Source organism: Perognathus longimembris, chromosome 20, assembly GCF_023159225.1.
Source record: "Perognathus longimembris pacificus isolate PPM17 chromosome 20, ASM2315922v1, whole genome shotgun sequence".
NCBI lineage: Eukaryota > Metazoa > Chordata > Mammalia > Rodentia > Heteromyidae > Perognathus > Perognathus longimembris.
In genome coordinates, this window is record NC_063180.1 from 7,335,661 (window position 1) to 7,446,212 (window position 110,552).

The 110,552-nt window shown below is 42.6% G+C and overlaps 2 protein-coding genes and 1 long non-coding RNA gene across 5 annotated transcripts; 1 reads left to right on the forward strand and 2 right to left on the reverse strand.

Annotated features, from left to right (window-relative positions):
- Positions 1 to 14,369: 14,369 nt before the first annotated feature.
- Positions 14,370 to 20,819, reverse strand: Dbi (diazepam binding inhibitor, acyl-CoA binding protein). The gene is made up of 4 exons (XM_048369238.1): positions 20,690 to 20,819; positions 19,233 to 19,350; positions 15,844 to 15,906; positions 14,370 to 14,608 (listed from the first exon to the last, which is right to left on the reverse strand). The coding sequence occupies exons 1-4, from the start codon at positions 20,696 to 20,698 to the stop codon at positions 14,535 to 14,537; spliced, it is 264 nt and encodes an 87-aa protein (XP_048225195.1). The 5' UTR covers positions 20,699 to 20,819; the 3' UTR covers positions 14,370 to 14,534.
- An 85-nt stretch (positions 20,820 to 20,904) lies between these two features.
- On the forward strand, positions 20,905 to 68,334 carry C20H2orf76 (chromosome 20 C2orf76 homolog). 3 transcript variants are annotated; one of them, XM_048369236.1, is made up of 6 exons: positions 20,905 to 20,953; positions 44,237 to 44,381; positions 50,964 to 51,014; positions 54,987 to 55,024; positions 58,934 to 59,015; positions 68,177 to 68,334. In XM_048369236.1, the coding sequence occupies exons 2-6, from the start codon at positions 44,249 to 44,251 to the stop codon at positions 68,251 to 68,253; spliced, it is 381 nt and encodes a 126-aa protein (XP_048225193.1). In that variant the 5' UTR covers positions 20,905 to 20,953; positions 44,237 to 44,248; the 3' UTR covers positions 68,254 to 68,334. The 3 variants fall into 3 exon arrangements, with proteins under 3 accessions (XP_048225193.1, XP_048225194.1, XP_048225192.1); XM_048369235.1 differs by lacking the exon at positions 20,905 to 20,953 and adding an exon at positions 32,686 to 32,890; XM_048369237.1 differs by lacking the exons at positions 20,905 to 20,953; positions 58,934 to 59,015 and adding an exon at positions 32,672 to 32,890.
- Positions 40,682 to 44,360, reverse strand: LOC125368324. Its single transcript, XR_007214219.1, has 3 exons — positions 44,235 to 44,360; positions 42,939 to 42,943; positions 40,682 to 41,073 (listed from the first exon to the last, which is right to left on the reverse strand). It is a non-coding gene; the product is annotated as an uncharacterized LOC125368324 (long non-coding RNA).
- Positions 68,335 to 110,552: the final 42,218 nt, after the last annotated feature.

Sequence of the window (110,552 nt, forward strand, 5' to 3'; positions counted from 1 at the left end):
ATCTTGGTAATAATTTTGATTGTACTTCACTGCTGTGGCTAGGCATGGCTATGTGGTTACATTTTAGCAGTGAAATATAAGCAGAAGAATGTGTGGCCCTTTAAACAGGATCCTGAATTGGTATCCTATTATTGTTGGAACAAATAACCACAGATCCATACCTTAAAATACAGACGTATTGTCATCCTCTTTTGCAGGTCAGAAGTCTGACATGGGTTCATTAGGTAAAAGTCAAGGTGTTGTGGGACTATTTTTATTTCTGGAGGCTCCAGGAAAGAGTCTGTTCATGTTTCTAGTTCCTAGAGGCTGCTACATGCCTTGGCTTGTGGTTTCTTCCATCTTCAGAGTCAGTGATGTCTGGCTGACTCTTTTCCATAATACAGCATTTTGATACTGTTTGACCTCCTACTTGTATACCTAAGGACCACTGTAGTTATACTCAGCCCATCTAGAAAATCCAGAGAATCAAGGAATTAGCAACTGCCATCTCCTTTAATATTCAATCTTCTAAGGTTTCTACAGGTTTCAATGATAACTACTTGAATGTTTTGGAGGCAATTATTGTTCTGCTAACCCTAGGTTGGTTAAAAAAGGAGCTCCCTTTGTTCTTTATTCCTTCTTCTTGCTTTCTTGGGGTGTGGCAATTTCTGCAATGAGGTACTCTGGCAGCTCTCCAGAATCATCTTCTGGCAGCTAAAGAAAGAGGAATTGAGCTAGGTACTGGTGGCTACTCAGGAGGCTAAGATCTGTGGATCCTGTTTCAAGGCCAGACTGAGCAGGAAAAGTCCATGAGGCTCTAATCTCTAACACACACACACACACACACACACACACACACACACACACACACACACACACACACACACACAGAGCTGGAAGTAGAGCTGTAGCTCAAGTTGTAAAGCACTAGCCTAGAGCAAAAAAAACTCAGAGACAGCACCCAGGCACTGAGTTCAAGCTCCGGGACTGGCACAAATAAATAAAGTTACTAGTCAAATGAAAAAAAGGAAGCCAGACTGATAGAAACAAGGGATGTTTACTACAAACATTTGGTGTGATATTGTTGTATAACCAAGTCATTTCTGACAACAATGACCCATCTATTTGTGGCTCACAGGTCTTTAGCTGCTGGTTGCTCTGCCAGGTTTGTCTGGAATCAGTGGTTTTGACTCCAGGCAGTAGGTTCATGTGATCTGACTTTCATCTACCTGACCACAGCTGCCTTTTAGGCACAAAATTCTCATACCAGATGGCAAAGTACAAGAGGGCAAGGTAAGCAAGCCAAATGTGTACATTTAAAGCTCTTGCTTGTATCGTATCTGACATTTCAGGAGCCAAAGCAAGTCACAAGACCTGAGCGATTGCCAATGGAAGCAGGGATGGACATTCTGCCTAGCTTTGTGGAGGCCCTGAAGGGTGAAGATGATAGTTTGACATTGGAAACAATTGTCCACTTTATCTGTCTTGCTGCTTCCCTCATTAGTAGGGGGGAGGAGTTTAGTGAGGATCCTTCTTCATGCTCACTTGAACTGCCTTGCAGGAGTAGATATTGGAAGTATTGAAAACATATAGAAAACTGCAGAGGCTAATAAAATGTACAGAAATATATGCTCATAACTAAAATTCAAGAGATTTCTCTTCTTTCTCTCCCTCCTTTTCTTCTCTCCCTCCTTTTCTTCCTTCCTTCCTTATTTCCTTTCATCTGCAGTATCTTGGCCACCCAGGACTTGCACCCACAACAAGAAAGGCACCAGCACTCACTCCAGTTAGAATGGCCTATACGCTGAACTCAGGCAACAATAAATGCTGGAGGGGGTGCGGGGAAAGAGGAACCCTTCTCCATTGTTGGTGGGAGTGCAAATTAGTACAACCACTTTGGAGAACAGTATGGAGGTTTCTCAAAAATCTCAATATAGACCTACTCTATGACCCAGCCATACCACTTCTAGGCATCTATCCTGAACAGCAGGTCCCAAGATTTCAAAAAGACATTTGTACTTCCATGTTTATCGCTGCACAATTCACAATAGCCAAAATATGGAATCAACCCAGATGCCCCTCCACAGATGAATGGATCCAAAAAACATGGTACCTATACACAATGGAATACTACATAGCGATTAGGAATGGTGAAATATTGTTAGTTGCAGGGAAATGGTCAGAACTTGGACAAATAATGTTGAGCCTAGAACACAGAAAACAAAGGGGCATGATCTCCCTGATATATGACTGCTAAGATGGGGTGACAGGGAGACAGTAGAGACCAGGTCTGTGAAACAAAAAACTGCTTGTCAAATGGTATTTCCCACAGTATTGGGTCAGTGACCCAACATTATATAACTAAAACCAAACAACTACTCAACATATAAAGGTCAAAAATTGACCTCTCAGTGGAATACAACAGCTCAAAAGCTATGTATGTATGTTCATATAAGACTATTGTCGACATATTGTCTAATGTCGACATTACATTTAAAGCCCTAGGCGAATTTTCTTTGGCGCAGGCCATGTGGCTACTGTATATGTTCTTGGTACATTATGTATTGTATATATGTCTACCTGACCTAGGGAAGGGAAAGAAAAACAGGGTGTAAGATATCACAAGAAATGTGCACACTTCCCTACTATGTAACTGTACCCTTTTTGCACAACACCTTGTCAAAAAATTTTTGTTTAATTAATAAATAAATTACAAAAAAATGCAGTATTGTAGAATTCCAGGTCCCATCCACTAAGCTGTTACCCTACTGATCATATATGGACACATTTCTAATCATAGTACTTGAATCACTTAAGAGTTGCATTTGACTGAACCTCAAAAACAGGTGGTTTTGACATACAAGGATCTAGTCTCTTACAGAAAGGAATCTTTACCTAAAAAGCTCAGGGATAATCCAACATTTCTGCAGAGTTCTCAAGAGTCAATATTTTCCTATCTCTCTCTTCACATCCTTAAGTTCTCCTGTGGGGCAGGTTATCTGCTGGAGATGACAGAATCATAAATGTGTATGTGTTCTTTTCCTCCTTTGTCTGTCCATGTGCACTCTTTCTGAAAGGAAAGGCTTGGTTAGAGACAAAGACCATCATAGACCAAGGGTGTTTCCCTTTGAGCAAGGGCATGATTGTGATCTAGGATTTCCTTTACCTATTCTATTTTCTAAAAGGCTGGTTTCAATGTTTCTCTTCTTTCACACAACAGAACTACATGTCCATATCCTCTTCCATGAAACTTTCTAGTGCCTACTAGAGCAGGTAGTGGGAACATCCCTGCCATGTTGATTTGGATTTGGCTATGAAACTTGTTTTGAGCAACCAAATATGGGCTGATATGAGTTGTTTGGCTCTTGTACTCTCTGCAGTCTTCCAAGCAGAAGAATACTTCCTGGGTAGCTGCTGGTCTAAGAAGGAGACCTGTGGAGAAGCCCTGAATGCACACCTCAACCTGGAGTCAAGTTTGGCTGATCTCAGGGGGGATTTTTTGATACAGGGCATTATAATAGGAAAGAACTGACTAATACACCCACCTACAGGAGAAAGGTTTAAGGATACTACTTTCTATTCTTTTATGTTGAAACTGACAAGAAGTTAACTCGTACCAGTTTGAAAGAGGAAGACTTTTTATCCAGTGCTAGACAGTCAAAGTGCTTCTTGCCTCTGGCATGGAACTGGCTGGAAATTGTTATGCAACTCAAGGAATCAGATTTCCTTGTGATTTTCACCTAGGGATCCTCTGACTTATATGCTCGTGTTTGGGTAATTTCTGAAGAGAGGAATAGGAATGACAGGATGAGGATAAGATTACCCCCCCAGACAAGGGATAGTCCATGAGCACTGAGTATGTATAGTCTAACATTGTGGGGAAAGCCTGGGCTTGCTCAGCTAGAATTTCCAACTCCTAAATCCTAAAAATAACCACTAACTCATTTTTTATTGATTCAAAATATGTTTGCTGATTTATAATAGCTATTTCTATTGTGTTATATATTTTATTTACATTTTAATTCTTTTGTGCCAGTCCTGGGGCTTGAAATCAGGGCCTGGGTACTTCCTCTGAGCTTTTCTTTCACCAGGCTAATATTCTAGCACTTGAGCCACAGATCCATTTTGGGTTTTTGGTGGTTAGTTGGAGATAAGAGTTTTATGCAATCTCCTACTTGGGCTGGGTTCCAACTTGAATCCTTGGACCTCAGCCTCTTGTAATGGAGGATTACAGACATGAGCTACTGATGCCTGGCTTACGATGCATTGTGATTGATGTCATCCCTTTGTATTGCCATTTTTTTTTTTTTTTGCCAGTCCTGGGCCTTGGACTCAGGACCTGAGCACTGTCCCTGGCTTCTTCCCGCTCAAGGCTAGCACTCTGCCACTTGAGCCACAGCACCACTTCTGGCCGTTTTCTGTATATGTGGTATTGGGGAATTGAACCCAGGGCTTCATGTATACAAGGCAAGCACTCTTGCCACTAGGTCATATCCCCAGCCTCCCTTGTATTGCCATTTTAATACCTCATTTGATCCTATGGCATAGGAATTATATGTATTTTATAGCTCAGAGAGATCAAAGCACCCAGTCAAGATCACAAAGAACAAAAGTAGCTCTGCTGTGATTCAAACTCAGGTCTAGGTGATGGTGGCCATCTGTAATCCCAGAAGTCAGGAGCTGGGGGCAGTAAGATCTTGAGATTGAGGCCAGCCTAGCCTACACAGCAAGACCCTAAGATAATGACTGATAAAGTGGTATGGCCACATCCTTCAGGACTATCTTGGGCAAAACTATGCAAAAGGAAAAGGTAGTCAGCTCCTGCAATCTCCTTCTACTTTGTAGCTCTGGATGTGGATATCCCAGGCACATGGGTAGCTCCTCAGTGTGGCTACCCTGGAAGCATCCCAAGTTCTAGCATCGTGTGTGTGTGTGTGTGTGTGTGTGTGTGTGTGTGTGTGTGTGTATGTGTGTATACTTGTATTGCACTTGAATTCAGGGCCCCCATACTCTTGTCCTTGTTGCTCAAGCCAAGCACTCTACCACTTGAGCCACAGCTCCAATTCCAGATTTTTGGTAGGTAGTTGGAGATAAAAATCTCATGGACTTTTTGTGGAAGCTGGCTTCACATCTTAGATCTCAGCCTCCTGAGTAGTTAGGATTACAGGCATGAGCCACCAGTACCTTCATAACATCACACTTCTTATCAAAACTGTGCAAACTCCCAAGCCCATAAAGCTGAATCCAATGAGACTTCAGAAGAGAACGTCTCAGGAGACAGTGGTGGGCATGCATTTAGTGGGGCTGTAGGCAGCCACACAGCTGGGCGGCTGAGTCTGAATCTCCGTGCTGCTGCTACAAGTTACAAACACTGCGTGACTTTAAACCATCAAAATGTATTCTCTTACACACAATTCTGATGACCAGAAGCCTAAAAGCAAGGTACTAATAGGATTAGTTCTTTCTGGAGGCTGTGAGTGAGAATCAGTGCCATATGTCACCTGCAGTTCTTGGTTTGTAGCTGCATCACTGTCATCTCTTCTCCACTGCCATGTGACCTTTGTGTGCCTGATGGCCCCCCAGTCCTCTGTCTTTAAAGAAATCTGGTCACTGGAATAGGGTGCACCCCAGTCATAAAAATGGTAAGGATAAGCTTATATCAAGATTCTTAGCCTTATAAGGCCCATGAAGTTCCTACTGCGATCCTTGTATCCTTCAATCGAGGGTCTCACTTTTCTGGGTTTCAAGTGCCTGTAGTCTGGAAACACTAAGTAAAAATTGGCAGAAATGTAACAATTTGTGTGCTGTCCTGGGCAGCATGATGAAACCTCTTGCTAGGTCCCTTCAATGTACCTTCCCCCTTGGCTTAGATACTACACACCCACTGGCCACTGGCTAGATCAAGTGTCTTGGAATCGCAGTGCTGTGGGGGAATAAGCCTTCTGTCATGAATAATGGCCCCAAAATGTGAGTAGCAGTGTGACAATTCAGGTAGGCTAAGGAGAAACCATCCAGTGCTTCCTTTAGAAGTCCTCCAGGAAGGCTGAGGGTGTGGCTCAAGTGGCAGAGTGCCGGCTGTGTGAGCAAGCAAGCTGCCTTGTGAGCACAAGGTCCTGAGTTCAAGTCCCAGCAAAGACAAAAAAAAGAGTACTTTGATAGTAAGATGGCACTCATACAACTTTCATCATGGTGTACTGTCATAGTTGTTGTTTTATTATTAATTCTTATTATTCTTTTACTGTGCCTAATTATGAGTTAAGTTGTATCATAGGCATGTATATGTGGAAATAAACAACATCTCTAGGGTGTGGCACCTAGTGGAGAGTTTGGAATGCATCTTTTATGGTTTAGAGGACACTGGTGTCATTTCCATTTAGGCCATGTTTGCAAGCATAAAGCTTGAGCTTGGAGCTATTTTAGGCTGTGCACAATTGAGCACATTAGAGCAGAACATTTTGGGGCTCCTCAACACCCAACATAACCTTCCTAAGTGCAGACCCTTGTGCTATGTCTGATATCAGCTCACCAATTCCCTGCAAAGACTTTATGGGGTTATCTTTCCAGCTACAGTAAAAGGGAACCATTTACATACATAGTCTACTTGTGTTCATTTATTGCTTAGGAAGAATACTTACTGAAATTCATTAAATATATTGAGAAAGGCTGTAGGCCAGGTCTGGTACCCAGCAGGGGTGTTCTGCTGGGATGGGGCAGAGAGGGACGTGTGGGGCACTTCTGCTACCTGTGGTTTGCAGCCCTTTCAGAGCAAAGGTAAAGATGTGTGTGTGTGTGTGTGTGTTGGTAATAGGACTTGAATTCAGGGCTTACTGCCTTTTTTCTCAAGGCTGGAAGTCTACCATGTGAGATACACCTCCAGTTCTGGGGTTTTGCTGCTTAATTGGAGACAAGAATCTTATGGATTTGTTTGCCTGGGTGGCTTTGAATTGCAATTCTCCAAGCTCAGCCTCCTGGGTAGCTAGGACTACAGACGTGAACAACTAGCAAAGGAGGAGTATTGGTTATCCTCACCATGAGTCAGGTCAGGGCTGCTTTGGTTCTGATTTTCCTCCCAGATACCCTAGTCTTTTCAGAAAGCAGAAGAAGATGACCAAACAAAGGAAGAAGCATCTTGTGGGAAAAAGGAAACCTTATTACACTGCCAGTGGAAATGTAAGCCATTTCACTCCTCGGCATCTATCCTGAGTATCATGAGCCAGGATATTATGAGGACACCTGCACATCCATGTTCATTGCTGCACTATTCACAATAGCCAAGATATGGAAACAACCCAGATGCCCCACAATAGATGAGTGGATACAAAAAATGTAGTTCCTATATACAATGGAATTTTACACAGCCATTAGAAAGAATAAAATAATGTCATTTTCAGGGAAATGGAACTGGAGCAAATCATGTTAAGGGAGGTAAGCCAAGATCAGAGACACAAATGGCTTGCACATATCCTCCCTGCTATGTAGGAGTCAGATCTAAAACACACTGAGATATGGCAAATTACACAGGATTCTAGATACTCACATACAGTGAGAAACCAGTCTTAGGAGAGAATCACAAAGGCACAATACACAAGCACCTCTTCATATGTATATAAAATAGCATGCATACTGAAATGAACTCCAAAGATATGGAAACAAAATTTTTTTTCTGAAAATTTTCTCCTCCTCTTCCTCTTCCTCCTCCTCCTCCTCTTCCCCCCCCTCTTTTCTGAAATTTTTCTCCTCCTCTTCCTCTTCCTCCTCCTCCTCTTCTTCCCCCCGCCCCCCGCCCCCCCCCCCCCCCACCCCGTCTCCTCTTTTTGTCATCAGTCATAGGGCTTGAACTCTGGACCTGGCCACTGTCCCTAAGCTCTTCAGCTAAGGTTAGCACTCTACCACTTGCAGCCACAGAGCCACTTCTGGTTTTCCAAGGTGGTTAATTGGAGATAAGAGGCTCATGGACTTTTCTGCTCAGGCTGGCTTTGAACCACAATCCTCAGATCTCAGCCTTCTGAATAGCTAGGATTATAGGTGTGAGCCACCAGTACCTGACAAGGTTTTTTTTTTTTGTTGTTTTTTTGCCACTCCTGGGGCTTGAGCTCAGGGCCGGGGCACTGTCTTTTGCTTAAGGCTAGCACCCTACCACTTGAGCCACAGCTCCACTTCTGGCTTTTTCTGTTTATGTGGTACTGAAGAATCAAACTCAGAGCTTCATGCATGCTAGGCAAGCATTCTACCACTAAGCCACATTCCCGGGCCTGCTTTTTTCTTTTCTGATGCTATATTCTTACCTTATATATGGTGTGTTCACGTGCACATCTGTGGAGGGTGGGGGAAGGGCAGAGAATCCCAGGATAAAGGGTGGGAAAATGCAGCAATGGAGGGCACTGGCTACACTGGACATTGATGAAAGTGAACTATGCAACTTGTGAGTGGAGATGGAAGGGAGAGAATGGGAGAGAATGAGGAAACAGATGACACTGTGAGAGGGAATGTACTTATTACCTGACTATGTAAAGGTAACCCTACTGTATGTCACCTCTAAAATAATAATAAAGTAAATTTTTAAAAGAAGAAAGAAGCATCTCAACCATGGAGCTACCAATGACATAGGACCATCTAGCCTCAACCCAGAGCCTGAAGACACAGATCTTAAGAAAGCCTACCCTGCTGGTGACTGCATTCAGCTCCAAATAGCTATAATTTAATGTGCATACCTTAATCATCTGGCTGCTGAAGCCACCCCCTCACAATCTCTCCCTGGTCTGAGTCAAGCCAGATACCCCCAGGCCTTCTCTTGTTTTCCTGCTCAAAACTTACATGACAGCAGCTGAGCCAAAGGCTCCAGATTTGCAAGCTGGCATCTCTTCCCAGCATCTCCTATCTGGAGATACCTTGTCTCCAGACTTGTGGATTGTGGAAGAACTTTGGTGTAGAGAGGACATCTTCAGATGCCCCTCACTTGCTTGCACAGTGGGATCCCAAGTCCCTGGAGTGTTTTCAGGAAGCAGCAGAGTACTGTGTGCCACCCTTGGTGGGGAGGGTAGTATGGAGATGAGAATGCATGTTGGGAAGATGGCCAGGTCACTGACACACTTTTCAAGCGTACCTTAAGAAAGCATTTGGCCCATTTTGTGACTCTTGGGAAGTACAGATTCTATCCATTTTCCCAGATAAAGGGATCAAAGGCTCTGAAAATGAAGTAGGATTCACAAGTAAGCCTGTCAAAAAGTCTTAGTAGTCTTTGGGCACTGGTGGTCACTCCTGTAATCCTAGCTGCTCAAGAGGCTGAGATCTGAGGGTTGTGATTCAAAACTAGCCCAGGGAGAAAAACCTGAGACTCTTATCTCCCAATTAATCAAAAAACCTCCAACTACTATCTCCAATTAATAATAATAATAAAGCCAGAAGTGGCCAGGTGCCCGGTGGCTCACGTCTGTAATCCTAGCTACTCAGGAGGCTGGGATCTGAGGATTGAGGTTCAAAGCAGCCAGGGCAGAAAAGGCCGTAAGACTCTTATATACAACTAACCACCAGAAAACTGGAAGTGGCTTAAGTGGTGGAGCTCTAGCCTTGAGCTGAAGAGCTTGGAAACAGCACCCAGCCCAGAGTTCAAGTCCCATTGCCAAAAAAAAAAAAAAAAAACAAAAAAAACCCACACCAAAAAAACAAAAAACAAAAAAATTAAAGCCAGAAGTAGAGCTGTGGCTTAAGTGAAAGAGCACTGGCACTGAGCTAAAAAGCTCAGAGACAGTGCTCAGGCCCTGAGTTCAGGCCCCAGGACTGGCACACACAGAGAAAAAGTATGGAGAGTAGCATGCCATGAAGGTGCTGAAGCTCCTCACTGAGAAGGGAAGATGGGTGAACTCTCCTCCCCCAGGAACCCATTTGTTCCTGTTCCCATCCTGTAAACTACCCACAGGACTTGGAGGCCTCACAGAACAGCCCCGAGGCCACTGCCGCCTGATTCACAGAACACCTGCCAAGGTTACTTTCTGAGAAACCAGTACAACAACTCTCTAGTGTGGAGGTGGGTGGAGAAGGATACCTCACAAACTGTTCTGAGCCCCAGAATCACCTGAGGTGCTGAATAAGCACAGCTCACTTGAGCCCTCTTCCAGCTCATGCAAGCTAGTCCCCAGGAAGGGCAAATAACCCTTTCACAGCTGTCTGCCAGACTACAGAAATCTGGTCCTCTGGCTGATGCAGCACTGAGAGGCTGTCAGTGGGCCAGGACAAAGCCCATGCATGACAGAAGGGGACAAGTGGGGCTTTTCCATGCAGAGAGCACTGTGCTTGGATCTACTTATATAACCCGAGCCTCCATTCCCCCATCTGGATAACATGTGCAGTGATCCCCATTACATAGTGAGTTAGCACCTCCTTACTTGTCTTTTGCTTTCTGTAGTTGCAATACTTGCAATAAACTGGTGTAAAAAATATGTAATGGGGGCTGGGAATGTGGCTCAGTGGTAGAGTGTTTGCCTAGCATGCATGAAACTCTGAGTTCAATTCCTCAGTACCACATAAGAAAAAAAAGCCGGAAGTGGTGCTGTGGCTCAAGTGTTAGAGTGCTAGCATTGAGCAAAAGAAGCTCAGGGACAGTGCCCAGGCCCTGAGTTCAAACCCCAGGACTGGTAAAAAAAAAAAAAAAAAAAATCATGGAAAATTCCGAAAGCCAGTAATTCCTAAGTTGTAACTAACTCATGTTACAGTATATAATTTTTTCTTTAATTATTAATCTTTTTCTGTGCATAATTTATAAATGAAAGTGTAACATACATACACACACACACACACACACACACACACACACACACACGGGCCAAAAAAAATGCAATCTAGGAGTTGCTACTCTCTGAGGTCTCAGATATTCATGCAATGACTAGGATGTATTCCCCAACTATACTTCATTATAGTAGTTCCTCCAAGAGTAAGGGGGTGGGGGGCATCTAAGCCCTGCAGGGTAAAATGCAAGAACTGAAACAGAGATCCTGAGCCTGAGCCTGGCCCAAACAGACCCTCAGTGAACAGTGGCAATTAGAGATCATAGCAGTGGAAGCCCCTGGGCCTTGGCCATAATCCCTTCCCCACTTTTTATAGTACTAGGGCTTGAACTCATGCCCAAGCCCTGCCTCTTAGGCTTTTCAGCTCAAGCTAATGCTCTACTGCTTGAGCTACAACTCCACTTCTGACTTTTTTTAGTGTTCACTTGGAGATAAACATCTTGCAGATTTTCCAGCGCAGACAGGCTTCAAACCCTACTCCTCAGCCTCCTAAGGAGCTAAGATTACAAGCCTGAGCTACCAGTGCCCAGCAACATAAGCCTTTTCATTTCTACATAATAGTTCTTCCCCCAGAGAGAAGCCATACCAAGCAGTCATAATACAGTTCTACAGCTGTGTAACTGCAGAGCGCCAAATGGGGCCATCATTATAAAGGCATCCTCATGCTGAGCCCCAGTTCTAGCCTGGGGTAAAGTGGAGATGTGGTACCTGGATCCAGTCCGCCAGCCCAGTTGCCTCTCTTGAGCTAACACAGGTTAGCAATCCGGGCAAGTTCTTGCGCATTCACTCCGCACCAGTGAGTCCTTGACTCAGGGCTATTGCAGGAGGGAGGTTGCAAGTCAGCATGGTGAAGATTTCTGATAAAGTGCCACATGCTGATACCCACTCCATGTGAAGATTTCCCCCTTAATCTCACTCATAATCTCATTCTTACCCTCCAGGTAGGTGTGCTTGGATGGACTGGGAGAAAGACCTGGTGGGACAGGAACATCTTTGACTTCCAGCTGTTTTTCCTTTGATTGATTTTCTTTCATCTTGCTCTGTTGCTGGGGCCCTGTACATGTGCTCTACCATTGAGATATTCTCCTGACCTATTTTTTTTAATATAAATATATGACACTCTTGCTCTCTTATATTGTCCAGGCTAGCCTTGAGCTCTGGGCTCAAACGATCCTCCTGCCTCTGCTCACAAGTAGTTGGGACTATAGGTATGCACTGTAGTGCCTGGCTCTACTGAGTTACTACTGAAGTAGCCAATAACTGAAAAGGAAATGACCCAAATATCGGTGCAGGTGAGTGACTATAGTTCTTTATTCCTTTGGGTGAGTCTCAAGGAGGGGTCTGCAAGGCTGGTGATCTTAGAAGCCTAGGCCATAGAAGCCAGGAGAGGACAAAGCAGGACTGTGGGCTCCCTGCCTCAAGCACACCCAGTCACATCAGCAACCCAGAAAACAAACTCTGGTGATGTTGCCATTTAGAAAGTGACTTCTCCTGGGCCATATGGGTGGGCTTGGGACCTTGGTGACTTGCTCTGCTAGAGCAAACTCCTGATTTTCACCAAGCTGCTGGGCCAGAGCTGGAGGCATCGTTTTCTGGGTAGCTGTTGATTTACCTAGATGGTCTTTTAGCACAGCCTCTCCCAGTACCCCCACAGCCAAGGATCCAATAGCACTTTCAAACCTCTGCACTCCCAAGTCCTCTCAAGAGCACTCACCATGCACCAGGGGCATGTCCTTGCCTCTCTGGATGCCCAGGCTTTGGGGCTAGGGAGGGAGGCCTGCATTGCAAAGCTGGTTCTTAGTCTATTTACTAGCAGAGGAAGTCATTCTCAGGCCTCAGCATTCTCCAGAGGGCGACACTGAGTGATGTCTAAGACCAGGGAATGGGCTTGGAAGGAAGTCTGCGCTCTGCTTGGCCTCAGAGAGCTTCCCTTGAATTCCTTTCAGCCTCAGCATCTTTACCTATAGAGGGGACAACCATGACTGTATCACTCATTTGAGACTGTGAAAGAGATGCACCTCCTGGGGTGTGTGTGTGTGTGTGTGTGTGTGTGTGTGTGTGTGTGTGCATGTGCATTAGTACTGGGGCTTGAACTCGAGGTGTGGGTGCAGTTCCTTAGCTTTTTTGCTCAAGGCTAGTGCTTTCACCACTTGAGCCATATCTCCACTTCAGCTTTTTTTTTTCTTTTGCCAGGCCCAGGGCTTGGGACTCACTTTCAGCTTTTTGCTGGTTAATTGGAGATAAGAGTCTCAATGAGGGCTAGGAATGTGGCTTAGTGGTAGAGTGCTCACCTAGCATGCATGAAGCCCTGGGTTTGATTCCTGAGTACCACATACACAGAAAAAGCCAGAAATGGTGATATAGCTCAAGTGGTAGAGTGTTAGCCTTACACAAAGAAGCTCAGGGATAGTACCCAGGCCCCGATTCCCAAGCCCTAGGACTGGCAAAAAAAAAATAATAATAAAGAATTTCAATGATTTTCCTGCCTGAGCTGGCTTCAAACTGCAATCCTCAGATCTCAGCCTACTGATTAACTAGGATTACAGGTATGAGACACACCAGTGGCACCCAGCTAGAGATGAACCTATCAAGAACAGTCTGGTTTACTGTTATCTTTTTCTTCCTTCCAACTGAAGTCCTCCTCTAGTGATACCATAGCCTGTCTCTTCTGCAGTTTTCCCAATCTTTGCTCCCCCTTCTCTTGGCTAAAATAGTTGTCTCGTTCTCTCTGTGGTTTCCTCTATGGCTAGCCCTCACAGGAATCCTGGGGATGCCTCATGACAAGTGCACACTGTTCCTGATAGGTGGGACCTCCCACTCTTTTTTTTTTTTTTTGGCCAGTCCTGGGCCTTGGACTCAGGGCCTGAACACTGTCCCTGGCTTCTTCCCGCTCAAGGCTAGCACTCTGCCACTTGAGCCACAGCGCCGCTTCTGGCTGTTTTCTGTATATGTGGTGCTGGGGAATCGAACCTAGGGCCTCGTGTATCCGAGGCAGGCACTCTTGCCACTAGGCTATATCCCCAGCCCCAGGACCTCCCACTCTTGATGTAATACTGTGCTCGTGGGCTGGTTGGCCCTCAGACAAACCTTAATACATACCAACTCCACTTTTCTTGGAGTCTGAGGCCAGCCACATCCCTGATAGCTGGAAGTACATGTAGTTTGCAGTCCCAATCAGCCCACCTCATTTTCCTTGGGGTGGCTGGAACTGGGGGAAAAAAGAGGAAAGCCACTTCTATAATGTGTGGCTTCTCACCAAGGCTCAAATTGAAACAGTGTACCAAGGAAAATGGGCCAAACTCCTCCAGACGATAATGTTAAAAGAAAGCAAGGATGAGAAATTCTAACAGAATAAATTATTTCAAGAATTGAGACTACTAGCCAGGCGCTGGTAGCTGACACATATAATCCTAGCTACTCAGGAGGCAGAGAACTAGAGGACTGAAAAGTCTGAGAGATCCTATCTCCAATTAATCAGCAAAATGCTAAACAGCAAAATGCTCAAGTGGTAGAGCGCCCGCTGTAAGAAAGTTGAGTGAGAACATGAGGCTTTAAGTTCAAGCCTTGGTATTGGCATATAAAAGAAAAAAAATCCAGACTATTAAAGACTTAAAGTAGCAAATGTACTTTTAATTGAATTCTGATAAAAACTGTTTAGAAAGGACTAATCAGTTCTTCCCTTAATGTGTTAGAGCCACATCCATGGTATTAGAAAAAAAGAAGGCATGATATCATTTTAGGTTAAATGTGTGGCTGGCAACCAAGTCCAATCTCTTACATTCCATATTTCTTCTTTAGTTCTTCTACTTTATCTACGTAAGCTTTCATGGCATTTTCCTTGGTCATCCCTGTAAGGTATGAACAAAATTACACATCAAGGTGAGAGCATGGTAGAAAGGTAGCAGGTGGTAGGGCCCCCTTTCTCACTCGTAAAGTAGGGGATTACCACACCTCAGAGACCCACAAAGGAAGCGTGCCCAGGGTTTTGCTCCATGAGGCTCTGAGGTCAGGCACAGTGGGGTTTAGTTGGCCCCTTATGATGTAGCAGGGAGTAGCCATCATGAGCCTCATCCTTCCAGTTAGGCAACTGTGTCCATGGCTTTGGCTTATCAAGTATGTTTTTGGGGTTCTTATCTGTCTTGGAGCTGCTGTGTGTGGCTGAGAAAAAGCAAAGCCAGTCACCCAGTTTTCCCCAGAGATAAGCAATGGAAAGAGGTTCCAGACTGAGCAAAAGTAGCTGCTACTTGGAGGGGAATAAGGTGAATCTTTGTCTCCCTGCTGCAGAACAGGATATATCCCCAGAGAGTCACATGCGGTCTCCTGGGTTCTCCAGGGAAGCCAGACCCTGTGGGACTGGGGGCTTGCAGTGAGGCACTGGAGAGTGCCTGGGGCCTGTGAGAGGCATAAAAATGCCAGAGGAAGATAGACAGTCAGATGACATTCCCTCCTTGTAAATCTGACAAGTACATTTACTGTATTGTGGTCCTTTCTGAATTCATGGTTTGCAGGAAGACAGAGGGCTTATTCAGCAACTCTAGCAAGAACACAAAAGCTTCCAGGAGCTTTGGAGCCAAGCTGTGGGTCTTGCTGCCACGGAGCACGTGATCCAGTGGGAGCCTGGATCCTTCTTGGCTGTTGGTGCTCAGCACACAATGGCTCCATTCACTAAGCCCAGCAGTGGCTGGCCATGCATTATCTCACTCCCTTCTTCATGTGTCCTTCTGGCTGGAAGGGAACTAGGACAGCGCTTAACCCACTGCCTGGCCTTGTTGGGGAGAAGGGAGGGATGGACAGGAAACTATTGTTTATTCTGAAGACATCCAAAGCCAATATCACCTCTTAGTCTATTTCTCAGTGGCTCCTCCTCTTAGATGACACCCCTGCTCAGAGATGATACTTTCAGAAAAGGAATGATTAGGGGAGAAAGGAGGTGGCCCAGTCCCCCCCACACCCCCAACTCAGGCACGGATCAGGCTGGTTTCCAGAATGTGCCTTCTGTACTTTTGTTTCCTCCCCTTCTGTATACACTCTACAGTGAAGAGGCATTCTTTACTGGCTTCCACAGATTGATTAGAACAATTACCTTTCAGCTGATTCCAGGCATCCCACTTGGCTTTGCCTTTGAGATCCAACATCCCGGGCCGCTCTTAAATAAGGAAAGGAAAAAAGGAAAGACAAGGAGACAATTGCTTCAAGTTATAATGGAGAGCTTCATCAACTTTTTTCCCAGGAGAGTCATTCATGGGTGTTTCCTTCTTCTTCTTTTTTTTTTTTTGCCAGTCCTGGGGCTTGGACTCAAGGCCTGAGCACTCTCCCACTTGAGCCACAGTGCCACTTCTGGCTTTTCTGTTTATGTGGTCCTGAGGAATCGAACCTGGGGATTCATGCGTGCAAGGCAAGCACTTTACCGCTAAGTCATATTCCCAGCCCTTCTTTTTGCTTTTAACCCTGAAGTAGTCATACACTATTAGGTTTCAATTCAACGGGTCAGCTTACAAGTCAATGTGAAATGTTCCATTATTCTCCTACATCTCTCCCAACCCAATCCAACCCCTCAAGTTACCTGGTTCTATTTTCATAAGTGTACATTGAGTATAATTATTGTATTCACTCATCCTTCCTCTCTCCATTTGTTTGCTCCCACTCCCTTTGACCTTCCCTTGACAAAACATGCTTTATCTTCCTGGTATTCATTTTGTTAAACTGATCATCAGTTGTTCAGTAACACCACTGGAATCCTCCCCAAGTATACCATATGTTAGTCAATTTATGTATATTTGACTATAACTCTGTATAAGTTTTCATGTTTATAATTTAGCTCCAATTTCCACATACAAAAAAAGCATCTATCCTTTATCTCTCTGAGCTCCATGTGTCCTTCTGGATGGAAGGAAACTAGGACAGCCGCTTGGCCACTGCCTGGCCTTGTTGGGGAGAAGGGAGGGATGGACAGGAAACACCAATTCTCCATGGAGCTTGCATAGTGGGTTCTGCCATAAGAAACCATGAGGTACAGAAATCCAAATTTTAAAATCTTGAGAAAAACAGAAGGAAAATTGTCTTATTCTAAGAAAGCAAAATATTTAAATTCCAAAGATTCTCATTTTAACAACTGCACTTCAAGCCAGGTGCCAATGGCTCACACCTGTAATCCTAGCTACTCAGGCTGAGACCTGAGGTTCACAGTTCAAAGCCAGCCTGGGCAGGAAAGTCCTTGAGACTCTTACCTCCAATTAACCACCAGAAAACCGGAAGTGGTGCTGTGGCTCAAGTGGTAGAGCCCTAGCCTTGAGCTGAAGAGCTCAGAGACAGTGTCCAAACCCTGAGTTCAAGCCCTACGACTGAAACAAAACAACAAACAAACAAACAACCCCCCCCCCCTGCACTTCAGGAACTAAAGACATGGATCAAGTGGGAGACTGGTAGCTATGAGAAAAAGCTGAGCCAAGTAAGAATGGGGAGACCCTGAGCTCAAGACCCAGGACTGATGCAAAAACAAAAAGTATGTCAACAACAACACAAAAGTTAAGCCAAGTATCTAGTGGTGCAGAATTCCAAAACAGCAAAAAGAAGTACTATCAAGCTTCCCTCTGTCTCTGCTCTTCAGGGGCCCAATTTCTCTCCTACTACCGCCTTGTTAGTTTGTTCTTCCTGACTGGTGGGAGTTTTTACTGAGGGCAGACTTGTAATTATCTGATGCTGGGAACCCATCCTTCCCTGGTGCTTGCTTCAGGTCAAAGGCAGTGACTGCAGTGTCTATGGTTAGAACAGTGTCAGGGAAAATGTTCAATGTGACCTGCTTTCAGGAAGCATTCCCTGAGATACCTGAAAAAGTGCATTTGCAGAGGCCCTCTTGGATGCCCAGAGCCATACTCCCTGCCAGGCCTCCTGCCATCATGGGGATAGCTGTTCCCAAAATTCCAATTCAGGGGTCACTGGCCACATGTGGCTACTGAGGCCTCTGAAATATAGCTCGTATGGCTAGAGGTTGAGCCATACATATGCATGTACGTGTCAGTATTGGGGCTTAAACACAGGGCCTTGTACTTACACTTGAGGCTGGCATTCCACCATTCTCTACTTCTGGCTTTTCGCTGGATAAGTGGAGATAAGACTCTCAAACTTTTCTGTTAAGTCTCGCTTTGAACCGAGAGCCTCAGATCTCAGTTTTCTGAGTTGCTAGGTTATAGGCATGAGTTATCAGCACTAAGCTAGAGACTAAGCTTTTATTATACTAATAAAATAAAAAAATTTTATTTAGTGTCAGCATTGGGACTTGAACTCGGGGCCTGGCGTTATTATCTATTTTGCTCAAGGCTGGTGCTCTACCACTTGAGCCGCAATTCCATTTCTAGTTTTTTTTTTGCTGGTTAATTGGGGAGTCTCACAGACTTTCCTGTCCAGGTTGATTTTGAACTGTGATCCTCAAAGCTCAGCCTCCTGAGTAGCTAGGATTATAGGCATGAGACACTGGCACCTAGTCAACCCTATTTAATTTTAACTATTTTCAGTTTAAATGTAAACTGTCTTATGTGGCTACTGAATTGCATAGTACAGCTCTAGAGAGAGCTAATTATCTCTCTGCTAAGGTGGTGATAAGACTAGCAGCCTGACTACCTACATGGAGAAGCAAGTACCTTTCATCTCTCCTTTCCCTCCCTGAGAGAATACAGTTTATAAGCCTCACTATAAAACTCATCTTTGACACGTGACCTTCTTCAACTAAATTCTTGATGTAAATATCACAATGTTTGATTTGGTATTGCCTATAGGTATCATCACTTGCTTGTGGCAGGCAAGTCAATTCCACCTGCTCTATCTGCCACCTCAGTTCCAGGAGAGTTGAGAAACATGCTCAATCTTCCTGAACAAGAGGGTGCATGCGTGTGTGTGTGTGTGTGTGTGTGTGTGTTCCTTCCTTCTATGCTGCTATTGTGAAATACATTGCCTTTATAGCTGCATTCCAGGGACTTAAGTCAGACTAAAAACTGCCCAAAGCAGGAAAGATTTTATCTATAGATACAGATAGATAAAGATACAAATTATGGTAGTGCAATGTATAGCTTCAAAATCTGCTCCAAGTGTTCTGGCTAGTGAACATCATCAGGGAAGTATACACTGTGGCCAAGAAAAACACTCCTTATTTTCCCTAGATTACTAGGCGTAGCTCTTCCATCAGGCTTGGCGGGTTGCCAGGTGCTCCAACTTAAACCCTGTTCATCTGGAAGGAAGCAGAAGCTCATCAAAGCTACTACTGAGTGACAACTTATGGCAAGTTACTTTCTGCTGGGGCCTTGTTTAAGAATCCAGGATGAAATATCTGTGTGGAAACCAGACCCAAACCTCAGGAGTCCAATGACTGTGACCATGCATGCCTGATTGAAGAGTCAGGTCCCAGATTATGGGAGAGTATAGAGTTCCCTCAGACTTTCACTATGACGAGACATAAGTTTGATGAGCAGTTCAATATACCTGTATTTACATCACCCACAGTGGCTTGTTTGAAGTGGCTGTAGATAAACAGCATCTCACTGTCAGCTGGCTGGGTCTTGAGGTGTTTAACTTCATCAGCAGCCTTGTCAAACTCAGCCTAAGTAGAAAAGAGGAAGAAGAATGAAGGCTGCATCTGAGTAGAAGAGCACAGAAGTCCTATGAGATGAGGGTGGGAAGGCAGTGGCTTTCTTTCTTTCTTCTCTCTCTTTCTCCTTCCTTCCATTTTTGTGCTAGTCCTGTGGCTGGAATTCAGGGCTTGGGTTATGTCCCTGAGCATTTTTTGCACGAAACTAGCCCTCTACCACTTGAGCTACAGCTCCACTTTGGGTTTTTTTGGTGATTAATTGGATATGTGAGTCTTGCAGGTTTTCCTGCCCAGCGTTGCTTTTAACAGCAATCCTCATATCTCAGCCTCCTGAGTAGCTAGGATTACACGCAGGAGCCACTGGCACCTGGCTGGTAGTGCTCCTTCTGCCATGTAAAAGCAGCTCCCCTCAAGCAGGGTGTCTTCTACCTCTAAAGGACAGCTATAGAGACTGAATAAAACAAGGAGGGGAAGGAAGCACGTCTGTTCACTTAATCACAGCTACTGTCTGTGTTGCTCCCACTACAATGGTCCTTAACTTCTGGGTAAGCTGTACGTATAGTGACTAAGGAAGGAGGCCAGGGCTGGGCCTGCGGGTAGCTCACACCCAGCGTGGGCTGCCTGCCTGCCCCCACCCCACCGTCACCCCTAGCTGGATCCCGGAATGCCTGGGCTCCCCGTGAAGCTCCGATCTGTGGATCGGGCACAGCATTCTCAGAAGCGCCGATAACCGGGCATCTCGGCGGTGCCAGTGGCAGGAGCCCGTTGGCCTCCAGCCCTGGGACAGGGTGGTTCCGCGTTGACCTCTGTCCCAGTGCCCAGACTGGGGAGAAGCAGATGGGAGGAGCCAGAGGTCGCTCCACGGGGCTGGACCTGTCTGGGGTCCACACCGGGGGGCGGGGCGCAGGCTCTGGTCCCTTCTCCCCCCCGGTCCGGCCGCTACTCTCCTCTGCGGGGGCACGCGGCTCCAACTTCCCCTGACCTCCACGCTCCCACGCCCGGGGCCTCCTCGAGTCCAGAGCCCCCTAGTCCTCCCGGGCCTGGGGCTCAGCCTCCCCTCCTTCCACCCGCACAGCCCTCCATCCCCGAATCTTCTCTTTCCTTCTAGGACCCGTTATGCCCGCAGCACCGCCCAGTTCCCCCGCGGGAAGCTTCCCAGCAGCTACGGGAGTGGGCAGCAGCTTTAGAACTCCCAAACGGAAAGTTCTCCCCAAGCTCAGGGCGAAGACTCCGGGCTCCGCAGCAGCCCAGGAGCCGCTGGGTACCCAAAAGAGGGACCCTGCTGGGCTCCGCACGCGGGATGCTCCCCGCGCCGCTGCGGCGTCGCGGCCCCGCCGGGCACGCGCAGTACCTGAGACATGCCGGCGAGGTGACGAGGATCCCGAACGCCCGGGACTAGAGCAAGGATCAGGAAGCCGAGACCGCTTGGCAAGCGCCTTTAAAAGAGGAGCCCAGGCGATCCAATTCCAGCTCAGCCGAGCGTCCGCAGCCAATCGGAAGCTCGCTTTATGCTCTGGGGGTGGGCCCAGACTGGCGGGAGCGCCAGCCCCGCCCCAGCCTGGAGGGCCTCAGTGCGCACGCGCGGAGGAGGAGCTGAGGGGCACTCTGGGAGCAGGTGGGGACCGTGGAGGGTGTCGGGGGCCTGGCGTTGGGGGGCCGGAGGTCCCGGGGTGAGGAGTGAGGGCTGAGCAGCGGGGCCGCGGAGCCGTGGTCTTTACGTTTTCTCCCCTTCAGCCCTCCTGGGCGCGAGGAGGCTGCCGGGTCTGCCTCCGAACAAGTCACTTCCTGGGTCCGGGAGGGCGAGCGGGCCCCGCTGGTCTCCGGGAATGGCGGCGGGTTGCATGGCCCCCAGAGAAGCACTTCCACTGGAGTTGTGGCACAGTCACGGGTCTGCTCGCGTGCCCGTGGCGTTCAGTACACAAACGCGAACGCGTTCCCGCGCGACGTGCCGTGCTCCTTCTGGTGCGATAAAGGCAGGGACCGTCTCTCTTCTTGACCCAACTTTGGGAGGAGAGGACTGTTCTCGACCCTGGGGTCACTGCAGTGGTCAAAACACGAATCCCTGCAGCTATGAAACCTGTAGTGGAGTAATGGTACACAGTACGTGTGGTAGTTGTTAGAGGAGCAACAATGTTACGTGCCAATGCTAGGTCTGGGCGCCGTCCCTGAGTTAGCACCCAACCACTTCTGCCCTTTGGTTGGTTAAATGGAGATACGAGTCTCACACTCTTTCCTGCCTCGACTGGCTTCACGCCTGGATCTTCAGGGCTCAGCTTCCCGAGTAACTAGGATTATAGGCATGAGCCACCAGTAAGGGTTGGAAGGTTTGTTGTTTTTTTGGTCGGTAATGGGGCTTGAACTCTGGGCTTGGGTGCTGTCCCTGAGCTCCTCAGCACAAGGCTAGCCTGCGCTACCACTTGAGCCACAGCACCACTTCCGGTTTTCTGGTGGTTCATTGGAGATAAGAGTTTTATGGGCTTTCCTGCCTAGACTGGCTTTGAACCGCGATCCTCAGATCGCAGCCTCCTGAGTAGCTAGGGTTACAGGCATGCGCCACTGTGCCAGGCCAGAGTTGGAAGTTTTAAGTGGGAGTGTGTGTGTGTGTGTGTGTGTGTGTGTGTGTGTGTGTGTGTGTGTGTGTTGAGGGATGGTGACATTTGAGCCATTATCATAAGGAAGAGAGGGAACAGTGTCTAAGCCCACAGTGAGTAGGCAATGAGTCAGAGTAGCAAGACATGAAATCAGAGTTGAGATGATGGCCAGCTAGCTAGGTGATGCAGAGAGGTTAGCCACTTTTCAGGGAATAGACTTCCATTTTGTTGAGATAGAAATGATTAGTAGGCGTTGAGTAGAGATGGTGGGAGAGGGGATTTTGTAAAGTTGCTGATCTCCATGAGAATTGGGAAGCACAGGTGGAGGGAAAGGGTGACATTTGATGCTTAGGAAAGAATTTTGTAGTAGTGGCCATATAGGCGTGGATGAAGAGAGAAGTGATATGCCACATTTGTGGCAAGAGGTCTGGACAACAGATATCCACCCTAACTATCCCCTCCCCAGTTTATAGCTAGCTATAGGTGTTTACATAGGAAGGCTGGGAGGATTAAGGTTAGAGCTCAGTGGTAGAGGCTTGTCTGACATGTGAGAAGCCCCAAATTCCATTCCCAGCACTTCAAAAAGGTCAAGTAGGAGCTTTGACATGGCCATTCCTAATTTAATGTAGGTCAGGCATTATGAAACATTTAGGAAGAAGTAGGAATTGAATCCTAGGAAACAAATCTAGAGTCCTCAGTTTGTGAACAGTTTGAGAAAGCAAAGCTAAATAAACATCTTGTAGGTAAATTTGGGAAAATTACATGTGAACTGTTAGAAATGTAAGTTTCCACAGCAACATTTCAGAGCTCCCTCTTCCCCTTTGGTGGCTCAGACAGATAAATATCTGCAGCAGAAATGTTGGAAATGGTTACTTCTATATATGTATTTTTTACTTCTATATTTTTCTATAGTGTAATGTAATTTTCCTTATCACTTAACTTATCCATCAGTTGGTGTGGGGGAACTTTTCCTGGAGTGAGACATTGTAGAAGGAAAGGCTGGTTGGTGGGAGTATTGACATTAACTAGACATTCTCCAGTTCAGGGACGATTGATGTGTTGGTTGGTTTTTTGGAATATACTTCATTTCCCTAAAAGAATTCTTTTGTGTCCACATGAGTTGTTTAAAGCCAGTGAAGAAAGAAATGAGGAAGGACTGGATTCAAGGGAGCTGGGTGCAAATGACCTTAATCTGAAGAAGGGGAAGGTGTGCTATTATAGAGCCCACCTTAGGCCAAACTTCAGTGTAGCTGGTTTGAGCCTGGTACCTGGCCTGTGATGGGAGCTGCTGTAGGGGCTGAAGATTGCAGTTGGAATCCAGACTGGGCAGGAAGGTGTGAGAATCTTATCTCCAGTTAACCATCAAAAGTTGGAAGTGGAGGTTTAAACACCATCCTTGAGCAAAAAAAGCTAAGGGATAGCTCCCAGGCTGAGTTTAATCCAGAGTAGCATGCACACACGTAGCTGGCTATTGTTAGATCATTTTTCGGTACCTCATCCTTGGCAAACATCAAATGTCTCCTTATTGGTGGGTCTACTTAGTGCTTCTAACTCTAGGGAGTTGGGATTAAAGCTTACAACTAGGTAATTTCAAGCTGGCATCTGAAATGGCACTTTTAAAAGTAAACTTTAGAGTGTATTTGGAGGTTTATGACTTATATGAAACTTTTCTTACATATTTCTACAAGACTAGAAGGGATCATTGATCTTTCCTAATCCTATGAGAATACAACTTCCTAAACTCTGTTTACAACCTCATAAACTATTGCATGAAGTAACTTGTTTTTTTAAAACTGGTCCTGGGGCTTGAACTCAGGGCCTGGGTGCTGACCCTGAGCTTTTTGCTCAAGGCCGTGCTCTACCACTTGAGCCACAGCACCACTTTTGGCTTTTTTTGAGTAGTTTATTGGAAATGAGTCTCACGGCCTTTTTAGCTTGGCTGGCTTTGAACTGTGATCATTAGATCTCAGCCTTCTGAGTAGCTAGGATTACAGGTGTGAGCCACCAGTTCCCAGGCTGCATGTGGTAACTTTTATTCACAGTTATTTTATTTTTCTACTGTTCATGCCTGGAAGGACAAAGGTCACCATGAATTGGTCATTGCCTTATGTCCTAGGGCCAGGCACTTCTTAGCCACTCATCAGGGGCAGATAATGCGCTTTTCTCCTTGAAAAGATCAGTTCCCTCTGATTAGCTGTATGGTGGAAGCCAACTAAATCTGTTAGAACTGAATGCGAAATTCTGGGCTCACGTAGAACAGATGAGGTCTCTTGTACACAATCTCTTTGTTTTGGTAGTAGAGCACCTGGAAGGCCAAGGGAGGTTAGGAACCTGACCAGCCAACTTGTCAGCTAAGCTGACCCAGCCAGTCAACCAACAGAGGCCACTGTTATTGTTGCAGCCCATGGGATACAGTTTGACTGCCCAAGGCTCACTTGCTGGCTTTGAGCTTAAGCCAGATGGGCAAGATACATTAACAGGTGAAAGCTTTTCTGATCCAATGGGTGTGAATAGTAGTTTGATACTAGGTTTCTTGGCATAAATGAAACCTCTAATTCCTAAAAGTAACCTAATTGTTAAGAAATGGACTATGGCTATGGGAGAGCCTTACTGCAAGTCAAGGCATATACAAATAATGAATTATGTCCATTCTGCATTTGTTTTCCATCTTCGTGGAATGTGACTCCCATGGCAGGACTCCAGCTAAGATGGAAAGAGATTGCCGTGTTTTAAAGGGAAGGAGGCTATTGTGATCTTTTGCTGTGACTAGCCTAAACATGTACTAAAGATGATGCTAAGTGAAATTACCTCCACGTAATGGAAACACGTGTTATATCATTGTTGTAATTATTTTCAACATGCCATGTAAAACCGTTCTCCCACCCCTTTTTTTCCTCTTGTATTCCCTTCCTGTGGTTTCACCCCTGCTATCACTGTATCTGATCTTAGTACCCTGGATATTGTATATACTTGTATTAGAACTAGGGAAGGGAAAGGGAATACCAAAATTGAAAGACAAAGGATAAAAAGACAAACGATTCTAAAAGCAATACTTACAAACCCATTTGGTGTAAACCAACTGTACAACCTATGGGGGGGGGAGAAGAAAAAGGGGGGAGGGGGGAAATGAGGGAGGAGGTAACAAATTGAACAAGAAATATACTTACTGCCTTACATATGAAACTGTAACCCCTCTGTAATTCACTTTGACAATAAAGGAAAAACAAATAAAGGGAAGGAGGCAATTGGGAAATGCTTCTGGGACAGGAGTGGGTGGAGACGGGTTCTGTGACAGTTGAGGGAGGTAAGAGCTGAGGAGCTTGCAGTAGAAGGGCATCCCGGCTTTCCCCATTAAGAGCCTTAAAAGCTGGAGTTGATAAGAAAGCTCCTTCTTTGTCATTCTTATCCCCTTCTCTGCTCATGTTTAGAGGAATTGCATCAATGTAGACCTGAGGGTTGTGTGGGGAGGACGGGAGTATTTGTGTGTGGGTGTGTGAGATGTCCTTGGGCATTACATTCTCCTTTCCTATACTCCTGTTTCTACTCAGGCAGCACAAATTAGTGGGCCTGAGTTGGGATATGGAAACCTGAGGTTGGGTAGAAGTAAGGAAGGGAAGACTTGATTTAGGATTGCTAATCCACAGGTTAGTAATTTACTGGTCAGGTTCTGCTTGTATTCTGTCTATAAGTATAATTAAAGCTAGGGATATTATACATCAGCAGTAGAGTGCTTGTCTATCACATCTGTGGACCTGGGTTTGATCCTCCAAACAGCAAAAATAGCAACAATAACAAAATTAAAATGAAGAGGAATAGTTGTATTTCTGGGATGTATTCTGCATCTTTGCCTGTTTCTTTTCTTTTCTTTCTTTTTTTTTTTTTTTTTGCCAGTCCTGTGGCTTGAACTCAGAGCCTGGGCATTGTCCCTGGCTTCTTTTTGCTCAAGGCTAGTACTTTACCACTTGAGCCACAGTGCCACTTCTGGCTTTTTCTATATATGTGGTGCCGAGGAATGGAACCCGGGGCTTCATATATGCGAGGCAAGCACTCTACCACTGGGCCATATTCCCAGCCCCATCTTTGCTTGTTTCTACAGCTCCTGCTTGCACATGAGAGACACTTAGGAAGTTGTTAGAGATCAATTTTCTTAGTGACCTCTTTTATTACTTGTTAGTCAGAAAATTAGAAATATTAAAATCTAGTAACTGACAATTTTTGAAAGGATAAAAAACTGTTTTGTGATACTGTCTTTTTTTTTTTTTTAAAAAAAACTAAAACCAAAACCTAACTTTTATTTTGAAATAACTAGATTCAAGTGCAGTTGTAAGAAATAATGAGATTCCCTGCACTCACCAGCCAGTTTATCCTAATGGTGACTGCTATGGCTTGACTATGGATTAAGTAAAAGCTTGTTCCACAGAGTGGCTGTATTGAGAGGTGTGGGCCTTAGGTCATTGAGCTATCCCACAAGATACTCTTGTGGACTTGTGGAACCCAGGTTCTCTGCTTCCTGCCTCATGATGCACTACCCCAATATACTGTCCTGCCATGATTTGCCACTCTCCTCAGTAGTTCAAACCAATGGGGCCACCCTCTCTTAGGTTTCTATCTTGAACTTCATAAGTAGTGTGTGTTAGGTACTTCATTACAGTGATATAAAGCTAATATACAAATATACTGCAAGCCATATATAATACATGAAAAATCATGTGTCAGACCACAGAACATTTTCTTTTTGTCAGTTATGGGGCTTGAACTCAGGGCCTGGGTGCTGTTCCTGAGCCTCTTTTGTGCTCAAGGCTAGCGTTCTACCACTTGAGCCACAGTGCCACTTCTTTTTTTTTTTTTTTATTGCCAGTCCTGGGGCTTGGGACTCAGGGCCTGAGCACTGTCCCTGGCTTCTTTTTGCTCAAGGTTAGCACTCTACCACTTTAGCCACAGTGCCACTTCCAGTTTTTTCTGTTTATGTGGTACTGAGGAATCAAACCCAGGACTTCTTGCATTCAAGGTAAGCACTCTACCGATAAGCCACATTCCCAGCCCTCACTTGCGGTTTTTTGAGTGGTTAATTGGAGATAAGAGTCTCACATGGACTTTCCTGCCCAGACTGACTTTGAACCATGATCCTCAAATCTCAGCCTGAGTAACTAAGATTACAAGCGTGAGCCTCCAGCTTGGGTTTTTTGTTTTTTTATTTTTTCTCATTTAGACATACTAAGCAATAGTACTTTGTTTCTTTTTATTGGTGATTAGTGTTGAATATTTGGATGAATCATTCCCTCATTGAGGATATTCAGGTTTTTTTTTTTTTCTGTTGTTTTTTCCTATAGTGGGGATTTAACTCAGGGCCTCATTCTTGCAACATAGGTGTGCTATCACTTCAGCTACTCCTACAGCCCCATTTTGTTTTGGTTATTTTTGAGGTAGGTTCTTGCTACCTGGGCTACAGGCTTCAGCCCCTGAGCTATTGCCTATTTAGAATGAAACTGCTGCTAACCACTTATACACAAGATTTTTTGTGAACCTTTGTTTTCATCTTAGAATAAATGACTGGAGTGCTCTGGTAACTTCATGCTCCCTTTTGTAAGAAGCTGCCATATCTTTTCAGAGTGGCTGTATCATTTTGCATTCCCACCAGCATGGATGAGAGCTCCACTGTCACCTCATCCTTACAGACATTAAAAATTACAACTGTATTTTATTTTGTGTAGTGATATCTCTGATTGTGGTTTATTGGGCATTTCCCTGATAACTATCAATAGTGATAACCTAATTCTTCCCACTTACTCTTCTTCAAATATGTCCCAGCAATTCTATTTCTTCTGCTTTTCCGTATATATTTTGTATCAACAAAAAGTCTTGCTGTGTGGGGCTAGGAATATGGCCTAGTGGTAGAGTGTTTGCCTCATATACATGAAATCCTGGGCTCTATTCCTCAGCACCACATATATAGAAAAAGCCAGAAGTGGCGCTGTGGTTCAAGTACTAGCCTTGAGCAAAAAGAATCCAGGGATAGTGCGCCGGCCCTTAGTTCAAGCCCCAAGACTGGCAAAAAAAAAAAAAAAAAAAAAAAGCCTTGCTCAAATTTGATAAGAGTTGTGTTAAGTATATGTATCAGTTTGGATATATACATAATATATATTATATATATAATATATATATATATTTTACTACATTGAGTCTTCCTACCTATGAACACAAAATGTTTCTCCATTCATCTAGTGCTTTGGTTTTCTTCATTGTCATTTGGTAGTTTTTGCATACAAGTCCTGTACATATTTTGTTAGTTATTTCTAAATATTTTCTTTTGAGTGATTGCAACTGAATATCTATATAGAAATAGAACTGCTAGTACATATTAGAAATTAACAAGGGTCGCAAGAAAAAAATATGATACCTGTAATTCCTATCAAAAGCACAGCCAAGCTTTTTTATAGCTACAACACTGCATATCCCTTCATACTCATTTGCCACCTGTGAATTTTCTTCTGGGGAATGTATTTCATGCGTTTGTGTGCATGCGCTGATCCTGAGGCTTGAGTTCAGGGCCTGGGTGCTGTTCCTGAGAGTTTTTGCTCAAAGTTACTGTGTTCTGCTACTTGAGCCACAGCCCCATTTCCAGCTTTTTAAGAAGTTAATTGTATGTAAGAGTTTCATAGATTTTCCTGCCCTGGCTGGCTTTGAAGTATGATCCTCAGATCTCAGACTCCTGATTAGCTAGAATTACAGGTATGAGCCACCGGCACTCAGCCGTTCATGCTTTTTTTTTGCCAGTCCTGGGCTTTGAACTCAGGGCCTGAGTACTGTCCCTGGCTTCTTTTTTTTTTTTTTTTTGGCCAGTCCTGGGCCTTGGACTCAGGGCCTGAGCACTGTCCCTGGCTTCTTCCCGCTCAAGGCTAGCACTCTGCCACTTGAGCCACAGCGCCGCTTCTGGCCGTTTTCTGTATATGTGGTGCTGGGGAATCGAACCTAGGGCCTCGTGTATCCGAGGCAGGCACTCTTGCCACTAGGCTATATCCCCAGCCCCTGTCCCTGGCTTCTTTTTGCTCAAGGCTAGCACTCTGCCACTTGAGCCACAGCACCACTTCTGGCTTTTTCTATAAATGTGGTGCGGGGGAATCGAACCCAGGGCTTCATGTATACGAGGCAAACATTCTTGCCACTAGGCCATATTCCCAGCCGCCATTCATGTTTTTTGACTGTGCTCTCATTGTTTTGTTTTTTAGTTGATTGTTGAGCATGCTTTGTATATTTTAATATATTCCATATTCTAGTTCTTTGTTTGATAGGTTTGCAAATATTTTCTTATAATTTGTAATTGTCCATTAATTCTACCTGAGAGTCTTTCATACAACCTTATTTATTTGTTTATTGCTTGAGACATAGCTTCACTATGTAGCTTATGCTGGCCTGGAATTTATGACTTTTTTTATCTCAGCCTCCCAATAAGTTTAAAATTTTGATGAAATCTAGTATATTTGATTTTCTTTGTATAGATTGCATTTTTAATATCAAAGCTAAGAATTTTGGCTATTCCTGGAACCTGAAAATTTTTTCCTATTGTTTGCAAATGTTTTGTAGCTCTGCATTTTACATTGAACATAATCCATTTTGAGTTAATTTTTATGTAAAGCATATATAGATTAAAAGCCAGGCATGGAGAAGTAGAGCTGTGGCCCTAGTGATAAAGTGCTAGCCTTCAGCTGAAGAGCTCAGGGACAGTGCCCAGGCCCAAAGTTCAAGCCCTACAACCTACCAAAAAAAAAGGCCAGGCATGGTACTATCTGCCTGTAGTCCCAGCTACTTGGGAGGCTGAAACAAAAAGCAGTTGAGTCCAATAGTTTGTAACCAGCCTGGACAATTTAGATAGACCCTTGTTAATTTCTAGTTTGTACTAGCAGTTCTAGTTCTATATAGATAGACCATCCTAAAATCCAACCAAAATGGCTGGGCATTGGTAGCTCACTCCTGTAATCCTTGCTACTCAAGAAGCTGAGATTGAAGGATTGCAGTTTGAAGCCAGCCAGGGCAGGGAACTCCATGAAACTCTTATCTCCAATAAACTAATCAGAAAAAGCCAGAAGTGGTCCTGTGGCTTAAGTGGTAGAGCACTAGACTTGAGCAAAAAAGCTCAGTGACAGCTCCTCGACCCTGAGTTCAAGTCCCACGACTGACACAAAACAACACAAACAAAAGATATAGGTAGAAGTTATTCCCTGCTGCCTCCTGCCAAGTCCAGTTGTTCCAGCACTATTGTGTTGTAAAGGTGTTTTTCCTCTCTTGAAATTGCTTTTGTACCTTGTCAGTAATTCCACTGGAAGGACTTCTTTTTCACCTATATGTCCACCAATACCAGTGATGAGAATGGGAACTATATAAAATAGGTCTTAAAAATCACACTATACCCCATAAATGTGCAGTTATCTTTTCATTAAAATTAAAATGACTCATTTGAATCAGGTACTGGTTGTGCACACCTGCAATCCCTTTCCAGTAGCCCCTTCATAGGAGTAGTGGGGAGATGTGGATGTGCTATGTAATGACCAATGTCTGTGCAACCTTGAGAGAATATCTCTTCAGTCCATCTGAATTGGAAACATTAGAAAATGCATTTTAGGAATTATAGTTCAACCTGGCCCACTTGACACATCACAAAACCATTCTAGGCACATTCTGTCCCTAGTACTTAGGAGTTGACAAAGTGTCAGACTTTCTTGTTTGGTGGTGAGAGCTAATAATTCCTTTTCCTTGGTGCCCAAAGGGATAGGGCATTGTGAAACCACCTGCACAGTGCCAAGAAATTGAACTTGGTGAAAATAAAATTTAATTCTGTTGATGAAGGTGTGACCACAGCATTGAGAGTGTACTTGATGGGTGTCACATTTGCAATGGGTTTTTGTCATAGTTGAGGCCCCTCACTCTTAGGTAATCTAGATCTTAATGTTGGCAGAAGACATAATACTCCTGGGACAGAGATGAGGTTCAGCATGCTCAGTGTGTACAGCATGTTCAACATCATGAATTAACTGTTTGTGTCTCTTCCTCTTGCTTTGAAGTCTCACAGAATCCATGCAGGTAGCCCAGTGGCTACTATAGCATGTGAGTATGTTTACTAATCCAAAGTGTGTGTGTGTGTGTGTGTGTGTGTGTGTGTGTGTGTGTGTGTGTGCCTGGGCAGTGTCCTTTAGCATTATCCCTCAAGGCTGGTGCTCTACCACTGGAGCCATAGCCCTACTTCTGATTTTTTGGTGGTTAATTGGAGATAAGCATCTTGTAGGCTGGCTTTGAACTGAGATCTTCAGATCTTAGCCTTCTGTGTAGCTAGGATTGCAGGTGTGAGCCAGAGTGCTCAGCTCCAAAATCTTTATAAGGATTGTTCCAAACAGTTTTACCCTGGAGGGGGATATTCTCTTTATTTCATTGGACAGTAAACAGACCTGCTCTTGGTTGTGGTGTGAGATATTGTGTCAGGGTATTGCTGGGCTGTGACACTGAAACAGTTCAGAATCTGAGCAGCCAGGACCACTGCTCATAATATATGTGGAAGTAAGTACAAGAGATCCACAGAGACATCTCCCCTAACACACAGTACAGGCATTAACATTCTCACTGATGATTGTAAACCAAGAGAAGTAGAATTTATATTCAGTACACCTCATTTGAGAAGGAAAGTATATGAAATATTCTCTCCCAGTGGCTGTCTCTCTAACACTTAGGACAACTCAGCTTTCCAGAATGATTTCCTGAGGGAGTTACTTGTCTTGAGCAGAGAAAACAAATGGTGGTTTTGTGTGTTTGTCTCAGATGGCAGGTCATGGTGAATGGCAGGTCTGGGAAGCTGCCTGTGTTGATGTTCTCTAGGTAGGAACAGTGATTGTGATCATGATGCAACTTGAGAGAAGGCTAGCTGGTAAGATCATCATGCAATAAAGGAGTGATAGCATGGAGAAGAATATAGTTGTTGGACCTAGCTCTTTTTATTTATTTGATTTTTTTTTTGTTTGCTGGTCCTTGGGCTTGAACTCAGAGTCTGAGTGCTATCCCTGAGCTCTTGTTCAAGGCTAGTGCTTTGCCACTTGAGCTATATCTCCACTTCTTGCTTTTTTAGTAGTTAATTGGAGATAAGAGTCCTAAGGACTTTCCTGCCTGGGCTAGTTTCAAACCCTGATTCTCGAATCTCAGCCTCCTGAATAGCTAGGATTAATAGCCTGAGCCACCTGCACCTGGCAGGCTCTAGCTCTTATTTATTTTGAAAGTGCTGTGCTACTTAAGGACCTAGGTGGAAGATTTTATTTTTTAAGTTATCTAAAAAGGATTGAGTGAGAGGTTGAGATCTAAGGATCTTGGTTCAAAGCCAGTCTGGGAAAGAAAAGTCTGTGAGAGTCTTTATCTCCAATTAACCACCACAAAGCTGGAAGTGGAGTTGTTGCTCAAGTAGTAGAGTGTCAGCCTTGAGTGAAAAGGCAACAAGACTATGAGGTTCTGAGTTCTAGGAGGCAAGCACTCTTGCCACTAGGCCATATCCCCAGCCCGAGGTTCTGAGTTCTAGTACCATCACAGGAGAAATATAAATAAATACGTAAAATTCAAATGAGGTTGAACATTTTAAACACATTCACAAATTTATAGGTTGGAAATATCATTCTTAATAACTTTACATCAATGAAATTTGACTGAACTGAGTTTTCTAGAAAAATGAACTTTATATCAATGAAATTTGACTCAACTGATTTTTCAAGAAAAGTGAGCCTTGAGTAGTGTCATGTAAGTGAACTAAAGAAAACGACAAGGAAATGTGCAAATGTTTACTTGATTCTCACATAGTTCTTGTTTATTACAAATATGTTTACTTTTTATTTCAGTTTTTGGGTCTTTTGAGACAGAGTCTTCCTGTGTAGCTCATACTACTCTTGAACATACGATCCTCTTGCCTCAGCTTCTGGAATGCTAGAATTACACAGGTGACCCACCATGCCAGACTTGGTGTCCTACTTTAAACATTAGGTTTTGAAAAACTGAAAGCAAATTCTTGTTATCTTTTTTCTTTACACCATAATGACCAACTTTGGAATTTTCATTGTTGCCAATAATAATTTTTAGAACAAAATTCTATTCCCCATTGAAGAATGAAAAAGGAAATTTATGCTTTTGAGGTAGACTTGGATAGATTAAAATTGAATCAACACTTTCCTTTCAATCATAGTCTTAAATGTGAATTGATTATAATTTGTCGTTCTTTTGAACTTTAAACTGGAATCTTGTCTTGACTTATTTGCTAAGTTCTTTTTAAAAGGTTAACATGGCCGAACACTAGCTACCCAGGAGGCTGAAATCTGAGGAGTGTGGTTCAAAGCCAACTGAGGCAGGAAAGTCTATGAAACTCTTATCTCCAATTAACCACTGACAAAGCTGGCAGTGGTGTTGTGGCTTAAGTGGTAGAGCACTAGCATTAAGTGAAAAGTAGCTCAGGGACAGCACCCAGGCCCTGAGTTCAAGCCTCAGAACAGGCAAAAAAAAAAAAAAAAAGAATAAAAAGTGAACATGGATCATTCATATGCTACTAGTACACTAGGGTGCTATTTTAAGAAGGGTAATAAAAGAATGTATGTCCCCGTCCCATCCTTAAATTTTTTTTTTCCTTCTTTTGGTAAGACGTTATGTTTGAGTGTGTATTGGTTGCTTTCCTCCTTGCTGTGACAGAATACCAGATGTAACGCCTGGTTTTGGCTCGTTGTTTCAGAGGGATAGTCCGTGGTTCTGCTTGGACAGAACATCTTGGTGATGGGAGTGGGCAGTGCAGGAGCGCTGAAGGAAGCAGAGAGGAGGAGACCAGAGACCAAGGGTAACTTGGTAACCTTCAGTGGTCCATCCCCAGTGACCCAGTTCCTCCTGCTCCACCCAATATGCCAAAGTTTACAAAACCTCCCAAATGATACTACCAGTTGGAGGTCAAGTGTACAACATATGAGCCTGTTGGGGACATTTTATATTAAGTCATAACAGAATCATACTTATATAACTTAAGGATTATTTCTTCCAAATCATTAAGGCACAATTTCAGAGTCATTTGCATATTGTGATTTTTCTTGTTTTTGTAAGAAAAGATCTCATGACTAGACTGCATTGAGCCTTCGACCTTGCTTGTGCTTCCCCAGTGGTAGAATTCCAGATGTCCCCCACCACACCTGGCTTATTTCTTTCTTTCTTTTTTTTTTTTTTTTCAGGTGAGGTGTTGGCTCTGTTGCCTGATCTGGCATTCAACTCCTGGGCTCAAACTATTCTCCTACCTCAGCTTCCCAAGGGGCTGGAATTCCAGCTGTGTACCACCAGACTCATGACTCTTTAACCTTTTATATGTGGACATCTTTGTTGTTACCTTACCTAAAAGGACAAAAAACGATAAAAAAATTTTATTTTAAAAGAAAAGCAGTAGACTTTTTGACCTATAATACTATATTTCTAAATATAGGGGAAGACTAAATATTTAGGGTAAGGAATATATATATATGCACATACATATATATGTACATACATACATATATGTTTGTGTGTGTACTTAATGTATAGTAATGACTTTCTATTACTACTTATGTAAGTATATTATCATGTTAGCTGCCTCTCTGCTAGAGTGCTTTTCCTACCCAAAAGTTCAGATACTGAGCTTACCTTGGATTCCATTTTCTTTGACAAAGGTCATTTGTATGCTTCAAATACTGGAAGGCTGTGCCAAGCATGGTGGTGTTTGGTTATAGTCCCAGCTACTAGGGAGGCTGAGATAGGTGGATCACTTGAGTCCAGGCAAGTCTGGGCAGCAGTGTCAAAAAACCAAGCAAGATGACGATTTACCATCTCATTTGAATTCTTGTACTGTAAACAAGTGTTCAGTTTATAGTTTAGTTAGTATGTGCTGGTGTTTGGCTGTACACAATGCCCCCTGGTGCAGGGCATAGGTGCTGTGGAATGTTCTGAATTCAAGAAGGCTGCAGTATGCCTTACAGAGAAAATATGTATTATTCAGCCTGGCTCACATGTGAGTTACAGTGCTGTTGGCTGTGAATTCAATATTAATGGACCACAATATATGTCATATAGAGTCAATTCAATAGAAACATGAATGAAGTGAGGTTATATATTGGTTGACTGGCAAAGCTGTTGTGTCCAGAGGTTCCCAGGAACCTAACTCAGCATTTTCCTTAGGAGCAATGGTTTAAGATTTGCCAATTGACTGTGCCGCCAATGTTATTAGAACATCACTATTGCAGATGAACAGAATTAACTGTAGTGACATGTTCTTGTTTTGTTTTTGCGCTGATAGAGATCAACCTTAATCAGATATGGTGTTAACATACATGTTCTATGATTATTATAATGTCAGGCTCTGAGGTTTGACCTGTTGTGCTGGATTTTTGCCCCATGAGGCAGTCTTGCTGCTTTATATCTGGAAACCTAGCCAGCTTGGGAAGGGTGCAGCCAGGAGCATTAGGGAGCCTGGTAACAGCTTGTTGTGGCTTTCTTTAGTTGCTCAATTCTACTCCACAGCATGGAGGCTGAAGGGCCATTTCAGCCATTTTCAAGTCAAACCATGCAGGGTTCTTCACCATGTGGAGTCTGGGCCAGAAAAGAAGTCTGCAATTCCCAGAGAGAGCCAGGAGGGGTGCCAGGATGTGTGGACACACTGTTGCCATGGTCCAAAGGTCAGGTGCTGCCAGCTCTGTCTGAAAGGTTCCTGCTGAACGGGTTTTTTAGGTGGGGAAGTTTAAAGACCTTCCTAACCCCTAGGCACTCTTACTTTTCAGAGCCCTACCCTGTCTCAGAAGTACTAAGATACACCCAGATCTCACATTAAGTTGGATCTGTATGTAGTTATGAAAAACTTTAGTTGCGTCTAAATGCTAGTTTCTGGATATTTAAATACAAATTTTGGTTTTAACCAAGTTTTTAAAATTCTGAAACAAGGTTTTCCTCCAAGTCTCAAACATTCTTTGTCTCTTTCTCTCTCTTTTGTTTGTTTGTTTGTTTGTTTTGTGGGGTGCTGAGGATAGAATCCCCAGCGTTGCACATGCCAGGCTGGTATACTACATGTGAGCTACACTCAGCATTGAAAACTTTGCTGGGACCCGTGTCCCACATGCAGGATTCCTGTGTCCACAGGTCCTTGGGCAGATGGAGGACCCTGATATCCCTCAGCCCTTTGGTGGCTCAGTACATACAAATGTTCTGTAGACATCTGTAGGGCCTCTGATAGGCAGTGTGCAGCTCAAGTTGTGGGATATAGCAAAGTATATCTAGCCCTTTTCAAGAAGCCAGTGGACAGAAGCTAGACCTAAAATACAAGGGAACATGATAAATTATACAGGATTGTAGGCCTTCACACACAGAAAGGTCAAAGGAGAATACCAGAGGAGAGGAACATAGAGGCGGCAATGCCTATGTGCATCTGATCATATATAATAAGTATTATTATACTTATTGAAACAAACTCCAGGAAATAGAAACAGGAAGTTTTTTTTCTTTGTTGCTGTTTTTGTTTTCTTTTTGTCTTGTCTGGTCTGTTCATTTATTTTTCTTTGAGAGTTTAAGGGGAGGCACAGAAATGGAGGGACAGAAGGTGAAGAAATGCAGCAGTGGCACTCACTAGACATAATGTTGAAATGAACTACACAACTTTTGGGCGGGGATGGGAGGGAAAAACTGGTAGAGATTGAGGAAGACTTATGTAATTGTAACCCTTTTGTATATTTCCTTTATAATAACAGTAATAATAAAGAAGCCAGTGGATTCTATACCTTCAACAGGTGACCACGTTAAGGAAGCAGGGAGAAGCTAAAGCTCAGGATGGAGGAGGAGAAACTGACTTTGAAGGTGTCCAGCAGGAGGTGGTTCCTGGCCCTGATCTTGAAGGGCATTGAAAGGTGAATTAGGAGGCATGGAAGGGTTTTGGAGAGAAGCCTGTACTAGGAAGGTGTGGCACAAGCTTGGTGCCAGCATAGGGTGACACACAAGGCAGGTGGAGCCAGGGCTGAGTGTGGAAAGCCAACATAGACAAGTTCAGACTCCTGTGCATGTGACCTGCTTCTGGTGGCCCTGATTGCGAAATGATTTTTGGACTTACTACTATCCCTTACTACATAGTAAAGTGTAACTATCTGGTGCTGGAGTTTGAACCCAGAACTATATCCACGCTAAGTATGTGCTCTATACCCTGAATCCAGGTCTCCACTTCCACCCTAGGCCCTCCTCCACTCCACCTAGCCACTCTAAGGCTTGACTTCTAACATATGAATCATTGGGGGACACACACCACATCAAAAGCACAGCAGTATCCTTAAGTACATAGACCATCTTTTAATGCAGGCAAGGTATTTTATTTTTTGGTGTATAACAATGTATTTAACTGCTTCATTTATATGGATTCCAGTTTTGGTAACTTAGAAAAATCTCAAAGAAAGAAAATATTCCTTGGATTTAGAGCTGAGGATTATTATTATTATTATATCCAAGCACATGCAAAAATAGAATCATACAATATTTTATATATACTCAACTCCAGTGGCTCACAGTGTTCTACCAATCTTCGTTTTCTTTTTTTTTTTTTTTTTCAATCTTGGGGATTGAGCCCAGAGCCTCTTACCTACTAGACCAGTACTCTTTCACTGAGCTGTGAGCATTGGCCCAGTTCTTTTTTCTGGCCTACATTTCCATCGTTGTTTTTCTGACATGGTATTTGAATATAAATACCAGTATGTCATTTTGTCTATAAATCCCTTTGTCTTTTAAGATAAGTATTTCAAGGAATAACCATAATTCCAAATATACAAAATTAGCATTCATTAGTAATACCTAATTTTTTTTTTTTTTCAAGTCCTGGTCCTTGGACTCAGGGCCTGACCACTGTCCCTGGCCTCTTTTTGCTCAAGGCTAGCACTCTGCCACTTGAGCCACAGCGCCACTTCTGGCCATTTTCTATATATGTGGTGCTGGGGAATCGAACCCAGGGCTTCATGTATACGAGGCAAGCACTCTTGCCACTAGGCTGTATCCCCAGCCCAATACCTAATATTTTTAAATTAGGGTCCATACAAGTTCTAAATGTGGTACTGGTGGTTACATCTGTTTGAAGTCTCTTTTCATTTAAGCCCTACCTCCAGAAATTTCTTATGTAATTCGTTTGTAGAAGAAACCAGTTCACTGCTCTAGTAAGTACATCTGAGCCTTCTTATGGTGTCCCTTATACACCGGGAGCTCTGGGCTTTGATCACTCATTTAGACTATCTCTACCTGATAGTTTCTATCTCTTAATCTGATAGTTTAGCACCCCATTGTTTGATGTATTGCTTATATCCATAGGTTTCACACACAGTTGTGAAGTGGTGACATTTTGCTTGGATAGAGCTCACTCTAACAACCGGGAAATTCCATGGGTGCAGTATCACTAATTTTCTATACCTGTGGTGTGTGTGTTGTGTGTGTGTGTGTGTGTATGTGTGTGTATGTTTTATCACATGTGGAGACAAATGTGAGCAACACCAGATTTCCAGTGCAAGGATCCCTGACACTCTTTTATGCAGCTACGTCTGTTCTTCCTTTTGTGGGCTGTGGTGGTACCTATCTGTTCTCTATTTCTGTAGTTTTCCTATATCAGTTTGTGACCTTTTGTGATTCGCTGTCTTTGACTCTCCTAATCCCCTTGTAATCCTTCCAATGGTTTCGTGTGTCAATAATTTTTTTTCTTATTATGATTTCTAACCAGTTATCTATTGAAGAACATATGGATTGACTTCTGTGTGAGGGTGTTACTCTTGCCTGTATTACAAGTTTTTGTGTATATGTGTTTGTGCCAATGTAAGCTTCATTTCTCTAATAAATTCCAGAGAACACAATTGTTTAGGTTTAGATTTGTAAGAAATTGCTGTATTTTTTCCCACATTGGCTACATCATTGTATATTCCCAGCAGCAACACCTGAGACATCTAATTTCACCAAAATTTGCTATTATCGCTGCTTTGGTTGAGCCATTCTGATAGCTTTGCAGATTATAATTTTTAAATTTTATCATTCTCTCTTATAGATTTTTTTTTTTCCAGAGCTGAGGACCAAACTCAGGGTCTTGCACTCGCCAGGCAGGTGCTCTTCCGCTGAGCTAAATCCCCAGCCCCAAAATTTTATCATTCTCTCAGTACTTTTAAAGTACTTCTTTTGTAAAGAAGAATTTTTTCTCCACTAGTTACTTGAGAACCCTGAAATAAATCTGTGCAAGAGAGGATAAAATGCTTGGTTCTTATATTTCTACACACACCTCAAAAAGACAACTAAGGATAAAAGTTAGTGCCTTGCTAGCTTCTACAGTGACTAGTTAGTTTTCTCTTAAAAATATTATAGAACTGGGCACTAGTGGTTCACGGCTATACTCTAGCTACTCAGGAGGCTAAGATCTAAGGATTGCTGTGATTCAAAGCCAGCCTGGGCAGGAAAGTCCATGAGACTCTTATCTCCAAAAAATTACACAGAAAAGCCAGAAGTGACACTGTAGCTCAAGTGGTAGAGTGCTAGCCTTGAGTAAAAAGAAGCTCACAATCAGTGAACAGGCCCAGAGTTCAAGCCCCAGGACTGGCCAAAAATTAAAAAAATATATATATGGCTGGGTGCTAGTGACTTATGCCTGAAGTCATCACTTTTTTAGGAGGCTGAGATTTGAGGATTGTGATTAAAAGTCAGCCTGGGCAGAAAAGTCCCTAAGACTCTTGTTTCCAATTAACCACCAAAAAGCTGGAAGTGGAGATATGGTTCAAGTGGTAGAATGCCAGCTTTGAGGGAGAAAGTTAAGGGACAGCATCCAGAACTTGAGTTTAAGCCCTAGACTCAATACACAAAGATATCATTATGAATTCATGGATTTATTTGGTATGGTTATCTTCTGAGGATGAATCATTAGAAGCAAAATGAACCTATGAAAGGGCTAATAATTTTAAAGTTTTGACAGAGTACCTTTTTCACCTACAGAAAGACTCATGTTTTTATCAGTAGTGGATACAAATATTTATCCATATCCTTATTGACACTGATTTGTCTACTATTATTTATTATTTTGTACCAGTCCTGAGGCTTGAACTCAGGGCCTGGGTGCTATCCCTGAGCTTCTTTTGCTCAAAGCTAACACTCTACCATTTGAACCACATCTCCACCTCTAGCTTTTTTTTTTTTTTGCAAGGGGTGTATGTGTCAGTCTTGGGGCTTGGGCACTGTCCCTGAGCTTTTTACCCTTAACGCTACCATGCTTCCACTTTGAGCTACAGAAAATTTCCAGTTTTCTGGTGGTTAATTGGAGATAAGAGTCTCAGACTTTTTTGTTCAGGCTGGCTTTGAACTGTGACCCTCAGCACTCAGCTTTTGTAGTAACTAAGATTACAGGTATGAGCTACCCGTACCCTTGCATCCACTACCTCTGGCTTTTTTGGTGTCTAATTGGTGATTAGAGTCTCACAAATGAACTTGTCTGCCTGGGCTTTCTTCAAACATGATCTTCAAACTCAGTTTCTTGAGTTGCTAGGAAATTAGACATGAGCCACTGGTGCCAGCACCCCCCCCCCCTCCTTTTTAAGACCATTTTATTGATATCCCTTTGTATTCTTTCCCCTCCCTCCTTCCCCTCCTCCTCCCTTCCTTCTTTAGCTTCCTTGCTTCCTTTCTTTTTGAGATAGTTATTTTGCTTCATAGCCCAAGCTGGCCTTCAACTCAAGATCTTCTTGCCTCAGTCTCCTGACATCTGGAAATATAAGTGTGTGCCACCGTAATTTTAGGTTTTACAATTTTGAACCCACATGATTGAGAATGTAGTCTAGTCAAACCATCTTTAATATCTTGAAGTATTTTCTTAAATTTCTCCTTGCTCTGATTGTTATATAACTTGCTTTTACTCACTTAATATAGCATTTCTAAAATCAGTCCATGCTAATGTGTTCACTGCTACTGCTTGGGTATTTTGTGGCCTGTGTATGCCATTGTTTGCTTATGTATTCTCATGTCCGTGGATAGTTGTTAGCACATTTGGTAGTTAACAAGCTATGCTGTGTTATTCCTTTCTAGCTCTCTCTTCACACCCACTTCAGTGATTCCCTAGGCCCTGCCTATGAAGGAAATTTCTGGGCTGTTAGGTGTGGTACATTGTACAGCTTTCCTAACTAGTGCCAGACTCACCACAAGTAGTTCTCATTTGGATGTTCCCTGCCCCCTTCTCTGATCAGGCTTTTGTTTCTTTTGTTTGTTTGTTTCTTTCTCTTTTTAAATTCTGTATTCTAGGATTATGGGAGTAATTCACTGATGCCTAGCATAGGCTGTTAGTTTTGTTTTTAGTTTATTTATTGCTATTGTAAAAGTGATGTACAGAGGAGTTACAGTTACATAAGTCAGATGAAGAGCACATTTCTTTTTGAACAGTGTCACCCCTTCCCCTACTCTCCCCATTTTTCCCTCCCATCCCTCCTCTCCTTAAGTTGTATGAAGTGCCAGACTTTGAAGTCAGGCCCCACTTTACCATGTGAACCCCACTTTACCATGTGAACCCCACTTTACCACACGAGCCTGAGATAAGCAGGCCCTGTGAGCAAACCCAGGACAAGCCCATTAGGGCCCAGCCGGTCAAGAACTCTAACCGCTGGGAATGCCTAACTCTGACTGCCCCCAGAGTGCCTCAAACCCTGAGCCAATAAGATTTGTACCTGTGTCCTAATCTTGCTTGCTTGAACACCTGATTGTTGTAACTTTGTTTTTGCCTTTATAAGCCCTGTGTAATCGCAGCTCGAGGCTGCCTCCTAACCTCCGCTGTGTCAGTGGGTAGGAGGAGGCCCGAGTTGCAGCTCACTTAAATAAAGCCTTGCCTTGCTTTTGCATTTTGGAATGTCTGAGTCTTGGTGGTCTTCCTGGTGGTGGTTTCGCGACTTGGCACAACATGTATAGTTCACTTTTTTTGGTTTTTAGGCATTCACACAGAGATCAAAGGATCTAAGATGCAATAGCTATGTGCATCTGCTCATATAAAATAATATTTATCAAAATGGTTGGGCTTTCATTGTTTTACACCCCATTCCCTTGTCAGCACTAGTATCATCACACTTTAATTTGCCATTATTTTGCAATTATTTTGGATTATTTGTAAGGTTGGATATTTTTCTTTTCTTTTCTTTTTTTTTTTTGCAAGACCTGAGGCTTGGACTCGGGGCCTGTGCACTGTCCCTGGCTTCTTTTTGCTCAAGGCTAGCACTCTGCCACTTGAGCCACAGCACCACTTCTGGCCGTTTTCTATATATGTGGTGCTGAGGAATCGAACCTAGGGCTTCATGTATTCGAGGCTAGCACTCTTGCCACTAGGCCATATTCCCAGCCCCAGATTGTATATTTTTCTTTCTTTATTTTTTCCTTTTTTTTCTTTTTGCCAGTCCTGGGGCTTGAACTCAGAGCCTGAGCACTGTCCCTGGCTCCTTTTTGCTCAAGGCTAGCACTACCTCTTGAGCTACAGTGCCCCTTCTGGCTTTTTCTATGTATGTGGTGCTGAGGAATCGAACCCAGGGCTTCATGTTATGAGGCAAGCATTCTACCACTAAGCCACGTTCCCAGCCCTGAATTTTTATTCTTAAAAAAAATTTTTTTTTGGTGCCTTCCTGGGGCTTGAACTTAGGGGCTGGGCGTTGGCCCTGAGTTTCTTTTGCTCAAGGCTAGCACTCTACCACTTGAGCCCAGCTCCCCTTTTGGCTTTATTTTAGGTGGTTAATTGGAGATAAGAGCCTCATGGACCTTCCTGCCTGGGCTGGCTTTGAACTGCAAACCTCATATCTCAGCCTCCTGAGTAGCTAGGATTACAGGAGTGAGCCACCAGCTACCTGCTCTGTTTTTTTTTTTTGTGTGTGTTTGTGAGGGGGTGTTGTTGTTGGTCATGGGGCTTGAACTCGGCCTGTCTCTGAGCTCTTCAGCTCAAGTCTAGTGCTCTATCACTTGAGCCACAGTGCCACTTCCTACCTGCTCTTTTTTTTTTTAATTTTTTTTTTTTTTTTTTTTTTTTTTTAAGATAGGATCACTTTGTAGCTCAGACTGGTTGCTTCTTTGCTACCCTTCTACCTTGGCTTCCAGGTGCTGGGATTATAGGCAAATACCACTGTGCCTGGCTAAACTTTTATTCTTTATTATGTTTATTAGTAACATAGGTCTTTTCCTCCTAATGTTCATGGGTTCTGTGTGCATAGATTTAATCTAATGCTGATTGAAAATAATGAAATCTGTTGAACATGTGCATAGTTATATGTAAATACTATGCTATTTTATGTAACAGACCAGCATCTTCAGATTTGAATGTCCATAGTGCCTGTGTGGGTGGGGGCTGGTGTCCTGGAATTCATCTCTCTAGGATACCAAGGGATGACTGTGCCTTCCTCTCATTGTGTGTTGTGACTAAAAATGACATGCCCAGTTCAAAATAGCAGGGTTTAGCTACTACTATACGGAACTATACTGCACTGTGGCTTTAAAACATGGCTTTGCAGCATCTTGGGGAAGATGCAATTCATGTTAGAAGCATGGTCTTTGGAATGAAATGGATGCCAGAATCCTGGCTCCATAATTTCCCAGCTTTACGTTGAACACTTTCCATAGTCTCTCCAGGCGTCTTGTCTCTGTCTTTCCAGTGAGTTGGGTAAAAACCTCACCTAAGATGATATTAACCACTGGCACACAGATAGGTACAGAGTTTTAGGATGAAATATAATGCTTAGCTTCAATGATGTGAGAGATGGGCAAGGCTGTGGTATTTTGATGGCTCACCCTGATATCTGGCAGAACTTGTGAGGTTATAGTGCTCCTTTTTGGCAGTACTTTCATCTCAGGATCAATTTAGGAGCCTGTTGGCATAGAAAACCCAGAGCCGTGATGTATCCACCATGTGCCCGTGTTTGGCTATTCTATCTCTCACTGCACACACACACACACACACACACACACACACACACACACACACACACACACACACAAAACAAAAAAAAAAACTCTAGTCACTTCTGTTCATCTCTGGGCCCTTGAGTCTTCCACAGGTCAGAACATCTGAGACGCTGATTGTCCTGGATCACAGGGGTGCGGGGGGATGTAACCTTCAGATGCCCTGGTGGGTGCCCTAGAATCTGGCTACCATGTGGGGATTCCGTCACTAATGTTACAACATGGAAGGATGACTGGGGGCCAGAGAACTGGTGTGGAAAGGCAGATGTGCCACCTGTAGATAATTGTGAGCTGATTTCACTGAGGTTGTTCTTGTGTCTTTGCCACAGGAATTGCTTCACATGGCTGCTGAAGGAGTGACCATTACAGTTCGAATCATTCGTTCCTTTGAGCACCGCAATTTCAAATTTTTGGTGTATCATGGAATTAGTTTGGATCAGACTGTAAAGGAATTTATAGTATTTCTAAAGCAAGGTAGGAAATACTAGAGTTACTTTGCTTTATTTGTATTTTGGGGGAAAAAAAATAGCACATGCCTGTAACTCCAGTACTTGGAGGTGAAGGCAGGAAGGTCTTCTGTTTGAGGCCAGCCTGGGCTATATAGAAAGACCCTGTTTTAAAAGTTTTTGGAAAATACGGATCTAGATTGTAAGCCAAGTGCCCAACTGGCTTCTGAGCAGAGCATCAGTCTGCCCTGTGTTTCTCAATGAGTAGTGTTTGTGTCCTCATCAGGGGGATATTACTGTCATGTTTGGCCTTTCAAAAGAAGGAAAATCATATTTGTTTTAATGGGCAGGTTGATTCACCCAGGAGTGGAGCGATTGTGTCTGCAGGCTGAACACACAGTAGGTTTTGGTCAGGGAGTGTGGCAGGAAAATAACAGAAGCTTACATCCAGGAAATCATGAGAGCTGTTGTTAGTCACTGTGGTCACAGAAATGTCAGCTATTCTGATGGGCTGGTTTATTATTTTGAACTAAAAGTACGCAGAATCCAGTCTTCACTTCGATATGTCTGTGACGGGCTCTTTACTTCTGTTTTTCATTGAGGAGTCCCAGTCATCACTATTTGATAAAGCATGTAGTATAAGCTTTTATTATTTCAATTAAAGTGTAATTTATTCTAGTCCAATGTATAGGTGTTAGTATACAGTTCTATGGGGTTGACATGTTTCATTATATCCAACAATATATTATTTTTACTGTGGCATAATTAAGACTCAGAAAAGTAGTAAGGACATGCTGGGTTGATTTTCATGGAGATTTCCCCAAATGCCAACACTTTGCTGTGTTGGTTTCTCTCTCTTTACTCTCCCCTTTCCATTTTCTTTCATCTCCTGTTACCTCCCCAGACCTCCACATTTTTCTTTGCAAACTATTTAGAAATACATTGCTAGCATAACTCCCTTTTACCCTTCAATATTTCAGTGTAGATTTTCTGAAAACAAAGCATTTTCTTTCTCTTTCATAATCACCATATGGTAATCGCCCTCAGGTACTTGGCATCAAGATTTCATTGAGAGCCAGCTGCTGATAGCTCATGCCTGTAACCCTAGCTACTCAGGAGGCTGAGACCTGAGGATCTTAGTTTGAAGCTAGCCTAGGCAGGAAAGTTCATGAAACTTTTATCTCCAAGTATCCAGTAAAAGCTGGAAGTGGAGCTATGGCTCAAGTAATAGAGCTCCAACTGTGGGTAAAAAAGTTAAGGGACAGCGCTTAGGCCCTGAGTTCAAGACCCAGTACTGGCATACGTGTGCATGCACGCGTGTGCGCACACACACAATTTAATTGAGGCTTATTGAGATCTTAATTGTTTCAGTAAGGTCTTTTATAACAAAAATTAAGGCCATATGTGACATCCAGTTCCTTTAATCTGAAATACTTCTGGAGTCTTGTATTTCATCGTAGTAACAGTTTTGCATAGCATGGGCTATTATCTCAGTATTCCTCTATTGACTTTCTGATGGTTTTTCCCAGTTTAGATTTAGGTCTCACCTTTGGGCAGAAGGACTATAGAGGTGATGGTGATGCTTTCCCAGTGTGTCACAGCAGGATGGGCCCTGGCTCTGGCAGTGATGGGCTATCAGGTGAACCCTCCTTGTAGGGAGTGCCCTGCGAACAGCCTGTACCTATCACCAGGGCCCCGTGAACAGCCTGTACCTATCAAACTCCATCCACAGCTCAGCAGTCTGATGAGTCTGGCTGCATCAGTCATAGAGATTTTTTTTTTTAATAGTGATTCATCTAGTTCTAGAATTCCTCTTCTTGGTAATAGCTGATTTTCTACAAGAAGGAAGAACATTCCTTTTCCCAATTATTTCAATACCTTGTTTACAGTGATCTCGCTGCGGGCTCCTTGGTTCTCTGTTTAAAGGAGTATAAGTATTTGCTGTCATTGGGATGCCTCATCTGGCTTCAGTGTTCCTTTAATATGTCCTCATACTTTGAGCACTTACTCTGATGTTGCTGTGTTTTTCTTTCTCTGCTCTATACCTGACATCAGCTGTGTTCAATGGAAGTATGTAAAGACTTGTTTATTTATTTTTGTGTGGCTGGGATTTAAACTAGAGTCTCTCACTTGCTGGGCAAGTGCTCTAATACCGAGCTGCATTTTTCAGCTCTAGCTAACTTTTAAAAATGTAATGAATCTTCATGTTTCAATTCTCATTGGACTTTGTAAAAACTCTTCTCCCTAATGCTTTTAATTCCCTATGTATTTGGGGGTAGTTTTTCTGCCTGTATTCCTTCAGTAAGGAGAATCAAGGTATGTACATCATTGGAGAGGATTAAGATTACAATCTAACAGAGGAAAACCTAAGCAAAGCCTCTGGCTCCACCTGCTTATAGCTGACTTTAAAAATCTCTCACCTGGGCTGGGAATATGGCCTAGTGGCAAGAGTGCTTGCCTCCTACACATGAAGTTCTCAGTTCGATTCCCCAGCACCACATATATGGAAAACGGCCAAAAGGGGCGCTGTGGCTCAGGTGGCAGAGTGCTAGCCTTGAGCGGGAAGAAGCCAGGGATGGTGCTCAGGCCCTGAGTCCAAGGCCCAGGACTGGCAAAAAAAAAAAAAAAAAAAAAAAAAAAAATCTCTCACCTGGCTGGGTACCAGTGGCTTTCAGCTGAGATCTGAGAATCATGGTTCAAAGGCAGCCTGGGCAGGAAAGTCTGTGAGACTTTTGTCTCTAATAAACTACCTAAAAAATTCCCTAAGTGGAGCTGTGGCTCAAGTGGTAGAGTTGCGTCTTGAGCAAAAAGAGCTCAGGGACAGTGCCCAGGCCCTGAGTTCAAGCTCTCTTTCCCCCCAAAAGTCTCTCGGTGGGAAGTTAAGGAGTGGGCAGCACAGTATGCCTCCCCTCCTCCAGCTTTGCTGTAGATGAAACCCTGCGGTGTGGCTTTCTATAACAACAATCACAGGCTGGGAATATGGCCTAGTGGTAAAGTGCTTGCCTCCTATACACGAAGCTCTGGGTTCAATTCCTCAGCACCACATCTATAGAAAAAAGCTGGAAGTGGTGCTGTGGCTCAAGAGGTAGAGTGCTAGCCTTGAGCAAAAAGAAGCCTGGGACAGTGCTCAGGCCTTGAGTCCATGCCCCCAGGACTGGCAACAAAAACAAAACAAATAAACAACAATCACCCAGGTTACTTTCCAGGGATGACCAAGCTGCTTTGTCCAAAGCACTGAGTCTTCACTTGAGCCTGGACAGATATCTTCTAGGTAACAAAAAAATGGAACAAACCTTGGCCACCCTGCCTGCATACTGTGCATCTCTCCTTTGCTCCCTTGACTTTTGGGTCAGATTGTTTCTGCTCAACTCTGCACGTACACGATAGTCACTTCAGGAATGCTTTTCTGGCTCAACTTATCCAACTTCCCTTCCCCTTCTGAGCTGAAGACACCAAGATGGGAGTAACTAAGTTGTGCTCAAGATTTAGCAGGTGTAACCTTGTGATTCCAGGTGCATGAGCCATCAGGTTTCACAAGCTGGTCCTGGTCTCTGTCATGGGACTGCTGGTTATGAATCTGCATTTATCAGTCCTTTCCTAGCCAAGGAACCCTTCTGTCCAGGTTTCCAGGAAACTAGCCTTCTGTCATCTTAGTTTTGCTGGCATTCCCCTATCTTTGCAACTCATCTTCCATTCATCAGTCTCTTTTTGTCAGTGAGTACATAAACTCACTACTAAGAAGTGATTCTGTAAAGGATTTCATATAAAGAACATAATTATTTATAGAATAACATTATTGGCTTACATGTACAGTGTGAAGTTTTTTATTGCTGTTTTCTCTTTCTTTGTGTGCTGGTCCTAGGGAATGAATTTTGGACCTAGGTGCTCTCCCTGAGCTGCTTTTTTTTTTTTTTTTTTTGCACAAGGCTAGCACTGTACCACTTGAGCCACAGCTCTACTTCCAGCTTTTTTGGTGGTTAATTGGAGAGAAAAGTTTTATAGACTTTCCTGTCTGGGCTGGCTTCAAACTACAATTCTCAGATCTCAGCCTCCTGAGCAGCTAAGATTATGAGCCACTAGCACCCAGCTTATTGCTAGTTTCTTAATATGTATGGGGATTGACAGCTCATACTAAGAGATAATGTTATAGGGGAGGGAAAACTTTTTTTCTTCAATCTTCATAAGTTCTTAGTTGAAAGAGAAATCTAGAACAAAAGACAGATTAACAAGGGAAAAGAAAGCAGAGAATCATGAATTGAGTAATTATCAAAATGAAGGCCCTAGATTCTAGCATATCTAGAGTCTTCGGTGAACAATTTTTAGAGTAGTGCCAAGACAGGGGAAGAGAACTTTGAGACTGGGAGCTTGTGGGCAGGCAACAAAGGTTTGGAGAAGCTTATTAGTGTAGCTCCCTCTGGTGCCATCTGCTGGCTGAGAAGGAAAAATTGATTTCAGCCATTAACCTTTACTCTCCTAATGAAGAGGGGAGAAGGGGTCCTTTGTCTTTGTGTTCTGTGGGCTGCTTTTAAAGATCTTTTGGCATTTGCTTTTAGCTCCAAATCTTAAGCCAAAGAGGCACACATAGAGATGGCATATTCTGGTCTCCCAGTGCCGCAGTGTCCTGCTTTTGAAAAGTTGCTACCCAAAGCATATTCAAGTTTTAAAGCAAAAACAAATTCCTACATGTTAATTTTAATTTTTTTCTGGTTGTGGTGTTTCTTGGTGTTGATGCAGCGAGTGCTAGGAAGTTCTTGGTTAAGGCACAGTATGTTCCTCCTGAAGTCCTTGAGAATAAGATGTAATATTCAAGCTGCAATAAGGTCGGGGAAGTTGTAGTCTTTCCAGGGTCTCTACATTCTTTTCCTCCCAAGTACTACAGGATCATTGAGGGAAACAATGGATTACACCCCTATTTCAAAGCAGGGGTTCCCATCACCCCCAGGTAGCCAGGCCTGCCTGCTAAGGCCTTTCAGCTGCTGTAGGGTAGTGCAACCACTGCCTGTTTCTATTGGGCTTGGTGGAGGGCATTCCACTGCTACAAAAAGGGTGAGCTTTGGGTGGGTGGGGGGGTGTAAAACACACTTTTGAGCTGTGAGTTCTGTGTCCAAGCCTGCCTTTGTCATCTAACTTGTAGTCCTGTAGAACTCAGAAGAGTTGGTGAGCCACGACCTTTCTAAGAGTTGTGTACATCACAAAGACCAAATGGTTTGATAGTAAGTCTTGGGTCTTGGGCATTGGGCGTTGTCCCTGAGCTTTGGTGCTCAGGGCTAGTGCTCTTTCATTTTGAGCCACAGCACCATTGTCCCTTTTAGGTGGTTAATTGGAGAGAAGTGCCTCAACAACTTTCCTGTGTGGGCTGGCTTTGAACCCAGATCCTCAGCTATCAGCCTTCTGAGTAGCTAGGATTACAGACATGAACCACTGTCACCCAGCTAAGTGAGGAGTTTTTGAGATAGTGATGAAAATGACTGCTGCTATCGCTGTGTCTGAGGTACTGTACCCAAGAATTCTGCCTAGATGGTTTCATTGCAGCCTCCTGCCTCACCATCACCCTCACTGTTCAGGGAAAGGATGCAGGAGGCTGAAAAACCTGCCCAATAAAAAGCAGCACTATAAACCAACCGAGACCTATGAAAGATATCTTCTCTCTCTTTTAGTTATATTTATGCACATATATATATATATAATTTGTCCTATTTCATCAAGCAATGTCAGTGAAGAATAGATTTTTCTGAACATTTGTAATCGAAGTTGCAATATCCATGTATATGTGTTATCACACCTCCCCTCTCCCCTCCCCCCCCCCACATAAAGTCTTTGTGATGATACCTGTCATGGAATGGTAGGTCAAGAAGCATAGCCATACAATTTTGATATGTTACTAAATTATCCTCTGTAGGAGTTCTATCAGATGTTATTATTTGCACTGCATATTGGTATTTGGAATCTATTTTTAAAAAGAACACTTCCTCTTTTTTTTTGGTTGGTTGTGGGTCTTGACCTCTGGGCCTGGGCTCTGTCCTTGAGCTCTTCACTTCAAGGCTAGTGCTCTACTGCTTTGAGCCACAGCGCCACTTCTGGTTTTCTCATGGACTTTCCTTCTCTGGCTGGCTTTGAACCACAATCCTCAGATCTCAGCTTCCTGAGTAGCTAGGATTACAGGCATGAGCCACTGGCACCCAGCAACACTTATTCTTTGTATTGTTCTTTGTGAAGATTTGGGCAGGGCCTCTGAAGTTTGGTAAGAGTAATAACATTTTTCTAGATTACTGGTTCTTAGGTTCCCAGAGTCATATGTAAACATCAATTATATAGAAAATAAATAATGACCTATACATGTGTATTATAGATTTCAAGTATATGCAGGTACTGTGTTTAATGAAGTACTGATTCTGTTAATACTGTTGCTGAATTCTCAGTGCAGTTAATAACAGCTTGATTGATGTCTGATGGCTCCATTGTTTGAGATGCCCATGGATTTCAATGCCATGTTAGCTTCATTTGTCTCCTGTAAATGTACTCCACTTAGCCTGTGGACAGAAGAGGGCAGGGCCAAAGACTGTGCATTCTGTTCTGGTGTTTTATACTAAAAATTATCTTTCTTTTGTAGATATTCCTTTGAGGACCAACTTGCCACCACCCTTCAGAAATTACAAATATGGTAATTATTTTTTCTTATTCTCTGAAATGTGTGCTATCATAATTTTGCACTTGCTTTTTATAGATGTGAATTTGAATTTAGTTGACAAAAGTTAATTTTCTGTAAATCAGAGTGAGTTTGGAGGCACTGGGGGGTAAAGCTCAGCCATAGAATACATACTTAGTATGTGCAGGCCCTGAGTTCAATCCCTGGCTCCAAAACTAAGTAAGTAAATAACCCATTTGGAAGGTTATGGAGTGTAAGAATCTAGTATGTTGTTAAAGTCAGTTGTAATTGTTTAAGGATGCAGTATGTTTGTGAGGAACAACATGTTTGGCAAAACAGTTTTGAAAATAAGCTTTTTACCAGATTATCAGAGAAGAATAAATGATGGAGGACTAAGAATGAAAAGAACAGATTTTGTAATTTACATGCAAATAACTTGAACAGGTTAGGTTTATATGTTGCATGTTGCAATGATGATTTAAAAATATCCTAAGAAGTCCAGAGGCAGGACGTTATGAACTGGAATAAAGCCAGAAGTGTTACTACCCTCCAGCATATTGATGTTCAGCAAACCAGAATTAGAGAGTTGACTTGAAAATTAGGATGCACCTAGTGAATATTTCCATTAATAAGTGCAGACACTTTAAAAGTATGCATTTTTATTACCTTAGATCGTATTTTCAGAGTGACTTTTTCTGCTGTTCCAGTTCCATGGGGCAACTGATGACCTAGAGTCCTTTGAAATCGCAGGCTTCTCCGTGTGTCTGCATTTTAATACCCAGAGACTTAATTATGAGGTCATAACGGGTAGTCAAGCAGAATTGAAAGCACTGAGTGGAAAGTACTTTTGATTTATTGGGCCTAAAGCATTTACATACTCAATATTGTGTCAGAGGAAATGGAATGAAAGTATGATTAAGGTAAACATGCAACTTCTCAATTGTGGCATTCTTAGCTTTTGAAGAATAGCGCCTTGAAATAGAACCTTCATCTTGATTCATCTTTCAAATGCCACTTCAAATTAGAAGAGTTACATATTGTTTCCCTTTTGTATGGTGCCTCTGTCTCTATAAGACTTATGTTCCACATAAGTAATTTCTAAAGATCAATTTAAAAATAATGAGAGCATCAGACTATCAGAGTTGAGTTAAATAATGCCCCCTTTCAATAATTCCATCTGATTGACACCCTTTCCTGTGTATTCAGATGAACTGGGGATAAATTGCAGAACCACTGGAGTCTTAATAGACTTCAAGAGGTTATTTGTCGGGGATTGGTGAGTTAACTTTGTGTGGAGCAGGAAGGGCTGCAGTGTTACTTTGTCACCTGCCATTGTCATCCAGCCTTGTTGCATGGCTTGTGGAAACAGAACATGGCTCTGAGTGTTGGGAGTAAGTAGGGTGCAGAGTCAGATCCCAGTGTTTTGGGTTACTCTTCTGTGCTCTTGGGCACACGCTGGCTCTCTTGACCACCATTGTCTGAGATTTCCCTGAGTCCTCTTCCCATTTAATTGATATCTTCTTCTGTTACTGATTTAAAACCACTTATGCAACTTATTTTTAAGTCCTGATTGTGTAGCCATCAAGTACTTGGGCATTCATGTCCCATGCTCATATGCGAATTCCTATTTTATAAGGCTCTATAAAATCAAACCATTCACGTGCCAACATATTAAATGTTCCACAAGTACAGGATGCTATTTTTATAAGGTTCCTTTCCTCAAGGGTGTTTTATTAAGGAAATTGTTGTTTTATTAGTAAAGAGCTTATTTTAAAAAAAAGAAGTCAAAATAAGCAAAGGAGAGTATACAATCACAAAAGACAGATGAATACAACTCCTTCTGCTAGCTTATCATTTTTCTCTGCTGTTTCCTCTTCCTGAGTTTCACCAATTTGTGTTGGAGAGAATGATCTGGTGAAATTTCTTTTCAGAGTATTTCTTTGTCAAAAGTAAAATAACATAGTCTTGTTGTGGACTTGACAACTCTCTCAAAATAAAATTATTTCTCATTAAAAGGCTAATTACAGGGGCTGGGGATATAGCCTAGTGGCAAGAGTGCCTGCCTCGGATACACGAGGCCCTAGGTTCGATTCCCCAGCACCACATATACAGAAAACGGCCAGAAGCGGCGCTGTGGCTCAAGTGGCAGAGTGCTAGCCTTGAGCGGGAAGAAGCCAGGGACAGTGCTCAGGCCCTGAGTCCAAGGCCCAGGACTGGCAAAAAAAAAACCCAAAAAACAAAAAAGGCTAATTACAAAATATATAGGCTATGGTAAATACGTAAAAAAATCAAAGTACATTTTTCAGGTTGATTTTAACAGACTTTGAGCTCCTTTTGTTAAAAAATGTTGATTTCTCTAACCTGACTCAAATAATAAATGGAAACATACTTGTAGTGAGACAAGTGTAATGGTTACTCAGAATAATAGATAATCCAAAGGTCACATTTGTTTACTTTATTCCTTCAGTGTACATTAGGTTTTAACACTTGTGGCATATTTATATTCCTAAGAAGCATATTTTTCTTCTATTTATTAACAATATATAGCTCTCATTGTGAGGTTGCTGACCTTGTATTGAAAATTGCAATAGAAAGCACTTGAAAAAGAATGAAAGAGGATAAATTCAGTGGAGGAATATGGTCTAAATGTGTGAAAATAGAACAATGAAACATGTTGGAATTATTTTAATGAGGGGAGAGGGAGAAAGGGACAGAAATGGGAGGGATAAGTTTGATTGGAATGCATTGTAAATGTATAGAAATGTCACAGTCAACTGCCCCCTCCCCCATAACTAATGTACACTACTAAAAAAAAAAAAGGAAAAGAAAACACTTGTAGTGTATAGTTGCAGGTTGACTGCTTAAATCTTGGGTAATTGAGAATGCCAGTTCTTTGCTGGGAGATGTATACCCTATTCTTGGGGTATTATGGCAACACCATCAAATTGAGGTCTGTTTTTTAAATGGCTCATTTCCTATCACCATTGGAATTCCTTGTGACAGCATGAGCAATAGGAATGAATTGCACTTTCCAGACTACTGAGATGTAATAATATGCTGTACTCACAATAGAATAATGGAATGGTTAAATAAAACTGAGTAGGGAACTGGAAACTTTGAGAATTTAAGCTGGTTGAATGGCTATATCTACTGTATAATTAGAGACTGATGGTTGCAGTTAGAATTTCACACAAGGGTGAAAAAATTGCCTATTGTAAAAGCACAGTACCCCTGACTTCAGTGTAAGCAGATTAAGGACTGAGGCTGAGGTTGGACGGACTCCGCCTGCACAGTGTGTGAAAGCCAGGAGCTGGAAGCAGATCCTGTGCTCTTGAAGCAGCAGCTATGTGATGGCAGTCATTCCAGACAATGCTTGACTTCTGACAGTGTTACACAATGCGGTGTCTGTCCTGAGAGTGCTTGTGTTTTAAACTGCTATGGTTAATGCCTGCCTCAGTTTAGGATGTATGTATTATTTTACATATTTGTGGATTTATAATCATGGGACTTGTTTTACTTCTAAGGTCAAGGGGCTGAGTTGACTTTATGTATGAAACACACAACATGGTTGTGTGGCAAAGGATAAAGCTTTAAAGCATCTTTGTATTTTTATCAGTGCATTTTTTTCCCCTTCTCCTGGAGCTGGGGATTGTACATGGGCTTCCATTATGTGACAGGTAAGTGATTTACCATTGTGCTACACTTCCAGCAACTTCAAAAGGAGTATTAGAGGTGGATGCTGGTGCCTCATGCCTGTAATTCTGCTCAATAGCAGGAGCAGGAAAGTTTTTGAGACTCTCATCTCCAATTAACCACCAATAAGCTGGAAGTGGAGCTGTAACTCCAGTGGTAGAGCACTAGTCTTGAGCAGTTAATAAGCTCAGGGATAGCACCCACACTCTGAGTTCAAACCCCAGGAACAGTACAAAAAAACCAAAAAGTATTAGAATAATCTGTGTAACGAGACAATTGGGTTTTCTTTTTCAGATAAACTAAAGATTATTCATCAAGCACATAAATCAAAGGTATGTAAACATTATAAACATGTCTGGGAATGTTAAAAATGAAACTTATTATACAGTACAATTAATATGTATACAAATAATGTTTTTGAAATAAGTCAGGCATGTTCCATGTGTTTGTGTCTTATAGTTGGACTCAGCATTGGTTGAACTGAGGAGTAGGTAAATGAATGCGTGCATGTCTTTTCCATGAAGATTTTGTGGATTTCCTTTCTTTAACCTTCCTTTCCTATTAAATTAAAAAAAAATCCAAGTCACATACACCTGTTAGTAGCAGATCCTTTAAAAAGGTAGTATATAGTGTACTTTAAAAATATCTAGCACATGTTTATGTAAAATAAGCAGAAAGCTTGGGTTACATATAAAGGAAGCCACTTACTACTTGGCAATCTAGTGTCTGTTTAATGACATCCCAGAAGCATGCAGAGGCAGGTGACCATGGTGGTTCTTGAGAAGCCCAGTACTGAGCTCTTCCCCCAGGTCACAGACTACAGCGAATTCTAAGGGGAGTGGTATAGGTATGTGTCAGTCTTTACTCACTCTGTTTCTTCTTACAGTGATGTTTTGATTGAATCACAATCAAAGTTTGCCTCTTGTTCAGTCCCAGTAGAATGTTCTTTGTGTCTCAGTGTGGCTTCTTGTAGAGGCAGTATGCTTACTTGGTCACATGAAGCTGTCAGCAATCAGGACCCAATCTTAGTTTTAACTCTTAGGGTCACTATTACCTAGTGCATTTTGTCTCATCTCTGTGTCTAGGTGTCATTGTACTCATAAACTCATTCAGCTTTCAGGTGAATATATGCCCTAGATCATAAGAAAATGACATGAGGAATTAGTAACTTTATAGAGACTTTCATATATGAAAATTTGATTAATACCCATTGTCAGATACCTGAAAATGCTGTGTTTACATGTGACTGAAGGGTACACTGGGTCTTCTGCCCCATTTGTGGTTCTGGAACATTTCATACTGCATCTGACCACATACTTCATCCATTTTTTACTTCTCCAAGCCAGGAGTATTTCAACCTTCTTCCCAAAATATGGAGAACATGAAATGTAGTCCTTCCTTGGGATTGGTTTTGGGACCCATTTGGACAGCAAAATTCTAAGATCCTCAAGTCCTTGAGATAGTGTGTGTGTGTGTGTGTGTGTGTGTGTGTGTGTGTGTGTGTGTGTGTGTGCAAGCTTTAAATTATTTCTAGATTACTTGTAAAGAGTGTAACTATTATCAAAATAGTCATTGTACTTTATCTTTTAGGGAGTAATAACAAGATAAGGAGACCTTAACATATGCCCTAAAGAGACAACGAGCATATGCCTGAGAGTGTTTTCAGTCAGCAGATGGTTGGATTTTCCCCCCAGCAGAGCTCTGCATTGCTCAAGGGGGAATTAGCACATCTACTCACTTAGAATACTTGTAGACTCTGGTTGTAAATTTTCCCCCAATTCCTAACTATTTTAGTTAAGTATGGGCTCTGTACCTTGGAAATGGTTGTGCAACTTTTCAAAGAATTCCATGTGCTTTGTATAGATAACAGTTGTCAAACCTCAGAAAAACCTTACCCACATTCTCTTCATGCCCTGCACCATCCACTGCTAGCCATTCTCCTTATTTCCCTTCGCTTCACAAGCGCTCATAAGAGTGTAACTCTACAAGTTGTGGTTATCCACACTCATTAAAGTGAGTTCCTCTTTAGAGCTATATATTTCAACTTAAAAAAAGTAAAACATCCCATGAGGGATGACTTAAACAGAAATGCTGGAGATTGCCTGGGTGGGTGGCTCATGCCTGTAATCCTAGCTACTCAGGAGGCTGAGATCTGAGGATCGAATCCAGCCTGGGAAGAAGAGTCTGTGGGATTCTTATTTTCATTTAACCACCAGAAAACCAGAAGTGGTACTGTGGCTCAAAGCAGTAGATAGAGCACTAGCCTTAAGCAAAAAGCTCAGGAACAGTACCTAAGCACTGAGTTGAGAAGGGGTAGGGGATGATGGAGTGGGGGAAGGAAAAGGAAGGAGAGAGGGAGAGAAAGTTGTACTGGGGATAATGAGGATAGTATTGTGATAATATCACAATGCCAATTCTTAGCTGGGTAGGTAGTACTTGCCTGTAGCCTCTGCTGTTTCCTAAGTGAAGGCAAAAGCATCATGGTTCATGGCTGGCCTGAAGAAAAGCAGAAAAAACTTATCAGAACAACAAACTAAAAGCAAAAGAACTGGAAGTTCAGTTCAAATGGTAGAACTGGACACAGTGGTGTGCCACTCTAATCCCAGCTATGCTGGTGGCATAAATACATGTCCTTATGTGAGCTTATGCAGTTGCATCGGGCCAGTTATCCTCCAAGTTGATTAAAGCCACCTCTGTCATAAGAAGATAAATATAAATTAAGAGTATACTTCATGTGCATCTAAGCTTTGCTAGCTCAGTGTCAGCAAGTGTATGGAAGCAGTTCCCTCAGGGATGGGTTGCATTAGTGTAAATCGGTGCTGTTTCTCAGGAGAGTTATCTGGCGACCCTGCCAAAAAACAAGTTTCACATCATTCTCCGACCTGACAGACAACTCTACTTCTAGAGATTTATGGCATGGATAAAATTGCACATATGTAATATGTTTGCAAGGATGTTTATTACAAGATAATTTATGGAAAGAATGGGAACAAGCTCAGTGCTCATCTATAAGGATGTCTCTTCAAAGAGGCAGAATGATGTGAAACTGTTCTTACAAGCAAAAGGAGTCAGAACATAGCACATCTATGCTTCTGGTGTGTGACAATGTTTTCACCCACATCTGTCTGCAGTGCACAGAGGCAGCCTCTGAAGGCTGCACAGAAATTAGGAATAGATACAAGTTCTTTGGAGGAGGGATAGGTAACTGGCAGGTAAGGGATGGGAGGAGACTTACTCTTCACTCTGTCCATATGTGCTTGGATAGGTTTACATCGCAAGTATGTATTACCTATTCTAAAATGAGTTTCAAAAAGGGGATTTTCTGTTTTCTTCTAATCTACTGCTTTAGAGAACAAGTTCTTGTGCTCTGGATTGAATGACGTTCATGGCCAATGGCCTTTGGGTTCAGGGGATCTAGTTTGGAGCTGGGAGGCCTTTTCTGTTTCTAGAAATGCTATATGCTCGGAAAAGCCACATCTGAAAAGTGGTCCTGTGTGCCCAACTGAGGGCCTCACCCATGTGCTGCCCGTGGCCAAATTATGCCCCTAAAATCCCTGTGCCTGTGATGTCTGCATGGATTTGCCGCAGTCAGTGGAGCGCAAACTCCTCTACCTCCACTGCAATGACATGAATAGTACAATGGAATGACACAGGGGAATCCTTGTTCACTTGAACCATATCTTTAGCTATGTGGACTTGTGGATCATGTGAGATAAGGTTTCTTCTTCCAGAAGTCAAATGAGTAAGAACTTGACTTCAGCTCCCCCGCAGACTGGCAGTGTACCCTGGACGTGTACCTTAGCCTTTGTGAAGGTGACATAAGAAGGTGCTGGTGATGGTGACAACTGATCAGGGAACCCGTGTGTTTCCTGTGTGTGAGGGTTTATGCACTTCCATCCTATGTCCTCATGACAAGGCAATGAGGAAGATGCCTTTCTTGCCCTTTACTAGAAAGGAGGAAAGGGAATCTTGGGTTTCACAGTTTAGGGAGAGGCCACAGCTGGGCTCTGAGAGAGCTGAACTGAGCCAGGTCTCTCTCCAAAGCCCTTGCTGCTATCATTATCTTTACAGTACAGTGTGTGCACTTATAGTAGGTCTGCACTTGTTCCCTTCCCCCCTACTTCCAACAGTGGGACTAGAATGGGACTTAAATTATTGAGTGATTTCTGAGTTAGGTGTTGGTGAAGCAAGCCCGGGTGTGCACTGTGCCAGGAATGCTGATGACTTTCCTTCCTTTTCAGACAAATGAGCTGGTGTTGAATTTGGAGGATGATGACCGACTTCTGCTCAGAGAAGGCAGCACTCTGAGAGAGGCAGGCCTTGGTGAGCAAGGGGTTTGGTGAAGTGGTGTACTGTGAGCACTTGCTGTCCTGACCTGGGTAGCCAAGCCTGGCTGGGTGTATCAGGTTTCTTCCTGTAACAAACACTCCCCATGTGCCTTTATGAGTCCCATTTGGGATTCAGAATGCTCATCATTTGACCTAGAGCATCAGATCTGCTCTACAAGTGTTCCAAATGCTAATAGTTCCTTTCAGAAAGTTTGCTCAGAATTTTGCCAAGGGTCATTGAAGATGATTGACAGGCCATTATTACCAGGATTGCTTACTCTCATTGGTGGCACTGGAGCCCACGGTATTGGACATAGTAGAGTTAGTGTAGAATAATGAAATGAAATGTTTGTGCAACAGGCTGGGTGTTTTCTGATCGACATCTGAGTCAATCATGGCTGATCCAGGCATAGAATATATAATAGGAGCTTAATGTGTATGATGGAAGAATTGTTCAACTTAGTCTTTCAACTGGAATGTGTATGTAGTTTTATTTTATTGAAATAGAAATATAATATAGGAAAGAAATAGAATAGTGACATGTCTTGTGGCCATTAGATGTCACTATTATTCTACTTATACATGTACCTAAAGCAGGCCAGGCAATGAAGAGTGAGGATTAACCAGGAGTTCACTGTGCCTCTGTTACACCTCTGTGGCCAGTGGCCAGGATGGAGTGGAGCATCACAAGGCACACTTCTTCATAATCCCCTGGGCACACTGCATAAGGAACTCTCCATGGGAGGCCCACGCTGGGAAGCCATACATTTATTTTCTTTGGTGGATATTCTGATTTACTGTGATCACGTGTGTCAGGAATTCATTGAATGATTTACATGACTTAGGGTGAATTCCTGACAGGGATCCTTCCATTTAGATAGGATTTAAAATAACAGGTTGTGAAATCACAGGTGGTTTTCTGGGTTAAGTCAACATTCTTGGCCAGGAATAATGCCTTTTCATATTCTGAATACATAAGGCTGATGGTTATTTGAAAAACAATCTTTAACAGGGCATTTGTTTCTTCAGATACTATTACTGTGGCAGGTGCACCTGCGTTTTTTGAGTATGTGGCATGCAGGTAGCCTGGCTTTTTATCATACTGTAAACTATAGGCTGATAATGATACGGGAATGGACAGATAGCTCCATGAGGGGACTAGAAAGTACAAAGCAAATAGAAAACCGAAAGGAAATATTTTATAAAGTGATAGCAGTTGTATTACTAAGTAATGGAGAACAAATGAATTAGTCAGAAAATCACTTCAGTCCCCACTTGCCAAAGCAGTCAGGGAAATACATTTCAAATGTGTAACTTAGCCTTTATTAAAAAAATGAATTCTGGAGGGGGGGCAGAAATGAGGGAGGAGGTAACAAATTGTACAAGAAATGTACCCACTGCCTTAGGTATGAAACTATAACCCCTCTGTACATCATTTTGACAATAAATAAGTAATTATTCAGCAAAAAAGGAATTCTAAGTGGATTAAATGTTTATAATGCAATAAATACATGAATAAATATTGTGTAGCTCAATAATTTCATAATCCTGGGGGAAGAGCTTATGAAGCATGACCTCAAAAGCAGGTAGAAGCCATGGAAAGGTAAAGTGATTGATTGGGTCCTAGAAAGTATAGACAGCACTAAGGAGAAATAATAAACGGTGGAGAAATATGTGCAATGTAGAGGATGCATAAAAGGTTGCTAGCCTGTCTTTATAAACAATTCTTATAGCTAGCATGAAAAAGATAAACCAGAAAGTCTACTGATAGAAGGAATAACTAACATACATGAAAAATAGCTCCACTCTGCTTGCAGTGGGAGGAATGCTCATAGAGGTAGAAACTACTTTATGAAACCCAGTGTCAAGGTGAAGAATTATAGCCCAGGGCTAGGAGTATGGCTTAGTCATAGAGTGCTTGCCTAGCATGCATGCAGCCCTGGGTTTGATTCCTCAGCACCATATAAACAGAAAAGGCCGAAAATGGCACTGTGACTCAAGTGGTAGAGTGCTAGCCTTGAGCAAAAAGAAGCCAGAAACAGTTCCTCAGGCCCTGAGTCCAAATCCTAGGACTGGCAAAACAACAACAACAACAAAATTAGAGCCCAGAGCAGGGGCATTTCCACAACCTGATTTGGACTCTGAGGGACTTTGGGCAAGCCGCAATAATGACAAGATTAGCAGTCATGAATATGAGCAGAGGTTCCCAGGGGTGCTTGTGGTGCTTGGGAACAGATGCCGCCTTGTGACACAGTTGGAATGTGCATGGCCTTGGACCGTCCATAGTTAACTCTGTCATGTCTTCCCCTAAGCCAACAGGAGCATGCTACTTCAGGGACTGAGGGTGGGTCTATCTTTCCTTCCCTGTTTGTGAATCATTAACATGGCTATTTATTGAGTAGGAATACCTATGGAGTGATGCTATTATCATTTAAAACTGCATAGGTTTACATATTTGTAAGTGTATGAGAAGAGAGCATATACTAAAGATCTAGAAATGCTTTCTCTGGGTGTTGGTATCATCAGTAATTGAATTTTTCCTCCCCTTACCCCATATATTCTTGTGATTAAGATTTTTCTAGTTGTACATTCATTTTTTGTAAATAAGGATCTTTTAATAAGTCACTATAGAGAAAATCGGTTTGAATGAAGTCTATACATTTTTGTTTGCTTTGTGACCTTCCCTGAACCAGCTGGATTCTTTGAACCTGTTTATTATTGGTAATTATTATTATCATAAAAATCAGGGCACTGAAACCTATTAGAGATAGTTGCTGTCAGGGTGTGGGTGAAGGTGAGAAAGGGTTGAATAGAAGAGCAGAATACACATGGAGATCACCTGTTTTATTTGTCTGGATGAGGCAGTGACCATGTATTGTAAATCTAGTATGACACACAGTTGGTCTCCTTGTATGTCAGTTTCAGATTGACTTTTGTAACAACCCTGTGCAAAGTTGAGAACCAAATCCCTCTCTGTCATGCTTGTTTTACACCCACAGGACTGTGATCAGGGCCCGATTCTTTTCATGGGTGCTCCACTCATCCTGGGGTGGTAGTGGTGTTGCTGTGCTCTGGGGAGTAAGTTAAAGTTGTATCTGGGTCCCCAGAGAGTGATGAAAGTTCTAAGTGGGAGTTGAGTTGTCAAAACCATACTTGAAGCGTGTGGTTTATTTTTCTGGAGAACTTTCTCCTCTCTCCATACTGCATGCAGTGAGGTTGTAAGAGGCTCCACAGAAAATCCTCTAGTTCTCTCTTGCCACTTGATCTTGCTGCAGAGCCAGCCCTCTGCTCTCTCTGCCTGTTGCCATGGGAATAATGCCAGTGAAAGAGATTTATCATTGTGATGTTCCCCAGGAGTGGTGGAAGGAAAGGGAAGATTGGAGGGGAGACAGGGGAAGCTTGCTGGAGACCCTCTTCCCACAGAATGAACACCAGTTCATGCTCTAGCCATTTACCCACACGGTGGGCTCATGTGCTAGCCTTTTACCCACACAGTGGGGCCAGGATGTATTTTTCACTCCTGGTGTCAGCCCAATGGACTCAGTGCTAAATAAACAGGAGCAAAAAGGATTTGCTTTCTGAAGTAAAAGGAAGATTTTTGCCAAGAGATGTTATTTACAATTTAAAGGTTGGTTTTTTTTTTTTTTTTCAGGAGAAAGGAATTTATTGGGGGGAAAGGAAACTGCCAGCCCGCACAAGATGGAGGCACAGAGAGTCAGAGGGGAAGGAAGCAGGGGAAAAAAGGGGAAGGAAGCTGGGAAAAAGAGCGAAAGGAGAGAAAAAGAGTGAGAGAGTAAGAGAGAAAAGGAAAGGGGAGGAACAAGAGTATGAGAGAAAAGGAAAGAGAGAAAGAGAAAAGGAAAGAAAGCTGAAGATTTTTCCCCCATTACTCTTAATGATTACAGTTTATAGGCTTGGCCTCCTAAGTAATAAATTTGCATGTAAATTTTGTTTTGTTTTGTTTTCATAGATATTTTATGTCTTTTATTTTGCTATTTCCCTTGCTACCATTATCTTTTGAATTGCGCTGATTTAAGAAAGAATTGTAGCTGGATGACTCTCCAATACTAGTTATTTTATTGGAAATATTTTAAAGTAAGTTACAGTAGACCACACCAGAAGTGCTTATCTGAGAGAAGAGTTCTTGTCAAGCAAGGTCCTGTAATAATCCCAAAACTTCCTCTGCCACCTGCCCCCTGGCAGAACCCCGTGTCAGTACCTTGGAATATGGCTGTCCTCCGTAGAGCCCAACAGTGTAGGATTTTCTAGTGCCTCTTCATTATTGGGATGCTTTTGTGTTTCTTTCAGGCTAGATTTTCTTCCATCTCTTTTTGGGGTAGTAATGTCTAGGGCAGGCATGTTTTCTTCTTCTGATGAAGTATCATGGTGGCTGCTCTTCACCTTAGCATAGTGACAATATGAGTGCTGGTGACAAAGGTGGTAGCCCAGGGAACTGAAGGATTCCAAAACAGGGGTTAGAATGCACCCTCAGAGATTGTTGTTATCATTGTAGTGCTGGGGATTGAACACAGGGCCTTACATATATTGAAGCACTCTCCCATTGAGCTGCACAGATACATATACGTACATACATATATCATGTATAATGATCAAATTGGGGTAAGTAGTATGTCTTAATTACTTTAAGCATTTTTAACTTTGTGTTGAGAGCACTGAAAAGCCTTTCTTCTGGCCATTTTGATAGGCACAATAAGTTATTGGTAATTGTAGTTAGGCTACTATTTTATAAAACTCCAGAACTGATTACCTAAATGTAATCTTTACCCATTGACCAGTATCTGCCTTTCTTACACCCTCCACAGCTTCTGGTAAATTTCACTCTCTACTTATATAGAAATAATATTTTAGCACCCTCATATGATTGAAAACATGCAGTATTCATCTTTCTGTTTGTCTTATTCTGTGTCCCATTCCATTCACATTGCCACAAATAACAGTATGTCATCCATTTTCTGTGGCTGAGTAATATTCCAATGTACATATGATTTTTCTTCCTTATCTTAAGTTACACTTTAATTATCTTTAAGTAGCTATTCTAAGGGGTCACTGTTCCACAAATCAGCTTATGAGTGTAAGCATCTTCATCAATGTCACTGTGGTTAGGGAAAAGGATGGATTTGAGAGGCATGAAGAACAAAGGCAGATAAAGACCAGATCAACTTTAATGAAAGTTGAAGAGAGAAGCCATGGTGACCTGAGGAGAGTCAGGAGATGGGAGGCATGATGAGGGCAGGGATCATGGGTAGGTATAGGATCGCAGGTGGCTGGAGTCCCTGCTTTGAGGAACTCTGGTGTCTGTTACTTGTGGGGATAGAGGATTGGATTTTCACATTGTGACTAAGATTTCTGGGCTGGAAACTGGACTGGGAAGGTTCCCCTCCCCAGGGGTAGGGGGCAATCAGTGGGCCTGGCCACAAAGCGATTCCCATTGGCCACCCCTCCCATCACTCTCCCCCTTTTGTTCCTTTTTTCCTTCCCTTCACCATAATAGAAATGACAGGCACGTGCTGAGTCTAGGAAAGGTCAATTTTTTTTTAATTTATGGTTTATAATCTTCTCTGCCAGCTCCCCTAAGTAGCTAATCCAAAGAAGACGGAGGTATGACATGAAAAGCACACAGTACTTGAGCACACAGTATGAGCATTGTGGACATGCTCATAATCCTAGCACTGCAGAGGCTGAGGAAGAGTGATTGTAAGCTCTAGGTTAGTGTGGGCTGTATAGTGTGTCTCTGATTAAAACAAACAAACAAACAAACAGCAACAACAAAAACCAAACACATAGCATTTGAGGCTTCTTTAAAACTGAGGAGCGCTCAGCTGAGAGCTACACTCTGAATGGCTTGTGAAACTCGAGAGAAGATGTTTTCTAGGCAGGAGAGAGGGCAAAACCTTGTTTTTTTGATTCCATATTGCCCATAAAGCATACCACACCCTTCATTAAAAAATATATATCCACAATTATTGTCACTTAGCCTCCCCTGGTTGAGCCACAAAGCCAATGCACATAACATACCTCAGCCTCCTTCTCCCAACCGCAGGGGCCTTAGAGCACTGAAGTGCTGGCCAGCACGAGGTGAGGGACGCGGACAGCACACAGTGAGGCTCCCTGGACACATGATGCATTTGCTGAGGTGTCAGTCAAGGAGTTTAAGTCCATTGCGTTTTATTTTCCTTGGAATTACACAGTTAAAATTTGACTTAAATATTTAAGATTTTATGTCAAATCACTATGATTATTCCTATTAAAGGTATGCCCATGATTCTGACTTGTTTGGAAGTGTTATAAAATTCTTGTCTATATCCAGAGTTTAAGCACCCTGGCTGTATTCCTTGAACAGGAATGTCTCTAGGAAAAATGACTCGCAACTGTGTTTGGAGAGCTTCTACCTGATTTCCTATGATAGTAAGATGAGAGGATGAGGTGGGGGTATGTTATTGGATTTTAGATTGCACATTCACTTCGGTTTTCCCGGCCGAGACTCTCTGCTCTGCACTTGGCTACACTCCTGCCTGCAGCACATTTAATTTAAAGCAGGTGCCTAGGGGACAGCGTGCATGAAGCCGACTTCCTGCGGGCTCTTCCCTGGCTTCTATTAAAGGAGCCATTTAAATAGAATGTAGGCAGCGGGAGTTTAGGGGGTAATGATGAAAAGAGTGATTATGCACAGATCTGAAAAATCATTGCAAGTCAGGCCAAGTGTGGCCAAGTGTGCCTGTGGTGCAAGGAAAAGTTAGTGCAACACTGAATCTAAAAAAGATATGAAAAGCAAAAGAACTGGCAACATGACTGTAGTGGCAGAGTGCCTGTCTGGCAGGCAGGAGGCTCTGTGTTCAACCCTAGCATCACCAACAAGAAAAGTGAATTAAAAGCAAGTATATAATTAAATAAAAATAAATTGGTAGGTCCATTTTAATATATGTACATGAAATTATTCTCTGGGACATTTTCAACAGTTTTATAGTTTTTTTTTTAAAATCACTACTATTTGACGATTTGATTACTGAAGTTTAAAATCCATTTTATGTATTACTTTTGAATGTTCAGAGTAATATAATTTGTGTGCTTTCCAATTTGTTAAGAGTGAGGTGTTTTTGTTTGGTCAAAACCATTAGTCAATCTAGTTTTCCATAACAGAATGCAATAATCTGAAAATAAAATCTTTACCTTAGATGATGCTACTTCAAGCCTCTGGGAGATGGCGTCTGTACTTTATAAATAATGAGTTGCTCTCTGAGGTAATTAGACTTGGGCTCATGAAAACCAACCTGCTTTGTCAGTGCCTCCTCTCTTGTCTGTACAGAAAGCTCCCGTGTCCTGTCCCAGCTGCATGCAAGACGCTAATGCTTCTTAAAGGGGTGCAGGGAAATGTCAACTGCAGCAAATGGATGTGGTAATTACACATAGCCTGGTTTGAGTACAGCACCAGGTGGAAAGGCTCCGGAAAGTTCCATAGGTAAATAGCACATCAGAGGTGAAGCATTGCTCTGTGATTATTAGCAGGGGCCTTTGGCTGCTTTTCTATTGTAAGATGGCTACGGTCACTTGCAATGATGTAGGTCTGCCTCTGAACACACTCCACTTCAAAGAGGAAACCCCAGGAGCTTTTTTGTTGTTGTTAAAAGCATAGATCTCCAAATATATCTTACCTTTGAATAATTGGTTTTCTGAAGTCCCTGTTAACATGTTACTGATCCAAGGATGGTGTCTCTTAGTGATTCCTTGAAATTTATTTCCTACCTAGATAACCTCTGTTTGCCTCCTTTGCCTTCTGCCTCTGCCCAGCCCCTCCTTGATTCCCAGTTCCTTGCTGCCTTGTCTCTGGAGAGCTTGTGGTCTGATCTGCATGTGTTTGGTTAAATTTCATCTGGAGGACATAGGACTTCAGGGAGCATCTGCGAGTCTGGACGATTTAGTTCCTTCTCTCAACTCTTGTTTTTTTTTTTTTTTCTGTAGTAAGCACAATAGCATCTGACAGAGATAGTCCACTTGATATTTTTGCAAATAGCAAAACCATTTTAATGAAACGTCATGCTGATCTCTTTCATTTCATCCTTTTTGGGATAAATTCTAATGATGAGATTAGGGCTAGGAACTACAGACCTCAGTAATCCAGGGCACTCTTATTATCCTGTTTATTTCACTTGAAGAGTTTTGCTTGTCTGTTTTTAGAGTCTATGTTAATTGAGTACTCAGTATTCATTACAAATAATCTTGTCTGTTTTCTCCTCGAGATTTCTGAAGGCCCTTTTGCTCTTTCTGTGAAAGCCAAGCAGACTGTATTAACTTCTGGTTTAATTTAAAAAACCAGTGTGGAGCTTGTTGGCACGCCACCTTAAAGAATCGCATGTTTAATAATTGGAAGGCTTTCCATCAGGGCTTGTCTCCAGTCTGAATTAATAATGTTGCTGACTTACTGCTTTAGAATACGGAGTCCTTGACCTGCTAGGTTGAAAGAACTGTGACTGCTCTGAACCTTTGTGGGTCCTTTAGCTGAGCCATTTCCCCTGTGAATAATTAGAGGCATTTGAAGGTATTGCAGTAGAAGCCAATTTGTGTCTTTCACTTTGCATATTGTTGAAGCCTCATGAATTAATCATAACCAGGGCAAAAAATTAACTTCTTCAGACACATATTTTGATGGGTCATGAGGGAGAATGTAAAGTGATCTGTAAAATATTCTACTGATCCTTTAAGTATTAAATTATTATACCTACAGGCTAATTTTCAGGGTGGGGGGAAGATTGCCCCCCCCTTTCAGGAACTGAGTAGCATATTTGAAAAAGATGAAAGTTTGTTATTTTCTAGAACTGTGCAGAGGACTCTAAATGAGCAAGATTGGGATTTCCTGAAAATCTTACCCATCCTTATGTTAGCTTTTTATTTTAGCTTGTAAGGGGTAGGAGGTGGAGGGTATTTGTTTCACTTTTAAGTTATTTGAATTTTATACTCCCCTAACCACATGTAATGACTGTTTCTTGATTTGATTAAATGTATTGTGCAACCTCATCTTTTTTATTTTTGGCATCTAAAGGTTTAGTTACTCTAAAAATCAAATGCAGTTTTCAATACTTGTTTAAAGTTTAGTTTTACATTAAAACCTGTTTTCCATTCTCTGTTTTTCTTCTTTTTCAGCCAATGAAACTGAAATTGCATTCTTCTGTGAAGAAGATTATAGGAAGTACAAAGTTAATCCCATCTCATCCTGGTGAAAGGTGTCTCTGGGCTTCCTTTTTCCATACCTACGCTAAGCTCTTTATACCTGAATTGACAAATAAATCTTAACACATTAATCCTAGCCTTGTGATTTCTTTCTCTGCAGTTCCTTCCATCCCTCCATCCCTCTCTTCCTTTCTGCCTTCCTTGTTGGGAAATAATTTGAGAAAAACATTGATTTTTGTAAACTTAAAGAGATTTTTATTCAGAACTCATCATGATTTGTTTTATAAAATTGAGGATTATTGTGGTGATTTCCATGTTGGGTTCTTTTTTTTTTTAACTTAAAAAATTATTATAAAAGGTGATGTGCAGAGGAGTTACAGTTACGTAAGTCAGGTAATTTTTGAATAATGTCACCAGGTTTACAAAGATAAGACCAAGGTTGTACTGTGTGTGTGTGTGTGTGTGTGTGTGTGTGTGTGTGTGTGTGTGTGTGTGTTGGTTCTGGGGCTTGAGCTCAGGGCCTCACACTTTCCTCACTTGGTTTTTTCCCTCCAGGAGAGCAGTCTACCACTTGAACTACACTGCTGCTTCCAGTGTACTATTTATTTTATTTTATTTTTCATGGTTTCACAGTAGAGCATCTGCTGTTGGAACAGATAGTAATGGTCAGAGCTGATCAGCTCATGGAGTGCATGAAACACAGCATCACCTGTGACATTGGAGCCTGTGTATTTTAAAGGAGGCTCATATGAGAGTCACTTTTCTCTTTAGAATCTCTGTATACAATACCATTGCTAGTATTTTATTTCTGAACTGTGTTTCCTGACTTTTACTACAGTAAATTATTTTATGTGGAGAGAAGAGGTAGGCACATCTTTGTACTTGTGGGAGAAAATTGTTCTTGAAGAACGAGTCTACATCTTGGAAGATACATTCTTTCCGAGTAATACAATACTTTTGCTTCCTGAAAGTGGCTGGTCTTTCAGGCAGCATGTATCCAATCACAACTCCTGGAGATATTGGGTGGCTCTACAGTTAGGCCATTTCCCCTTTACATTGCTATTCAGATGAACTGGGTTCATAGTGATGGTAATTTAAGCAAAACTTTTTTTTTTTTTTTGCCAGTCCTGGGGCTTGAACTCAGGGCCTGAGCACTGTCCCTGGCTTCTTTTTGCTCAAGGATAGCACTCTGCCACTTGAGCCACAGCGCCACTTCTGGCTTTTTCTATATATGTGGTGCGGAGGACTCGAACCCAGGGCTTCATGTATACGAGGCGAGGACTTTACCACCAGGCCATATTCCCAGCCCTAAGCAAAACTTTTATTTTTAAATCACATTGGAAGTCTGAGTAACTTGGTTGGAAATAGCTTTGCTTTGTGGAAAAATTTAATGTTTCTGTAAAACAAATTCTGTTTATTTTCTTCATTTATCATTCAAAGTGCTTAGTATACAGATGACCTAGGACAGAATTTTTGCCCCAGTGAGAGGGGAAAGTGATGTTAGTCGAACTGAAAGAAAAACTGCTATGAGAGCATCAACAACAGCATAATTAATTCTGTGTGGAATTCTTTTCATTTTAGTTTATTTTTATTTGTTTTGTTTTGTTTTTTTTGGCCAGTCCTGGGCCTTGGACTCAGGGCCTGAGCACTGTCCCTGGCTTCCTTTTTGCTCAAGGCTAGCACTCTGCCACTTGAGCCACAGCGCCACTTCTGGCCATTTTCTGTATATGTGGTGCTGGGGAATCGAACCCAGGGCCTCATGTATACAAGGCAAGCTCTCTTGCCACTAGGCCATATCCCCAGCCCTATTTTTAAAGTGCTGGTTGAGAATTGGGGATGTAGATTAAGTGGTAAAGCCCTAGTCTCTCAACTTGGAGACCCAGAAGCTCAATCCCCATTGCTGCTTAAGCTCCGTCTTCACAGGTGACATAGGAAGTTTTTCTTAGAAGAAAAGAAGGGAAAGGCTTTCTGGAAAAGGGAATAGTGCATGCAGAGGCAAAGCGCTGCGTGAGCTTGGGGTTTCATAGAGTAAGTATAAAGTACAGGAACTAGAAGAAGTAAGGCCCAAAGAGTGGGTGAGCCAGACCTTGGAAGTCATGTCCAGGACTTGGCACTTTATCTGGCGTATAGTTGGGAGGCTGCAGTAAGATGTAAACATATGAATTCCATGATTTGATTTGTGTTTAGAAAATGAACCCTCCTGAGATGACCCTCCTGAGGGCAGAAAAGAGGACAGGACAGTTGTCATAGAAAAGGTGAAGGTTGACTGGAGAACCAGCCTGGGGTAGGGACAGAGGGAAACTGAGGAGAGGCCACCCTGAAGGCGCTCATCTGTGACCTCCACTAGACCCAAGCCGAGGCAGCAAGTACTTTGCCCAGGTTATCTCATTGGCCTTTGACCTCAGCTCTTTCAGCTTGATTTATAGATGAGGAGATTGGGGCCTCCGACCTCTGCCATTCTACCCAGTGGTCTCCCAGGTGAGACAGAATGCTGAGGAGCTGGAGAGTGCTTGGGTGTGGCTGTGTGGGGAGGGCGGGGAGGAGGGGGACATCAGCCACAGCCCCATGGAGAACTCTAGTGGGCAGAGCAGCTTCTCCTGTATGCATGTATTGATTTCTCCTTCAATTTATAAACAGGCTTGTCTTTTGAAATGTGAAAGTAGCCTGTATTTTGCCCGTGTATTTTCCTATATAAATTTCTATTTACATACACATGTATAGCATTATTTAGATATATTTATTTAGTGTGCATTTTCCTTATCACAAAAATTACATAATTAGTTTTACTTATAGCTTCATATTTAAGAGAAAAAATTAGAGAGGAAGGAAGGGAGAACACAGACAATATTTAATGCATATATTATGAAATTTAGAAAACGGAAGGGAGGGGTTGCATTGGGAGGGATGGGGGAAGGGGGAATGATGAAAGGAGTGATACCAATCAATTTGCATTGTACTTACAACTACTTAAAGATAATAAAAAAATTAAAATGCATTATGACTAAAAAGGACTTTCAGGAATGAGAGATTAGTTTAACATTAGAAAACCTGTCTATGTAAACAAAGACTGGAAGATTGGGAGATACTCCTTGCACATATAAAATAGAAAAAGATTAGCTTCTAGAACATATTATAAACTCTTAGAAATTATCACAAAAAGCACAAACATAAAAATCAGTAGTCTACAAAAAGCTCATATTTTGTGTGAGATGTGAAAAGCTGTGCACCATGTTTTCCTTGGAAATCTAAATGAAATAGGCATCATGTGAAGCAATCAAATGAAGTGAATAGTTTAGTAGTAAACGTTGGCCCAGCTGGGCCTGACTGCAGTGGGAGTAGAAATAGTTATTCTGGTGAGCAATTGAGGTGATACTGGCTGAAATGACAGTGGTGCATATCCTGTTAACCCAGAAGTTCCAGTTCTTGGATTCCTTCCCAAACAGCTCTCTCATGTTGGAAGAAGGAGGCATTTGAAGGAAAACCTTATAGCATTCAAACCAAAAAGCTTTGGAAATTAACCTAAAATGGTGATAGGAGAGAAGCTCCAGCAACTATGGCATATCTGTACCTAGATTCCTACGTCATTGAAAACAGTAAAACCACCTGTACCATTTCCTAACATGGAGCCTTTCATTTATAGTTTTGTTTGTGGTACAGGGGTTTGAACTCGGGGTCAAGTGCTCTACCCCTTCCTCCCTTTAGTTATTTTTCAGACAGGATTTTGTGGTTTTTCTTTTTGTTTGTCCAAGACTAGGACTCAAACTTGGTATCTAACTTGAAAGCTCATTGACTGATGCCTTGCTATGTGAGCCATACCTCCAACCCCAATTTTGTGCTTTTTGTCCCAGCCAGCCTAAGGCTGTGATTCTGCTACCTATGCCTCCCACATAGCTTGGATCCGGGTGTGAAGTACCACACATAGCTTAATTCCGAGTTATCTTCATGGATAAAATTATACAGGGTTTCTTTCATAAAATGTGATGCCATTGGTATTTTGTGCTGGTACTGGTGCTTGAACACCCAGCCTTGTGTCTCTCACTTGGCTTTTTCACAACCTGAAACTTGAGCATACCTCCAATTCTGGCTTTTTTGCTAGGTTAATCAGAGATAATAGTACCTCAGTTTTTCCACCCAGGTTGTTTTTGAACTACATCCTTAGATCTCAGCTTCCTGTGTAGCTAGGATTATAGGCATGAGCCATTGGTATTTGACCTACTTGTGTTTTAAAAAGCACAAAATAAATATTTTTGGCGTACAAGGAAGCAGACTCTGTAGATGAATTTTCCTCGTGGACAGCTGTCTTCTCCCTGTAACTTCACATGCAGACTGTAGCAGCATAGGTGTATATGTTATTTATATATACTCTATCTAATACATTATGTATTAGATATATGTGATATAATACACACACACACACACACACACACACACTTATTACATCAGTGTTTTTCTACCTATCTCCAAATACATGTCCAGAAAAGAAGGGTGCTTGTACCTCAGCTTTGTTTTCTTTAAGTAACATATTCAAGCAAGAGTTTGTTTCCAAGTAAAAGCTGTGTAAGGTTAAACACATTTGGACTAATGAATTATGTGTGTATGTATATATGTATGTGTGAGTGAATGAATCAATCAGCCAGACATGGTAGTATGCACCTGTAGTCCCAGTTATCTGCGAGGCTGAAGCAGGTAAATGTCTCTCTCTCTCTCTTTCTCATCTCCATCTTCCCCCCCACACACATACATACATACACACACTTGTCTATATCATGAAATCATCCGTCTGTATCTGTTTCTGTATCATTTCAATGAATCAGACAATGCACTGTTGGTTTAATGCTCACAGTAGATTCGTGGCAGAGCAATGGGGAAGTTTGGTTTCCCCATGGAGAAGATAATAACCTCACAGACTTTGAGAGACAAATGACACATTTCCCTGCAGGGAATTTAATAGACAGGGCCCAGCACAAAGAGAGCACCAGTTACATGTCTTAAAGATCCTTATAGCGAGTTTGGAGCAGCTACAGCTTCATTTGAGAGCAAAAAAAAAAAAAAAAAAAACCCACCCCCCCCAAATGAAAGAAAACCCTGATCTTCAGAAATCTTAAGTCACTTGCTCAGAATCTAAAATCTGCTGTCAAAGAGCAGATGTCTTCTGGTTTCAGACCCCACTTTGTGCCACACTGAACACTTGGGAGCCTGGGGCTCCTAGAGGATGCAGAGAGCTGAGAACCCCTGGCCAGAAGACAGCTTCTGCTGTGGCTGGATGACCCTTACTGTACACCTTTCAGGTGCTACTCTCAGGAGAAGGGCACTTCTTCTCTCCCTGTGCCAGAGGACTTGCCCACCAGCCAGACTAGGTTGATGCCCTTCTTTCCATTCCTATCTGGAACAAATGCTCCTGCCTATTGGGACTCCAGGGGAGTGATTTGGCCTGTGATTTGGAGCAAGGCCTTCTAGGCTGCTGTACTTATCCAGGGGGCAACATAGTCTGCACATGGCTGCTAGACTGTGTGAGCCTGTGAGATAGGAGAAGGGCTCTCAGTAATATGATCAGCAAAGGCAACTTAAATAATGGAGTAGTTACTTACTTGGTTTAGGCTTACTCTTTTGACCTCCATCATCCAGTCAGTGGGTCTTGGAGTTCTTCAGGCTGGACAGTACCCACATCTCATGGTGACTCTACACATACATATGAGACCCCATAGCCTTTCTTCCCTTTCACTCGGTGACTCCAGCATCTCTGGGAGGCTCAGGCAGGGAGGAGGAAGATGTGCCACTGACATCTCTTTCTATCTATGAGTCAGACCTGAGATTGGTCCCCATCCCCAAATGTGCATTTGGGGTTAGAACATGAGCATAAGAGTTTAGATAATAGCCTTTGGAGGCTCATTTTTTTATACAAATCATTAAGCAGTGAGAGGATCATATAATGCGAAACGACTAAAGAGGAGCATCCGGGATATGTGTCATACTGCTGCACAATGTGGTTTTGTAGTGAATGCTACTTTCTCACCTCTGCTTGTGGCGCTCTGTGTGAGTATTCAGTCAATAATGCTTTCATAGGCAGTGAGGCTTAAGGTGGAGAAAATCTATTCCAAGTATCATGTGATGTCATATTACTCTTTTGAAATAAGTAAAGGAAGACTGTTTGGGGAATGCTACCATGGAGACTGCTGCTTATTTTAGCTTTATTCTTACCGAGTCTAACAGGTAGGAAAAGTACCACATGGACAATGATCTTGTGATCACTCAAAGCAGTAACCAGGGCAGGTGAAGTGGATGAAGGGATGAGGAGTTGGTGGGCTTCTTCCCCCAATCCTTTCAGTGTTAAATTCTGTGCAGCACAAATCAGCAACCTCATTCAATTTCCTGCAAATGCCCTTTCCCCCTTGCTGGAGGTCTTGGTCATGAGCTTGATGCCATCATCCCTCTTTTAGACTCTCCCTCTAGACTCTCCTCCTTTTCTCCTGTCCTGTCCCTAGCCTAGCCCTAGCCCTAACTATGGAATCCAACCCTGAGCTTCAGGAATACTAGGCAAGTGCTCTACCACTGAGCTATATTCCTTGCTCTGACTTCCGTTTTGTCTTTGATCCTACTTCTTCATTCCTCCTCTCTATGCTGTCACCACTTTCTTTCTCTTCCCCTTCTCCCTATGTTCCAGTTGCTCCCTCTCCTCAGTTTTGAAGAATCCAGGGCTTTGGGATTAACAGGAACTTATTCTACCACTAATTTACACTCCCAGTCAACACAGCTTCCCTGGAACCTGATTTTTTTTTTTTCAACTCAAAGTACCCTTGTGCCAGCTTCTGATCTCCAAAATTTGACAAGCTAAATGAAAGTACATTATTTTAAAATAATATACAAATAGTAGATAGAGAAACCTCATCATTCCAACTGAGGTGGACAAAGATGTTTTTATTCATGTCAGTGGACCAGGAAGACCCTTCTGAAAGGAGGCAGTTGGAAGGGTACAGGCAGCTGACTGCCTGGTTCAAACCATTGGCTAATCTCAGTCTCATTGTAAATTGAAATTGTAAAGTGCTCCTGGCTTAAATTGGCAAAAGACAGTCAGGCCACCTGGTGGGCTAAGACAGGGCTTAAGATAACCACCTTCTTTCCCCAGCTGTAGCTATTCAAAAGGTAAAGTGAGAATTTTAAATGCTCTAGTCAAAATTGGGCTAAAAACTAGAGTCAAGTACTGGATGGGCTCAGTTTAGCTACAAGGGATCTCCACCCAGCTTTCTTCAACTGAAAAGTATTTGGTATGATAAAATGCCTTACTAACACAAGCAAGCCCTGGTAAATGAGGCCAAAGAATGCTAAAGTCATTTGTTAAAAAAGTTTTGTCTTAAATCTTGGTGGTTGCAAGAGTAAGATTGGCAAAATTACCTCTTGCCACTGGAAAATGTATGGCCCATATTATTTTGTGTGCTTTAAGATCTTTTGTGTGGATATATGTGAGTGTGTGAACATGTTCAAGATTAAAACTGTCCGTATGATGTACAAAAATGGGTGAGTTTCACTTTAAACTCCAAAAAGATCATCAAGTTTGGAATTATAGTTTAAACAAATGATTTCCTTAATTTGCACTTGAAAAATATTGGTAGCTTAATGCGTTAGGCAGATTGCACTGTTATCAAGTTATCTGGCTAAGCAAAAGGCTTTAGGATTTTGAAATTTATTTCCCTCCACTGTTAAAAATTTGAGACTAGATGTCAGAAATTTGGATATTAATGTTTATCACTGTTAAAGAACTGCTTTGGGTTTCTTAGTCAGAGATCAAGAGGAAAGGACAGCAAAACTTAGGATGGGCCTGTGTGCCTGTCTTCGGGGTTGAGGGGTGAACTGGCAAAGGTGCAGCTTAGCTGGTCCAAGCATGGTGAGACAGGCCCCGGGGGGAGACCACACATGGTGGAAAAAGAGTAAGCTGGCACAAAGGCAGTTCATCTAGCCCTAAGGAGTCGATGGGTATATGCCCATTCTGTAGGACAGGCAAATGGAGGCCTATCTTTGTCTTTTCCTTGCAGATGGATATTGGAAACCTGATGGTAAAATGGGCAATATGATGATTTGTTTGGTATTTCTAAAACTGCCCCTCAGTTTGTATTAAGAATTGGAAAAGTCTTAAAAAGAGGGTTAAAAAGTTTATCTGTATGATGTAACTTGATTTCTATGCTATTTTGCAATTTGGATTAAAACAACAACAACAACCAAAGTCTGGATCCTTGTGTTTGTCATTCTGGTGCTTGTAATTCTTGCCTTAAGGAAAAAATGTTCAATGGTGTTCTAGGCAGTAACTCAGACTGGAAAAAAAAAAAAAAGGCCCTTTAAAAATGAGCCACCTCGAGGCAAGGGGCTGTATCTAGTGCCTCTAGGTTTCAGAGTTCTTCTCATGTAATTGAAAGCTAAAGTGTAAGTGTTAAAGCAGAAGTTAGTAAAAAAAAAAAAAAAAGGCTTTAAAAATCAATAATGGATTTGGAGGTAAAGTTGTTCAAATTGGAAAAAGGAAAAATTAGGGCTGCCAAAATGATTGTAAACAATCATTGCTATTCCAGTTTGTCTATACATTTTGGTAACAGATACCAGCAGGCCCACAGAGAAGGACAGATAATTCTTACAAGTTTGTCAGATATAACTTTGGCCCTTAATAAGTTCCAGTTAAGATCATCCTTAAAAACTACTTCTGTGTTGACCACCTTGTTGCTTTTGATTGGAGTAATATGGCCTCATGTACAGACTCATGATCTGAAATCAGTTTGAAGCCAGACTAAGCAGAGAAAGGTCCCTGTGAGAGTCTTCATCTCTAATCAGCCAGCTGTATGCTGGGAATCAGAGTTGCTTTGTGGCTCAAAGTGGCAGAGTGCTAGCCTTGAGCTGGAGAGCTGAGGGACAGCACTCAGTCCCTGAGTTCAAGTCCAGCAACTGACCTAGGGAAATGCCAAAGGTGCATTTATCCTAGCATGGGAAAGTCACTCCTGGGACAAAAGTGATGGAGCATCCAGAGGCAGTAAGCCACTGCTTGGATGGCAGAGATGGTGTCAGATCCTAGAATCATGTGTGTTTGGTCCTTCAAAAGTTAATCAGAGCTGGGAAGTCATTGGAGAATAGTCTGTAAGCATGCCTTTCTCATGGCCATGTCTGTCTACTAAGTAATTAGGCAGGAACTAGCCAGTCATCTGTAATAGTGGGTAGTCAAGAAAACTAAGGTTGTCAAATGGGGGAATAGTTTAAAATCCCAACCCCCTGCATCTGCTAAAAGGCAGTGAATTTTATTTTATTTTATTTTTGGCCAGTCCTGGGGCTTGGACTCAGGGCCTGAGCACTGTCCCTGGCTTCTTTTTGCTCAAGGCTAGCACTCTGCTACTTGAGCCACAGCCCCACTTCTGGCCATTTTCTGTATATGTGGTGCTGGGGAATTGAACCCAGGGCCTCATGTATAGGAGGCAAGCACTCTTGCCACTAGGCCATATCCCCAGCCCAAAGGCAGTGAATTTTGAGTTGACACATCTGTTCAGGAAAGGAAGTTTGTGGATCTGAGATCGTGTCCTTATTGAGATCTGTCTAAGGCCTGCAAAGGTAATTTAGGCATTGTTAGGTCAACAGAGATCAGTTTCCCCCCGCCAGTCAGGAAAATGCTTTTGTAAGCTAAGTGCTAAAAAGGTCTGTGCAGTTGTTAAAAGTTAACTGTTGTATGTACTTTCCAGATTGAAATAAAGCTCTTAATGGACATCTAATCCTGGCAGCCCCTTGGTAAAGCAGTTTAAGGTTATAGGTTTCTGGCTAGGTAGGGTCAGTGCCCCTGAGTCAGCCTCAAGAAGTTACAGAAGATGGATTATCTTTACCAATCAGCTCCCCTTTAAGATCAAGGGACCAGAGTAATTTTTGGAAGATGAGTCAGGACAAATTACAGGCATGGAAAACAGTGGTAACAAGTGCACAAGACTGGAGACTGCACTTGTGAGGGATAGTTACAGGCCAAGTCTTCTATGTCAGCCTAGAAAATCCTAGCCTTATTGGAAATATATGATTTCTTTTTTTAAAATTTTTTCAAATTTTTATTATCAAACTGATGTACAGAGAGGTTACAGTTTCATATGTTAGGCATTGGATACATTACTTGTACTGTTTGTTACCTCGTCCCTCATACCCCCCTCCCTCCTCCCCCTTTCCCTCCCCCCCCATGAGGTGTTCAGTTCACTTACACCAAACAGTTTTGAAAGTATTGCTTTTGTAGTTGTTTTTTTTTTACCTGTGTGGAAATATATGATTACTTATCAAACTTGTTACCTCCTCTCTTATTACCCATCCCCACCTTTCCCCCTCCCCATTTCCATCCCCCCCATGAGTTGTACAGTTGGTTTACAGCATATAGTTTTGTAAGTAGTAAGCATTGCTGTTGCACTGGTTCACCTTTTACCTTTTGTCTCTCCATTTTGATGTTCCCCTTCCCTTCCCTATTCCAATAAACATACATACAATTCCCAGGGTAAAAAAGTCAGTTACAGTTATATCCGGGGTAAAACTGCGGGAAAGAAAGACAAAAGAAAATGGCATAATTTCATATGGTACATTGAAAATAATGACAATGAAAAACCACTTATTTCCATAACTTGGAGTTCATTTCATTTAGCATCGTCTTACGTGTTTATATGTACATAGCTATTGAGCTATTGTGATCATCTGCTAGGACTATCCTAGACATGTACTAATTATTACCAATGAGGGAAACCATAGAGTCTATGTTTCTTTGAGTCTAGCTTACTTGACTTAATATGATTTTTTCCCCAAGTCCTTCCATTTCCCTACAAATGGAATGATGTCATTCTTTCTGATAGAGGCATAGAATTCCTCTATGTATATATACCACATTTGCTTGATCCCAGAATGGCAGCTTTTAATCACTTACATTTTGTGATATTTGTTTATGATGTAGCATGCCGTTTCCTAAGAAATGCTGACAGGAGTTTATAGTGAATTTTATGTGTATTTTGATATTATAGGATAGAGGCTCCATAAATGTCAATTAAGTTGTCTAACGGTGTTCAAGCTTTGCATAGACCCAATGAGTTTCTTAGCTGTTCAAAAGCTATTGGAAGTACAGTACTGAAAAACTATGTATTGTTTATTTTTACTTTTAGTTATGTTTTTATGTATTAATATCTCATGTACATAATGAAAGTATATTAGGCCATTGTCTTTGTAATTACCATACTTTGCTGTATTCTTCCAAATGAGTTATTCTATCATCATCATCATCATCATCATCATCATCATCATCATCAAATATTCTTTGTTTCAGTACTATTTCTTGGCTCGGAGACTATTTGATCTGATAATAAGCCATTCAGAATCTCTTGTCATGTAATGTTTGTGTCAGATATTTTGCAATATTGTTATCTTTAATTTATTGGTTTCTTTCAATTTGTAGATAATATAAGGTGAAATCTTAGTTTATGTTCATTTGCAATGTTAATTCTGACAACTCTCTTTTTTTTTTGCCAGTCCTGGGCCTTGGACTCAGGGCCTGAGCACTGTCCCTGGCTTCTTTTTGCTCAAGGCTAGCACTCTGCCACTTGAGCCACAGCGCCACTTCTGGCCATTTTCTGTAAATGTGGTGCTGGGGAATCGAACCCAGGGCCTCATGTATATGAGGGAGGCACTCTTGCCACTAGGCCATATCCCCAGCCCCTGACAACTCTCTTTGAAATTCTAATTCACATTTAATGTATTCACTGTTAATGTTCTAAGGTTTGATTTTTTAAAACATTCTAATAGTTTTCTATTTGTCAACGTATGGTTTTTGTTTCCCCCTTATTAGCTCTTTGTGTTTAACAAATATTTGTTTTGGTGCATAAATTAAATTACACAGCTGATTTTTAGATATGTATGTAGTATTTAATATGCAAGTGATATTTATACCATTTAATCCACACCGCCAGTCTAGCTTTTTGCTGGTAATTTTGAAGATGGAGTATAAAAGACTTTTCTTCCCCAGGTTGGATTTGAACTATAATCCTACAGATATCAGTCTTTTGAGCAGCTAGTGTGAGCCACCAGTGCCTTTTCAGTATAATTTATATTGTTTTGCTATTTGTTAGTATAAGAATTACCATGGGCCATTTCATTTATATGAATATTTCCGACAAAGAGTGATGTAATTTTGGTATGGAAATTTTAATTTAAAAACCTCAATTCTGTTGTGGTAGTAGTCTCATAAAAGTTATAGATTTAATGATAGTTTGGTCAGTATTATCTAATTTTTGCACTAAAATATTAAACAAGAAAAAATTATGTGGTCAGAGTTTTGTATTTGGTCATATTCTCACCCTTTTTTTTACTGTTCCTTATTTCTTCTGCAAATTTGAGTCACTGTCTAGGACTATTTCCTTGATAAGGGTTCTTAGAAGTGAAATATGATTATAAAACATTACTTGCTCATTTGAAATACAATTATATTTTGGCTTTACTTTTAAAGTACATCCTACTAGGTGATTATTCTTGATAACTTAAAATTTTTCTTCTTATACATTGAAAGTCATTCCATAGTCTTCTCTCTTTTACATTTAATTTTATTTTATTGGAAAGATGATATACAGAGGGATAACAGTTACATAAATGAGGTAATGAGTATATTTCTTGTCAAACACTGTAACCCCCTCATTTACTCCCACTTTCCCTTGCCCCTGAGTACCTTCCCTACAAATTGTAAAGTTCATTTCCAACAAAATGTCTTGTATCATTGTTGCATTGGTTCACCTTTTTTTTTTTTTTTTTTTTGCCAGTCCTGGGGCTTGGACTCCGGGCCTGAACACTGTCCTTGGCTTCTTTTTGCTCAAGGCTAGCACTCTGCCACTTGAGCCACAGTGCCACTTCTGGCCATTTTCTATATATGTGGTGCTGGGGAATCGAACCCAGGGCTTCATGTATATGAGGCAAGCACTCTTGCCACTAGGCCATATTCCCAGCCCTTGGTTCACCTTTTGTCCTGTATCTCAGCATTCTTTACTTCTTCAAATTAGGTAAACATATATACAACATACAGAGCACCAAAATAAATAAACAGTTGTTGGGGTTCTAGACCCCCTCTCCCCGTTTCTCCCGAGGAGATGCCCAAATCCCAAACTATGAAAGAAACTCAGCCCTACCCCTCCTGCCAGCAGAAGGGGTAAAGCGTATCTTTGTGGACTTCGCTAAGCTGAGGAGAAGTGCTGAAATCCCTTTCCCCGTCAGTCCCCCCTCACATGTCCGGAGCCGATGCAGGAAAGAAATTACGGAGAGTTGGTCTGGATGGTCCACCGGTCTCACTCGTTCAGAGGGAGGGCAGAAGAATTTATTACAGTGATGAAGGCGGGAAGGAGAGGGACTTGGGGTGACTAGCTGGAAGTTAGTGATTGGCTGAGCTGGGCTGCCCATCAGGTGATGTCATGAAACTTCCTCTATGGGCAGAGACCACAGCCCTCCAAGAACTGGGTCTCCGGGGGCTCGGCTGCCATGATGGCACACACGTGTTCGCCCCCCCCAGGGGCTGGGACTTCTCTTCTGGTTGAAGCCGGAAGATGGGAGTGGCTAGCTTTTTACACTGCCCCAGGGCTGGGGGAAGGGCTGCGTGAATCCCCAACAAACAGTGACAGCTGGTGATAAACCAAATGGGAAAAAAAATGAAAGAAACTAGAAATAATTTCACACAGTACCAAAAAAAAAGCCCCTTGTTTCTAATCTTGGAGTTTATTTCAATTAGCATCATTTTATATGGTCTTATGTACATAGCTATTGAGCTATTGTGATCCTCTGCTAGTACTATCCTAGGCATATACTAATTATTACAAATGAAGGAAACAATGGGGACTGTGTTTCTTTGGTTCTGACCTACTTCACTTAATAAGATTTTTTTCCAAGTCTTTCCATTTCCTTATGAATGGGGCAATGCCATTCTTTCAGAAGGAAGCATAGAATTCCATTGTGTATACATGCCACAATTTCTTGATCCATTCATCATCCACTAAGGAGAACCTAGGTTGGTTCCATATCTTGGCAATGCTATGGTAAATAATGCTGCAATGAACATAGTTGTTTGTGATCATTTGGGTAAATGCCATTTGGGTTGCTGGGTCATGGTGAGGCTCTATGTTTAGTCTTTTGAGGAGCCTCCATAGTGCATTCTAGAATGGTTTGAACAAGTTTACACTTCCACCAATAGTGTCAGAGCGTTCCCTTTTGGCCACACTCCTGCCAGCATCTGTTATTATTTTTATTTTTCATAATGGCCCTTTTAACTGGGAGTAGGTGGAATCTCAATGTAGTTTTGATTTGCATTTGTTTTATAGCCAGAGATGTCAAACATTTCTTCATGTGTCTACTGGCTGCTTTTATTTTCTCTCCAGAGAAATCTCTTCTTTTATTCTTTAGCCTACTTATTAATGATGTTGTTGTTTTTTGCGGATTTGTAATTGGGGGGTTTAATTTTTTGAGCTCTAGGTAGATTTTTGATATGAGGCCCTTGTCTGTAGTATAGCTAGTGAAGATCTTCTCCCAATCTGTGACCCTCCTATTTATCTTGCTAACTATGTCATTTTCCAGCAGAATCTCTGCAGTTTAATGCAATATCCTTTATTAAGCCTTTCTTGGATCAAGAAAGTATGATAGTACATTTTCTTGGAATTTCATTCATCCATGGGATAACATGACATTGACCTGGAAAAATTATGTTAAGTAAGTCAGGAACTGAGGGACAAAGGACACATGTTTTCCCTTACATGTGGAAACTACATTTAGCTCATAAAATTATAAGTAAATAAGTTCGGTGGTGTGCAAGTGTATAAAATGCATTTGTTAACTTTTAAATTGTGTTGTTTGTCATCTATTGATTTGTCTATTGTTGATGCTCAAATTCATTTCTATTCCCTGTTCCTCCATCTGCATGTATTTTACAGATGGGGTCAACTTGGACTCACTGAGGTATTAAGCTCAATTAAGCTATGTGGCTGCCTCTATTTGGAGGCCCTATTCATCTTGCCAGTAAACAGGGTCAGTCCTTAGGTCTAGGATCGGTTTTCACTTCACTGTCTCTCAAAGCACCTATTAGGAGATCCTTCTCCAAATACCTATTATTATCTATAAATAATATGTTAACCAAGAGTGAAATCAACATATTTCAGAGCAAAGAAAATTACAAATTTTGGGAACTGATTAGGATTGTAGTCTGGAACAATGACGATCCCAATGGTCTTGGCAGTATGTTTTGAGGTTTTGCTATATCTCTATATTCATAACTATATCTATCTCTATATCTATACATATACTATATACAGATACATAGATATGCTACATATATGTATGTATACTACATATATTATATATAAGTATATATACTATAGATATCTATAAATACTACATCATATATATAACTATATATGTAGTCTATATAGTATATGTAGTATATATAAAGCTATCTATAATATATATAGATAAATCTCTATATAAATATCTATAAATACATAGCTAGAGAGAGAGAAATAAACATAAATGACAAGGGTTAAGTCTCAAGTGATAGCGTGGTTACCTAGAAAGAATAAGGCCTTGAGTTCAAACCCTGGTTCTGTGTGGATGTGTGTATAGCTGTTGTATAGCTAGTGAAGATCTTCTCCCAATCTGTGCACCTCCTATTTATCTTGCTAACTATGTCATTTGCCATGCAGAAACTCTGCAGTTTAATGCACTCGGGCACACATGCTGAGGATGGATTCTGAGGCCAAGTGAATGCTAGGCAAGTAGATTATCTTTACTACTAACCTATAGTTGCAGTTCAACAGTTCTTAATGTTAGGACAAATACTAATTGTTTATATTAGGAAGAAATATTTGAGTTTTATCAACATAGTTCTACATTTTTTTCCTACAGAAGATGAACTAAAAAGAAAGTAAAGAGGGACAAAGAGGAGAAAGGAGGGAAAGCAGAGATGGGAAAAGTATTAGCAAAACAGTGGATAGGAGAAGAGAAGCAGAATGTCCACAGAGGTCAGAACAGCTATCTTCACACTTGACTCTTGCAGCTGGCAAGAGAATTCAAGCAAATCCTAAATGTTATGCAAGTATAGTGGGTTGTTTTTTTTTTTTTTGACAGAAAAGACACTTTCAGAGGTGAAAGTGGGTCATCTCAGAAAGAGTGGAGATTGACAATCACATTACACCTCCCCCTCCCCCAGGATTTTATTGAAGTTTAAGGGGCTTGAAGCACAGCGTTCAGACTCAAGGCCAGTCTATAAGGAGTGATTGACATGGAATTTGGGAAAAAATTGTTTCAAGAATTATTCTTAGAGTTGAACAAAATGAATACCAGGAAGCTGAAAAGTGTTGGGAGTGGGCAGGGGAAGTCAAGTGAAGGAGGTAAACCAATGGAGAAAGGAAGGGTGGAAGAATTGCGTCATAATAGTCAGTGGTGTAGGTGAAAATGAAATAGGGATGGGTGGGGTTCAGAAAAATGGGCGAGAATGGTGAATGGTGAAAGCAAGATGCATTGTACCCCAAATCTGACTTGCTGAATTAAAACCCCTTTGTACAACTATGTAAGGAAAACTTTAATAATGAAGGAATTCACTATGCATATATAATTAGGCGTGGCCACTTAAGAATTGTCCACAGGGTCATAAGGGAGCATTTAAGCGAATAATGAAGCCAGGGGCCAGTGGCTCAGGTCTGTAATCCTATTCAGGAGGCTGAGATCTGAGGATGACAGTTCAAAGCCAGCCTGGCCAGGAAAGTCTGTAAGACTCTTAGATCCAATTAACCAACAGAAAACTGGAAATGGCACTGTGGCTTAAAGTGGTAGAGCACTAGACTTCAGTAAAAAAGTTCAGGGACAGTGACCAGGCCCTTGATCCACATCCCTAAGACTAGCACCAAAAATAAATAAATAAATAAGTAGAAAGAAAGAAAGAAAAAAGATTTTTGGCATGTGAGAGAATGGGTGATAGAAAGATAAAGAATGAGGAAGAGAAAGCAGAATGAGAATGTCCTCCAGCACTGTTAGAGAATGGTAGCATGCAGTTGGGGTCGTATTCCATGACCTTTTTCTGAGACACTGATATGATGTACCTGTCTATATGTTCAGTACTTGGCTACAAAGATCATAAGATTCTCACTATTATTTTTCCTTCATTTCTTAGCTAGATATATGAATGCTAAGCACTTTTCTCAATAGGCTAGCTAGTACTGTGTAGATAGATTATAATGTAACATATAGTTGTGTCCCTGTCAAAAGTTTCACTTTTTTCATCTTTGAAGTTTGTGAAGGCTATAAATTGTATGAAAAAAACAACATTTGCTTGGTGATAGTGGCTCATGTCTGTAATTTTAGCTATTCAGGAAGTTGAGCATCTGACTGCATTTGTGACTGCTTTTCTGCTGTGCTGTCTGCCCAGAGGCGATGCAGAGCCTGGTGAGGGCTTTATCTCCCAGGTAGGAAGCGGAGCCCAGTGGTAGTTTTTCACCACAGGCAAGATAAGTGTCCTAGATTGTCATTTGTTTCATTTTGAACTATCCCTGGAAAGCGGAGCAGGAAATGGAATAGTGGCTTTACAGCTGTACAAATTACAGCAGATTCTTTCCCCCACTTGCTTTAAAGCAAAGTTGCTTGTTTAAAAAATGACCTAGAAGTGAACTTGGGGTGACATTTAAAATTATACAAATTGGAAAAGGCAAATGGTGCACTTTTGCAATGTATTGGAATTATTTGTCTTGCTGTGTTTGCTTTTGGCTAGCGTGAGCTGGAGGAAAGAACGCTGGCTTGCAGTCAGACAGCTCTGGGGTGGAAGAAGGGAAGAAGGCACAGCCAGCTAAGAGGCCTGCCCTGTGCAGCCTCCCCAAGCAACTGGTGGTGAGAACCCTGACCTTACAGAACTGATGTGGCTTCAGTAAAATGATCTAGCTCAATGCTTATTTCCGTTAGTTTGGGAGAGGACTTTTGTCAAACCAGAAGTTCAAGAAAAAATGGCCAGGTGCCAGTAGCTCACTCCTATAATCCTAGCTACTTAGAAGGCTGAGATCTGAGTCTAAGAATCTCAGTTCAAAGCCAACTTGGACAGGAAAGTCTGTGAAACTCTTATCTTCAAAAGCCAAAGTGGAGCTCCGGTTCAAGTGGTAGAACATAGGAGTCTTGTCCCTCAGCCCACCGCTTGTCACTGGGTTCTTTCCCATGTCTCTTGTCTTCTGCTTAGAATAGTTCCCAAACAGGACAGACTACTGGGCCTCTTAACAGTACAATCACTTAAATTTCCTTCTTGTAAGTATGAAGCCAACCCTTTACTGATACCAAGGCTTGAGCTCAGCGTCTTGGGCTTGCTCAGCTTGCTTGCTGATGACTGATACGCTACCATCTGAGCTACACCTCCTTCCCAAAGCCATCCCTTTATTCTCTAGGCATGACTTGCCTAAACCAGGGTTGAACAGTACATAAGTTATCTAAGCAGATAATCATTGAGAAGAAAAGCCTTGCAAAGGCAGGTTTTGCAGTTTGAGTTTTTTAGATCTCTGCCTAAGTACCAGCCTGTAAGGCCCACCCCTGGGAGGGCTCCATGCAGATGCCCCCCACCCCACCTGTTTAAGTCTGCACCCAGTACCTGAGTAACCTAGGTAACTGACACACTTGGAGGCAGTTACTTCCTCCTCCTCTGAGGTCACATCCAATCTACCTGGCCATACCCCCCACCTTTTCCTACATAAGCCAGCTCAACATGAGTCCCCTTCTCTTTTCTTTTCTTTCTTACTCTCTCGCTCTTTTCTCTCTCTTTCCTTTCTTCCTTCCCCTCTCCCCACGCCTCCATCTTGTATGGGCTGGCAGTTTGTTTTCCCTCCAATAAACTCCTCTCTGCCTGAACCATGTGGCGGGTTTCCTTTCTGGCAAACCTTATATCTGGTGCCATGATCCGGGAGAGGTCAAAGTCAGGAGTTGCTGGATCCTCTCCTCCCTGCTCTTTTGAGGGTTAATCCACCTCCTTGACCATTCCTCCTCAGACCAAACTGCCAAAAGCTGGAGGAACTTCACCTCGGACTTCTTGCCTTTACCATTGCTGGCTATATTTCCACCACACCATCTCCTCTCTTTGTCTGGTGAGTGACTCCTGTCTACAGGTCCTCTGTTTGTCTGACCACACCAGAGGGACCTTATGCCTTTTTAGACAGTCTGTTCTCATTTCAAGGATGCCTGGATTGAGAATTTGACTCTATGTCCTTGTGGACCCCCTGTCTATATCTTTGTGGACCCCCAATTACACCCTTATGGACTCCTATGTCCTCACCAGACTACTTCATAAAATCAGAATACCTCATAGGCTAGAAAATCAGACTCAATGGCCCAACCTTTTGGTTTGTGTCCTAGAGAGTGCGATGCGGGCTGGGTTTCAGGGACCCCCCTCTAGGTTCCCTCTCAAAGGCTAGCCATGCTGGGTTTGATCTACTCCACAAGCCAAAGGAAAAAGCGGGTGGGTTGTAGAGAAATAACTCTGATAAGTATTTGTGGTCAATTCCCAATGAGTTACAGCCCCTGCCTCATGAGACTTCTTCCAGTCTTCATTCAAGGACTGGCATCTACCACCATGGGACAGCTGCTGCTTACCTTCTCCTAGAGGGACCACATCTCTGCCTTTTACCCCTAATGTCGATGCCCCTTGCCAGTAGGAAGTAGCCAGAGAGAGTCGGTGCCCTTTTTCATAGTTATTAAAAGGCCAAAATGTAAGGTCCACCACCAGGAGGGCTCCATGCAGATGTCCCCCCACCTGTTCAAATCTGCGCCCAGTACCTGAGTTACATAGGTAACTGGCACACCTGGAGGCAGTTACCTCCTCCTTCTCTGAGGTCACATCCAATCCACCTGGTCATATCTCCCACCTTTTCCTATATAATCTGGCTCAACACAGTCCTAACTCTCCTTCTTTTCTCTCTTACTCTTTTTCTCTTCTTCCCTCCCCTTTGTCTCCCTACGCCTCCATCTTGTGTGAGCTGGCAGTTTGCTCTCCCCCCATTAAACTCCTTTCTCCTGAACCACGTGGCGGGTTTCCTTTCTGGAAAACCTTACACAGCTGATGTGTGGCCAGTCATTCATCTCTAGATCTGACAGAGCATCTGTTTCTCTACAATCTGACACCTTCCTGCTATTATAGCTAGTATTCCTCACACAGGAGAGGCCAGGAAGCAGGTCCTGTAAGCAATCAGATCTGAACTAGACTGCATGTGCCAACCATTGGCCATTAGGTGGCAGCAGAGTCTTCAGGGCCTGGATGGTGTGGAGGCAGAGCTGATTCTTCATGATAACCAATCTTCATGATAACCAATGGGCAGATTTGTCTACCTGCAAGCCAGCCCAGGAGTCTTGAAAATCAAAGCCTTCAGCTTGTAATGGTGTGGCATGTTATACTGTGCTCAAAGGCAATAATGGGATTTCGAGTGCCTAAAACTTTGGTTTAAGCAAGAGCCTCATTATATCAAAGCCAATACAACTTTAGTCAGTTGTACTCTAATTGTCTTTCTATTTCTAGCATACCAAGAATGGGTTAACACTTCCAAAAATTCTTCTGCTTATATGCTGGTGTGTGTGTGGGGGGGTGGGGTCCTAGGGCTTGAACTCAGGGCCTGGGTGTTTTTCTGCTTAAGGTTAGCACTACTCCTTGAACCACAGTGTCACTTCCAGCTTTTTGGTGTTTACTTGGAGATAACAGCCTAATGAATTTTCCTGCCTAGGCCAGCTTTGAACCATGATCCTGAACTCTCAGCTTCTTGAGTAGCTAGGATTACAGGTGAGCCACCAGAGTGCAGCTGAGAGGCAGCAAGCAGGTTTTGGTAGACACTCTGTTAGAGCTACTAGTGCTCTTTGCGATCTCATTTGGCATGAATGAGGTGTGTAATTCCTTTCCCAACCAGCCTCATAGGGAATCTGTGGAGGGTCTTGGAAGCTGCCTTACATCTGGACATGCAAGCCTGCTAGCTGTAAGAGCTCGGGGATGGAGGGCTTCTGCGCAGGGAGGCAGGATTGCTTTGCAGGAGGAGGTGACCCTTGTTTCCTCCTGAAGGCTGGATGTTCTCACAGGATTGGGAATGTCACTAACTCGATTTAAAACCCTGTGTTTGTTTCTAGATTGTTACTTTTTTTTCTCAACTAGGACTTGAACTCAGGGCTTTGAGCTTTTGCTCAGCTTTTTCACTCATAGACAGTGTTCTACCACTTGAGCCATGCCTCTTATTCTGGCTTTTTGCTGGCCAGTGGAAATAAGAATCTCACAAATTTGTCTTCCCAGCCTATTTTGAACCACAGTCCTCAGATCTCAGCCTCCTAAGTAGCTAGGATTATAGGCTCGACTTACCTATTGTTTTAAAAATGAAGAAATTTCACTTTCAGGTAACTGAAATGGAAAATCAGGCTGACACAATGCAGAGCTGTGTCTCCATGGGTTGTCTGCCTGGGTCAGGGAAGAGCTTGGCTAGGGACAGGAACTGAGAGCAGGTCTGAGGTGGCAGGCTCACAGTAGAGCTCAGGTGACTCTTAGTATGTGAGCTCAGTCCCCACAGCCAGTGCCCCATAGCCATTCTATGTATGAACCACAGCTTCAGGTCACTTCCGGATTAAGATGCTGAGGAGACACTTGGTTAAGTAGAAGAGGAAACATGGAAACTGAAAAGGAGAGAGGAGGATGAGAAGGCAGAGTACCAAATGCCAACCTCTCCCTAATACCTGTTCTCCAAATTTTTCCTGTCCTGAACTCTGAGACAGGACCTGCCTGACCTAGTGCCATTCTATGATATAAGAAATTATTTCAGGTTTGATTGGTATTTGTTAGGACTTATATTATGGCCTAAACATGATCTACTTTGGAGACAGTTCCATAGACTGCTGAGAAGAAAATGTATTCTGTAGGAATTGGATGGAATAATTTGTAGATGTTTGTTGAGTCTATTTGTTCTATGCTATAATTAGGCTTTGAAGTTTCTTTAAGATTTTTTTCCTGGATGACCTATCTTTTGATGAAAGTTAGGTTAATAACCACTACAGTTTTATCTGATCTTGTCTGTCCTTTGGTCTAATAGTGTGTGTGTGTGTGTGTGTGTGTGTGTGTGTGTGTGTGTGTGTGTGCGCGCGCCAGTGTTGGAGCTTGAACTCAGAGCCTTGCAGCTGTCCCTGAGCTTTTGTGCTCAAGGCTAGTACTCTACCATCTGAGACACAGCTCCACTTCCAGCTGTTTTGTACTTAATTGGAGATAAGAGTCTTGTGGACTTGTGCCTGATCTGGCTTTGAGCTGAGAGCCTCCTATCTCAGCCTCCTGGGTAGCTAGGACTATAGGCATGAGCCACTAATGCCTGGCTCTAGTACTGTTTTATGAAATAAGAGTGCATCAATAGTTGGTGCATATGTGTTTATCATTTTGACATCTTCTTGCTGAATGATTCCTTTAATTAATACATAGTAATCTTCATCTCTACTAATTTTGGCTTGAAGTATCCTTTGACAGATAGGAATATGGCTATTCCTACTTTCCTTTGGGGTCATTTGTTTGGAATACCCTTACCCATTCTTTCATATTCAGTCTGTTTGTGTCTTTGATGGCAAGATAACTCTCTTGCAGACAGCTAAGCGGTGGATATTATTTTTTAAAATTTATTTATTAATTAAACAGAAATTTTTTGATAAGGTGTTGTGCAAAAAGGGTACAGTTACATAGTAGGGCAGTGTGTACATTTCTTGTGATATCTTATACCCTGTTTTTCTTTCCGTTCCCTAGGTCAGGCAGACATATATACAATACTCAATGTACCAAGAACATATACAGTAGCCACGTGGCCTATGCCAAAGAAAATTCGCCTAGGACTTTAAATGTAATGTCCACATTAGACAAATGTCGACAGTAGTCTTATATGAACGTACATACATAGCTTTTGAGCTATTGTATTCCACTGAGAGGTCAATTTTTGACCTTCATATGTTGAGTAGTTGTTTGGTTCTAGTTACATAATGTTGGGTCGCTGAGCCAATCATGTGGGAAATACCATTTGACAAGAAGTTTTTGGTTTCACAGACCTGGTCTCTACTGTCTCTCCGTCACCCCATCTTAACAGTCATATATCAGAGAGATCATGCCCCTTTGTTTTCTGTGTTCTAGGCTTGTCTCACTCAACATTATTTGTTCAAGTTCTGACCATTTCCCTGCGACTAACAATATTTCACCATTCCTAATCACTATGTAGTATTCCATTGTGTGTAGGTACCATATTTTTTGAATCCATTAATCTTTGGAGGGCCATCTGGGTTGTTTCCATATTTTGGCTATTGTGAATTGTGCAGCGATAAACATGGAAGTACAAATGTCTTTTTGATATCTTGGGACCTGCTGTTCAGGATAGATGCCTAGGAGTGGTATGGCTGGGTCATAGAGTAGGTCTATATTGAGCTTTTTGAGAAACCTCTATACTGTTCTCCAAAGTGGTTGTACTAACTTGCACTCCCACCAACAATGGAGAAGGGTTCCTCTTTCCCTGCACCCCCTCCAGCATTTGTTGTTGCCTGAGTTCAGAGTATAGGCCATTGTAACTGGAGTGAGGTGGTATCTCAGGGTTGTTTTTATTTGCATTTCCTTTACTAGCAGGGATGTTGAACATTTCCTCATATGTTTCTTTGCCATTTTTATCTCTTCTCTTGTGAAGTCTCTCTTTAGCTCCTTTGCCCATTTCCTACTTGGTTTATTGGGCTTGGAGGGGCTTAGTTTTTTGTGTTCTCTGTAGATGACAGATGTTAGGCCTTTGTCTGTTGCTGTGCTGGTAAAGATCCTTTCCCATATGGTTCGCTGTCTTTCTATTTTGGTGGCTATGTCCTTAGCTGTGCAGAAACTTTTTAATTTGTAGTAGTCCCATTTGTCGAGTCTCTCCCCTATTTGTTGTGCCCCTGGGACTATATTCAGGAAGTTCCCTCCTATGCCTATAAGTTCTAGTGTCTTTCCTACTCTGTCCTTCAGTAGTTTCAAGGATTCAGGTCTGATATTGATGTCCTTGATCCATTTTGAGTTGATCTTGGTGCATGGTGATAGGCTTGGGTCTACTTTGAGTTTTCTGCATATGGCTGCCCAGTTCTCCCAGCACCAGTAGTTGAAGAGGCTCTGTTTATTCCATTGTATGTCTTTAGCTCCTTTGTCGAATATCAGCTGACTGTAAGAGTGTGGTTTTATTTCTGGGTCTTCAATTCTGATCCATTGGTCCTCTGGTCTGTTTTTATACCATTACCAGGCTGTTTTTGTTATGATGGCCTTATAGTAGAGCTTGAAGTCTGGTATTGTGATACCTCCTGCACTGCATTTTTTGCCTGGAATTGCTTTGGCTATTCTAGGTCTTTTGCTGTTCCATATGAATTTATGGATTGCTTTCTCTATTTCAGTGAAGAATGTGACTGGGATTTTGATGGGGATTGCATTGAATTTGTATAACAATTTGGGCAGTATGGCCATTTTCACTATATTGATTCTGCCTACCCATGAGGATGGGAGGTCTTTTCATCTCCTTGTGTCTTATTTGATTTCCCTTATTAGATTTTTATAGTTCTCATTAAATAGTTCTGTCACATCCTGGTTAGGATTGTGTTTAGGTCTATCTTGTTCTGTAGTTCTGTGAGAATTTGCTTGACATATATAGGGCCTCTTTTGTTCGGTGCGTATACATTTATCACCGTGATGTCTTGATTCTGGATTTTTCCTTGTATTAAAATATAGTGGCCTTCTTTGTCTTTTTGAGTTGCTTTTAATGAGAAGTTCAGCTTGTCTGAGATCAGGATGGCTACTCCTTCCGTTTTGGTAGGTGCGTTTGCTTGGAAGATCTTGCTCCATCCTTTCATTCGGAGCCTGTTTTTATCCCTTGCTGTAAGGTGGGTCTCTTGTAGACAACAGATGGCAACTTTTTGTTTGCGGATCCATTCTGCCAGTCTGCTCCTCTTTATCGGAGAGTTTAAACCATTTATATTCACAGAGATCAAGGATAAGAGTGTTTTTTCTTCTTCCATTTTCTTGCTGGGCTGTTTTTCCTCTTTTTTTTTTTTTTGTCTTTAGTGGGCTGCTCTTTCTGTTGGGCTCTGGCTATTGTAGTTTCTTTCTGTTTCTGTCTGTGTGTCCTGTACGGTTTCTGTTGGGTGGGATTCCCCTCTTAGAATTCGCTGTAGGGCTGGTTTTTTATTCACATACTCCTTTAGATCCTCTTTGCTATAGAAAGATCTGGTTTTCCCCTCGAATGTGAACTCCAACTTCGCTGGATATTTTATTCTAGGTTGGCAGTTGTTGGCCTGTAGAACTTGGATGGTGTCCTTCCACTCTCTTTGCGCGTGGTAGGTTTGTGTGGAGAGGTCTGCTGTTAATCGGATCCTCTTCCCATTGTAGTAAATTTCTTTCTTCGCTTTGGCTGCATTCAAAATTTGCTCTTTATTCTTGAGATCTGAAGTCTTGAATATTATGTGCCTTGGGGTGGCTTTTCTGGGGTCTGGTCTGCCAGGTGTCCTATAGGCTTCGGTTACCTGGATGGGGTCCCTTGTGAGATTGGGGAAGTTTTCTGCAATCACTTTATTGAGAATATTTTGAAACCCTCTGCTCTGGTATTTGGCTCCTTCTTCTATTGCAATTATGTGCAGATTATATCTCTTGTCTTTGTCCACTAGCTCCTGGATTATTCTTCCCTGGAGCTTTACCATTTCTTGGAGTGTGGTAATTTTCTGGTTCTTATCGGCTGCATCATCATCCAAGAGAGAGATTCTGGCTTCCATATGGTCAATTGTTTGTGCTGTGGATTCAATTGTGGAGTTTATGGATGTCAGAGAGCTATTTATAGTTGCCAGATCAGCTCTGATCGTGGAAATTTCTTCCTTTAAAGAGTTGTATTTTAAATCTATTTTTTCATGCATTTCACTTCTCAGGATGTTAAGGTCTTCTTTAAAGAAGGTTTGCATTATATCCATTTTTGCTTCCATTTCTTTCTTGGCTTCCTGGATGTCCTTTGAGACTTCTACTCTGAACTCCTGGAATTGTTTTCTGATTTCGTTTCTGATGCTTTCCATCATTTCTGCCAAGAAAGCCTCAGTTTTTTTTTTTTTTTTTTTTTTTTTTTATTCTCCATCTCTTCTTCAGTCATGCTGGTTTTTGGAGCTGGCGAGTTGGCTTGCCCTTTGACGAAACTCATTATATTTCTTTGTGATTTGCACATCTGGAGATCTGTGAGTAGCTTCCCTGGTTTGGCTTTGTGCTGGTTCAAGCTGGTCCATCAGTGGGAGGCTAGTTTGTGTCCTGGCTCTGGGTTTGAGTTTGGCTGTTGCTCCGTGGCCGGTGTTGTTGAGGGGCAGCCCACCCACTTGTGCAGAGTGCACCCACCAGTGCAGGCACCGCCGCTGGGGGCCCCACTCACCTGTGCAAAACTCCTGTGGAGGTTTGGGCAGGAGGTCCTCTTGCTGGAGGGGTAGCATGCTGGCCCACGGGGGGGGGGGCGCATGCGTGTGCACTCCAGTGCTTCCTCTGGGGGCATGCTGCCCCGAGTTGCTGGGGGGCGCTTGTGCCCCCTCGCAAGTCCGCTGTGGATGGGGGCGGTATGGGCGAGCCCCAGCTGGGCCAAGTGTTCGGGCGCGGGTTGGTGCCCACAGACCCTGTGCCTCAGCTGCGAGGGGGGCATGTGTTCGGGCTCAGTGAGTCTGTGACTGCTGTTCAAAAAGTCCTCGAGTACCAGGCGCCTCAGGCAGGGCTTCTGATGTCCACCGGTCTCCAGGCCCCTGTTGGGGAGGGGGCGGGGCCCGTGTGGCCCAGCTCTGGCTTCTCTGCTGCCTCGGCGCTGCTCCGCCTCTGCTGGCTCTCGTGTCCTCTCAGAGACTGCAGGGGCCCCTTGCTGCCTGACTTGTGGCTGGCTCCTTTGTTCCCTTGGGGTAGGGAGGGAGTTCTAGCCCCCTTGCACGCCTTGGGTCTCTGCTAGAGCTGGTCTCCCATGGGGGGTTAATGGGGAACTTACTGGTCCCTGGTTGTGTGAGCGTCCTGCGCCGCTGCAGGCTCCTCGGGGCTGTGGTGCTGGGGTTCGGCGATAGGTCGTTTGGTGGTGGCGTCCCCGGCTCTCCCCATCTGCGCCCCCCTGGTTCCCCTGCTGCCTACGTCCAATCCTGGCCGTTCGGTCCCACAGCTCCGGTTTCTCTGTTGGTCTGCACTCAGTTCTGGGGTCTGTGGAGTCCTGCCGTCTGGACTCTGCGCTCCTGTCGTGACTTTTTGGCAGTTGGTTTGCTGGCGCTGGGTCCCCTTTCCCAGCCTGGCCCTGTTCGGGCCAGGGTTGGCGGGTGGTGGAGGGGTACCCGTAGATTTTCCGGCTCAGTGGAGGCTACAGGCTTTTCTTTTTTTGTTCTTTTTCATTTTCTGAGTTCCTCTGTAGCTTCTGGTTGTTGGGTTTTCTGGATTCTTGAAGGGGTGTTGGGTGCTGGTGTTCCCAGCTCACTATTCATTTGGAGAGAATTGGGGTGCCTCCCTACTGTGGCGGCGCCATCTTCCCTCCGGATGTTATTTTTTAATCCATTCTCCAGTCTGATTTTTGTGTGTGTGCTGGTCCTGGGGCTTGAACTCAAGGCCTGCACACTGTCTCTTAGCTTTTTCACTTAAGACTAGTGCTATACCACTTGAATCACACTCCACTTCCAGCTGTTGCTGCTTCTGTTTCTTTCATACTTTCTTTTCTTTTCTTTTTTCTTTCTTTCCTTTTTCCTTCCTTCCCTAACTTCCTTCCTTCTTTCCTTCTTCCTTCCTTTTTTCCTTTCCTTTCCTTCCTCCCTCCTTTCCCTCCCCTCCCCTTCCCTTCCCTTCTCCTCCTCCTCCTCCTCCCCCTCCTCCTTCTTCTCCTTCTTCTCCTCCCACTCCTCCTCCTCCTTCCTTCTCCCTCCTCCTCGCTCTTCCTCTCCCTCCTTTTCCTCCTCCTCCTCTCTCTCCTCCTCCTCCTCCTTTTCTTCTCTTTACCTTCTTCTCCTTTTCCTCCTCCTCCTCCTTTATCCTTTCTTTTTCTCCTTCCTTCCTTTTCTTCTTCTTCTTTCTCCTTTTCTTCCTTCCTTTCTTCTTCTTTCTCCTCTTTCCTCCTCCTCCTTCCTTTTCTTCCTCCTTTCTCCTCTTTTTTTCTCCTTCTTCCTACTTTCTTCTTCTTCTTCCTTCTTCTTTCTTCTTTCTTCGAGATAGGAAACTCATAGACTTTCCTGTCTGGGCTGGCTTGGAATTGTGGTCCTCAGATATCAGTGTCCAAAGTAGCTAGGATTATAGGCATGTACTACTAGCGCCCAGCCAGACTGCATCTTTTAATGGAGAGTTAAGACCATTTATATTATATAGGTTTTAATTGAGATATATACACTAATTTCTTCCTTCTGCTTCAATTTATAAATTTACTAGTTTACACTGAGTTAATGATGTTTGATTCTTTCCTTCTTCTCATTGGCTTATCTATTCTTTTAATGAGATTTATTCTTTCTTGAGCTATCATTCTGCGTATCTTTCTTTTTCTTCTTTATATACTAGTTTTCTTCTTCTGTTGGCTTAGTGGTCATAGTTATACTTATCATGGAAGGTTATTATTTCTCCTTTGATTTTATTCATTTATTTATTATTTTATATCTTCGAGTAGTTGTACAAAGGAGCTTCAGTGCACCATGTCATTCTATGAGCACAGTGCAGCACAGTGTCACCTCTCCCACCATTCTTCTTACTCTTTTCTTCTGACCCCACCCATCCCTTCACATTACCTGATTCCATTTTCATATATGTATGTTGGGTATTATGACAGTATTTGTCTGCCCTTTCTCTCTCCATTTGTCTGTCTCCCTTTGGCTTCACTTGCTCTGAGAAAACATGTTTAAACGTTTTGCTATCACCTTTCATTCTTTTATAAATTAAGTAGTTGTACAAAGATGTCTCAATTCCACAAGTCAGGTTGTGAGTTGAGTGCACCACAGCTTGTTCAATGTCACCCCCTCCATTGTTCTCCCGCCATTTTTGCCTTCCCATCCCTATCTTTAAGTTATCTCCTTTAATTTTGGTGATAACCTTGTTGGCTGTAGTAGTCTTGATTGACAGTTCTTTCAGGGCTTGAAATGTATGAATCCTGGCTTGATGGGTTTTGCTGAGAGGTCTGCTACTAATCTGGTAGATTTGGCTTTGTTTCTGTCTTAAAGATTTCCATAGTCTTCTTTGTTTTGAACTCTTGCCTTTTAACTAGAATACAATCTGTAGAGGTTTCTTTCTGGCTATGTCTGCTTTGGGGCTCTGACCATGTATGTGGAAGTCCATATCCATCCCTAGATTTGGGGAATTTCCTGTTAAAATTTCATTGAATATATTTTCCATGCCTTTAGACTATCTCATTTCCTTCTTCTGCATCACAGATTTGTAGGTTTGGTCTCTTACTTATGTTCTCAGAGGTTTCAGTGGGGCAGTCATGATTGCTTGAGCTTTTTAATTGCTCTCTGAATGTAATAATTCTCAATCCCTGGTATTTCTTCCACCTACTTTAGTCTGTTGGTTATTCTTTCCACTGAGTTTTAAATTTTGACTTATTGAGTTTTTGGGATTTTTTTGCATGATTCACCCTTTATTCTTTGTCTCACCATTCTGATGTTCCCATTCCCTTTCCTAATTCAGATAAACATATATACAATACCCAGTGTAACAAAATCATATACAGGAATAACAGGGTATAAGCCATAGGAAATTCACATAGTACATTAAAATAACAACAACAATAAAATCCTCTTGCTTCCATTTCTTGGAGTTCATTTTGCTTAGCCTCATCTTATATGATCATATGTATGATTTATTGGGTTTTATGTTGCCAAGACTTCAGGTGGATGCTTCCAGAATCTTTCTCTCTGCACATTTTCTAGTCTGAATTGTCAAGTTCTCATCTAAGTTGTTGAGTTGCTCATCCAGGTCTTGAGTTGACTTCTTCATTCAGAAGTTTTGCTTTAAAAATGGTCAATGACCTCAGAGATGACATAAATATTAGAATTCGTTGTCTGGTATTTAAACCATCTCAGTATCTTTGGATTCATTTATTGAAGAATTATGAATTTGGAAGACAACATTGTCTTGTTTTTAAAAAAATGCTTCATATATTTCTAAGTTGTAATTTGCATATCTGTTGGTATGAATACCTCTTTTTTTGTTGTTGATTTTGGTCTTGGCCCTGGGGCTTCAGCTCAGGGCCTGGGCAATGTCCCTGAACTTTTCTTCTCAAGGCTAGTACTCTACCACTTGAACCAAAACTCCATTTCTAGCATGTTTGGTAGGTAATTGGAGATACTAGACTCACGGACTTTATTGCCTGGTCTGGCTTTGAGTTGTAATCCTCAGATCTCAGCCTCTTGAGTAGTGAGGATTATAGGCATGAGCCTGCCCTTTTCTGATTTTACATGGGGGTCTTCTTTCTTTTCTTTTCTTCTTTTCTTTTCCAGTTCTAGGGCTTGAAACTCAGAGCTTGGGTACTGTCCCTGAGCTTCTCTGTGCTCAAGGCTAACACTCTACTACTTGAGCTACAGCGTCCTTTCTGGCTTTTTCTGTTTATGTAGTACTGAAGAATTGAACCCAGGGCTTCATGCGTGCTAGGAAAATACTTTACCACTCAGCCACATTCCCAGCCCATGTGTGGGGGGGATCTTAGTTCCCAGTACCACTCAGAGAGGAGAAAATAACCCCCCACAACAATAAGAACACCAAATAAACAAGATCTAGAAATACAATTAAATTAATTAAAGCAAACTACCATCCCACTGATAACCACAGAAATGAAGAATGCTCAGTAGCTATGTGAATATGATCATATAAAGTAATATTAATAAAATGGACTCCAAGAAATGGAAACGAGATTTTTGTTGTTGTTTTTGTTGTCTTTCCCTTTTGTTTTGTTATTTTGTCTTTGGAAAGGTATGGGGAGACATAGAAAAAGGTGGGACAAAGGTTGTACAAATGCAGCAGTGGTACTCACTAAACATTATGTGGAAAATGATACAACTTGTGGGTAGGGATGAGAGGGAAAAGCTGGGGGAGGGCCAGGGAAGGGGTGATATGGTCCAAAAAGAAATATACTCATTGCCCGACTTCTGTAACTGTAACCCCTCCACACACCACCTTTAGAATAACAATAAAATATATATTTAAAAGTCATAGAATAGACTATGATTAATAATAAATGAATGAAATGAGGGAGGAGGGCAGAGAAAGGAACACAGAAAGAAGAATCATGGTTAAAGAAAAGAATTGAGAGCCAGGTGCCAGTGACTCATGTCTTTAATTTTAGTTACTCAAGAGGCTGAGATCTGAGGATCCTTGTTCAAAGCTAGCCCAGGAAAAAAAGTTCCTGTGAGACTCTTATCTTCAATAAACCACTCAAAAAAGCTGGAAGAAGCGCTGTGGCTTAAGTGGTAGAGCACTGGACTTGAGCACAATGAGGCTTAGGGACAAGGACAGTGCCCAGGCCTCAAGTTCAAGCCCCAGGACTGGCAAAAAAGAAAAGAATTGAGAAAGAAAAAATGAATATGATATTTTAACATCTAATTATAAAATAAAGAAAAATATAATTAGATAAAATAACTAGATAAAACTAAAAATGATATTAATTAGTTAAAAGTAAGAATGATAGTGGAATTCCCTAAAAGGAAATAAATAGGGACCAAAGAGTTAGAGAAAAGCTTCCTTGTGGGTCCTCTCCTGTGGGAACCAGCCAGGTCTGGGGTCGGGCAGTAGTGGTAGCTGCGGTTGATGGACAGTTCCTGCTGTTCAGGCTGGTGCTGTGCGGGGACTGAGGACCAGGGCCGTCAAGGGTCAGTTGTGTGTCAGTCACATTTACTTTAGAAGCTTCATTTCTTTGCACATTGGGAATGACTGCTGGCTGGGAATAGCTTTGTCTCCTGTTGGCTCAGCAGATCCCCAGGTATCCAGAAGCCTTCCAAGTTGTGAGGGCCTGGACCAGCACATGTCCAATGTGAGGGCGTATCTCTCAAATGTGTTACAGAATAGCGGAGGCATAGCCCTGAGAATTAATGGAATGGGACTGCCTATCTGTGCCAGTGCTTTGGGGCCTTAAACCACCCTGCAAGAATGAAGAAAGTGAAATGGAAGTGACTCATGCAACCCGGGCTCAGAGCTTTCAGTTCTGCTGGGCTGTAAACCATATGCTGCAGGAAGGCAGTTCTGCAGGTTGAGCACGGCACTGGCCACTGGTTTGGTGCTCTTGGTCCCTGTGTGAACCCTGAGGATGGGGCTCCTTCCTTCCCAGAGAGTGCAGAGCCACCAACCACCAGCCCCTCCACAGCGCCAGCTCCCTGCTGCTTAAACTCCTCCACTGTTCTGCACCAACCTGTTCTCTTCCAGGACTGCCTCTCATGACTTTCTTCACCCACTTACTATAGTAAAGGGTTCCCTGAATTGTGATTGCTCCTTATTTTCAAGTTGCCAGACCAGCTCAGAGTCAAACAAGATGGCACCTGAAAATATTGTTATTCGCAGGGAAATGGTCAGAACTCGAACAAATAATGTTGAGCGAGACAAGCCTAGAACACAGAAAACAAAGGGGCATGATCTCCCTCATATATGACTGTTAACAAAGGGAGATGGAGAGACAGTAGAGACCAAGTCTGTGAATACTGTATATGTTCTTGATACATTGTATATTGTATATATGTCTACCTGACCTAGAGAAGGGATAGAAAAACAGGACGTAAGATATCACAAGAAATGTACACACTGCCCTACTATGTAACTGTACCCTTTTTGCACAACACCTTGTAAAAAAATTTGTGTTCAATTAATAAACAAATTAAAAAAAAAAGATGGCACCTGACTATAGCTTCTGGGATATGGAGAGAGATAAATGGATTACTCCAATGCTGGCCTGACACACAGGAGTCACAGTCACACCAAATTTCTACACTAGATTGGAGGCTTGTGAGAAATGTGGGTTTATCCTGAGAGTAGGACTGTTCCTCTGCTGTCACCAGGGCTGCCTGGCTTATTTTTTGGCTGTGTCTTCAGCTTGTGTGTGTGTTTGTGTGCGTGTGCACATGTACATGTGCATGTGTGCTGGTACTAGGGCTTGAACTCAGGTCCTGGGCACTGTCCCTTAGATTTTCACTCAAGGCTAGTGGTCTACCACTTGAACAACAGCACCATTTCTAACTTTTGGTGGTTAATTGGACATAAGAGTCTCGTGGCTTTCCGGTCACGGCTAGCCTTTGAGCCATAATGCTTAGATCACAGCTAGAGTTACAAGTGTGAGCAATCAGCACCTGTCAACTCTCTTTCCTTTAGTTGGCAGTACTAGGGTTTGAACTCAGGGACTCATGCTTGCAAGGCATTTGGGCCAGATCCCTAGCTCTCTGCTCTGAAAATTCTGACTCCAACCACTTCTCAGCTTCATGTATTGCATTTTGGAGATATGGTTCAGTGGTAGAGTACTGATGTAGCACATGCAGAGCCCTGGGTGCATGGTATCTTTCCTCCGGGAATGTTTATCTTCATAGGTTTATGCTGTTATTCCTTTATTCTTATCCTCATGGATTTCCAAAGGAAAGGACATCAATGAACAGGTCAGTCAGTCATGAAGAGATAGAGGTCTGCTTACAATTGTTCCTCTCCTCCTTTTCAAAATGTGAGGAATAATTTACATAAAATAGAAGGCAAAGCTTTTGAGCGGATAGTTCTTTGAGTTTTCATAGATGTGTAGTCCACATGCTAACCATGGAGTAGGTGCCTACCACCCCTGAAATCTCCTTAGCACCCCTTTCAGGTCCTTCCATGCCTCTCTCTCACTAGATACCACTGCTCTGATTTCTGTCACCATAAATGAGCTTTTGGGGCCATCAGTTCTGATAGTGTGAGGATGTACATAATAATACATGTATATATTATGTATACGTATATATGCACACACATGGTCCAAATCACTTTCCCAACTAACCTAACTGAGGAGCAATTCTGTATTTAAAAAAGAAAAACAAACAGGGCTAGGATATAACTCAGTGTTAGAAAATCTGCCTAGCATTCATGAATGTGTTGGCTCCATGCCCAGTCCTATGAAACACAAAAAGAAACACCCCAAAACAAACAGAAAAAATAACCCCAAACTCAAAGCAGCCACAACTAAACAAAAAAACACCACAAAAACAAAAACAAAAACCACAGAATGCTGTCCAGATCTGACCTCCTCCTTCAGAAGTGAGGAGACATTTTATTGGTTTCTGGAAAGGCCTTTGAGAAAATCAGTTTTCTTTCTAAATGACAGACCTTCATGTCACTTAAAAACTCCCTCACAGGAATCCTTAAGTAGTCAAAATAGATCCTAATTATCTTTGAACAAACATCATTTCTCCTTCATGGTCAGATGCCACACTCTCACTGAAGAAAACCTCAGATTTCTCCTTTCAAAAATGTATGTCTGCAAGGCAGGTGCAGGCTGTCTACACTTGTAATCCTTGCTACTCAGGAGGCTGAGATCTGAGGATGCAGGTTTTGAAGCCATCCCAGGCAGAAAAGTCTTGAGCCAGCAAAATGCTGGAGAGGAGACATGGGGTAAGTAGTAGAACACCAGCCTTGAGCAAAAAAAAAGCCAAGTGAAAGCTCAAAGCAGAAACACAAAGTGCAAACCAGCACAGGCAGAAAGGTCCCGAGACTCCATCTCCAGTTAACCAGAAAAATGCTGGACTGGAAGTAGAATAGCAAGTGGCAGAATACTAGCCAGGGGCAAAAAAGCCAGGTGAAAGCACAAGACCCCAAGTTCAAACCCCAGTACCAACATATATGAAAAAAAAGTTAAGTCTGCCCTGGGTTCAATTCCTCAGTACCACATAAACAGAAAAAGCCAGAAGTGGTTCTGAGTGCTAGTCTTTAGCAAAAGAAGCCAAGGACAGTGCCCAGCCCCAGAGTACAAGCCCCAGGACTGGCAAAAAAAAAAAGTCCTCATAATTGATTGGAATAGATTGTAAATGTGTGGAAATGTAACAATGAAATAAGTCCCCTCCAGACAGGGGCATCAAGTGCATCCGGGGTCCTGCTCCTACAAGTGAGCAAGAAGTGTGTTACTAAGGGGGTAAAGACTGAGGTGCACCATTTGTCTGTTCCTGGTGGTCACTGACTCTGTGTAGACCTTCCATGAGCAATGAACACTGTATTTTAAAACTCGACGTCTTTAAGCCTTAAAGAAAGACTGAGGCAGAACAGGCAGTCTTTGTGGATAGCCCACTCTGCCAGGCTTTACAAAAGTCCTCACAGGTATAGCTGTCCCTCTGTAAGCATGGGGACTGCCATGGGCAATAAAACCCAAGGATGTTCAAGTCTCTAATACAAAATGGCATGCTACTTGCATTCTACCAACACACACCTCTAAATACCTTTTAGTTTTATTTATTTATTTATTTGTTTGTTTATTGCCAGTCCTGGGGCTTGAACTCAAGGACTGGGCACTGTCCCCAAACTTCTTTTGCTCAAGGCTAGCATTCTGCCACTCCAACCACAGCACCACTTGCAGATTTTTCTGTTTATGTGGTACTGAGGAACCAAACCCAGGGCTTCATGCATGCTAGGTAAGCAGTCCACCACTAAGGCACATTCCCAGCCCTTTATTTTTCTATTACTGGAGTTTGAACTCAGGGCTTTGTTCTTCCTCAGCTCATTACTTGTACCTGGTACCCTACTGCATGAGCCACACATCTAATCATACTTTTAGCTGATTGATTGAAGATAAGAATCTCATGGACTTTTCTTCCAGGGCTGGCTTTGAATCACAGTCCTCCAGATTTCAGCCTCCTGAGTAACTAAGGTTGTAGGCATGAGCCACTGGCACCTGACCTTCCCATTTACCTTAAATCCTCTCTAGAGTATTTTATAACACTGAATACAATGTAAATGCTATACAAATAGTGGCTATGAAATACTGTTTATGGAACAATGACAAGGGCGAGAAATCTGTTGTATTCAGTACTGAGACAATTGTCTTTTTTCAATTTTCTCCCTGTGGTTGGGTGAACCCATGCTTACAGAATCAGTGAACTTCGAGGAGCAACTGTAGGGAGTCACTCCTCTTCATACGTACCAATTAGGAGCGAGATATCGCAAGGTATGATGGCCTGCCCAAGTTTACCCAGTTAGCAATCCCCAGAGCCTGCCCATGACCAGCACTAAGGATGAAGAGCATGGCTGGGGAAGGTTCTCTCTCCTCCTCAGGGCATCAGACACAAGCTCCTAGTTGCAGCTGCAGTAAATGATCCCCTACTTAGTCTTTCTCTTCTTGCTGATACCCCCTTCCTCATGAGCCAGCTCAGAATGGCTGGAATCAATATCACCCCAGCCTTCCCTTCCTTCCTCTTCCCACCACTGCCCTGCTCTTTCCTCCTCATCCCTCATTCCTCATCTTGACCACTGAGACACTCACTAGTGTCTGGAGTCCTTGCCTGCAGACTCTTATCTGTGAGCCCATCCTTCATACTGGCTGCCAGAAGATCTCTTAAAAAGTGTAAGTCTCACTCTGTCCCTCTCTGTTTGAAACTGTTTGGTGGATCCATTTCTTTTAGGATAAAATGCACATTCTGATAGGTCACTGGGGACTTTGATTTGATTTCTAGCTGGATTTCCTACTTTACCTCTAGCTTTTCCCTCTAGGCCTACCAGGCTGCCCTATCCTTCAGACTTCTCCCACCCCCTTCCACCAGTCTTGCTTTCAGTTTAGAGGTGTTGCCAAAGACCACATCCTCTCCTACTACCACCTGAAGGGCCATCCACTGCTCTCTTCACTCCTCACTATGACCTGGCCAGGGTATGGTACTATTCTATGGCCTTGCTTTTTGCCCTTTTTTTTTTTTCAGTGCTGGGGATTAAACAGCCTTAGGCATGTTAGCACTACACTGGACTGTACCTGTAGCCAATCCATTTATTTATTTGTTTGTTTGCACTCTGACCAAGTTTATTTGAAAGTAAAAGGAAAGCCATTAAAGTAGGAAGACACTCCAAAGAAAGGCATCCTGAAGAGGAGTCCTACTTGCCCTTTTAAAGATTGATCTTTTCAGCCAGGTGCCCCATGCCTCATGTCTGTAATCCTAGCTACTCAGGCAGCTGAGATCTGAGGATCTTGGTTCAAAGCCAGCCTGGGCAGGAAAGTCCATGAGATTCTTATCTCCAATTAATTGCCAAAAAGTAGAAGCAGAGCTGTGGCTCCTATGGTGGAGTGCCAGCCTTGAGCACCAAATGCTCAACAACAGTGCCCAGGCTGAGTTCAGGCTCTAGAATCAGTACACACACACACACACACACACACACACACACACACACACACACACACGATGGATCTTCCTCCATGAGATGGGGCATTTCTTGACTTTGGGGATCAAGTCACCTTTGCCACTGAGCCTCCCCTACCTGGCCTACACTAGGAGTTAGTAAGTGTATGGTTCTATTTATTTGTGTATGGAAGAGCGGATTAGCTTTCATTGTGGTGTTGTACTGCTTTTCTAAAAGTTCCTGAGCTTTCTGAAACTTATATTAAGAAAGTCAGATACCAGCACTGATATCTGGATAACAGCTGCTGCCCAAATTGCTTGGCAAGATTATGTGTGTGCCTCATAACCAAGATGCAATTTCTGCTGCGTTTATATCCTCTGTGTGCTCTGATACAATGTTGAATATGCAACATTTGTTGCCCTGAGTTGGCTGGGGTGGGACACAAAAGACAGAGGAAATGTCCAAGCTACAGAGGACTGGACAGGTAGAAAGGACACAAGATGGATCTAGGTGAGGGAGGGGATAGCTCCATTAAACCAATTACTGAGACTTTCCTCCAGTGTCCCCAGAGATGCATGCATAGCCTATGCCAGCCCTTCTGAATGCTGTGACCTGATGAAGGTCTTCATTGTGTGATTTGTTGCAGTAAAAATAAGGAAGAAATTTAGAAGTAGTGAAGGTCACTTTGTGCTGAGACTATGACACTATATCATGTTCAATAAAATGTCAGCTAATAGTTACTGTGTCATTCTTTTCAAAGGATTTTATGCACCATTGATAGCTTTATTATATATGTAGGTGTGTGATTTGGATTTGACTACATTTTCCATTTTTAAGACTTTAGTAAGAGCATGAAAACAAATCCATATTCCCCATGGAAGGGGACTCAAGGAGGAAATAGCAAGTGAATGACATTTTCTGAGGACTGTAATGGATTTTTGTCCATGTTCTTATTCTCTGTGATGGAGTACAGATCTTACATCCACTGCTCATAGTTAAGAAAACCAAAGTTCAGATCAGTTCATCTGCTGTTAATCTTCCATATTACAGAGTCTTAGTTCAAATGTTAGGTTTCTCACTTTACAATACCTGTAGATAATCAAACCTAAATTTATTCACATGCGGTGATTGGTTACATCCTTTAAAAACAAAACAAAACCTGCCATCCATCTATCCAGAACAGCAGGAACCAGAATATGACAAGGACACCTGCACCTCCGTGTTCACTGCTACACTGTTCACAATAGCCAAGCTACAGAAACAACCCAGATGTCCCACTACAGATGAATAGATTAAAAAAATGTGGTACCTATATACAATGGAATTTTACACTACCATTAGAAAAGACAAAATAATGGCATTTGCTGGAAAATGGATGAAACTAGAACAAATCATGCTGAGTGAGACAAGCCAAGAACATAGAGACAAATAGCGTGTGGTCTCCCTGATATGTGGGTGTTGGAATTAAAATGCAAAGAGATAGAACAAAGTAAACAAGTCTCAAGATACCAAAATACAGTAAAAAGAAAAGAGGACACAGAATGAGTGGAAAGTGTGAGAGAATAGTAACAACAACAATAATAACATAGCAGAGGGGACCATTGCTACATTGGACACAGATGAAAGGGAACTAAACAACTCAGGGGTGGGAATGGAAAGGAAGGAATGAGTGAAGGAGGGAACAGATGTTGCTAAGCAAGGAATGTAATGTACATATTATCCAAAATGGAGAAAGTGATTTTATTGTTAAAGTTCATAGACTTCATAAGCTATGTAGAATAGAATGATAATATTCATCATTATGAAAGTTAAAATGTATACTGTGATATATATATATATACGTAATAACTTAAACCCAATAAAAATTCCTATTTAATAAACAACAAAAAACCCTGCCATCCATTCACATTCTTTTGGCAAATAACTGCACTATATTTCTTTAAAAGAATTTTCCATGTAAATAGAGGATTTTTAGCTGATAAATTAAAAGAGAGAAGCTACGTGCTAGTGGCTCACACCTATAATCATAACTACACAGGAGGCTGAGGTCTAAGGATGGAGCTTCAAAGCCAGTCAGAGTTGAAAAGTCTATGAGAGTCTTATCACCAAATAATCACCAGAAAGCTAAGGTGGAGGTGGAGCTGTGGCTAAAGTGGCAGGACCAGAGTCTTAAGTGGTGAGACAAAGGGTAAAAGGCGAACCAATGCAACAGCAATATTTACAAGGCAATATGCTGTAAACCAACTGTACAACTCAGGGTGGGGGGGGGGCAGATTAGGGAGGAGGGAAGATGGGAGAAAAATGAGGGAGGAGAGAGAGAGAGCAAGTTGTACAAGAAATGTAATCATTACCTTACATATAAAACTGTAACCCCTCTGTACATCACCTTGACAATAAGGCCTCTTGGGGTTCCTATAAAACGACTTGGTGATGTAGTAGTTAAGGGAGAGGCCCCAGGGACTAGAGCCCTGCTGTGGAAAAATGTTTTTTCCCTGTCCAAGCCCTGTGGCTCTGGGTAACTCAGTGCCGGCCCATGTTCATCAATGGTGAACTTAGGCTACTTGCTCCTAGCTCATGGGGTGTCTGTGGAGCTTGTGGCCCGCTTCTAGGCTGGAGCATATTCCAGCATTCTGCTCATGATGACTGACTTGGACATCACAGCAGTTTCTGGGGAACTCAGTGTTTGGAATAGGTAAAGGATGTGACATTGGGGAGGCATGGGAATGGCTGCTGACAGTATTTTCTCCTCATGGATGGGCAGCCAGGCATCAATCCTTCCATGTTCCAGAAGATCTGGGTCATTTGATCCCGCAGTCAGGGGCTCACTGTATTCTGTATTCTGTTTTAGTCATGCTGTCAAAGCCTCATTCTGAGTTTGGGATTTGAGGGTATAAAGTAGGAAATGATAGGAATCTGCAATCCTGAAAACAAGAAAGTCTCCTCCCCCCTGCCTCCTCCCTCCCCTGGCCAGGGAATAGGTGCCTGGCTAAGCCAGGTCCTGCTTGGTGGATTTGCACAATGGGCTCCTGGAAACCATCAGGCCAAAATACAGACTTACAAAGCCTGTCCCAAAACTTTCTGTACTCCAACCACCTTCTCACAGGACCCTACTTAAGTCCCATCACTTTGCCCCCAGCACCCTGGGCCTCCGGCCTCTCTTATCTCCTGACTCTCCTCAGGTCACCATGGTGTCCCCCCTCAACTCTCCATTAAAGTTGATCTGGTCTGTTGAGAACATTTTCTGTTCTTTCTTTATTCTAATACCCTTGTGATTCAGTTTTCCAAAGGGAAAGATCTTCAATCTGGGTCTTTAACTGTTGTAAACAGGAAATGGACACGTGGAAGAGAAAGGAGAGAGAAGGGCAGGAGAACTGAGGGCAAGAAGGAAGAATAACGGAGGAAAGAGAAAATTGGAACCAATGCAGACCCTGGACCAGTGCCCAGGCGGCTTGGGGAGAGGAGGCGGCAGCACTGGGTAGGACTGGAGCAGGATGAAAGTGTTCCTGCCAAGCACATTACATAAACCACCACGAGAGGGCACCAGAAGATGCTAGGTGCTTCACTTCCATTGCCTCCGCCCGGGAGCCTCTTCTGGGTGCCCCCATGTGTGTGAGGGAGATGGTTCCAGCATTTCCCAGGCAGCAGTGCATCCCACTAGAGGCCCTGCCTGAGACCTCCTGGCCTGAGAGGGAGGAGTGTTAACTGGGGCTACCTGTCTGTGAGTGACTCAGCCAATTATCCTGGTCACTCCAGAGAAGCTGGCCCCCCAACCCTGAGCTCCAAAGACGGAGCCTCAGAAGTGGGCAGCCCATTGTCTGTGGGGGGACTGATGGATTCTCTGGAGGGCAGGTGCAGCCTTTCCTACGCAGGCCTGAGGCTTTGCAGGAATGAAACAGGGTTTGGTGACTTGGGTTCAGTGCTTTCACTCAATTGCCCGCATTTCCTCACAACACTCTGTGCTATGAAATCTGGATTATTTTTTAATCTTCCCTTCCCATTTTTGTCGTTCCAGTGTGTTACTGATTATGCAGAACTATGCATTGCTGGTTGTGTGGCGCCTGCCCTCCGGGGACAGCTCTGCCTTCTAAACAAGCCCTTCATCTTACAGATGGAGACTCTGTAAGGGGCTCACCCTGTCCATCAGAGCCACAGAACTGACACTTTCCAGGTGCTTCCAACCTGGGCCACCGGGCGGGCAGGTCAGTGGCACTGAATTCCACATGCGTTTCCCTCCCCCATCTCCCCCAGCTCAGGGAATGAATGCATGCCAAGGAAGAGCCAGCCTCAGACACCATGCGGGCCAAGAGCAGCTTAGGCTGTCACCCGGAGTCACCTCCACGGGAGAGCTGAGTCACCCAAAGACTGAGGATGGAGGCTTGGTGAGTGACAGTTCTACCCTAGAAATGCCTCCAACTACAGCCTCAGTTCAGAGTGCAAACAGGCTGCCTGCATTGAGGATAAGCTAGCAGTAAGACAGTCACTATTTAAAAAGTGACAAGGCAATTTAGCAGGTAGTTAGTTAGAACTTAATTATAAATACATTTAAACTTTAAAATTATTTAATTAGTTGGTTTTGTATTAATACTGGGGCTTGAACTCGGCCTAGTGCATTGGCTTGCTTGGATTTTTCACTCAAGGCTGGCACTTTATCGCCTGAAGCACACCGCCACTTCAGGTTTTTGGCTGGTTAATTGGAGATAAGAGCCTTATCAACTTTTCTTCCCTAGGCTGGCTTTGAGCTATATGATCCTCAGATCTTAACCTCCTGAGTAGCTAGGATCACAGGTGTGAACCATTAACCAGCTGTTCTAATTTGTCAGTTCTTTATATTACCAACTGTTTTACTCTGTTTTCTGTTATAACCAAATTCTAGAGAGTGGGCAATTTATGAAGAAAAGGGTTCTGATGGCTGAAAAAATTGGGCAGCTGTATCTGCCAGGCCTCTGGTGAGGGCCTTAGAGCTGAGGAATGGAAGGACAGGCCGGCCATGTGAAAGAGAAGGCTGCCAAGTGCTTTCAGGAGCTAGAGCATTCCCTGACAAAGGTGTCAGCCCACTCGTGAGGACCCTCCCCCTGA

Coding starts and splice junctions, on each gene's coding strand:
- Dbi (XM_048369238.1), bottom strand. Junction 15,907..19,232: donor TGTGGGTGATGTAAATACAG/GTATATTGAACT, acceptor TCCTTATTTAAG/AGCGGCCCGGGATGTTGGAT. Junction 14,609..15,843: donor TGCCTGGAATCAGCTGAAAG/GTAATTGTTCTA, acceptor CATACCTTACAG/GGATGACCAAGGAAAATGCC.
- C20H2orf76 (XM_048369236.1), top strand. CDS start 44,249: ATGGCTGCTGAAGGAGTGACCATTACAGTTCGAATCATTCGTTCCTTT. Junction 44,382..50,963: donor TATAGTATTTCTAAAGCAAG/GTAGGAAATACT, acceptor TTTCTTTTGTAG/ATATTCCTTTGAGGACCAAC. Junction 59,016..68,176: donor TCTGAGAGAGGCAGGCCTTG/GTGAGCAAGGGG, acceptor CTTCTTTTTCAG/CCAATGAAACTGAAATTGCA.